Genomic DNA, 144179 nt, shown 5'->3' on the forward strand with positions numbered 1-144179 from the left:
AGCAGCATTGCGGCCAGGCCTCGCAGAAGATTGGCAGGCAGAGGTGGGAGAGGCCAGGTGCGGGCTGTGCCTGCGGAGGCTGTGGCACAGAGAGGAGGGAGAGGATGCGGGGAGCCTGAGGATACCCCGGTCCTCCCCACTGCACAATTCTTTGCTCCAGCTGAGGGGTTTTTCCACAGGCTCGATTTCCCCCAGCCTGCTGCCGGCAATCGCAGAGGCAGAGGCACTAGGGCTGTGGTGGGTCCCTCGGCAGTGCCAGGTGCTGCTGGGGCACCGCCAGTGGTGGTGGAGGAGACTCTGGTGCGGGAGAGCAGGCAGAGGGCGGTGATGATCTTACGGCTGGCAGCAATGCAGCCAGGTTCTCCCTCCCTCTTGGGGCCCTTCCCCCTATAGTTTCGCCACTCAGTAGGTCCCCCCCTCATGAAGCCCACCACTCCGAGGAAGGGTCTGCCGAGGTGGTGGAGGAGAGGCCTGCCTCTCCTCTGCCAGTGGAGCCGGGCCCTTCCTCTCGCACAGAGGGCGAAAGGGGCGGGTTGGGTGGCAGCAGTGGGTAGGAAGCGGTGCCCCCCCCCCGGACTGCATCCACCCAACAAGAAGAGGCCTAAGAACATGCCCAGGGCGTGGGAGGCCAAGGGCAGCGGTGTCTGGGAGCATTTTGAGATCCCTGAAAATGCCCCATACCATGCCCGCTGTGTCCACTGCAGGGTGCAGGTCAGCCGTGGCAAGGATCCAAGGCACCTGGGTATGACACCCATGTGGAGACACATGGAGCGTCACCACCTAGGTCTCCTTGGCCAGGCTGGCAGCGCTAGTGTGCCTTGTGCACCTGCCACTAGGGCGGACAAGGGCACACTGCCTGCGCCAGCTAAAAAGCAGGCTACACTGCCAGTCCAGCGGTGGACACCGGTGTCGGGCAGCAAGCGGACTGTTCGTGTGGATCATCATCACCTCACCCACCTCATAGGGGAGATGATTTCCACCGATGACCAGCCGTTTCAGGTGGTCGAGAACTCCGGCTTCCGCCGGATACTCCAGTACCTTGTGCCCGACTACATCATCCCACATCATCCATCGCACTACGGCACAGGTGGGCTGTTCTGCACGTGGAGACGATGGACACGAGGCACACCATGGAGGAGGTGGCAGCCGTACTTGACTGCCAGATAGAGGAGTGGATTGGCGGGTGTCCACACCTCTCCAGGGGATTCATTGTCAATGACAATGGATCCAACGTTACTGCCGCTGTCGAGACTGTCATGGGCTGTGTGAACATACAATGTATGGCATACACGCTCCATCTGACCGTCAGGGATGCCCTTGGCCTTAAGGAGCTGAAGGTGTCCCAGGGCCAGGGCCGCCCCCCCCCAAGGTGCTGTTGCTGCCACAGCCATGCTTGTCGAGAAGGCTTGCAAGCTGGCTGCCCACTTCCACCGCAGCGAGAAGTCCAGGAGACTGCTTCGCGAGAAACAGGATGACCTTGGGCTTCCTCGCCATCTCATCCCTATGGATGTGGAGACGTGGTGGAACTCCACCTTCCTCCTGTTCCAGCGCCTGTTGGAGCAGGAGAGAGCCCTTGGCGCCCTGGCGAGGGACGAGTCCTTGGCTGTATGCAACCTCTCGCATGCAGAGTGGAAGCAGATGTCCGAGGCGGTGTTGGCACTCGAGCCCTTCCAGCTTGCCATGAAGGGCTTGTGTGCTGACACCACTCCCTTGAGCCAGGTGCTGCCCACAGCTCTGGGTCTGGAGAAGTTGATGGGCGGACTCCAGGCTTCTCTGACCACGCCAGAGGGTCGTGCTCTGGCTGGGAGGCTGAAGTCTGGGGTGGTCAAGCAGCCTGTAGGTGAGTTGGGAAGCAGGGAGGAGTATGTCCTCGCTTGTCTCTGCAACCCAGCCATCAAGGGCAATGTTGTTAGTGCCGGCGACTTGCCCGGGAGGAGGGACCTCCTGGTACAAAAGGTGAGGGAGGAGGAGGCCACTAGGGCCTGCAGAGGCCAGGAGGTTGGTAGTGGTGCGGGGGCACCCGCCGCTGCCCGACCTGCACCCAGCAGCAGCGTGGGCGGCCAGCCGGCGTCAGCTTCCCCTTCCCCTCCCTCTTCCCAGTCCAGCAGCGTGGCATCCCAGGCAGCGCCAACGCAGCAGCCACTTGCTCCCACCATGAAATCCACCCAGTGGTTTCAGTGGGTGTGCTTTGGCGCCTTGCCTGGTGTGCAGGAGGCTCGACCTGCCAGGCCCCCCTCTAGTGCTGAGCAATGCGTTGCGCAGTACTTGGAGGAGCCGCCTGTGGAGGAAGACAGCTTGGACTGCGCACAGTTCTGGGCAACCCACTGCCAAATCTGGCCGGACCTGGCGGTGGTTGCTGTGCGCCTCCTCTCTTGCCCCCCAACCAGTGTCCAGAGCGAGCGGGTGTTCTCACATGCCGGGGACGTGGTGACACCCTCTCGCTCCCGCTTGGACGCTGGTCTGGGGCAGTGGCGGGAGGTCTTTCTCAAGATCAACCTCCCTCTGCTTGGCTATCCCGAGCTGGAAGTTGAGCTGGGTGAGTGATTACCGTGGTTGCCCCATGGTTGGTCACCTGCCTGGCTCATCCTCTGCGCTCATCCCTACACTCCCCCTTCCACCTCTAGCTGAGCTGACGTGACGGATGCTGAGCCGTGCCAGCCAAGTCGTAGCGTGCAGTGCCCACACACCACAAGTTCAAGTAGTAGTAGTGCTGCTACTGGCCAAATGTTTATACCACGCCCACCTAAAAAGAAACCCAATGCTGACCACAAGCCCCTTATCTCCACCTGTCAGCATTTGGGGACCTGGCGTGGGCACGGCACACACACCTAAAGTAGCACAGCCCTAATAGTACTAGACTTTCAGCGGCAGCGGCGGGTATACGTTCTGTAAATATGTAAATAAATGTGTAAATAAATATGTAAATAAATTTTTTTAAAAATGTCATGTTAATATCAACCCTCAAAAATATTACAAATCATACTGGTAACAAAGGAAATAATATATGACTGCAGAATGGACTGATTTTCCAAAAAATGTTACCTAAGAAATCATGTGTGGGGGGTTGGTTTACATGCAAAATGAGTTTAATGTCTTTTTAATGGTTCCTTCCTAAATGAATTATTATCTTATGTTGTTGATTATGGTCACTGTTGATGTTGACTCTGATGGCAAAAAACCCCAAACCATCATAATAGAAATGAACTGGCTGTCAACACAACATATTGATTGATGATTATTGCTTGATTGTCTGGGTTATTTGGGGGGAGGGGAAGGAATTGGGTCTGTGTGTGTCTGTGCGCTTGTGTTGCTGCTTAAAGAAAGGTGTGTGTGTGTGTGTGTGTGTGTGTGTGTGTGTGTGTGGACTGTGGTTCAGCAGGCTGTTTCTTTCTGTTGTGTCTGTCTGTCTGTGTGGATGGATGGATGTTAGCACTGTCTGTCTGTGTGTGTGATGCTGCTGTAGTGTGCTGTCTTCTCTGTCTGTGCTGTGTGTCTACATGTTCCCCGCCCAACCCTCCCTTCCCCCGCTCATCCCTCCATCCATCCCTCCCCTCATCCTCCCTCCTTCTTCTTCATAACCCTCCATTCTCCCTTCCACACCCACCTCACCTGCCCCTGCCCCCTGGTCTGGCAAGGTGATGAGAATCTGGTCTCCCACCGAAGCACACACATCACGTGTGTGCATACATGTGGCAGCATACGACCAACTCTGAGCCAGACCCTCCTCCCCCTTCAATCCCCTCTGGTACATCCCCCTCCCCTCCCCCTCCCCCTCCCTGCCCCCTTCCCTCCCTCCCTCCCTCCCTCCCCCCTCCTAACTAGCAGCACACACACAACACCTGGCAAACACAAACACGCATGCACTCACACTGGTGCCACCACCTGCCTTGGGCCTCTCTATGTCCTAGAGCAAATATGTGGTGGACCAGAGAACCATTTCTTTCCCCAAGTAAGGCAAAAGGCATGCACTCACTGCACACACGAAGACATGAAGACACTACTAGTGTGGACAAGACAACTACTAGTTGAGAGAGAACTGTAGTGTAGTACTACTGAACCAGCAGGTGAGTGTTGTGTTGCTTGCCAGTGCCATTGCCCATGCTCAATGCTCTGAGTCTGCTCCAACTAACTATCATCCTCACACACATAGCTCAGCTCAGTCAGCTGTACTCACTGCACTGCACTGACACAAACACACTAGTCTGGTGGTAGTTCTTGATTTCAACGTGCAAATCTGTGCTAGAATTGCCTCGCCTCCTCCTGCCTGTAATTGTGCCCTCTCCTTGCAGTTGCATCGTCACGGGTTCAGGTTGGCGTGCGCCATCTACTTAGCTCTTGTTGGCTTGGCTTGCTTGTAGGCACTGGCTGGCAGCAGCTGTTGGCTGTGTGCTATGCTCAAGCTATGGTGCGTGTGACTGGCAATGTTGGTGTAGCACTAGTAGTGGTAGTAGCAGTAGTTGTTGTTGCTGGCTGCTGGCCTGTGCTGACTCTGCGCTTGGTCTGGTTCGGATTGGTCCCCTGGCCTGCCTGGACGCCTTCTTGGCCTTTTCAGTCTCAGAAGAATCGGAACTCAGATGTAGGGTGTGTGTGCATCATCCATGGAGGGGAGGAGCAGCAGAGCAGAGCAGGTTGGCTTCTGTCTGTCTGTGGTGGCCTCAGTGGCAGGCATTGAGGCGGTGGTTTCTTTGGGCATCACATCATCCATCATGCAGAGCAGCAGGTCTGCTGCTCTGCTCCGCCTCCTGCTTCTTCTCTCTGTGTGTGCTGTACTGCTGGCAGGCAGCAGCAGCAGTGGCCTTTTTGTTAGATCAGAGAGTCAATAGTTGGTGTCTGTCTGTGTGTCATCTTAGTTGCTTGGGTAGGTAAGGTAAGGTGGACTGACTGGGTGATGTTACGTGTTAGGGCGCCCAGATAGGGGTAAAAAAGCTGGGGTGGCAATTGATGGGTGCCCCTAGTATTGTTGGTGAATTTTGGGGAAAGAAAAAAAATTCCCATTGGATATAATGGAGATTTGGGGCAGCCCCAAACCCACCTCTGTGGGGTGGCAGCACCCCCAAAGTGGGTCTGGGGCCATGGCAAAAATGGCCTCAGTCCCTCCCAAGCATCCCCGGATTGATAGGAGTGATGGGGTTTTTTATTAGGATTTTCTAAGGCATTAAATAAATATCTCTCTTAGAGCTTGCTGGCTTACCTTTCACCCACTGACACGCATTCCATTCTTTCCAATTAGATATTATTTAATGCCTTAGAAAATCCTAATTAGAAAAACCATCACTCCTATCAATCCGGGGATGCTTGGGAGGGACTGAGGCCATTTTTGCCATGGCCCCAGACCCACTTTGGGGGTGCTGCCACCCCACAGAGGCGGGTTTGGGGCTGCCCCAAATCCCCATTATATCCAATGGGAATTATTTTTTTCAAAAATTCACCAATAATACTAGGAGCAACCAATTGCCTTGGGATTTTTGGAGTGGAGGACACCCATGGGTGCCTACCACCCACCCCCAGCTTTTTGCCCCTAAGTGCTCCACATAGGGAGTTATGGGCCAAACTTGAAAATGTTTTAAAAATTTGTATAAAATCATAGGGAGGTCCAATCGATTTGAGGTTTGGGTGGTAGGTGACACCCCAGGTTACCTTTCACCCTACCTACTTTTTGAGGGTCAAACTGGTTCAAACCAGTTTGGTTCGAATAAGAACCGGTTCGAATTCAAACCGAACCAGGGGGTGGTTCAAACAAAACCAAAACCGAACCACCCCCTCCTGGTTCGAACCCAGTTCGAATTTGAACCAAACCGGGTGAACCGCTTTTGTGAACATCCCTAGCCTGGACCGTGTGAATGCTAACCTAGGGGGGCAGCACTTTAGGCAATACTTTCCCGTGGAGCCTCTTCTGGACTGGTGGGACATGTTTTCTGCCTGCATTTGTCACACAGCAGGCTTTACCAGTGAGTTTACGGAGAGGCTTTACTGTGAGTTTGAAGTCCCTCCCCCCCCACACACACCTATGCAAACAGTGGATTTTTACTAACGGGCAATGAAAAACCCGAATGCAGGAGCGTGACTATAATAGGGCAAGGGGAGATAGTTGTCTGGGGGCCCACTGCCTTGGGGACCCCCCAGAGGCAAGTCACATGACTGACTCCCCCAGTCGCGCACCCGCCCGGGCTTCCTTCAGTTGTATTCATTCTCCTAAATTGATGTGAGTGTTAAGACCTGGATGTCTTTCTCTAGTACCATTGAATGACTTGCATCGTCCACAATTTACAAAATCTTTTAAAAATAATTTAGGATGATGTTCTATTGTGGCACATAGGATATATATATACATTTTACTATGCTTTTTGTTACCACTATTCAGCCTCATTTAAGATTTCTTTACTTCATGAGCTGAGCTTCAGTGCATGGCGTGGGGGGCATTTTAAAATCTTGTCTCTGGGCCCACTCCAACCTTGCTACACCCCTGCTTAAAAGGGGTAAGTCGATTAAAATTTGAATCAGTTTTAGGAACATTTTGACACCTTTTAAAAACTATTCAGGTACACTGATTGGTCAAAAAAAGGTGCCAACATAGGTTGATTCACATTTGAATTGAATCAGCCTGTTTCAGGTCAATTTGATTCAAATCCAAATCGAATCAGACAGTTTCTATTTGAATTCAAATCGCATCTGAAAATTCAATTCATGCACATCCCTATTCCAATCCGGATCAAAGCATCCCATGGCTATTTGAAAAAGTCTCTGGGCCCACTCCAACCTTGCTACACCCCTGCCCGAATGCATGTGAAGTGCTCCCCATAGCTCGCAGGGACTTCGGGGGTAAATCTGACCATATATGTGAATAAGCAAGCAAGCAATATGAAATCAGTTGATTGACATCTCAATTGGAACAGGCAGAGTCTCCAATGTTGAATAATTCTCTCCTAAATTCCAAAGAAACTCATGCTTGTTCATTCCAGTGATTCCAACAGGAGCAATTCATGAAATTAATGAAATAATGACCTTGTCCTATATGTTTGTGTCGGCTTCCACTGGAATCAATAGGACTTTCTCTCAAATAAGTGTTATCTAGGATTTCAACCTTGGGAGTGAGTTAAGACTGGGTGTAATTAAGATCGAGATCGCTTCACAAACCACCTGCTGGTTTTAACTGCAATTTAAGTTCCTCGGGGCAGGGACTCGCAATGTATAATTGCTTAAGTTCCTCTGCACAGGGCCGTGTATACAGATGGTGCCATGCAAATCAATACATCGATTATGGGAGGGAATTTGGTTGAGATCCAAGTTGCTTTGTGGTAACACCCAAGTGGATCAGACTAGTCTCCTCAGCCCATCAGCTAGGAGAGAAGGACGAATCAGTCCCAGTCTTGCTTTGCCCCTGCTTGGGGGAAAACAAAAACAAACCAGGTTTGGAGATGCTAATTGGGCATTTGCTGAGAAATTGCTAGTGATCCTAAAATCAGATCTACAGGCCCGGATCCAAATGGTTCTCCGGCTGCTTCTAGCAGAAGAAAAGAGAGGGCTGAGAGTGAGAGAGACTCCACTCCTGCCTGCAACATTGGTGAAGCTGCTGCCAGTCGATGTAGACAACACTGAGCTAGACGGACCAATGGTCTGACTCAGTATAAGGCAGCTTCCTATCTTCCTATAAAATGACTCCTGGGAGATGCATCCCAGCGGCACGTTTGGCTGGACGTCTAGTCTAGAGTGATTATTCGCAAAGCGACTCCATCCACAGGAGGACGCGGCGCACAGACGCTACGGCCGAAACAGATTGTGGCTAAACTGGTGGGCACCCTTCTTATTCCCCAGTTCGGAAGTGACTTCCAGCTAAATAAAAAGGTAAAGTGTGTCTGGAGTCGGTGTGGACTCCTGGAGCCCACAGAGCCCTGTGGCTGTCTTTGGTAGAATCCAGGAAGAGGGGTTTCCCATAGCAGAAGCAAACTGCTTTGCAGACTGAGGAGACCTGTGGAAGCGCCTCAGTCCGCTGCGATGATGTCGTCCATTAACTGCTGCCTCCCTTCTTCCAGGGTAGGATCTGCCGCTCTAGGGCAGCGGTGGAAGCGGGGTACGGGGTGGGGGTGACAATTGCACGTGAGAGAGGAGGACACCCTCCCTCCCCCTCCCCCTCCCCCTCCCCCCCATAACAACACCAGGGAAGGCCATTCGTTTGTTTTGGCAAGCCATGTCAGAAAGAGTCGGTTTCAAAACAGTGCCGCACTCCATCTCCAAAGCACAGTCGATGAGCCTTTCTCTCCCACCCGCCCAGTTCGGGGCCTCCGCAGCTCCGCCGGCCAAGGACAGCCCCCTCCCCGCCCTGACGTGTGAACGCGTTTCCTCCACGCCGCCGCCGCGATGCCGGCAGGGAGCGCCTCCTGCCCTTTGCCAGGGCTGTGTGTGCCTGCTTGCGGGTGGGGTGGGGGCGCCGGGATGAGAAGCGCACGTGGGGGAGGCAACAACCTGCGTCCTCCGGCGGAAGGGCTTGCCCAGCGGGGAGGGAGCAGAGAGCAGCAGAGCCGAGCCAAGTTGCAGGACGGCCGAGCGCCCGCTTGGCCGGCGCTAGCAAGGCGATGAGGGCGCCGTGGGCACTTCGTCGGGGAGAGCCTCGGGAGCGCTCGGCCGGCTCGGGGCAGCGGGCTCTCCCATGCTGACGCTCAACCCCCTCGCGACTCAGGCCGCAGGCAACGAAGACCGGCCCCAGTTGCGGGCTGCTCCAAGGAAGCGGCGAGGGCGCTTTCCATCCCGAGAGGAGCGAGTCGCCGTCCTCCTGCCCCGCGAGCAGCCCCCCGTCAGCCCTCCAGCGCCAGGTAAGAGCCGGAGACTGGCTTCCGCGCTTGCTGCCACCTGGTCTCCCCACCGTCGCGTTCTGCCCAGAGCCTCTTTACGGACCGCGCGGCGTGCGCTCTGGGCGCACCACCAAGAAAGAGCCGAGCTGCCGGAGGAGGCGAAGAGAGCGCCGTGGAGAGCCTTGGGGCTGCCTCCTTGCCCGCCCTCTCGTCGTGTCTCCTCCGTGGCTCTGGCGGAGGGATCTCCAGGGTTGGACCCAGCAGATCGCGCCGGTGGGTTCCAGCGAGGGCCCGCCGTGCTGTCACTTGCGCCTTGTTTGCCAAGCTAGCGGCTGGGGGGCGGGGAGCGGGGGGTGGGGGGAGCCGGTGACTCTACCTTGGGGTTCCCGGAGGGAAGGGGCCAGGAATGAAACCCGACGACCCGAGCCCCTTCCCCTTGGCTGCCTGTCCCTTGCCTGTTTTTCCTCCCGCTCTCAGGCGAGTCGCTGCGCGCCTCTCCACCTACCCCCTGACCATGCTGGACGGCCTGAAAATGGAGGAGACGCTGCAGAGTGCGCTGGAGCCGCCGCCGGCCTCCTTCTCCTCCCTGCTGGGTAAGTGCCAGCTAGCTGCGCCCTGCCCTGCCGTGGCAGCCCCTTCCCTGGGTGAAACTTGCCTTTGCGCTCGCACCGCTGGACTGGCCCCGGACACACCCCGACGGCTCTGAGTTCTCCTAAGCAAGTCCCTCTGGCAGCCGGAGTGGTTTAGAGTGGTGGCGACCCTCCAAGCTGTCTCCTTAGGGAGCTACAAGTTTGATCCCGAAACAGTAAAGTGTCCACAGTTAACCTGTTCCCCCTGTTCCTCCTCCTGGGACTGAAGCCTTTTCAATCGGCCAGCGCCCCATAACTGGCGGCTTCAGAGAAAAACAGACAGGAATCGTTTCCTTTCGCATCTGCGGGGAAACTGACAATCTCAAACTCTTTTGTAAGGAAAAAGAGAACTGGTGTGCATGAAAGAGAGAAATAGCTGCTATTCTATTTATTATTAATTATTATTATTATTATTATTATTATTATTATTATATTTTAAGCACTAGTAAATGTGTGCAATATTAAGAAGGAAAGAATATGAAAGAAAGAAAGAATTTTACTAATTTCCGTATCTCATATAAATACATACGTGTATTTATCTACAAAAACGCATGAACGCAACCACACAGATACGACAGAGTTAAAGCACATATTATATATATTCATATATGAAATAATAATCGTTCCAATAATAATAGAAAGGAGATTTTAATTTTTTATTCATGTCCATTTAATAAATTGTTACTGTAAGTAGTAGATATAGTAAATCTTAGAGTAATAAGATATAGTAAATCGATTTACTATTATCTCTTATGCTGAGTATTATCAGCGTAATAGATAACGCAGTATTGTACTATATTATGGTGGTTTAAAATCAAAGTTTTTATTTAAGCATAATAGGGTCTAGGTTGGAGAACTCGACATCATAATTATTTTTAAATGAAGGCACCGATCCAGGTCTATAATTGAAGTTGGCTGGTAAGATTTCACCGGCTGGACTGTATGGGAATGTGATTGCCTACTACGGTTCGTAGTGGAGTGGATTCGCATTCAGACGCTCATCTGAATGCACGTCCTCATCCCAGCACAAATGGCTAGCAGGGTCATCGGGTGCAACTAGACACTTGTGCTCTTTGGGAAGCGGTTGTACAAGGGCTTTCTGTCTGTATTTCTATCTCTAAATAGCTATAGTATGTAAGTAAGTAATAAGTTTATTGTTGTGACTACAGATCATAGCATAACATAACATAGTAATATGATAGAACCCCGAATCTATGTGCGCACGGCCACTCCACTTCCACTGAGAAAAACTAGGGTTTGGGAAATAATTCTCTCCTTCTAATTTGTAAACTTGTGTGTGTGTGTTAAACAAATAAACAATTTTTCTCAGTCTCCCCAACGTGCCGGCAAACCAAACTGGAACCGGAAGAATAGAAATACTCGGAGAGATTCGTGTCTTCATAATTTATTTGATTAGTCACGTAAATACCGTGACTCAAAATGAAAATCTAAGGAACCAAAGATTAAATTGTATTTCAAAACAGAAACAAAGATAGAGGGGGAAATGCTCCGTTCCCCCCTCCAAACTCTCCCTTCTTTCCCTTTGCCATCAGCCGCGTTTCTCGCGGGGCCAAAACACACACACACCCCGCAACACACACACACTTGTAAGAATCCTGCCCCTCCGTCCACCAATTGCAAAGGGATTTTATTGACACCCCACCGACGTCTCACAGAGGCTTATTTGCTATTGTTAAAATCCAAACAATTCTTCTTTTAAAGCAAAACAGTCTCGTTCCGTGACATCACGAGGGGGTGATTATTTGGGGGAGACTGGCAGGGAGAACCGGGTCGAAATCATATATAGCATTTTATAACGGAACATACTCTGCATTTGCAATTTAAAATTAAATAGCAGATTGTTCCTTGCTGAGCTCTTACGGGAGCGAGAAATCCGACTAGATTTTCCAGAGAGCAGCGATCAATTTGGGAGAAACAATAAAACGCGATAAAGATCTCTTGTTCCACCAGGAGAAAGAAGAGGGTGGGGAAGAGCCCCAGTTCTGGGTTGATTTTAGGATGGGCAGATTCACACTTCATTCCGAAAAACAAACATCAATTGAAAGGCTGTTCCAATGTTTCGCTCCTTTCAGTAATTTCACCTAAAACAACAGCGACAGTATCCGTTGCGTTCTAAGTCGAAGGTCTGGAATGCCCACCTCCCTTTCCTAAGCCCGATTGCTTGGATTTCAGTGCAGAGGCGACTTACAAGTAATTGCCCGACCTCCACGTGTTTACTCAGACGTAAAAGTCTTGTTGGGCGAAGTGGATCTCACTCCCAAACAAGCCTCGTGGAACATAGTCAGACTTACTTCTGAGTAAGTCCAGGTTGCAGGGGTGGTGCGCTAAAGGATCGCAGGTGCCACAGTCTTCTCCTCGGAGTCAACCGGTGTGAATCCCAAAGTACTTCGAATTAACTTCTGATTGCTCCGATTGTAATTAAGGAGACTGGATTTTGGTCGCACACAGACGACTCGGTCCGAACCACACCCGACCCCTCCTCATCCGATTTAAAGCGACCGGTCTGAGGAAGAGATTCTGTAGCGCAATGAAAACGAGGGGGCTTACTTTCCGGTAAATACAGAGCCAGCGGGGTTGAGGGGGGGGGGGCAGTGTCCCTTCCAGTTGGATTTTGCTGTGGGTAGGCATGGGCACCTGGGTGAGAAAATGCTCCCAAGGAGATGAGGACCAGAATGTGCAAGAAGGCAGTATTTGATAAGAGTCGCCTGAGCCCAAAGGGCAAGGTCGCCGCCCCTAGGAGCATACAATCTGGGGACGAGACCCGAAGAAAGGGGAGCGACTTGGCCCGCAATAGGGATGGACTCCACGGGTGCGTGCGACCCAGCAGCGGCAAGTTGCCCAGAGGCACGGAGCTGGAGTCGCGCGAGGGCTTTGCTCCCCCTGTGCTTGGGGGTCGAGGCACGGAGGGCATCGCCATGGAGGGCCCGCTGGGATTGAGGGCAAGCCCTCCCGCCTGACTTTGCAGCCCCGGTGTGTGTGGGTGGGTGGAGGGCGGGGGGCGGCCAAGCGACGGGACCCCTCTGGGCTGTGCGGGAACGTCACCGTCCTCCTTGGGGTCTTTGCAGGGGCGGCGGCCGGGCGGCGCTCGGTGTGCGAGGGCTGCCGGGGCGTCATCGCGGAGCGCTTCCTGCTGCGCCTCAACGACAGCCTGTGGCACGAGCGGTGCGTGCGCTGCGCCTCCTGCCAGGAGCCCCTGGAGAGCAGCTGCTTCTATCGCGACCAGAAGCTCTACTGCCGCCTCGACTACGAGAGGTAAGTGTGCCTGCGAGCTGGGGAGGGGCGCGCCTTCCTGCCGCCACAGGCTGGCTGGCTGGCTGGCTCCTGGCCCGACCTCCCCAACGGTGGCTCTGCACCTGCTTGCTTGCTGCAGCCGGAGCGGGGACCCACCGAACAAGGAGCCTTCCGAGTACAACTGCAGCCCTGCGAACACTGCCTCCGACCACTCCGTGCAGCGGGAGGGTTGCGTTCACGTGCCCCCCGCCCACTTCTATGCACAGAGACCCAGGGCTGGTGTTGGTGCTCAGAGGATTGCTGGCCTCAATATGCGTTGCTATAGTCCACTTTTAGTTTTACCTATATCGTCCATCAGATCGCTTTGGTGTTAACCGCCCTGAGCCATTTTAGGAAGGGCGGCATAGAAATAAAATGAATAGTCAAGGTGCTGTCCTAGGCAAGAGGTTCAGGTCAGCCACCGGAGGACTAAAGAGCTCTGTGCCTGCCCCGTGGATGGAGCCAGAATTCGGTTGGGGCTGCCACAAGGAACACGGCCTTCCTCCCACTGGCACACCACACATCCAGGATTATTATTATTTATTTTAAAAAAACAAAAAACAAAACCCAGGGAATGTTTGAAGAGTAGAGTTCTTAGCCCTGCTGGTTGTGGGGCTCCCACATCTTTTAAGTGTGTCCTTCCAGTCTTGGCGTGGCAGGGGCAGCTATGCAGGGCTAGCTAGACTGGCCACAGAGTGTTCTTCAAGTGGCTATGGCTTTCTCGCATTCCCCACAAAGTACAAATACATGTTATATGAGACAATGGTGTAAAACTGGATCTCTGGGAGCAGTGAGACCTTGGAAGTGGGCATGGGGAGGTGTGTGTGTGTGTGTGTGAAGATCTTGATTGATATTACATGAATTGCACTTTCCTGTGAGTGCAGTTGAGAATACAGGCACCATTTCTAGTTTGATTCTCAGGAAGCTGCAGGTAGCTGTTGGTTCCTGCAGCCACAAATCAAGGTGTCCTTTCGCCACATGTTTTGGTCCACACATGCAGCATACCATTTCCTTCACATATAGATTTAGGAAATTATCTTCTGTGAAGCAGCCCGGACAGATATGGATAAGAGTGAAACCATTACAAGAAGGGGTGGGTGGGTGCACTTTAAAGTTGTCACCCACTTTTCAATCTCCTTCAAAACATCGCTGAATAAAAAGACATCACTCAGCTGCTTTGCTTCAGCACTGAACTGGCTCTATTAAAAAGGGCCTTCACTGGATCAGATCAAAGGTTCATTTAGTCCATCATCCTCTTCCTCACAGGAAGTATGAAGGCAGCAACACGCCCCCCCACAAGCCCCCTCCCAGCAACTGCTTTTCAAAGTTTACTGTTTCTGAACCTAGAGATTCCATTTAGCTTTGGTGAATAGTCATTAACAGACCTCTCCTCCATGAATTGGCCAATCTTTTAGAGCCATCACAATATGCTGTGGCAGCAATTTCCATAAATTAATTGTGTCAACCTATGCCTCTTCCCAGGACAGAACTCTAGGGTTAAGGAGGCCAAATTCCGCAACTAGTTGGGATTTGTTTTACCCTTAGGAAGAAAGACTGCTCAGGCAGCTTCTGTTACTCCCAAACCATCTGATCAGGCTGGATAGATTGCATTTATCAGCACTATAGGATCTGTCTTATTATGAATGGGTGAGGGGATCAATAGCAGCCTGACACCAGCATCCTAGAGTACACTCCCAAAGACTCCTCAAATCCAAATGGCCTCCAAATATGTTTTTTTGTCAGAGTCACACCCATGGATCAAAATATGCCAAAACCAAATAACTTCCACCATCACCTAACAATACACACAGACACACTCTGCCTGCACAGATATGGGTTGGGTTAAGATGTTGCACACCCCCTACTCCCGCTCTCCCATCCGCATTCAGATGTTGGAGAGAGGGGCCTCTCTGCAGTCAGCGAGTCTGCAGAGAGATGGGTGGAGGGGCTGGCTGTGTGGGCTTGCTTCTTTCCTGAAGGACAGCCCACACAGCCAATAGCAGCTGGAGCAAGGGAGGAGCTTCCTCCCTCAACTCTGGTTTGGGACAAGGCTAACAGTGGTGCCAGCCTTTGGATGTAATGCTGGCCCCACCTAACTGGAGGTTAGAACAACGAAACTTAGAAATAACTGAAGGTAACAAATGGAGTTTGGGGAGGGAAACAGTGGGTCCATTTCCCCCTTTAACTGCAGTTTGTTGTGTTCAGACGTTCAGTTAGCGAAAATGAAGTGAAGGCACCTCCGGTTTCATGTTACGTATGAACTTGGCCATGCACTCATCTTTGTATGCTCACAAGCCCAAACCCTTGGCTGCAGCTAGTCAGTTGCTGATGGGTGCAGGCATTGTGTCTGATAATGGGCATTGTGTATGCACCACTGGGGTTAGGGTGGTGGGTGGCAGGGGAGCATCAAGTTGCCACTCAAAGGAAACAATCCTGGGAAATTTTCTCTCTTGTTTTCTTAGCGCCTCACTAATTTTCTCTGACATGCACATTACTTGGCAATGCATACATATATCTTCCTAGTTCTGGAGTATCATATCACTTCTGAATAATGCAATGTAAGCTATTAAGTTTTTGTTTTGTTTTTTAAACTGGATTCAGCCATATACTGTGCTCTACAGGGCAACAGAAGAATTCAGTTGGCTATCCTGGTCTATGGGCATAGAAAGGATGAAATATTTACTCATTTATTCAAGGAAGTATTTCTGATTGCTGTTGATAAGCCTGAATAGTGTCAAAACTATCACCATGTGCTCCAAGCTTGTAGATGAAAAGTTTACGTTGAAAGTACTCGAATTGGTTTCATTCTGGGATTTGTAGAAACATTTTGTTGAACATTTTGATATCACATAGTCAAAACCATATGCCTGCATGTGTTGTAAAGTTGCTTCCATGGATTCACTAAGCTAGGGTGGAGTGGGGGATAATGTATTTTTATTTTTATTTTTAAACACCTGGAGCTTTGGTGTTTGTTGGTTATGGACAAAACTGGAATTTTTGATGATGTTGAGCAGGGGGACCATTGGCAAAAAGTATGGCAGGGGTTGTGCTCATCATCCAAACACTGTGAAGGAAACATCTAAAAGGTGCAACAGAATATATGTATTGATTAAACAAACAAGTAAAAGCCACCATGCATTTTGAGCCAGGAGGCTCTTTTGTGGAGGACTTACAGAGTGAGAAAGATTTAGGGAGGCCTGTAAACTTTAGACTGTTGAATTGTCAAAAAGTTGGATTTTGCACCATGCAATGCCAAAGTTGTTTAACACTCCTTTCATTTCCTCTCCCCAGGGAACTCTGGGAACTGTAGGGATCTCCAGCACAAAATTCTCAGCACTCACATCAAACCATAACTCATAGTATTCTTTGGGGAAAGTCATGACACTTAAACTGATATAAACTAATATATGTTTGTATTGCAGATATGCTCTTAAGTGCAAATAATTATTGCTATGGATAAGAGCCTTCTGACTCAAAATACACTGGTTGACATGATGAGGAAAAGTACTCAAAGTAGCCCCATTGAAATTAAAAGGAACTTTTAATTTCAGTAGGAGGGAGTACTTTGAGTAATTTCCCTCATCATGTCAGCCTTTGAGACTTTAAACAAAAAATCCTGTCGTTACCCAGTTTGGATTCTTTCCCTGACAAGAAGGAGAACAGCCCAGCTGTTTCCTTCTGTTGCAAACTGGACTGATAGCTGTAGCCAGATGATCTGGATTAGGAGATTGGTTTGGATAGGGCAAGCTTGTATGGGCTTTCACAGCGATGATGGGAAAGGGACATGAAGCTAACTTATGGAAACTTGGCCCCTGCTGGTCTGCCTACTTTTATATGTATCTGGCACAGTTTTAGATGAGTTTATAAGCTTTGGAAGGACTACATATTTTGTGAATTGGCTGCTATTTAACTGAATGGTTTAAAATATTTGGCTTCATTGGTAACTTTGCTGTGTTTGTGTGTGTGTGCGTGTGTAAACAGCTACTGAGCATTTCACTCAATTTGACTTTCTGGGGAGTTCTGTCTAACTGGAAAATGAGGATACTCTTAGGAGCAAAAGTCATCCTCTTACCTATTTTGTACCTCTCAATAAGAACATAAGAACAGCCCTGCTGGATCAGGCCCAAGGCCCATCTAGTCCAGCATCCTGTTTCTCACAGTGGCCCACCAGATGCTGCTGGAAGCCACAGGCAGGAGTTGAGGGCATGCCCTCTCTCCTTCTGTTACTCCCCTGCAACTGGTACTCAGAGGCATCCTGCCTTTGAGGCTGGAAGTGGCCTATAGATCTCCAACTAGTAGCCGTTGATAGACCTCTCCTCCATGAAGTTATCCAAACCTCTCTTAAAGCCATCCAGGTTGTTGGCTGTCACTACGTCCTGTGGCAGAGAGTTCCACAAGTGGATCACGCGTTGTGTGAAAAAGTACTTCTGTTTGTTGGTCCTAGACCTCCTGGCAATCAATTTCATGGAGTGACCCCTGGTTCTAGTGTTGTGTGAGAGGGAAAAGAATTTCTCTCTCTCGTCTTTCTTTTTTCTAAGCTAAAAAGCCCCAGGTGTTGAAGTCTTGCCTCATAAGAAAGGTGCTCTAGGCCCCTGATCATCTTGGTTGCCCCCTTCTGCACCTTTTCCAGTTCTACAATGTCCTTTTTAAGATGTGGTGACCAGAATTGTACGCAGTACTCCAAGTGTGGTCGCACCATCACGAGTGCAAGCCTATTTGTCGTGCCAGATTGCACAGAGAGTTTAAGCAGGTGCCGGGAATGTGGAGGGGACTGAGAGTGCTGAGAAAGTTCACTCCATTTTGAATGGCCTCTGGGTCTGTAACAGGCATTCACAATTGCTGCCAAGGAATACTCTTTGCCTATTATTATATGCCCGTCAAATGCTGCATGGCAGATATATGAATATGAATACAAAGAATATTTATGGCAGAAATACACATTTGATGTTGTGATATTTAAAGCTGTGTGTGTGTGTGTGTGTGTGAGAGAGAGAGAGAGAGAGAGCATGGTGGGTGAGAAGAAAACTGTATAAATGTTGTGTGATCAGACCAATCAAATCATTAGATGAAATTACATTTTTTTAAAAAAAGATGTAACCTGTAACTTTAGTCTATTTGTTTTACTTTGAAAGTGTTTGTGTTATCGTGATTACAGCCTGATTGTAACATGCTACATGAACTAAAAATACTTTTTGGCTTTGCTTTTGACAAAACTGGTTCCCAGTTTATACTTTTGGTAATTTTTCAGTATGGGGACAAATTACAGTGACCAGACTCAGTATAATCCTGTCATGAGTATCCTCCTTATCCATAAAACCACTATATGCCATTGTTTCCAGCAGCGTTGGTCCAAGATATTTTGTGCCTGAAGCAGAGGATTCAAATGGCACCTTCTCTTCCATTAATTGAGCATAATCCACCAAGAACTTCTCCTATGGAAACCTCACTGAAATGAATGGGGGCTATGCAAGCACACACTGCTATTTCCAATTTCCATGGGGCTTGCACAGAAGAACTTCTTGGTGGCTTGTGCCTGATAGGTCAGCAGATCGGTCTGCCCTCCATTCTGCTGCTGTTCGTGGTGCTCCAAATTTGCCAGCTCCAGCTTCTGCCTGGTAGGCCAGTCTCTGGTTTCCAAAAGTCATTTAGGATGGATCTTAGAATTTTCCATGTGATAAGTTCCAGCAACTGTATGATTGATAGCTGCAAAAGCTGTTCTGAGACTTCTTAACTTGGATTGTTTCCATTTATCATCTATTCAGGGGAGGGAGAATGGGGCATGTTTATTATGTTTTTAAAAGGACTCTGATAACCCGTCTACACAAATAAGTAATAATCTGATTGATGAAGATTATCTTGGAGGAAACCCACAGTTTCTTGTGCCACACAGATAATTAGGGCTGGTTCCAGTGCAGAGAGTAATGCACCATTTGCTGGACCCCCAAACCTGAATGTGAGGGAATTCTCAATTTTTCTGCTACTCTGCCTTGTTTTGGATGCCTCCCCTGAGAGCTCCCCAAATCCTTATTTTAATTTATTTAGACTGGCAGATTAATCAACGAAAGCTATTTTTCTATAATTGGTGGGAGCCAATTACAATCAATAGGGGCAGGGGAAATTTTTAATGGAAATATTTGGGGTCTTTTTGAGACGAGGAAAAGTTAAGATGCATCCCTGAGTGGATCCCTGAGTCAGTCTCTCCGTGGAGACTGCAGCCTAGTTACTGCTTTATATTTTTTTTAAAAGGGGAGGGGGCAGTGATTAACACATGATTAACATCACTTGTAGTTTGAGTCTCAGGATGTTGGAAAGCAGAGGAAATCAAGGACTTCTGCCAGCTTTGTTTTTGAGCTATTGACTCAGCTGCATGGCTTAAATAACTTGCTAGGAACTTCATATCACCTTCTGCTTATAGTTTTGGTTTCTTCCATGAACCAGATTTGGTGGCAATTCCTTAAACGACATAGGGCTGTATTCAGCTGCTTCCACTATCCACACACAAACAGTTTAAATGTAATGTGGGATAGCAATTTCACAAGTGGAGGTAGACAAATAATTTATTATGAAATAACAGGGAATATATAAGTTCTGGAAACTCATAGGGCTATTTAAAAAAACTACAACAACCTGCCCAGTTTAATTTACAAACGTGTATCCTTGTGCATCTCTAGGGATTCTCTTCAAGTATGTAAAAACTGTTGGGTTTCGTGATTATTTAGCAAAGTGCCAAGGAAAATACCACTCCAGTTACAGAATGTGTTTAGTTTTTGTAGCTGTTTAAGGAACACACATGGAGATCACTGAAGAGTCTAAACTAAATTGGTTTATTGGTGAAGTACATTTGAGATAGGAGAGATCTAATCCTATCTAAAAGCTATATAATGAATAGGTGGGGAGAAAGAGATGTTTCCACCCAGTGGCACACCGAGGTCATTTTGGAGCCTGGACCAGAAGGGCTTAGGAGGGCCCCCCTGCCACAAGGCTCCCTCTTAAATCCCCCCCCCAACTGTTAGGAGAAGCCTGCTGCCACCCTGCCGTGCCAATCTTTGCCATTTTCTCTGCCATTTGCTTGACCTGGGGGTGGGGGGTGAGCTGAGCAGACCTCCCCCATGGTGGTGGCGGTGGCGGTGGTGGGCACAGTGGCTGGTGGGCCTGTCCACCTGGGCTCGCCTGTGCAGGTGCGCCCGGATGGACAGACCCACCAACCGCTGTGCCCGCCACCACCACGGAGGAGGCCTGGTTGGCTCACCCCCACCCCAGCTGCATAAGTGGCGGCGAAAACAGCTTAGATCAGCACAGCGGGGCAGCAGCGGGGTGGACGTGAAGTGGTGGCAGACCTCTGTGGAGGCCCCCCATAACATTTGGAGCCCCCAAAAGACAGGCGGTCACAGACTAGATCCCCAGTGTCCCCGTGGGAAAGATCACCTCTGTTTCCATCTCCTCTCTTGAGGAAAGAAGAGGACTGACTCTCACCACAGGTCAGTCTTTTTGACCTGAGAAGTCAAAGCAGGGTCATAGAGTAGAGGCAAATAGGGACAGGTAAGGAGACCCTCACTAACTGCTTCTACCCTCAGTGCCCCTAGTGGTCATTAGGATAGTTGTTGCAAAAGGTCAATGCACTGGAACTCCATCCCTAACAGAAATTCCTGCCTTTTTTTGGATGACCCCCATCCAAATTAATTTTTGTTTCCAGATTAATGGGCACCTTAGTTTGCTATCAGAAGGAATTGTATATATATGTGTGTGTGTGTGTACACACACACACACACACCCTCAGCTGTGCATTTTTTAGCTAAAACATTTCCCCCAATCAACATAGCTTGTCTCTGTGGGCTTTGACTACACTGGGGGAATGGAGAAGACCCTGTGATATGGGGGTAATAGCTCCAAGGTTAGTATCAGGAAGTAGATCTCCCCTCATCCTGCTTGACAGATGGGTATGTATGGAGGAAGCCTGAAAGGGACATTCTTCCCACAGGATGGTTATTCGTCCATTCTCCAACGGTGAGTTGGAAGCCCTCTTAGTGGAAAATGCTCTGCATAGTGAGGTTAGCATCTGAGGGATTCCTTGCATTAGTGGTGAAATAAATGTTAGGCTTGTGCAAATTCAGATTCAAAAATTTGGATTTTATCCAAAATTGCCCCAAATGGGTAAAAACAGGTAAAAATCTGAGATGCCAATGTGGATTTCATGTGTACCAGATTTTGTAACTGTATGCCTATCCATTCCTGATATTTAAAAGAGCGGGGGTGGGGGAGAGGCATACTGTGTTACCCCTTTTGATGAAGGGAAAGGACATGTTCCTCTACAAGGGGGTGGAATGATGGTCCATGGAGGGTCTTAAGTTTCAGAAGTTTTTGAAAGTTCTGGCTTTAAACAAGCCATATTTCACAATTTTTAGCCATTTTAAAAACAAAAAAATTCAAAAATCCATCAAAAATCAGGAAATCAGCCAATTCTCTTCAAATTCACTACAGGGGGGCCTGACCTCCTTCTCCACATGTGTGGCATGTTTAAATGCTCTAGGACCAACCCATGATTTTTGGTGATTTTGTTTCAATTTCCCCTATGGGGGAAAATCCAAGTTTATATAGGAATTTGCATTCAAATTCTGAATCTGATCTAATGTCTGACATTGCCAGAGCTGATAGAATCCAAATCATCAAATTCAGATCAGGTAACATCTGAATGTGAATCTGAATTTTCTGAACGTGCACAGGCCTAATAAATGTGCTCCACCAAACTGCAAATGTTGTTGTCAAATATTCACCAGATATTTTATGAACATTGGTTTATTTGCTGAATATTCAGACTATATACTTTGGATATATGATAATATTTGATTTCAGCATCTGGTATTTGGCAGTATTTTCTCTGAAATGGAATCTGACCATATTTTATAGCTAATGACCAAAATAAAAACAATCAAGAAATATCAATAAGTCTTGAGGGTTCAAATTTCGGATGTTGAAGTGTAGTCAAAATACAAGATATTATGCAATGAATGTCCCCAAACACAGAATGTCCTCTGTGCAACTGTTGGGGCTGCATGCACAGAGCCTCTTTAGAAAAGAGTAATTGCAGGGATAGGGGAGTAGGGGGAGGTGAATAAAGTCGTTCCCTCTTCCAAATAGTTGATCTGTGCCATAATTGATTGTCTGACTGAGCTCTATGTATGTACAAGTCCATCAGCCTATTTACATGCTTCCTTATTCAATGAGGATAAATGCATGGAAACACGATTCATCTGCACACACAATGACCCTTCACTGGATTGTAGTGACTTTCGGCAACTTTCTTGTTATGTGGAGCTTGCAAAGTACACTGCGCTCAGGCACATGAGAAACAATATCCAGAAGGGAAATCCACTTCTGCAGATGCTATGAGCAAAATTCCATAGAAAGGATTTACCAACAGTTTTGTTTGCATTCAGGTTTATACCATACAACCTCTTGGGCCCCAAATCTGAAAATATGATTCCATACTCAAATACTGGGGTTGAGGGGTTATGTATTCATTTTAAAACTGGATTTTGAAAACAAATATTGCCTCTGGAATCAAGCACCTAAATTTGTGCAGAGATGTAGTATTATATATTATATATATATAATATATACAATCTCAATTATATCACTAATCAGGAATTTGAATAGTTGGCAGCAGTTTCAAGTATCTGTTCACTGTTGTGTTCATACTCGTTCTTGGTTAAAAGAAGAAATGGTCTTTACATGTTTCAGGAGAGAGAGAGAGAAAAAGAGAGAGAGAGAATGCTGTAGAATGAAATTTTGTAGAAATGTAGTATATGTGAATTTGAATTTTGAACAGTTATTATCAGAATTTCCTTTTGAAAGTCAGTGTTGAGAGATAATTGTAAATCTTCAATTTCAAAGAACTGATGTTAAACACCATCTTGTGAAAGTCAACATATTTACAACATATTTACAACATATTTACATATTTACACTCTAAATCCGACATTCCATATTTGGGAACACTGAATTAGGAGAATATAAATTCACCTAATTTATTAATTTAGTTTTGGAATTAAAATTTAATTTTTCTTGAGCATTTTATCCAAAAATTGTTTCAGCTCATTTTGCCGACATGGTAAGGAGCAGCACAACACATTTTGGTCCTTGAGACAATCAAAATGGCACCCCTTTACACTCACACACATAGTTAAAATATAAGTCCTTGCTGGACTTCTTTTGGACTTTGCTACTAGTCTGTGGTAAACAAGAAGAATTCTATTTCCTGCCTACTGCGTCTACATTTTTTATCTGCATAGCCCTGCTACCTCAGCTAGAAGAAAATCTGAGGGACGTGGACATCTTCTGGGGAGGGGATTTTCTGCTTTCAGGATGGTCCTATGTTGCTGCCAGCAGTTGCAAAAGGGTCTAAACTGATTTTTAAAAAACCCTTCTGTGGGTCTATTCTGGTATAGGCTAGTTATGGCAAAATATGTCAAAATAAAAGTGCAAGTAGTTACTGTGTTGAGTAGGAAGTTTGTGGTGCGTCTGGTTGATGGCTTAGACTTGTCTGAACTCTTTGGTCATTGTTTGCCGCCTTTTAAAGATTTTCAAATTTTGCCACTTGAAACGGCTGCCTTGCTTTGCATCATGGTAGGACATACGGTTCTTGCACCAAATTCCTCAAAAGTGTTTTCCTATTGACTTCCGTGGGATAACTGCCAAAGATGTGGTTTGAGAATTGTAAGCTGTTTCATGATAAATGAAGGCTTCCATAGCAGTGCAGTGAGTTTGCCAGCATTGTTCTATCATTCACAACTCTTACGTTTTGCAGCACAAGAAACGAAGATGAACAGGTCTGTATTTTGTCACAGATGTTTTTTGTGTGAGTGGGAATGATGCTTGGTCATCAACTTGGAGGTCACAGTCACAGCTGTGGCTGCCATTTCCAATAGCTGCATTTACAAAACCTCAATCACAATAATTTACCCTGGCTTCCATTTTATATTGAAAAAAGCAAAACAAAAGCCACATTTGTACTTTCTAGTCATTTGCAATGAAGGTTCCAAAACCAATGAAACATTTTAACCACAGAACTCTTGAAACGATATGAGTAATGCTGCTTATTTAGATCTGGTCCTGTTTCATCAGGACCGGGATGTGAAGGGTGAGGGTTGAATGCCCTCTTCCTGGCCACCAGGGTTCTGATCTTGATTGGGATCCTTGCAGCTGCTATTTTAGTTTTTAAAAATACAAGCCCAAATTATGTGCTAGGTATTATGTCTAGTTTGACTTGAAATATGTGGGGCTCTATGTGGGGCTGCCTTTGTATGTAGTCCGGAAACTGCAGTTGGTACAGAATGTGGCAGGTCTCTGGGTCATCTCGAGGAGACCATATTACTCCTGTGTTGAAAGAACTTTACTGGCTACCAATAAGTTTCTGGGCAAAATACAAAGTGCTAGTTTTAACCTATAAAGCCTTAAACAGCTTAGGCCCTGAGTATTTAAGAGAATGCCTTCTTCACCATGAGCCCCATCACCCATTGAGATAATCTGGAGAGGTTCGTCTGCAGTTGCCACCAGCTCATCTGGTGGCTACACAGGGTCGGGCTTTCTCTGTTGCTATCCTGAGACTCTGGAATGCACTCCCTGCTGAAATAAGAGCCCCCCCATCTCTGGCAACTTTTCAGAAGAATTTAAAGACACATTTTTTCACCCAGTCTTTTTAACTAGACTTGTGGCTTTAAATCGTTTTAAGATTTTTATGTCTGTTTTAATTTGTTTTCTGTTGTTGCAAACTGCCCAGAGATGGAAGTTTGGGGCAGTGTACAAATATGATTGATTGATTGATTGATAAAATAAAAGATGCTAGAGACCAACAACAGGGCTGGTGATGATCTTCATACCTACATTTGAGCTTCCTGAGGTTTCTGCTTGGTTGGAGTTGAAAACAGATTGCTGCACTAGAAGAACCTTGCTCTGATCCAGCAGAATTCATATTCTTAATCTTCACATTATTCAGAAGCATATTTAATATCAAAATTGCCCCTCATGAGTGATTTTATTGCAGGTTTCTTGCTAACAGTGTCATCTCTCTCAGTTGTAGGGATTGTATTCTATCAAAGAGAACCACAGGGCTCTGTGGGCACCAGGAGTCAAAATTGACTTGATGGCACACTTTACCTTTAATATTAACAGCAAGCGACATCAAGAAAAGCGGTGTTAATATGACAGCTTGAGCATTTCCCAGAGTTAGTCCTTAGAACAGAAAGAGCTGTCTAAATTAGAGCACCTTAACAAATCACCCGCTCCAGGATCCCTGACTGGCTGGCTGGATCTTAAAGGCAGTCTTCTGTATATGGAGGCAAGGGAAGCTGCAAAATTGATGCAAATGGTGATATATCACACTGGGAGTGGCTTTGTCCAAAATGTTCACTGACACAACATGAACAAAACAAAATGAAAATTGTTACCATGAAGGTTGCTACAGAAGTAGAATTTGGGGGAATTATGGAGGGAGGGAGGGAGGGAGGAATGATCAGTATGAATGACAGTGCACCTCAGTTTAAGCTTCCTTGAGACTGTCTAGCCAGCACTTTCATATCATGCCATCTTAGACTAATATTTAACAAAGCTGTTGTATTGCAACTGGTCAAAAATGAGAAAAACAGTGAAAACTATGGCATGGCAGCTTCGAAAGCCTATTGTCGAAGGGCACAAGAGCAGCCCCTCTTGTCCTCTTTAAGGGCTCTATTTTAGAAAGAGAGCAAATAATAGACTTGGCTGCTTGCCACTCACCTCATCCCTAATTAGATTTGTGTCTAGCAATTATCATTTCATAGGAAAGAACGGAGTTGATGGATATTTGGCAGCCTAGGAGTTGGGCTTCCTCCCATGTATGATCTGAGTAAGCCTTCAAGAGGTAGTCAAGCCAAATATACACATCAACCATCCCTTGTTGCTAGGCGCATAACTTATCTTGGACCAGGACTTGCCTCTGTTCAGCAGGGACTGGCTCTCAGCGTTATGGTTGTGAAATGTGGAGCATGTAAAAGGCTGAGCTGGAATTAAGCGGGAGAAAGATGATACTTTTCTCTGTGGAGTGTTGAAGAAAGTACGAGAAAGGTATTGCTGCCTGTGACGTGTACATCCATCCCACTATCCTCTTTGGTTAAGCACCAAAGATTAAACATCTTGATTGAACACCTTGTGGTAGTTGAACAATATGCAAAATGTGTTTAATCCAAGACCAAAGAAATCCATTTGTATAGCCCTGGGAATAATGTTGGCAAATAAATCATACATCTTCAGTTCTCTAAAGAACCCTATTCCCTGTTGACAGTTTGAATCTCTTGTTGCTTCAAGCTTCTACTAATGTTGAGTTGCTCTGAAATCAGTTCAGCTCAGTTTACTGTGCTTGCTGTAATTCTTCTTCTTCTTCTTCTTCTTCTTCTTCTTCTTCTTCTTCTTCTTCTTCTTCTTCCTCATTGTCATCATCATTTTATTAGAAACCCGTTTCTCACAAATGTCTTGTGTACCATGATAGCTACAGTGACTTGAGCTGTAAACTAGGAAATTCCTGCTTTACATCTCACCTCTGTTGTGAACTCCCCACCAGCTGTTTTAGGTAAGCTGCCTCCCTTCTCAGGCGCAGTCCTCCATCTGCAGTATGGGGATTATAACACTGACCCATTTTACAGGGTGGCGATGGGTCAATATTATTTATCTCAGGATGACTGAGATAGGTAAAGGTAAGGTGTGCCATCAAGTCGATTTTGACTCCTGGCTCCCACAGAGCCCTGTGGTTTTCTTTTGGTAGAATGCAGGAGGAGTTTACCATGGCATCCTCCTACACAGTGTGAGATGATGCCTTTTAGCATCTTCCTATATCGCTGCTGACCGATATGTATATGAAATGCTTTGAATACTCCAATGTACTATATACGTGCTAAATACTGCTATGTTCTCACCCCACTTATAGAAAACAGTGTAGGGTTTAGTTTCATTTGGATGAAACGGTGCACAGAAACATTAAAGTGGCTTTCTAATACTCGCCTTAATACAAATATAAAGGCAGAGCATGGTGGAGGCAAGTGCCCTCCTTCAGCAGACAGCACACCTCCTAATTCAGTATCAGGTTCTCAGAGAGCAATTTCAGAAGGAACTCACCCCAGGCTGTATCTCAGGTTCAGCTTACTCCTGCTCACTGTGAGGGACGAGCAGCTTTCTCCCATTCAAGTCCCGTATTGTGTCTGTGGTTTACCCTGTCCTGCTGAACAGTGTTCCTCTGCTCCTGAATTGTGTTTAACTAGAATTAGTTAACTAGAATTACCTAATTAACAATCAATTAGAAGCTTGCAGCCCTGTTTAAATGAGTTCCCTTCTCCCTTCAGAATGTTGAACCAATAGACCAGTAAGGAGGACATAAGTGGCATTCCAGATATGCTCTTTGTTGTGGCACACAGCTGTTGCTTTTCTGCTACAAGTCATCAGAGTCATCGCTTTTCTGCTACAAGTCATCACTGTATCTTCACTGCAGTAGATTTTAGGGCTACCCATATGGTTATCACAATGGAGGAAGGAGGCACGCAGCCCAGGTTCACAGGCTCGTGAGAACCTATACAAACCCCTCCAACCCAGCTTGCTCAAATGTGGATAGCCCAGATCCTGTACCTTGTTCTTTACTGAGGCAGGACAAAAATAGGAGCTGGTGTGTTAATTGTCATGTGGGTGCATTTGCCATTTCTAGGAATCTCCAAGAGCAAGCAACCATGTTTGTAAGAGAGAGCTGTGGCTATCGGGGCTGCAATCTGTTAATGTGTCACTCTACACAGCATACTCTATGGTCATAAGAACATAAGAACAGCCCTGCTGGATCAGGCCCAAGGCCCATCAAGTCCAGCATCATGTTTCACACAGTGGCCCACCAGATGCCGCTGGAAGCCTACAGGCAGGAGTTGAGGGCATGCCCTCCCTCCTACTGTTACTCCCCTGCAACTGGTACTCTGAAGCATCCTGCCTTTGAGGCTGGAGGTGGCCAATAGCCCTCTGACTAGTAACCAATGATAGACCTCTCCTCCATGAAGTTATCCAAACCCCTCTTAAAGCCATCCAGGTTGTTGGCTGTCACCACATCTTGTGGCAGAGAATTCCACAAGTTGATTATGCATTGTGTGAAAAAGTACTTCTGTTTGTTGGTCCTAGATTTCCTGGGAATCAATTTCATGGGATGACCCCTGGTTCTAGTGTTCTGTGAGAGGGAGAAGAATTTTTCTCTATCCACTTTCTCCACACCATGCATGATTTTATAGACCTCTATCATGTCTCCCCACAGTTGTCTTTTTTCTAAACGTAATAGCCCCAGGTGTTGCAGCCTTGCCTCATAAGAAAGGTGCTCTAGGCCTTGCCTGCTCATCTTGGTTGCCCTCTTCTGCACCTTTTCCAGTTCTACAATGTCCTTTTTTAGATGTGGTGACCAGAATAGTACGCAGTACTCCAGGTGTGGCCGCACCATAGTTTTGTATAAGGGCATTATAATATTAGCAGTTTTATTTTCAGTCCCCTTCCTAATGATCCCTAGCATGGAATTGGCCTTTTTCACAGCTGCCGCACATTGGGGCTATTCTGACGATCAGCAAAGATCGGGCTAGGAGAGCCTCGCCCGACTTTTGCTGGTTGTAAGAACCACCGGGCTCAGCTGCGAGCCTGGTGGTTCTAGAGTGGGTAACCCACTCAAGAACCCCTGCCCTAAAACCAGGTTTGCGGAGTGAGCACTCTGCAAACCTGGTTTTAATAATCATGAGTAGCCGCGGCACAGCTTCACGCCACACCTACTCATGAGGAGACCCCCAGAGGGGAGGCGAAAAGCCGCCTCCCGGCTCCAGGGGTCTCGCCATTATGTGTGTTCACATAGGGCATGCTGGAGCTTGCGGGGACTGATCGGCCCTCGCTCCCCCTAGCCCCCGCCGGCTCCGTCTCGGAGCCGGCAATCGTGTGGGTGGCCGATCCAGCTGCCCAGGGCTCCCTCCCCACTCACCCTGCAAGAGAGACCCGGCTCATTGAGTCTACACTTTCAACGAGCTGTCCATCACGACCCCAAGATCCCTCTCCTGGTCAGTCACCGACAGCTCAGATCCCACCAGCGTATACTTGAAGTTGGGGGTTTTCATTCCAGTGTGCATCACTTTACACTTGCCAAAACTGAACCTCATTGCCATTTTGTCGCCCTCTCACCCAGTTTGGAGAGATCCTTTTGGAGCTCCTCACAATCTGTTTTGGATTTCACTACCCGAAAGAGTTTGGTATCATCTGCAAATTTGGCCACCTTGCTGATTACCCCTACTTCTAGATCATTTATGAATAAATTAAAAAGCATCGGTCCCAGTACAGATCCCTGGGGGACCACACTTCTTACTTCCCTCCATTGTGAAAACTCTCCATTTATCCCTACCCTCTGTTTCCTGTCTTTCAACCAGTTAGCAATCCACACATGTACCTGTCCCCTTATCTCATTACTGCTAAGTTTCCTCAGGAGTCTTTGATGAGGAACTTTGTCAAAAGTTTTTTGGAAATCCAGGCATACTATGTCAACTGGATCACCTTGATCCAACACTTGTTGACACTCTCAAAGAACTCCAAAAGGTTGGTGAGGTAAGATTTCCCTTTGCAGAAGCCATGCTGGTTCTCTCCCAGCAGGGCCTGTTCTTCTATGTGTTTTACAATTTTATCCTTGAGGATGCTTTCCATCAATTTGCCTGGAACAGACATTAAGCTAACCGACCTGTAATTTCCTAGATTGTCCCTGGATCCCTTTTTGAAAATCGGTGTTACATTGGCTACTTTCCAGTCCTCCGGTCCAGAGCCTGATTGCAGGGATAAGTTATATATTTTAGCAAGGATGTTGGTAATTTCACATTTGAGTTCTTTGAGGACTCTTGGATGGATGCCATCCCATCCTGGCAATTTGCTAGTTTTCAGTTTTTCCAGACAGTTTAGACCATCATCTCTTGTCACTTCTATCTGAATCAGTTCTTTAGCCTCCATCCCTGCTAGCAAAGGTTATTGTAATGGTAAGGCTTTATTGTAATGGTAAGGTCCTTTGCTAGCAATGCCTTCAGGAGGGCTGATCTTGCCTCCTGCCCCTTTGTGGCTGATCAGGAGGTGGCTAATGATGCAGTGGGGCTTCCAGTCTCCTGCCAGTGCAAAGCATGATGGGAAAGTTTTGCTGATCCTCAAAGGACCAGTCCCCCACCCTCCAGCTCCTGTTTGCAGCTATTAAGACCATGGCTGCCGTGGTAGTCTGGGTGCTCAGATTGCAGACCCAAACAGAGGGTCTGCTCATCTGTGGGAAACAGGGTAGGAGCTCTTTACCACCCCAAATCACCCCATATGATAGTGTGCAAAGCCCTATTGTGTGTTTTGAGGACAGACCTGTGTGTCTTGAATGACTTTCCCCCTTTTGCCCCTCCTGTTTCTGTTGTGACCTGTTAAATTTGGGCTCCAGCCTTCTGATCATGGGACAAATCTATTCAAGAGTACAGTGTTTGTCTCTGCAGTCAAATATTGTAACCATGGATTGTGAGGGTAGTGCTTTTTGAGCACAGGGTCAGGGTTTCAAAGAGTGCTCTTGGGAACGCTGTACATGAGTACAGCATCCTCAGTTTTTAAAGTACCTGAACTGGGCTTGTTACAGATTGCAAACTGGAACTCCCACCCGGGCCCAGAAACAATTAATTTTCTCTCCCCCCGCTCCACTTTTTCTTTTGCCCAACATTCAACCTGAGGAAGAGATGTGGAGAACTTCAAAACTTGCTCACTTCGTGATTCTCAGTTGGTTAAGTTAACTTTTGTATTGTAATGTGACAAGCTGATTTTAAACCCAGATCCGCGTATGACAGATCCTGGTAAGGACATGATTCAGCTGTTGCTCTTTGACGATATGCTCTGGAAAAGTGAGTCAACCTTTCTCTCCTGACCCTTCTTGCTGTTTCTGGACTTGAGGGAGGTGATTGCTGGTCTGATGAGGAAAGAACAGCCCCAGAACAAAGGATGCTGACCAGTTCTTCCTCATACTCTTCTGCATAGCATTTGGCGGGATCTGCTGTTTCATGTCTCCATGGGACTTGAGACAGAAAAAAATCCTAGATGAGCATAGCATGTTTGCTCCCTGTCCCCGATACACTAATTGTAGTCTCTCATCCCTTCAGGGCTCTGTATTGATTCTGCCCAGCTGCCGCCCTGTCATGGTTGACTCTATCGTGTCTGCCCCGCTCTTCCCCCATGGGCTCCATTCCCTAATGCTGCTCTTAGGGAGAGCTTTCTCTTGTTGACAGCGGAACAAATCCCTTTGAACAGAGCCATCACTCCTCTTCCCACTGTCCTCTCACCCCCACTGACACCATGGAAATCTTCCCTGTATGTCTGTCCCCCTGGAATGGGAAGTGCTCACTACAGAGTGCTACATCAAGATTCACAGAAGTGGGATCGTAAGGCATCTGCATGGAGAGAGAGCAAAACCTGTCTCCAGAAGCAGTTAAGACCCTCTGGCTCCAACTAGTCACTTCTGCTGCTGCTGCTGCTGACGACGAACAGAGGGTCACCAGGTAGCACCTGTGTTATAACTTGTCTATCTTGTTTTGGATTGTTTTGAAGAAAGATAACTGAGCAAAGAGGCAGCTTTTAAAAGTAGTGATTCTCTTTATTTAGCAGGGGGAGAACAACTGGCCCTATCCATCCCCAGCATCCCTCTAGTGGCTGTTGGTGGTTTCTATCTTGTGTTTCTTTTTTAGATTGTGAACCCTTTGGGGACAGGGAGCCATATATTCTCTCTCTCTCTCTCTCTCAACAGCCCTGCTGGATCAGACCCGAGGCCCATCTAGTCCAGCATCCTGTTTCACACAGTGGCCCACCAGATGCCGCTGGAAGCCACAGACAGGAGTTGAGGGCATGCTCTCTCTCCTGCTGTTACTCCCCTGCAACTGGTACTCGGAGGCATCCTGCCTCTGAGGCTGGAGGTGGCCTATAGCCCTGCAACCGACAAAAATAAGTAATTGTTCACACAACTCATAATTAAGCTATTCTGTGCCACAAGATATGGTGACAGCCACCAACCTGAAAGGCTTAAATAAATTAATGGAAGACAAGTCTATTGATGGCTACTAGTCTGAGGGCTACAGGCCACCTCCAGCCTCAGAGGCAAGATGCCTCTAAATACCAGTTTCAGGGAGTAACAGCAGGAGAGAGGGCATGCCTTCATCTTTTGCCTGTGAGCTTCCCGGAGGCATCCGGTGGGCCGCTGTATGAAATAGGATGCTGGACTAGATAAGTCTTAGGGCTGATCCAGCAGGTCTGTTCTTATGTTCTTATAAATATGGTTCCCCCAGGACTTGCTGTATATTATTATATCATCTGGTAGGTCAATGTATATCCTTTAAAATGGCTCAAGACTCTGTCCACCAGTCTCTGGAAGGGGGTGGCTGTTCTGTGCCGCCCGCTGGGGAGGGAGTTGCTGAGACAACCCTGTTCTCTCTCAGCCAGGGTTCCCTTTATTGAACCACTCCCTGGAGGATCTCAGCCTGCCAGCTTGGGGGAACCAGCACATCTCTGGCCTGCTCTCTCCTAAATAGCCCCGAGCAGGCCTGACAGGCCAACTCTGCCCCTAGAAGTCCCGCCTTGGTGGGTACTTCTGGTGACGTCACCCAGCCCAGCTGCTTTTGCTCCACTCACCATCCCAGCAGCCTCCTGGCTGGCCATTGTGCCATCCTTGGCCGATCCGTCCACCTTCACCGGGAGCTCCCCAGTCAGCATTGTGTAGCTATCCACGGCCATGGTGTTTTCCACTGGATCTGCGCAGGGAAACCCTGAGAGGCATCAAGGAGTCCAATCTGGGTGGGCCTGAGACAAGACCTTTGCTGCATGGAATACTCCCAAGACTGGTTAAGCCCATCACATCCCATACTGTGAGGTCCTGAAAGTTGGTAGCCCACAGGGAGCCTAGATTCAAATGATTGTGTGAACAAGCCTAGTGTGCCCCAGAGGTGGCGGTGGTGGTGTTATGAGGTGATAGAATGAACTGTGCCAACCCTTCCAATGAACGGTTGCAGTTTTAAATCTTTGTTTGTGAGCAGAAAACTAGCATCTTGCACCAGCCACCTTGAAGTGGTAAAATCTATTTTACCACCCAGGCCTACATCTATTTCAGCTCTGTACAACTTGGGATATGCCAAGCCAAATTCAGCCCAACAACTGCACATTGTAGTAGCCCAAAGCAGGCAGCAAAAGCAGGCCACAGTACAGGGCTTGGGTTACACTACTTTAATTTGGTGACTCATACATTCTGGAACACTGAAAGAAACTGAAAGTGAAAGGTTTTTTAAATGGCAGAAGATTGTGAGTAGGTGGGATAGCCTCACTGGTCGCCCCCACCCCCACCCTTTAAAAATGCTAGATGACACCAAGCTGTTTCATCTACTTGTGAATATTCCTTATCTTTTTGTGCAGCTTTTGTGTTTACTTTTATTCTATGTAGTTTTTTGAAGGCTGTATGAATTGGGATATTTTGATTAATTTTTTGAAGGGGATAAATGGCACAACAGCTATGCCATTATTAAATAGGAAACTTTTATATCTGGCCGTTTTACATTAACCATAGTGATGGAGATTGCTCCAGATCTATAGAGGACTCCTTGATTAATTTAGGCTATCAAAAAGGTGAATGCATAATCTGTCCTTTGTCATTCATGCAAAATTCACTTTTCTCCCTTGGGGTTTTCCTTCCTTCCTTCCTTCCTTCCTTCCTTCCTTCCTTCCTTCCATAACTCATGGTGCTAAAAGACCAACTCAGTCAATAAGAAGTTTCTATGTGTGATGGTCAGAGCTCCCAAAATACGAGTAATCCATAAAGTTTATGAATGTGAGAGAAAACCTTATAGTGGTGCAATATGCCCCCTAATTAATCAGGGTATAAGTAAATGTAGGATTTGCCCTACTCGACCAGGCCAAAGTTTTAGTCCAGCACCCTGTTTCAGACAGTGGCCAGCCAGATGCTTCAAGGAAGTCCACAATCAAGGTATGATAGCAACAGTCCTCCTCTAGTGTATATCCCCAGCACCTGGTTTTCAGAGCTATACTTCCTCTGAATATAGAGGCTATATTCTTCCTAATAGCCATTGGAGTCCTCTGTGAATTTGTCTAAACTTCTAACAAGCAACCTATGCTGACTAGAAGTGGAGACAGTTATGGAAGGATCTTGCGCTTAGCGGGAAAGATTAGGTGCGATGGCAACGCGTGCCCAGGGTGGCAAAACACCTCAGGCTGGCTCTGGCAGTAAAAATACATTGATTAAGAGGTTATTTATCTATTTTAAGAATGTTTGTGTTGCCCTTCAATAATCCCCCCCGATGGCTTACAAGTTAAAATAATACCAGAAAATACAACAGTAGCAACAACAGTAAGACTATGCATCAGAAAGAGCATCAGATAAAAGCCGCATGAAAAGAAGTCAGCAGAGAATTATAAAGCCTGGAAATAGGTGGTTCTGGTTGTCTGGGAGCAGGAAGGTAGGATCTTGCCTTGCCTCCAGCCCACTCCCATTTGATCGTGAGAACAGCCTCAATATCATGGTAATGACAATCTTAAAAAAATACTAGTGCTGATGAGATTGCAATCAGGGAAGCTGAACACTGGAATCAAGGAGGCAGGAATAAAGAAATGGGAGAAAGGGAAAGGTCCAGTTGATTAGGTTAGTAGTTATGGCCTCAGATAAGAAGCCTCAGGTATGATGATGGCAGGTTGTACAAATTGTGATATCGTTTTCTGCCACACAAGGCCACACAAGTCATATGGACAAGGAGCAGGTTAATGCTGAGCTCCCTTGTGTTGCTTCTTTTTATCTTGCATATTCTTAGACTGACAACAATGTGCCTGTTGCCTTCACAACAGGGCACATCAGGTGCCCCGGAACGCCACACAGCCCTGTTATCTGTCAGGCGCCAGACCCCTGCTAACTGGGCAAAGAGGCACCTTTTTAACATGGTGATTCTCTTCATTTAGCAGGGGGAGAGTAACTGGCCCTATCCACCCCCAGCACAGTACTTCCAGTGACTGTTGCTGGTGTCTATCTTATGTTTCTTTTTAGAATGTGAGCCCCTTGGGGACAGGGAGCCATCTTATTTGTTTTATTTCTCTTTGTAAACCACCCTGAACCATTTTTGGAAGGGCGGTCTAGAAATTGAATTAATAATAATAATAATAATAATAATAATAATAATAATTATTATTATTATTATTATTATTATTATTATTATTATTTTGCCTGACTTTTAAACTGATTTGCCTGACTGAAAAACTGCCATTCAACACCTCACAGGTGTAACCTACTTTCTCTTTCATTTCACAGTCCACACCTGCTAGCATGAGAGGGTTCTCAGCATACACATTTCTTGGAGGAAAAGAGGAAAGAGAGTTAATTATTTATATCTTTTGACTCTACTTCTGAGAGTTAAAGAGCTAAGGATGGGGATGCATTAAATGTACACATCCTTTTAAACAGCAACACAAGACATGGCACATTGGTATGAAAACCATTAGAGGGTAAATCTCCTTAAGGCAAGCTCAGGTAAATGATTTCCTTCCCCCCACCTCTCGCTTTCATCCATAATAATTAGTGGCTTACGGGACAACCTCGATGGACAAGCTTAAAAGTTTAATGACACTTAAAATGTTTATAGCTTGGACTGTTAAGAGAGGGCTTGTTTCAGAGCTGACCCTGAGAATGCTGGTTAACCTGAAGAAAAGAAATGCAAGCTTATTTTCTAACATACACATTGCCTGCAGGGATATCACAAATGTTTACTTGATACGAGGTTGCATTATAAAGATGGATGACAGGTGGAGGTAGTGGGAGAGAAATTAGCCATCATAATCCAGGATGACTTAAAAAGAAGGATTCCTTTCAAAAGGTTTAGTGAGAGGAATGAGATAATGCTATCACACACATACACACACACACACACACACACACACACACACACACACACACACACACTCCTGGTGAGCCATGGTCCTTTTCTGCTTTATTATTGGGGTGGCGATGGTATTCCCTCCAATATCTCACAATTGAAAATCGGGCAGCTCACAGAACTCTACCACCCCTCTTTTCACTCCAAGGATCTCTGTCTGATTTCTCCTTCATCATTGCTGCTGAAGGCTCTTCAGCTGCCGTAGCACTGAGTTCACCCACTCCGCAAAATAATCCATCCCGCACTTATTTAGCAGCAAAGGCCTTGATCCAGTTAAAGGTAGGCATGACTAAATCCCATCGAAACCAACAGAATCAGTTAGTTGAGGCTACATTCATGCACGGTTTTGCTTCTGCAGAGTTTTCTGCTCTTGGACAACCATGGAAAGTCTGCAGAATTTCTCAGATAGTTTTGCTTTTCCAAAAATCTCTCCCCCCCCACCCCCCCAAGCAGCTTACAAAGAAACCGATGCACATTGGTGCGGAGGGCTGATGCATGCATGTTGACTAGGAAAAATGATGCCATGCTGACAGAAATCTGTACTTACATATCCAATGTGCGTTCCGCTTGTTTCTGCCAGTTCGCTTAGTTTGTATAAGAATTTGCACATCCAGTTGTTGATTATTTCTGTCCCCTTCCCCCTCAAGTAAATTCAAGAGTAAATTGAAGAAAACTGGACATAAGGAAAATCTGTGACAGTTGTCAACCCCAGTGGAACAATATGCACCTCAGAAATCAAACCTGGTGGAACTAACACGGCATCTCTGGCTATTTCAATGACTAAGTTAGCCACGATTCATTTCAGTTCAGTCAAAGCCATTAAGGATTTATTTATTTATTTATTTATTTATTTATTTATTTATTTATTTATTTATTTATAATATATACTGCTTTTCAACAAGAGCAAAAAAGCCCACAAAGTAATTTGCATTGCTAAAGGCATGAGGTCCCCTGTCCCAAAAGGGCTGACACACCACCAGCAACAACCCCTGGAAGGCTGCTATGCTGCAGTGAGGAGAGATAGTGGCTAGATATAAGAGAAGCTGCCATTTTGAAAGGTGCTCCTTCGCCCAGTTAGCAGGGATTGTGTCTGTTCTTTTTGTTAAAGATACATTAAAACTCACAACTGTTCTATAATAGGTTTATAGCTGTTCAGAATGAACCTCATCAGTCACAGCAGGGAATTCCCAGCCTTTTTAAAAACAAGTATACCCTTTCTGTTGCAAACCTTCAGCTCAGGTACCCAATAGAGGTTGTGTGTCTGTGTGTCCATGTACACATACATGGACAAATTTAAATGTTACTGGTGTGGGATAGGCTACTCCAGTCACTGCCTTACATCCAGACTAAGTTACTCTTGAGTACTTCCACTGAAATTAATGAGACAAGTCCTATTCATTTCAATGGGAGTACTCAGTGCGAATATTCTGAAGCCTGTCAGGGTGAGGGGAGGGATGCACTGAACATATGTATTCAGCACATATCCAGCCAATCAAAAGCAGAAGAGGAGGGTCTTCACTCTTCTCCCTCCCCTTCTGTTTCAGACACTTCATTGAAGATGTATCAGTTTCAAGCCAGGAATCCTCAGATAACAAACGAACCATATGGCTGCAGCATGGGGAGGCAGGAGGGCTTAAGTACCCACAGGAGTCCCTTAAGTACTGCTAGGGGTACTAGTCCCCCCTTTTAGAAACCTTGACTTACGGTATACAAACTATTAGGCAGTACAGTGAGTGGCACCTTAGTGTCTGTGTGCATAAAGTTATATGCATGTGTACTAGGGATGTGCACAAAACCAGCTGGCCCAGTTCAGTTCAAGTCCGAACCAGACCAGGACAGTTTGGTTTTGCCCCCTATCGAACCCTTCAGTGTTCAGTTCAGGGGGAGGGCTCGCAAGTCAATTAATTTTTTTTTTTAGTACTTAAAAAGAAGCCTCTGGCGGGGGGGGTCCTTCTCAGGGACTGATTGCGTATGTGCAGTACCTACCTACCTACTCTCTCTCTCTCTCTCTCTCTCTCTCTCTCTCTCACACACACACACACACACACACACACACACACACACACCCTCTGTTCTCACCTATAACCATGAATAAAGAAACCTTACCCCTACAGGAATCTAGGGGTTAGGTTCCTAACAACAACAAGAAGCCAAAATAGTAGAAGGGGGAGAAATAAGAGTAGAAATGCACAGAACCTTGCTCCCCGAGGCTCCAGAAATGCCCCTGAAAACCCTTAAATTGGCCGAACATTTGGCAAATAGTGATACCGGAAGTCATTTCTGACCACTCAGCAACTGCAAATAGGCAAACTTTAGCCTATTTTTGTACTGCAGATAAAGAAACTGGGTCTCTAAGACCCATTGATACACGAAATTGTGGGTGCACAATTGGATAACAGTGGATAACAAGGGCCAGGCGTGTGTGTGTGTATGCTTTTATTGTGATTTTATGGCTGCTTTTAATGTTTCACTAAATCTGTGAACTAACTTGTGATCTTTAGGTGAAAGATCGCATATTAAATGAAAACAAATTGTTTTATCTAAGGTGGATTGGATTCAAGTGAACTAAGATGAATTGAATCCAATCTAATAATCATGTAAAATTGTCACAGTGATCTGCAGATTCTTCACTTTCTGGTGGGGCTCGTTTTGGACATAATAATCTCTGCATCACTTAGAGCAGCTCAATTGGATGAATTATGAATTCAAGCGGACACAGTAGTGGTGGTGGTGACTAGGGATGTGCACGGAACCAGCTGGTCCGGTTTGGTTCAAGTCCTGACTTTTAAAAGAATGGATCCTGCAGCTGCCTACATCATGTGTGAGGTGAGTTAGCAGAGCCAAACATCTCTGCAAATGTCTTAACGAAAGGCTTTGCTCATCTGTGGAGATCAGGGTAGGGTCTCTTCCCTTCCCCAGACCACCGCCAGATGATCATGTGAAAGGGCTCATAATGTATCTTGAGTTTATGAAGCACAAAATGAACATAGTGCTCAACCACAATGCAAAATCTTCCAACCTGGGTAAGAGATAAAGGTTCTCACAGACATGGAACTTCTGTCAAAGTGATGGCTCAAAGTACAGATAAAATGCTTACTGACAAACCAGCTTTACAGGACACAGAAGTGAAGATGTATGCATATGGGTCAGGCCAACCTTTATGCATAGGTAGACAATTCCAAGCATAGCTGCAGTTCTGAGGCATCCAAACAATGGACTTAAAGCTCCCTGCATACTTTTCATTTAAGGGTGAACAAACACCACCTGTCACTTCAGCACAGTGAGCCCAGCCCAGAGGGGGAACTAGGCCCTGCCATTGTTCCCCTGTATGGACCACAGAAGGGGTGGCAGAGCTGGTGGTAAACCCTTTCCATGCAGACAACATTGAGAGGTAACACTTATTTACAGGGGCGGAGCCACCATTGCATGGGGGGGGGGTTCAGAGAACCTGGGCCGCCATGCCCAGGGGCTGCAGCTGGTGCCCAGCCACACCCCTGTGCCTGACGTCAGATGTATAGGGGATGTGGTCGCGATTGCAAATAGGGTCGTGCCCCCCATTCATCAAATGCAGTGCTAGCTGTAAATTACAGCTAGCACTGCATTTGTGGTGGTGGCCAGGAGCAACTTTCCCTGCTTGTAAAGGCAGGGAGACACATTCCCGGCCAGGCTGAGAACCCAGAGCTGTACTGGCTGAAGCTTCTCAGAAACAGAGCCGCACAGTTATATAATGTTTTACATCTACAGCCTTGTTAGGGTTATTTGCTTTGCCTTCTCTACACACACATGTAATAAAGATAGCTCATAAAATACATGGGTTAGGTTGTCACAACTCACTAGACTGACCAGTTTTCAATGCTTACAGAAAAACAAAAATGGCAAATTACAGGGAAAGAGTGGGAAGAGCTCAGTTATCTGTGAGAAGGACTTTGAGAAACATTAGAGATTGTTCCACTGGGATGTGAGTGGGTGGGATTATTGGCTGCCGAAACAAACAGTCTCTCCCTCTCCCCTTATCACCCCCCTTGAGCTCCTGCTAGAAAGGCCTAGATTTGTGTGAACAGTATGTCAAAGAAAAGGGCACAGCTTGTGCCTGCAGGGACCTGGAACTGCATACGCAAACTGCAATATTGCTTCCTCTTACAGGGCAACACTGGGGATCTCGGTGGAGATTAGTCACACAGCATTATGACCATCAGTGAAGCAGAGAGGGAGGGGAAGAAAAGGAGGAACAGAAAGGGGGGGGCGATTTCTGAGCCGACACTAATAAAGCCAACCCACTTGCCTATTGTATTAAGTGAGAGAAGCCTCTGCTCATCACATAAGTCTCCCAAGCGCTTGTTTTGGTTTGTTGTTCCCAGAGCCTGTGGAGATCGTCATGTGGGCAAAGTGGAATAGGACTGTAGGAAGATAGCATGCGTTGACTGATGATGGCCACAGTGGCCTTCATTTTCTTCATGCCATCCACATACTTGGGGAGTACAGGGCTAATAGAAAGTAAAGTCCACAAAAGTTGGAGGTCTGCAGAATAGAAGAAATGAAGAATGAGGGTGAAAGTGGAGCAAGGGTCTTCTGTATGTAAAATGCTTTCCTACTGAGCTGCCTACAGTCCTTCCTCAATAGCATATGAAGCCACCTTATTCTGAATTAGATGGTCCATCCATCTAGGTTAGTATTGTCAACACTGACTGACAGCGGTTCTCCAGTTTCAGACCTCTAGGATTTCTTCTTTCTCAGCCCTGCCCAGAGATGCTGGGGACTGAACCTAGAACTTTCTGTATGCAAACTGTGTGTTCTTTGACTGAGCTACACCCCTTTTCCTCTAAATCACCATCTCATCATGTGTTGAAGGCTGTGTTGATGGGGAATGACTTAGGAAATGAAGACGTATTTTCATCCACCTTGGACTGCAGAGATTGTTCTTTATAAAATACAGGGCAGCAATTCTATACTTGGGAGTTAGACCCATTGAACTTAATGGGACTTATTTTTGAGTAATTGTGCATAAGATTGGAAATTTTAAGACAAACTTTTCAAAATCTCACTGCTCCCTCCCTCAGCTGATATTTGCATCTTTATTCTAAGGCCAGGGTGATGCGTTGTTGCCTGCTCTCTTCCCCTCTCTCTAAAGAGGTGCATGTTGTCTTTGTGGCAACTATTAATTGCTTCCTGAATTTAAAACACATGAATAAAATAGTTTGCTGGGGAACGAGTTAGCCAACGGCTGAATGCTTTGCTGCTGTTAATGCATTGTTGACCCTGAACCCTGTGGATGCAACAGAGCTCTCTCAACAAATTTACCAGAAGCCATTTCAGCAAGAGGTGCCCATAGTAAATCCTTAAGTAATACGATGTAGGGAAGTGGATTAGATAATAGTTTGCAGTAAATCCGAATCCTTTCTGAGAACCTTTCAGCAACTATGAATGTGGAATTGTGATATTGTGTTGGTGGTGTTTTTTGCCCTTGATGTGATGTATACCAGAAACTTATAGTTGCTTTTATGCACCAGATGATTGGATGCCGTTATGATTAAGTTTATAGAGTGCAGTAACAAACCTCAAAGTGCTTTCCTTTCTTTGGAGTGGAGTACCTGAAACTATGGCAGTATCTGCACTTTTCAAACCAATAATTAAAATTCCCGAGTGTGGTTAAATCAGCACTGTAGTAATTTTACACTGCCTCCCACTATCACTTCTTTCCTGCAGTACTTTTGGACATGACAAATTCACCTTCCTGATTTATACTGTGAGTTTTGAGACTTTCCATACCAGATGGAATCTTTCACCACTTATGGCTAATGTTTTAACTTGGTAAATACCAGCTCTCAGCACACGACAGTCCATTATAGAGCTGGTAAATTTGCTCCAAAAATTCTCCCCTGTGATTTGGTGTCAGATACTCTCCAAAGTGTTTACTAGTTTACTTCCAGGCTGCAGGGCCAGTTCTAAAAATTTTGGGGGCCTGGGGCCTACTGCACAATTAGGTTTGGGGACCCCCCTGTATATGGGGGCAAAAGAGTGGGGAGGTTGTTGGCACTTTGATCCCTCAGCTGCTCTTCTGCCCCAGCTAAGTTGGCAACAATCTAGAACAAAAGATAGAGAACTAACAGCCTCCAACAGCTTTTCCTTTCTTCCTTTTTATTTGCCGCATTTGTATTGCAGGGGTCATCCAATGAAGCTCCTTGGCAGGAGATTTAGGATGGAAAGAAAGAGGGACTTCTTCACACTGTGTATTAGGGATGTGCGAAACATTTCGGATCCAAACGTTTTGTACCCAAAACAGCCTGTTTCGAGTGTTTTGTAGACAAAACAAAACACCCATTTTCCAGATCCCAAAGTTTTGTATACAAAACAAAATGTCCCTGTTTCGGCTACAAAACGTTTTGTTGTTTCGGACCTCCATTTTGTAGTGATCTCTGAGTCAGTCTCCATTTTGTGTTTGACATCTCTTTGAATTTCCCACCCTTCAAGCCTTCTGATTGGTGACCTAAATCATGGGCTGACCTGCTGACAATTCCCTCCTTGTTCCCCATTGGCTCTTTTGCTTCTTCCCACTCTTTACTGACCCCACTTTGGCCGGGGGAAGGGTTGCTAACCCATGGGGTGCTGGGTTCTGTTGTTTCTGTGGTGTTCTGAGTGTAGATTCTCTGGTAGCATATGAGAGTGGATTCTTGTTTTTCACTGAAAATCTCATATGCTACCAGAGAATCTACAATGAACACCTCAGAAACACAAAACCAGTACCCTAAGGGCTTGTGGGTATAGAGGTGGTTGGCACCCTATGTGCACTACACAACCCCTCACTCTGGGAAACCCCAGTGCCCCCCATATGAATGGGAGACTTGATGTGTGAGCACGGCAAAATATTCCCCTCAGGGGATGAAGCCGCTCTGGGAAGAGCAGAAGGTTTCAAGTTCCCTCCCTGGCTTCTCCAAGATAGGGCTGAGAGAGATTCCTGCCTGCAACTTTGGAGAAGCCGCTGCCAGTCTGTGAAGACAATACTGAACTAGATAGACCAATGGTCTGACTCAGTATATGGCAGTTTCCTATGTTCCTAATTCTTTTGAGATAATTCTGGAAGTTTCCTTGCCCCCATTGGGCACTACCACTCACCACACTCCGCTCTGGGTCATCCCTTTCCCCTTGATTTGAAGCAATACATTTGCTGGAATCCCCATTATTCTCTATGGGAAAATTCTTAAAGATGTGTAAACTTTAAAAAATCACAAAAAATCAGCCCTTTGCCAATTCCTTTGAAATTTGGGTGGTAGCTTCCACCCATTGGACACTACCACCACCACCCACTCTTTTTGCCCTGGGACTCTTTTTAAAAATCCAAATCGATTTGGATTTGGATTTGGAAAATTCGGCTACAAAACAAAACAGGGCTGATTCGGATTCAGAAAATTTGGGTACAAAACAAAACAGGGGTGTTTCGATTCGGATACAAATCGAAACAAGAAAATTCCAAAATGCACACCCCTACTGTGTATCACTAATCTAAGGAATTCAGTGTGCAAAACATGCACTTTGCATTTGCAAGGACCTAGGTTCAATTCCTAGCTGCTAGGTTCTTGGGTAGCAGAGCTGGGGATGAGCATCGAGAGCTGCTGCCAGTCAGGGTAGACAGTACTGGTCTAGGTGGACCAAAGTCCTGACTCAGTGCAAGGCAGTTTCCTATGTCCAGGGGAAACATATGGAATAGAGCTCCTGCTTTGCATGCAGAAATTGCCAGGTCCTTCAACTCTCCACAGTTGGCATCAACCTCGGCTACCCCATGGCTCCTGCCTCGCTTCCTCTCTCAGTATCAGCGGAGGGCCTGCCTGTCTGAAAACCCCTGTGGTGAGAGTACAGCTTCAGAAACTCCCTCTCTGCTCCTGTTGCTGTGCTTTAGCACAGACCTCAGCCCAGTATGACCCCCCTCAAAAATGCTGCCCCCCCCCCCAAAGTTGCAGTAGTTGCAGTATGCTTAAACTGGCCCTGCCAGGTGAAATTCAAGATTCTGCTTTTAATCCTTGAATGGCCTGGGTCTAGGATCTTTCAAGGAATACCTTCTCCTGTATATGATCCCCCATGATTTATGATCAGCCAGAGAGATGCTGAGTTGGGTGCTACTGCCACGTGCTATCTGAGGTAAGGTTGACCGCTACTAAAAATAGGAGGTGGGTGTTTGGGTTTTTTTGTTTTTGTTTTTTTAGTGGGGGCATCTGTACTGTGGAATTTCCTCCCCGGGGAAATTTGCCAAGCCTGATCCATTGTGATCTTTGTATCATGAGTAATCACACAGTTATAGAGGGAGGCAAGGGGATGGAGTCTGGGAGCTGTGCTGCAGCAGGCAGGGGTATACATTGTTTAGTTGTTAGTGCAGCTGAGCAATAAAGACTTTATTCCTGTGCCCTAAGATGGGTATCTTAATTAAACAAGCCCTATTTAGACATTATGCTGTACATGCATTCAGGTGTCTGTAGACAAGTGTATGTTTGTGTGAAAGACTGTACATGCAAAGACTGTACATGCCTTCTCAAATACAAGCATACAGATAGGAAGTGTGTTGCTATACACGCACTGAACGTGATGTTAAGGATGTTCATGGACCGAGGTCCGAGCACTGATTTGGTGCCAAATTGGTTCAGATGAGGCCTAAACCAGTTTGGCATTGCAGGGAGGGGAGCGGGAGCTTTAAGAAAGAGGAGAGCAGGTCCTTACCTGCTCTGCTGCTCCATGCAGCTTTCTGTTGGGGCGGGGCGTGTCCTAAGTACCTGCATGAGGTGCCAGCCTCTCTGTGGCGCTGAACAGGTTCAAACCTTGTCTGAACTGGTTCGGCACCAAACTGGTCCTCAAACCTCGGTTTGTTCACATCCGTACGTGATGTGAATAACTGTGTGCATGCACAGATCTGTATGTGTGCACGCTGTACACTGATTGTACACACATTGAACATAATGTGTGAATAGGGCTACAGTCCCTAGGAGTTTCCACTAGGCTTTCTAAGAAAACTAAGTTTGTTTCTTATTTTAACATGAGAAGAACTGCTGCTGTATATTGGTATCTTGTTTTAAGAATGGTTTTATATTCCATTATGATTTTATTGTAAGCCGCACTGTGGCTGAAATGCATCCTATACATTTAAATCTAAATGAATGAGTGAAATGAGTGAATCAGTACACAAGAATATATATCCTGCCTTAGGTAGCAGATTGGATGTCTGGCACCTTCATGTCCTGTGATTCTGTGAACTTAGGACAGAACCATTTTTGGTTCTCTCCCTTCTTTCATCTATTGGACATGAAAGCTCTTAGCAAGCCTGGAGTCCTGAAGTGTATGCTAGCATTACATTGCTATTCTAACACCCACCACCAATGCCACAAAATTATTTCACAAGTAAGTGCTGGCGTGTGGAGCTATTTGCTGCCGACAGTCCAAAAAGCACCTTATATTTGCTCATCAACTCTGATGGTTTGCTACTATCCTTTTCTTTTTCTGGTTCAAAGAATTGTTACTGAACTTCTGACATCTGCACATTCCTAATGATACCTTTAATCTGGGCCACTCTCTGCCAAGCCAAGTGTGTAAGACTGTGATGCAACAGCAGTTATGGTTCTGATATAATAGGAAATGGAGAATAAGATAAATGTAAATGTTTCCAGATAACAGTAATTAAAAAAAAAAAGTAGAATAGGAGTGCCTCCGTGTTAAGAGTCTGGCTGCACCCTGTGCTTGAGACAAACAATTTTTTCCATAACTTTTAGATTTCTAAGGGGAAATCCTCCACTGTGTCATAATCTCAAGCTCAGCATGCCTCTGTGTAACCTGGGAGGTTGTCACACAAAATCACTCTAACCCAGGCTTCCTCAAACTGCGGCCCTCCAGATGTTGCTGAACTACAACTTCCAGCATACCCAGCCACAAAAAATTGTGTCTAGAGATGCTGGGAGTTGTAGTTCAGCAACATCTGGAGGGCTGCAGTTTGGGGAAGCCTGCTCTAACCTACCGTAGTTAAATTTACTATAGGGATGCAAAGTTAAATTGGTGTCATTGTCAGTAGGTTACTCAACTACATGCTTGATCGAGGGAGCAAATTTGAATAGATGGAATCAAATTGTAATCAGAATATTTGTGAACAGGGCGGAGGGGCAGGATTCCACCGACCCCACCCCCCAGACGATCCTTGTCGTCTTCTTGGTAGCACTGCTCACGCACCCACGTGAGCAGTGCTTCCGTGATAAGTGTGGCAATCCAGAGGCTGGGGAAATGCAGCCTGGCCTTCAGAAGTCCCACAATCCACTGCGTGAGGAGTGCAGTGCATTGAGGGATTTCCATGGAAGCCAGGCGCTGTGGCTGCTCAGGTTGCAGGCTGCCTGAGCAGACACACAACTAGATACCAGTAATAGTATCTCGGTAATAGCCTGGGGCAAAAACCTGGGCTACCCAGTGGGGCAGTGCTGGGATTGGGTTCTATCCCAGCACTCCACACAAGTAGCCCTACCTGGGTAAGGTTGTGAAAACCCAGGTAGGGTTGCTCATGTGAACAGCTGCCTTGCCTTATAACAAAAAGTAGTTATTTAAACTTTAGTTTCTTAAACTGGAAATTATCTCATGCTTTATTCAATTCCTTCAGAACACATGCCCATAGCAATTTGGCAACCTGCAAATAAGAAAATGTCAGATTTAATCAATTAGTGCATGTGTAGCAAATTGTGGATTTAAGCCCATCCTTTGTCTCAGAGCAAGCCCACGTGGGGGAAAGAAAAATGATGCATCATCCCCTCCATGTTTGCTGCTCCTTTAAAACTTAATCATTCCTTGGTATTTATATCGCTGCCACCACACCCACTTTTAAACAGAGTTTAATCCCTCCCTTGTGTGGGTGAAATTCCAGGGAAGACTCTCCTCCTCTTTGCCAATGGAAAAATACAAAAACCCCTCCACGTGCAGCCTACAGTACACATGAAGAGAATGTACACATGCTGAGCAATCAAACTTGAGACATGTTTGCACCAGAGTAAAAACCCCTTTCCTGAATAAAAATCCACTCAGAGGCAGGTAAAATACAAAGAACAAAAAGAGGAAAACTTTATTCAAAATACTACAGACTGCTTCAGTCTGAGGCTCTCTCAGCTTTAAGTTACAGGTAACAGAAACACTCAGTACTTGCAAGAATACTTCAAAAAGCACCCTCAGATGATATTGGGGCAGCACACTTTAAAAATCTTGGTTACCCAGTTGCATAGAACATAAATGCAAGAAAATACAAAAAGCCACCTTGAGAGTTTACAGAGACTTTTGCAATGCTCTAGCTGGAAAGAAAGGGCACAGGCTCAGTTTGTCTTAATTTGTTACAATACAGATAAAAGCACAATAAACCATTTGTAAGGATTTGCATAGCACAAAAGAAAGAAATCTAACACAAGCTAACTAATAAAATGTCCCCTCGCTAAACCCTTCAGAAGCCCAAAAGCACTGGCTTCCTTCTCCCTTGAAACTCACCCCAAACTCCAGGAGAGATTTCAAGCTTCCTGCAATCCTGTCTCTCAGGGATCTGCAGATGTCCTTCCATGAGAGAATTCTTCAAGCTAGCTTTTGACCATGAGGCAGCAAAAACTCCATTACTGCACCCCACTAAGCCTTCCGCCTGTCCTCTCTCATCCCCCTCCTAGCTCCTTCAGAGAACAAAGAAAAACCTTCACTTCCTGCTGCCAGGCCCTCTAGAACCCGGCCACCGTGTGCTAAGTGGCTGGTCCCCAGAGGTCACTGCCTGTCAGTCAGGACAGGATTCACTTCTGGTTCACTCTTTAGCGTAAGGGAGGGCCTATTGCTACATCATTAAAATGCAATTGATTCAGCACTAAAACATCTTTCATCAGTTGACAACCCTATTTAACAAATAAGCAACATGGCTTGTTCAGAAACATATTCCCCACTGTGTTTAAATTTAAACTTTTCCTTGCACATCCAAACTAAGGGAGAGTTCTGAACACTTCAGGAGGTTGCATACTTCAACTGTGTACATTGTTGTGAGATGTTATTTTTCTGACTTGGGATATCTCAGCTGGGACTCCTGAGTTGTTCATTGCACTGTTGCTGGAACAGCACTTGAACAGCACACAAGTGATGTTCCTCCTCTTGTTGTTCCTCCCATTCACTACAGCATTGGATGTCTCGGAAGTACCTTTTAACTGTGGGTTCAATAGTTTCCATCTGAGACCCCCAGTGCACTCCCAGACGAAAACTATCTGCTGTCTGGGAGACTGAAAAGGGGGCAGAACTGGCTGTGCGGGCTTCCTCCAAGCCATGATGGAAAGCCATGCCAGTCAATTGAGTTCTAGCAGTGGAAGGAGCTTCCTCCCTTAACTCTGGTTTAGGTGTGTTACCCAAACCAAATGATACACTGCAGCCTCCGGACCCTCAGTTTGGTAAGTGTACCTTACTTCAAACTGTGGGTTCAACTGGAGGTTGGAAGGAGGAATTGGAATCACGGTTGGGTCCTGCAACCGTGGTTCCGATAATGTGGATGTCACATGAGGACAACCTGAGGTGGTTTTACCTCAGGTTATGTGTGACGTCTGAAGGTGGCCACTGTGTTCAAAGAAGTTGTATGCATTTAAGAATTTCTCATTGCCTAACACATTTTAAAGGAAGGGGCAGGGGAGAGAAAAGGGGCTCATTGAATGAAGTTGGGAAGGAATTGCACGCACCACTGTCTGATTTCTTAGTGCCTCTGGAAATGTTTTGACTTACCTTGTAGTAAATGGCTTGGTTGAATTTGTTTGCATCCACTCTGAAGATTTGCAGACCACTGATGTTTTCTGACCTTCCTAGTTCTATTCCTGTCTTAGTTTTGCCTTTTGAAGAAGCTCCTGTGTTTTTTGGCCATGTTGCCATGCCCCCAAGGGCAAAGCATTGGAGTGGAGTGGTCCCTGAGTCTTGGTACTCTTAATGTTGTCATAGTAAAAGTTTTGGGACATTACTGAGTATGGTGCTTGGGAACTGGTGCACAAGGAAGGTTTGGCAGGAGGCTGGGGATGGTCCAAGACATGCTTCTCACAACAGACATGTTGGATCTCTAACAGAGATCCAGAACAGCAGCAGGGGGACTTCTGACAGTTCTGACTCTCAGAGACTTCCTGCAATCATGATAATGCCAAACAAAAGGCATGTTGGGTCCGACATGCTTGCTGGATCCAACATGATGCACAGGCCTCGTAAACCCGTGTCTAGGCAGTACCATTTTAGACTGCATTTTGAAGGCTTACATAACCTGAAGCACATGAACTGAGCTTTTCCAACTCAGTGAGAACTAAGCCTAGGTCCTCCATAAACTCACTTTTCTGGGGCTGTTTGTATGACTACTGGCAGACAAGAGATATTCTAAGTGGCCTCAGATCATAGTTGAGTACCTCACTTAAGCTTATCCTGAATTTGAATCCACATCATTTGAAACTGGAGGACAATTTCTGTGCTAGGCCATTTGAGGATGAAGTTGTGGAAGATACAAGCAAAGTGGAGGAGAGGCAGCAAAAGGGAATGGTGAACAACCTGTCAAATTGCATGGAGCTGAGAACATTTACATGAAGGTGTGTAGAGTAACAAGGGCATTTGGTTTTTGAGAAGATACTTGGCAGGTAGTTATGATGAGTTCCAAATCAGACAGAGATCAGCACAGTATGTTGCATCCATTTGTAAGAACCTGCAGTGTGGAAAGAAGGGGTGGATGAACTTTCTCCTGACTGCTCTGTAGCCACAGTTCAAAGATTCCTTGCCTTAAAACCATAATAAGGTCATTCACATGACCTACTCAGGCTTTCACAGCCCTACCCAGTTTTTTTTACCCGGGCTAAAAGTGAGGTAGAAGGGCATTGTTCTACCCTACTCCCCAGTTGTGTGAACACTCAATCTGCCTGCAGCCCGAGTGCCAACAGAGCTGGGTGGCAAGAGTGCCTGGTAGCAGGGAAATCCCCCAGTGCACTGCATTCCTGGCACTGTGCATTGTGGGATACAAGAGAACTTCCTTTTCTGGCTCCTGGCTCTGCTGCTTGCCGCAGCACCATTTACATGCCACACGAGCCGCCTTATATCAAGTGAAACCACCTACCTTCACACTGACTGGCAATGGTTCTATAAGGTTCCAGGCAGGAGTCTCTCTCACTGCTATCAGAAGATGCCATGGAGTGAATCTGGGAGCTTTTTTCATGCAAGCAGATGCTCTACCTCTGGGCCACAGCCCCATCCCCTAAAGATGGTATAATTTGACTGGTATATTGTGAAAACTAAATTAGACTTTGTATTATAATTAGGGATGTGGGAACAGGCTCAACTGTTTGGAGTCGAACTGAACCACCCCCTTTTTGGTCTGAGCCCGGACTGAACCTCCCAGGGGTTCTCAATTTTTTTAAAATTAAATTTTTTAAATTATACTTACCCCCTCCGGGGGAGTTGTTTGAGGCAGTGGTGGGGGTGGGGTGGGTCCACAGAGGTTCCACCTCCATCTGCTGGCCTTTTCTTCGGCTACTTGTTGGCCGTTCATGCTCAGCGGAGTGGCCATTCTGGAGGCCCCCATGCCTGCTCAATGGGCTTCTGCATGGTCTGGGGCTCCAAAATGGCCTGCACCCATTGCGCAGGTACAGCGGCCTCCAAAATGGCCACCGCGTCAAGGGGGAAAGGCTAACGAGCAGCCGAATTATGGCATAAGGGAGGCTGGCGGCGGGGGGAGAACCTCCATGGACCCCACCCACCACCTCAAACAACTCCCCCAGATAGGTTAATAAATTTTTTTTTTAATTTAAAAAATAATCGCGAACCCCTAGGGGGATTTGGTCCGGGCTCGGGCCAGGCTCGGACCGAACAGGGGGTGGTCCAGTTTGACCCCGAACAGTTGAACTCAACCTGTTCAATGTTGAACACATTTGACGTCGATCCTGTTCTCACATCCCTACTTATAATAGAAAGTCAAATTTTGTTTTCTTAATATACCAGTCAAATTAACACAATATAATTTAGGCAATGCTTTATAATAATTGTTAGTATTTACATAGTGCCCAGTATTCATAGGGCAGCAGTTCACACAGTCATGGGAATTGTGATTGAATGGTGGTCACCCACATTGGTATGATTGTGTGAACCTGCACCACACTGACAATCTTGGTTTTCGCTCTGAGATGAAAACCAATATTGGGGATGTATGATCCAAAGCAGGGTAGCTGATTTCGGGATGCTCCAAACAACAACCTGCTGATTATGTGAACCCATGCCTCTCATCTATCCTGGTCACTTGCATATTGCACACTCTCACCTGTGTCGCCATTGTAGATAAATTTGAACCAGATTCCCCACATGTGTGAAACTGTAGAATGAAACTAGGAAAAATGCAAACAGAGCAATTCAAAAGCAAGGGCTGTGTGTGTACTTGTGGTGGTCATTCTTCATTATCTATTAATACTTTCTCCATTAGTCATTTGTTATGCTATCTTAGTACTAAGCATTTCCAAATGGTTTTGTTGCCCCTAGAAATCTGAGGAAGTGCTACATTTGGCCTGGATGCTTGATTGTTAAAGAGAACATACATATCCAGACTGGATTTGGGAATAGTATCCAGGATATTGGGGAACATCAATTAAAGTCACCTATAATATAGCAACCATACTGAACCAAGTTATGGATGAAAGATTACCAGACAGGGCCAAGAGCAGCCCAGAGCAGTTGCCTTAGCATCCTTTCCCTTCCCATTCCTGGTTTGTTTTGCTTTTTGTTTTAGACTTGTGAGCTATCCATTATTATAGTGGGTGGGCTGTGTTTGGAGAGAAGGCCCTATATATTGCACAGGCACTTGCCCCTTGTGCTGTAAAGTAACCAGTTGCTTTTCTTATACAGTACGTTCAACCCATATAGGATATCTTCCCAGTAGGAATGTGCAATTCAATTTGACCTTGAATTGATTCTGGTCTAATTGGGTCGAATCAGGGGTGATTTGGTCATCTTCAAATAACGGGCCCAATTTGGGTTTGAAGAGAATCACCCCAGAATCAATTCAGGTGATTCAAGCACCATTTTGAGGCCCATTTTTCTGGGGAGAGCTGGAAAAACAGGCCTTTAAATGGTGCTTTTCCCTGGGGAGAGCTGATCTAACAATTGGGGTTGATGGGTAGACCAGCTCAGGACTTAGCGCATCAGCCCGCCTTGGAGGACTAGCTGTCCCCAGAACAATGAGCCTCAAAATCCCTGGTTTATTTTTTAAATTGTTAAATTGTTTTTAAGTTTTTGTATATGTTTTTTTTAACTGGTTTTAACTATTGTTAACCGCCCAGAGATGAAAGTTTGGGGCGGTGTACAAATTTGATAAATAAAAATAAATTAAATAAATAAAATGGCTCTTAAATCACCCAAATAGATTTGAGTGATTCAAGGGTGATTCGTAGAAATTAGTAGGCCAAGCCGGCTGTTTTCAATGAAAATTTGATGATTCTGCTATTTGATTCAAGCTCAAATCAAATTGCAAAATGTGATTCATGCATACCTCTACTACCCAGATTGGCTGCTTGCAGGCACTGTGGAGGGTAGGGAGAGAGACCACCAATAAGCCTACTTGAATTGGCATTGCAAGTCAGCATCGACCAATGACCATTTTACTGACTTAATTTGGCAAGGAAAAGCTGCAATGGGATTTTGTTCGAACAAAATCGACCCTGATTCAAGCTCAAATCAATTCAAGTGATTAGAGCATCATTTTGTCTCCATGTTTTTCCTTTGCTGATTGGTTTTCTTGCACCAACTTCCGATTAGCCTGAGATCTCTTTGCTTCTTGGTTAGCTTGTTATCATCCAGATCAAGTGTTGCCATGGGCAATTGTGCCCCCATTGGCTGTGAGTAGTCAGTGGGGATTGGGGAGCCAAAAGGAGGGATTTTCAAAATGTATTTAAGGGACTGCTTGGAGGCAGAGAGACAATGGTACCTCAGGACTCAGAGAGAGAAAGGAGAGGGATCAGAGAGAGAAACTGCATCAGCACTGAGAGCAGAGACTGGTAGTAGAGGTCTGGGCCTGCCAGACTGCCTGGCCCAGTGAGTGGAGAGAGAGAGAGAGAGAGAGAGAGAGAGAGAGAGAGAGAGGCTTATCTGACTGTTTATCTTTCTTTCTGATTTTGTTAGTTGTACCAGGAAGGAGCTCTTCCTGTGGCAGTGGAGGAGGCGGTGTCTTCGACTGCTAGCCCAGCTAGATTACTCTCTCCATCTCCTTCCCAATCCCCATTGGCAGTGCAACGCCCCAGAAAGAACCAGCAGCCCTTGTACCACCACACCGTAATGGTAATGGACCAATAGAAGCCTTGTGTGGGACTACTTTGAGCTCTGACATGGTGACCCACATCATGCTGTCTGCATCCACTGTGGGATACAGGTCAGCATGAGTAAGGACCCTAAGTGTCTTAAGATGACGGGGATGCTGTAGCACCTGCAACAGATCACCTGGGTGGTCCATGCTTCTCCTGGCTGCAGTAGGCCTGGTATGTCCTTGAGTAGTGGCAAGGCACTTGCTCCTGCTCCCAAGAAGGAGGAGTTGCCTGCGCAGTGGGTGCAGTCAGTGGGCAAGTGGTCTGGTCTCCCAGAGCCTCATCTCCTTACCCAGGCCATTGCCAAGATTATCACTGTGGACAACCAGCCATTCCAGCAGGTAAAGAATGCCAGCTTCCTCTGGCTGCTCCAACTGCTTGCCCCCAACTACAACATCTCTTCATGCACCACCTTCAGCAGGTGAGTGGTTCCCTCTCTGTGTCAGGCATGCAGGGAGGCTGTGTCAGGGCTGCTGCATGCAGCAGCACCTGAAACCAGCACACACTTCACTGCAGATCTGTGGACCAGCTGCTGTGGTAGGCTTGTGTGCTCAGTTTTGAGGTCCTTACTATTAGATGGCAACAACATTATAATGGAACCTTGACCACCCATGAGGTAATCAATGACTATGACAAAAAACACTCATAACCTCAGGATCCTGCCTAGAAAACAGTGATTCTGGAGAATGCAGACATCTAGGGGGTCTTTCTAGATAGTGGTTTATTCCAACATGACTGCAGACTCTTATAGGCAATTTTGAGAGTGGACCTGATGACATTTTGCACATCCCTGAGCTTCCTTGTGCAATCTGCCTGCCAATCTGGGAAACACAAGTGTCATATACATGTTTAATAACTTGATCATGGAAGGGGGTACAGTTGCATGAGGAGCAAAAGGTGTAGATGGATCATGTCACAACATGTAGAGAAGTAGTTACCTGTGTAGGCAGGGACGTATGGGAGGAATAATTCCCTAGGGTACGTCCATGTACACCCCTCACTCCTGCAATGGAGCACACTTTTCTTGCCTTGAGGAATCCTCTTTTTAAAAATATAACCGAGGCCCGCTGATTGATATTGCAATCTTTCAACTCTCTTTCCTTATTTTTAAATTTTTATTGACCTCCCACCGCCACCATTGTGCTATTCCTTAACCTTTAGGGAAAGAAGCCTTTTCCCCCTCCTCAGCTTCCCCCCTCCTCAGCCTCTCCCCACTCCCAATAATTGTTGCTGGTGGCCCTTGATTAAGTTTTGAAATAAATGTTGAACTAGAGATGCAAGTTTTGGGCAATATAGAAATATGTTAAATAAAACAAACAAACCCCACACCCCTCAGTTCTTCGAGATTGTGGAGACTGCAGTGATTTAAATGGCCCAAACTCAAGCCTCAAACATTCAAAGTCTATGTATACAAAACCTTCCAAATGTTTGTACCTGAAACGCTGATGGTATAATGGCCTCACAAAGATCTACCATGAGTGCAATTTTTATTTCATTCAGACAAGAAAAAACCAAGCTTTAAACATTTCAATGATTTCTTATTATAGTATGTGATCATTATAGTCCATAATATATATGCAGTATTTGTGCTATATCACTTATCCTCCCCCCATCCAGCATCAAAGGAGTGCAACTAGGGATGTGCAGACCGGTTCTGCGGTTCGGTCCAGAGGTTTGTGGTTGAACCAAACCACCACCCCTGGTTTCATCAGACTGGAACCAGATCACTGGGTCCAGACCGGCAGGTCCGAGATTTTTTTTTTTAAATTTAAAGTCAAGAAGTACCTGTAGCCCCTTTGGGGGGCTTGCTGAAGCCGCACAGGGGGTGGTGTCCACGCGAGTTCCCTCCCCCCCCCACCGGCCTTCCTCATCACCGCCATGGCTACTGCAGCCGGGTAACGGAAGCATTTTTGGCACTTTGGGGCCTCCGTAAGAGCGAGTGCCCGCCATTTTGGTGGCTGCAGCACATGCGCAAATGCCCTCTACGAGGCCGTGGCAGCCTCTCGCTCTTATGGAGGCCTGAAAGGGCTGAAAATGCTTCAGTTACCCAGCCGCGGCAGTGATGAGGAAGGCCGGCGGGGGGAGAGGGAACCCGCGTGGAACACACACACACCCCCGCAGCTTCAGCAAGCCCCCCACTTCTCCTTGACTTTAAAATTTTTTTTAAAAATTGTGGACCAGTCCAGGACTGGACCGGGGGGGGGGGGTTTTCCGATGTGGGGCTGGACCGAACTGGCCTAGTTCCGTTTGAGGCCAGTCCAGCCTCAAACCAAACTGGGCCAGACAGTTCCGTGCACACCCCTAAGTGCAACAAGTGAACATTAAAAAATTAAAAAGAGGATATTGTGGCCACAATAGCAGAATAGATGCATATTTACTTGGAAGTAAGTTCCACCAAGTTCAGTGGGCTTTACTGCCAGGAAAATGCACATAGGATCGCAGCCAAATCATTTTGGAAAATCAGGCAGGAAGAAAGGAGAACAATTAAGCACAATTTCAGGAGGTGATTTATTAAGAGAACAAGGAGACACTCAAAACCACATTCAGAAATGATTTCTTCCATTCCAACTCCACTGTGGTCTTGGCCAAAATGGGTGGGGGGAAATGCTGCAGAAGTTCAGTAAGCCAGAAATGCACTAAACTGAAAGTACTCAACAAAATTTAAAGTATTATTTTTGTTTACACAGTCAGACAGGTGTTATTGACTGGTTTGGTTTATCCAGACATCGAGTCCTTCCCAAGGACCTGGGATGGCTGGATTTTATTATCAATATTGTTGCTGTTATTATTATAGATATAGTCACAGAATATAGGCTGTTCCCAGTAAAGTTGCTTTTTGTAATTTGCCTTCTTCTTCTTCTTCTTCTTCTTCTTCTTCTTCTTCTTCTTCTTCTCCTCCGCCTCCTCCTCCTCCTCCTCCTCCTCCTCCTTACTACTACTACTACTACTACTACTACTACTACTACTACTACCACCACCTCAGTGGGAGCATCAGGCAGGGGCAGGAGTGACCCCAATCGTCAGTGTTTCCTAATGCTGCACTGCTGATGCAGACAGAAAATAGCAGGATGAGCTAGCCCAAGAAACGTTAGGTATAGCTACGTATTCCCCATACAGTTCCTTGTGCAAGCTCAGGGAATGCTCCCTCAAAAAAGCAATCCATCTGGAAATACCCTAGATGCTGCTCTTATTCCTTTAAAGGTTGTGGCCAAATGGAGCACAAGAGGTCCAGCTTTTCCCTAACTCCTGCATGAAATTCCATGAGTGAAATAAAGAAAGATTTGCCTTTGTCAGGGACCACAGGATGAACTCTCAACAGCTTTGGTGTTGACCAGGAAGTGGTTGCTAGGCAACAACCCAGGCTGTCTTTCCCAACCTCTTCTGCTTGATACGAACAAGATGGCCTTTGGATACATTGGTGTCTATGAGGCTAGTTTTTTCAGTGTCCTGCTCAAAGTTCATATTGCCATCTATACAGAATAGAAGACATTAAACAAATTTAAATTATTTAGCTAGTAGTTAATTGGTACAATCAATATTTGCCTTGTAAGTGCAATCGGGAAAAGAAGGATTAAAGAGAACCAGAAAGTAAAGGGGCTTGTTGTGACAGACACCATGGAAAGTGAACCTTTTCTCTGCCGAGCAAATATTTAGAAAGCAGAAGCAATAAAATGAATAGGTGTAGAGGTAATATCCTTTCTCTGTGGTGCCAGTGGGAATAACTTCTACATTTCATGCAACAATAAAGGGACCAGATTGGATTTCCTCATCCTGCAGACTTGGGCAAACTCAGGCGATTCCCCACTAATATAGGTTCTGCTGCTCTCTGTTCAGAGTTGTTCTATAAAATACGACATTAAATATTCTGCTTACACATGCAGCTGAGCAAATCAGTAAAAATTGTGCTAGTGTTGCTATCATAGTTGTGTCTTCTCTCTCTGTCTCACTTTTTCTCCATGTTTTATTCTGAATCTATTATTTGAGCTCTTCCATGATTCTGGACCAAGGAACAGTGTTTTGACAGGGAATGAAGATAAGTGATAAAGCATTGCCTTTCAGCAGAGACAGGAGCAAAGATGGAAAAACCAAAGGCAAGGCAAGGCAGGCAGAGGCAGGAACAGAATTGGGCAAATAAAGCAATTCCCCTTCTGGGAAGCAAGGAGAAAGCAAGGAGCCATTTGAGCATCATGAAAAATGTGCAGGCAAAAGGCTATGGTTGACCCAGAAGGATATATAGGCTGAGCAGGTTAAGGAGAACCAGTCCCAGAAGAGGAGATTCTGCTGGGTAGAGATCTGATGCCAATGCCTTCTGCACTACCATAGCAAGCCTGAGTTGTTCCTGGGAATAGAGCATCCATTCAGACTGCAGCCGGGATCCCAGTTTAACCCTCATCCAGATTTGGAGGTTGATTTCCACCCCCCAGCTGTGAAGAACATAGGAAGAACATAGGAAGCTGCCATATACTGAGTCAGACCATTGGTTTATCTAGCTCAGTATTGTCTACACAGACTGGCAGCAGCTTCTCCAAGGTTGCAGGCAGGAATCTCTCAGCCCTATCTTGGAGAAGCCAGAGAGGGAACTTGGAACTTTCTCTTCCCAGAGCAGCTTCACCCCCTGAGGGAAATATCTTGCAGTGCTCACACATCAAGTCTCCCATTCATATGCAACCAGGGCAGACCCTGCTTAGCTAGGGGGACAAGTCATGCTTGCTACCACAAGACCAGTTCTCCTCTCCTATATGTAAAGTTGTATGTAAATCCTATATGTAGATGTAAAGCTGCTTATACAATCAAGCCACTTCTCTCCCAGCTATGCTCGTGTTGTCAGACTCTTATCTGGACTCTGGCACAGCAAGTTTGGCCCCTGGCCAGTTATGTTATATTTATGTTATTAATAAAAATATGACACAGGGTAGAAAACTGCCCCAAAAATGAATGGACTCCCTATGGTGGGGTGGTATTTCTCCCATTCCCATGTTAAGTCAATTGGGAGATAAACCAGCCTAGAAATGAATTGAATCTCTATGATGGGCTGTTTCTATCCCATGCCCATTTTAAGCCATTTGGAATGTCAGAGCACTGTTTGTCTTTGGAAACTTCAGCTTTGCTTGTCCCTGAAAGCTCAATTGACTTTGAAAGATGATCTTGTCTGAAAAATTGTCTGTGGGACTGCATAATCCTGAGTTCAAGAAGATGAAACCAGCTCTTCTCACAATGTCAGACCTAGTATTTGGAACAAGTAAACCATTCAGAAGCATCTGACCATGCAGAAGCAGAGATTTCTGCCAGCAGAATAAAGCCAAAGTGATCACAACAGCAGTGACCACAACATGTCAGCTTCAGTAAGCCTGGCATCAGTGGCTCAACCAACCACATGACATCTCTGGTCTTTTCCCATTTCTCCTAGTGGGATACAGCCCAGAAGCGGGGGATTGGAGCTGGGTTCCAGGTGGAGAGAGCAAGATATGGGATGTGTGGCACTGAGCAGTCTGCTGAACCTCACTCACCTGCCAGTGAAGGTACTGAGATAACAGGTTATATTACAAGCAGAAATGGCAAATGTGGTCTCAAACCAGTCCATCTCTGGCCCAATACATACATCTTATGTGAGCACTCAGGGATAGTGTGTGGAACAATCAGAGACACCATCAGTCCCTCACACTGTGCCCTGTGCCTTACTCACTCAGAAAGGGGGAAGCAACATCTGGAGACATAGGGGTGGTGCAGGGTCCTGACATGCCTCAAAGGTCTGGCCAGAGTGAATGCAGCTGTTCAAGCGATGGGAGGAAGCTGGGCAACTGCAGGGGGCAACAGATGCTGGTATAGCAGCTGGCGTGCACAATGGTGATGAGGCAGGTTTTCTGACACCTGAGACAGCCTCAGGATGTGAGGAGCTAGAAACAGCAAAATGAGGGTGGGCAAGGAGGTTCATCAGGGAAGGACAGGGATGGAGACAGGAAATGGAGGAGGAAGTGGGAGACCTTTAAAGGGGTGTGTGGGTGAAATAGAGGTATTTAGAGATGCACAGATCAGTGTTGAGGTGAACTGTGCTGAGGTGGATTCTGGGTCCTCCAGTGAGAGGCCAGACCAAGGAGTTTAGTCCAGCAGGAGGAGGTAGTGAGTGAAGCAAGTCCCTCCCCTGCAATCTGAGTGGTTGGCGGCAGAGGGAGACCATAGTGAATCCAAAGACTGCCTGAAGTCCTGGAAAGCCACTGCTAGTCAGAGTAGACAGTGCTGCTCTAGATGGACCTATGGTCTGACTCGGTAGGCAGCAGCTTCCAAAGTTTTCATGGAGGCACCTTGACCTAACCAAACTGAAAATGTATCTTGGCCTGCTGGTCTTTGGTGGTGTGTTTCATGCCAATCAGAAAGTGCTGCAGGAATTGTGAGCAGTACATTTGGGGCCTTCCTGCTTCTGTGCCATGATGCAGCTTAGATGGCTTAACTTGAGGACATCACAAGTAATTTAAAGTTTGATGGCAAAGCCACACGACAGGAGGGAAGACTGATTGCCAAGTTGGCACCATTAAATGTATCTGTACTTTATTTGTGCAACAGCTGCAGCAGTGTTACATTCCTGGGTCTGATCTAACAGTTGATGAGCAGCTGTTAGGCTTCTGAGGTGCTGTCCCTTCTGGCCACACATGCCAATGAAACCAAAGAAGTACAGTTTGACAATATGGTGGTGCTGTGATGCAGAAACATTCTACCCACTGACAGAAGATGACGTTGACCTTGGGAAGTAAGCTTGGGGCTGCAACAAAGACAAGTATGCTTGCACGTTGTGCAGCAATGTGTGCAGCCCTGGAATCACACTTGGGGCTGCTTGTTGGAGTGAGTGTAGAGGGGTGATTCAGATGAGCATCCCTCTCACACGATTAAAGGATGATGTGCCAAGAGTGCATTGGCACATCCACCAGTGACAGCGCAAGTGTGTTCTTGCCACAGACTTGATGTTCTTGAGTGTGCAGGACGATGTTCATCTGAACTTGCCCTCAGATAACTGTGGTAAGGGATAACTTTTTTCTCAGTGTATAGCTGGCAGAGCAAGGGGTTGACCTTTGCAGGGACTATGAGACACAGCAAGCCAGACATACCTCCAGAGATGCAACCACATTTACAAAGGAAAGCACTGTCATCTGTGTTTGGCTTGGATGGGCAGAAGATGTTGGTATTGTGCGTAACAGGAAGTTTGTGCCCAGGACAACAGACAAGAAACCAAGCAAAATATTTATGATTGTGGGTGACTGGCCTGTAGAATGCACTTCACCAGCTCCCAGATTGCCTTTAGGTCAGTCACAGAGTCTCCTTGTAGCTGAAATGTTGAGAACTGAGATGTTGAAGAATGGATCCTTATTAGTGTGAGGTTTGAAATGTTCAGTTCTCTTTACTAATAGCTCATATTCTCAGCGTGTCATGCAGTCACACAGGGTGCCATGCTTGGGATGTGGGGGGTCACTGCTGCACTTCCCTGGAGTGAAATGTTATATTATTGTGGCTTTTGTGGCCTGAAAATGTTGGGGGGCAACCAATGTAACCAGTTTGACTACTTGAGTGTAGGAAGTTCTACTCGTGTGTAAAAATCATGACTACGAATATGGGTTGAGTGTCTGACCCTGACATTAGCACAGTGCTCAAACATATCCTCTCCTTTTTGGTGAACTTCTTCTGAATTTCTAGTTTGCTGCTATAGCACAGAACTGGGAGCAAAAGAAGCTGCATGTATACTTACTCTAGAAAGAGGCTGAACACAAATAAAGTGTAAGCGCTTTTTTATGTACACTTTTTTGCTCTGTTGTCACTTACAAATTCCAGGCAGCGCATACTGCTAGGAACTCTTGTAACATTTATCAAATAACATACCTTTATATCAGTAAATAATTGGCTATTGCAATACGAACATTAAAAACACCTAGATAACATGGGTAAGTAAGAAAATACTGTATGGGTTGAAATAATATTTCTCAGTGACTAAAAAGATTTCTAAGCATGTTGACTCAGAAGTAAGTTCTATTGAGTTACATAGGTCTTGCTTCCTACTAAGTATGCATACGATTGCAGCTGGTTTCTTTTTGTTTTGCAAAATCTTTCCCACTTGTTCTAGAACATGGTTCTTTGGCAATCATGGTGCTGTGGTTGAGATGGATTGCGGAGGGCATGCACACAATCAGGGAGCTGCACATGGTTGTATGAATGAAGAATAGCTCTTCTGAAATGCTTAAAGCCACTCCAGTTAGGGTTCAAGAGATTCTCATCTGGCTTGTAACTGATACCATAACAGCTGTTTTTCATTCTGAGAATGAGATTTTGAAAACTGGTGGACTGCACGTTTCAGCTATTGTTTTTTTGCTTTTAATGGCGGGATCAACAAAAATAACTTCCCACCTGCCACAGGGGGATGAACTGATAAATGCAAAGATGAAAGATTAGATCATGAATCCAAGGTCTAACTGGAAACGGATAACTCCATTTGACAATCCCAGGCCTATTCTTACAACTCTGAAGCTCTGATCTGTTTGTCATGGTTGGCCTAAACAGCTGGTTTGCACATTTACCTTATAGTTTACTCTGATTCAATGTTATATTACCTAATGATTTTATGACAGCTAATTCCTACGGAAATATAACATAGCATGCCTTGTCCTGAAAGGATATTGCCTTTTAGTTAATTAGAATTATCAATGATCGAATAGCAAGCTTAGCAAAGAACCTTCCCCATGAATTTTAAATGCCTGTGAGCAAGTTTATTTATTTGCACACCTGTGCAGACACTGGGCATCTGTAAGCTTCTATTCAGTTGTGTGGATGGCTCTCCTTCTGTCTCCCCCACCCTGTTGGAAACTGTTTTCCTGTATTAATGAAGAGAAGTATGAGCCCTTGAATGAAACTTAGGAGACAAGGAATGGTTTGGATCCTCCCAGTCCTTACCTGCTGCTTCTTTGCTGATTTGTACGATCAAAAACTGATTTGCTCCCAAACACCCATTTCTTACTACCCGATTTTCTCAGTTTAATTCCATGAATAAGAAAATACACCACACAAATATACATATTATTTTGCATATAGTATACATATAAAATGCACATATGATAATAACCATGATGATATAGTCATCCACCTCTTGCCTCATTTCATCTATTCTCTACCTTCCATCTCAGTTTGGGTACCCAAATCCCACAGTCCCACTCAGTTCAGTTTTGGGGTCCTTTGCCTCATCTTCCTTTCTATTTTTTATCATAGTTCCTTGGACTTTGAATCTCTAGCCATCGGAATTGCTGCAGTGTAGGTTCTACACACCTGCTACCTGGCAGCATAGAAAAGAGCCACACTACTTGGCTTCCACACCACCCGGTAATATAAGAAACAGGCCCTGACGATTACTTAACACTTGGTCACTCACAGCAAAGGCCTGGTGCACACATGTAGCAAAATGAGGAAGAAGATAATATAATTTTGCATTCTGCCACTTCAGACTGCAGGTGGAGAATACAGTTGCTGAAATCTCCTCTGAGTTACATGCACGCATGCACCTACCTTCCTCCTCTAGCTTAGTCCTTTCCCTGCTGTGTTAGGTGTTTTTTTTTACATAGGAGGAAAAGGGTCCACACATTTTGGCTGGTCTTGGTGGCCAGCCTAATTTTTTTCTTGCCCTCACCCCAGAGGAAGGGGTGGGATGGGATCTTGATGTCACGCTACTCTCAGGGTTTAGCACAGCTGTGGGGATGGGGATGAGCCCTGCCCTTCTCAGCTCTGAGAAAGCACACAATTTAACCTGGCTGCAGTACAGCATCAGTCTTGAAGGGCAGGATGCTTTCTTATGTTGTGTACCTTTCTGAGTGTCCCTGAAGTCAACCAGGAAAAATGTTGGGATTCTCCCTGATGCTGTGATTTTACCAAGGTTAAACAATATGCTCACTTGTAGCTTGTAGGCAAGCATTCAAAAATCTTCTCCTACCTGCAGTCTGAAGTATTCCACAGTTCCATCTCTTTTTCTGTGTCATCTCTGTGGGATCAGGCCTTAATGTGTGCAATTACATCTGTGAAAAACACTATGAGGTCATTCACACAACCTTCCAGTCAGGCAGGGAGGGTGGGGTGGGGGAGGCAGGATAGCACATCCCCCCCCCCCGATGATCTTTGCTCCTCTTTTGGCCATGCAGCTCACACACCCACATGAGAAACTCTCCTGGGAGCCATGTGGCCAGTTGGAGGCCAGGAAAACGCAACCCAGCCTCCGGAAATCCTTCAATGCATTGCACAAAGACCGCAGTGCATTGAGAGAGTCTCCCTCAGCCAGGCACTCTAGGTAGCTGAAGCAGACACACCACTGGGGACCTGAGGGTGGGGTGGGGGAGTGCACTTATGCCCTTCTACCTGAGAAAAAAACAGGGTAAAATCCAGTGGTCCCTCTAATTTTTTTCATCCCTGTATGGAATGAGTTTTGTTTTGGGCAGCAGTATCAAGACAGTGTGCACACACCTGCATTCAGAATGGGGCCTTTCTGATTTAACCTGAGTGGGATCTAAAATGAATGGAGTGGACATCCAAAAACGTGCGAGTGCATGCATGTGCACACGCCTTAGAGGGAACAGTGGTAAAAACCCTAGGCTTCCCAGAAAGGCAGCATCAGGATTGGCCATAGTCTAGGTGCTTCACATGAGCAGCCCTAGTCAGGTAGGGCTGCCCAGGCCTGTGTGGGGCTGTTCGTGGGAACAGCCTCTGTGTTTGGCATTATGCAAGGTGATAGGAAAATACCCTCTATCGTGATTAATCTGTGATGGCCCATATGCATGCAGCCACTAGCTGAAGACCAACCTATTAAGACCTTTGATATGCAGCCTGTTTGTCCTGCAGATGCAGCAGATAGTTGGATGCTTGTAATTCTCCCATTTTAAAAAGGAAATCTTATACATGTATAAACCACCAGCCCACTGACAGAGGAATCCAGCTGGCAGCCCATGTTCCTTCTGCCGGCGGCCCGCCTGCCACACCCACTGTGCCTGATGTGAGATGCTACAGTGTCTAACGTCAGATACAGGGGGCATGGCTTCGCTCCCAAATAGGGCCACGCGGCCCTGTTTGAGAGCAAATACCAGCCAGCACTGCATGTAAAGGCAAGGAGAACAGCTCCCACACAGCCCCATTTGAGAATGAAACCACCACACACCCTGCGTCTGACATCAGACTCTGAGGGTGTGGCTGGGGCACCAGGCACAGCCCCTGATTGGCAGCGGCCCGGGTTCTTTGAACCCATCTGCTCAGTGGTGACTCCGCCCCTGCACCAGCCCTGTGTCTTTTCCCCCTTTTCCTATAACTCAATTTCTATGCAAAATAGAGCTCGATCTTGTCAATTTTTGGATTTCCTGAAGCCCTACAAGGGAAAAAAAATTGCAGTCTATGAGTTCTATGAGAAAATAGACAGTGATCACAGTTGTGAGAGGAGATGAAAAAGAGGTTGTTGATAATAATAATAATAATAATAATAATAATAATAATAATAGCATTTATATCATACTTTCAAATGTTCAAAACATTCCACAAAACATTCCACACAAAACATTCCACCCTGTAGGCAGGACTAGTGCAGGACTGTTAGCAGTTACATGGCTGGAGGCAGGAGTTACAGACAGAGGTTTAGACTGTCAGCACCATATACATCCACAGGGGTGGGGAACCGGTTAGGATAATCAACCCCAGGAAGTTGATGGTTATTTGATGGGAGATTTTCCTGGTTGTGACAATAGGTTCCTTCATCCTCCTAAATAGGCAGCTAGGAAGATATGCTCCCTCTCATCATTCAACTCAACAGAAACAAAAGATCTTACAAAGAGCATTTAAAAGCTCCTGGGGGCATGCTTAAAGTGCGACTTACTAATAATGTCTTTTGGACCCTCCTAGACTTCCTCCTTGGCTCCCTTTGGAGAACACAAATTTCTGCTGTGTTGTGTTGCATCTTGGTGGGATGTAATTAATTCTGACCTCTGGCTTGCTCCTTTTTCAGATATTAAATCCCCTTCTTGGTTGGATCTCTCTGGTTCTTCTCTCTCAATCTCCCTTTTTCGATTGAGTCTCTCTATTAATTTCATAGCCTATGGTTACTTGTTCATTTTGTTACTGTAGTTGCTGTTCAGCCTTTTCACTTTTGTGAAAATCCAGGTCATAGCCAGGGAGGCCCATGTGGAGAAAGGCCCAAAATGGGCTGCACTGCAGACCAGCTCCTGCAGTCATTTGGGCGGTAGGGGGAGCTGGAAGGCGCCCTTGCTGCTGCCTCCATCATCCCAGAGATGGCAGAGGTGGCAGTGAGAGCGCCTTCCAGCTCCCCTCCTACCCCCCCCGCCCGCCCTGCCAAATGACTGCATGGGCCGGTCTGCAGCCCATGCAGTCATTTGGGAGGCAGGAGGGGAGCTGGAAGGAGCTCTTGCTGCCTTCATTGCCCCCATCCTATCCCATCCCTACCTTTTAAAAAGTAAAATGGGGAACCTTCCTCTCCCCCACCACCACAGCCCTTTACTTGTAAAGGGGAATCCGCTTTACAAGTATGGCTCTTGAGCCATCTCATGAGCAGTGGGCTTGATTTGGCTCACCGCTGGATCGAGCCCACCCTTCCGCCCCAGTTTGGCTCAAAGATGAGCCAGCTTGCACATCCCTAATCTCTTACACACAGAGATATGTGTCCCATGGCTTGCTTGTTTGCAGAATTCCATTCTTACTGTTTCTCTTCATTCTCTGTTGGTCTTTGTTCCTCCAGAACATAAGATAGTCCAAGAATATTCAGCCACATCTTCACACTGAAGAGCCAATTTGTTTCTTTGAGAAGTTCAACTGTGGGATACCTACCCACAGATGCAAAAGTAGATATCTTGTCTAGTTTTTTTGCCTACAAACTCTTTATCTCACAACTTATTGCTTCACAACTGGGCCCATAACCCAATATTTCAGAGTAATTACATACCTGCTATAAGTAATTGAAAAAGAAGCCAACTTTAACTGAGAAACAAGGGTTTTATATTTATTACTAACTAAACCTAGGCTGAGAAAACAATAAACAGACTAACAGTCTCTGACGCAGAGAGAGGGAGAACTTCTCTATTTGAATTCAGGACAGCAAGTAATAGCAGGCAAATAAAAACTGTGACCAGTACATAGCCAGTACATAGCTACAGTCAAACATAGACAAGCATGCCTCATGTAAAGAACGGAGACAATGTCTATGGAAAAATCCCAACCAATAGGAGAAGTTCACCATGTCCACAGTGGTGTACTCCAAATAGTTATTGGGAGACAATAGCTGGGGACAGCTGACATGATGTGCAGTGGTATGATGCCTGCTGCGCACTACATCGGAGCTGTTGCAGACTCCTAAGCCAGCCCCAACACTGCAGAGAATGAGTGGCACACTGTTCATGCTACCGCAGTGACTACCATTGTCATGAATGGTGGTAACTGGGGTAGTGCTGTATGCTAATTGCCCAGCTGTTCATTAACAGCAGTGTCGGGGCTGCCTTAGGAGTCTGCAAAAGTCTCAGTATGGTGCACCGGGGAGCTGTATCACTGAGCATCATGTCAGCCCATAGCTTTGAGAGAGCTGAAGGTGGTAATAGGGAGCCACTATTGTTCGTGATATGCACATCCGTTTCTTTTGTCCCACTATTGTCCTGGTAATAACAACACATCATATTTGTACAGTGCTTTTTGAGTGTGCAAAGTGCTTCCCGTGCATTATCCTTAAAGGATAATAACGTACCTTACCTTACCCTGTAAGGTGAGTCTTCTTATCCTTGTATTGCAGATGGGTGGCTGAGGCTGAGAGGGAAGGGTCTGCCTCATGCTACTTATTGAGTTCATGGCAGAGGCAATATTGGAACTAGGGAAATCCTGAGTCATTCCTCAGCCACTACAATACAATATTTCACCAGCTGACCAAATGGCTTCTGTGAAAACCTGTTTGTCCAAAATGCGTATGTACACCATGGGCAATGATGGCTTCATCGCAGTACCGCCATTTCTCTTAAAATATATGGTTTGTCCTTCCTCCCTCATTGGTGGAGGGTGAGGCCTACAAAAGACCAATATGTGGTTTGTGCCGGACATCTTCTCCGTGGATTGTGCCCCAATATGATAGGAGTATTATTAATTGTTTTCTGCATACATTTCTACATACAGAACATTTTTTCAAATCATGGGTAGGGAAATGTATAGTCAGATGCTTGCGTTAGTCTCTACAGCGGTATCATTGGTTGTTTTTTTGGTACGGTGTCTATGACAGTCCTCGAAGGTATTTGCCCTTGGCTGAAATTAATGAAGACTTAAAAACATATATTTTATACTTTTTGCTTAGTCGCTAAACCTCTCAGAGCATGAAAGGTTGCACTCTGTTGGCAGAAATGGGCATGAATTTAGCCAAGGAAGGATACAGAGAAAGGGCGGGGGTAGCCACAAAATTCTCCAATAAATCTGATTCTGCTGAGAATACATTTTACAAACATGCAGCTAAGTTGGCTCCTTTTGTCAAGGGGTTTGTTAAGCATTAGCTAAAGAATGCCATGGTCCAGCCTGCACGGTATGAAACCTAATTCTTCCCCTTTCTGGAGCCATGGCATGGGGTGTTTAATTTTTCTCTCTCGGTAGGGCTGCGGGCCCTCCAGTACTCCAGCCAAAAAACACTCATATTTTAGCAGGCTTAGCTTCAACCCGGTTGCCAGGCAGTAAAGTGGACGCTTGTCCAACGCAGGGGGGGAAGGTGGGAGAGGCAAAGGGAGAAAAGAGTTGCACTAACAACTCTGAAAACTTCCCCCTCAACCTGCTTGGTTGACAACAGTGATATTTTATTTACAGGGGGGGAAATGCCACAAAGACTTAAAGGATTGGCTGTGGTAAGCCTCAGAAAACCAAATCTCATTCTGTTGAAAAACGAGTCAAACTCAAGACTATTTGTCCTATTAGCTTGCTTGGAGAGGTTAAAACGGACTGGTGGGTTTTTGTTTCCCCCCCCCCAACCTTTTTGTTCTTTTATTTAGTAATACTTAACTATATCTCTCTAGACATTCCATAGTCCCTTGTCCCATCTTGGTCTTGTTAAATGAACACACAACCTCTTCAGATGTTCAGTGTATAATGAACATGTGTTTGAGAAGGCAGTGGGATCAAGAGGGCAGGCACTGACCCCCCACCTATGCACATTCACCAGACTGTCTGCATAGCCCCAGTGTGCAATAGACTGTGCACAGATTCTGTACACATTGCCAGGGATTCTGCAATGGGTGTGTGTGTGGGGGGGTTTTTTGGGGTTTTGTTTTTGCAGGGTTCCCAGCTGCGCATACAGACTCTGGATGCATACATGCATTGGGAATTGTGCAGCCTAGTGAACATGCATGTAAATTGGGGCAGGGCCTGCTCCTGCAATCCCACCCCTCGTGCATGGCCACTGTCACAAGAAAGCTATTGCCTCCTCTTCTGCCATCATATCTGTCAAAGGTACACTTCCATGCTTAACTTTGACAGCAAGTTTTGAAGGATTGATCTAGGGCTCTGAGTAAGCCACCTCACTACACAACTAGCTGACCATCATTTAGCTGATATGGAGGCCTACAGAGATGGAGAGAACTAATAAAGAATGCAGTCCCAAGTAAACTGAACTCAGTGGCACAATGCTGGGTCATACGTTCTTGTACATTGCTTGATTTCTGATTGGAATATGTGTTCTTATGAGTGTGGATGTGGTGGGGAGGGGAAGAGAGTTTTTCTTCTTCTTCTCTCCTTCTGGCATATGAGGTAACCCAACAAAATTGATCAGCAGTAGATCCAGGATGGACAAAAGGACGTATTTCTTTGTACAATGCCCAGCTAATGCATGCAGTTCATTGCCACAAGTCGTAGTGATAAGTTTAGAAGGCTTTAAAAGGGGATTAGACACATTTATGGAGGTAGCCATGCATCTATTGATGGCTATTAGCCGTGCTAGTTAAGTAGAACTTCCATACTCAGAAGCAGTATGTCTTTGACTACCATCTGCAGCAGGAGGAGCAAGCAGCAAGAGAGGGCTGTTGCTTTTATGTCCTGCTGGTGGGCTTTGTAGAAACATCTGGCTGGCCATGGCTGGAAACAAGGCCCTGGGCTAGATGAACCTTTTGAACACCTTAAGTGAACAGATTCCATTGGGAAGCATTGTGTCTAAGGTTATGTGATGTTTGTGGAAATTCTGTTTGTAGTGTTGTCTGTAGTTTGACTGTTGTGTGATGGTTCAGGCTGGATCTACACTTGCGGTGCAGTGAAGTGGGAATGAGACAGCAGCATGCAGAGGTGATGGAATAGATAGTACCATTTCAGACTACAAATTGGGACTCCACTTTGAATGCTCTGCCACATTGAACACACACGTGCACACACTGTAAGCAGAAAGTTAGAGCATTCATGTACTGCTCTGACTCAGCCCTTTGCCTGCTCTTCTGATTTTCTGTTTTCAGGGAGTTTTTTTTTTTAAAAATCAGTATTTTATTAATTAAGACACAACTCTTTTTACAAGTACATATGTATACACACTGTGCCAAAAATACACAAAAACTGCCTTACCAGCAAATAGATATACCTTGCATTTATTTAAATCAGAGAGCTTTTAATGTAGGTGAGCATTCAAAAGTGTGATTCCCTTATCTCCATTCTACCACCCCAGCATACTTTCCTCTCATCCTGCTGTGGACTGGTATAAACCAGGCCTTGTTCAGGTATGCAAATCACCACCTGATGCTGAAACCCAGTGACAAATATGCCTGTCTGAACTAGCCCTTAGATAGGTATATGTATTTATGTATAGGGTGCGTACACAGCTCCCAAACCTGGGTAGAACACAGTTTTTTACTTGAGATAAATACAAATGCCTAATGGACTCTTGAGAAACAAAGGAAAGAGGTATGTTTTTCATTTTCCTTTTACGGTTACATCATCAACCACTGAATGTGTTCCTCTTTCTTTGAGGTCATTCACACAGTCAAAAACTGCGTTCTACCCAGGTTTGGGAGCTGTGTGCGCACCCAATTTTCTGTTGTTTGGAAGCAAGGTAGGAGGAAAACCAGGGTAGAAGTGATTGTGTGGAAGAAGCAAGGTAGGAGGAAAACCTGGGTAGCCTTCCCTCCTACCTTGCTTCCACACAACTGAAAATTGGGAGCACACACAACTCTCAAACTCAGGTAGATCACAGTTTTTATTGTGTGAATGACCTCTGTATATTGTGTTTCATAATATGGTCATTCTTTGAGGTGACAAAATCAGGACAACTTATCAATAAATACATAACACTACACAGTTAAAAAAAAATAGCACCCACTCATCACCTTAAAAACACTTAACAGCAAAATGCAAGTAATGTATACATGAACTGATTCCGTAAACATCACAGGTAATAATAATTGCTGGGTTCTTGCTAAGCTCCATTCATTTAAATGAGGTTTATGCAGGAGAGAGTCCCAGTGGATTGCACCCATGATGATTAACCAGTAACTTGAAGGAAAACTCACTCACCAAGTCTCCACAAAAAGGCTTTCATAAAATGCTGCCACTGAAACTCATAATTGGCTTGCTTGTTAGCCAAATCTACACTGCTTGTGATTCCTGTTTATACAAAGAGTCCTGACCCCAAAGCACTGGAATTCCTATCTTTTTTTTATTATTAAAGCAAAATTCATTGTGCCAATGAGGTGGTCTGCATGGTTGATAATGCAGAAATAAACTCCAGCGGGTTCCACTGTATTGGTGCATGATCAGATGTTGCTAATTTTAACTTTTTAGTTACGCAGTGAAATGGAAATGTCCTTCTGAATTTGCTGGTCTAAACACCTTATCTTGAAAACATGGTGGTTCTCCCACAGGAGGAAAAATGTGCTAGTGATGTAAAATTTAAGAAGCAAGTTGTTTATTCCCCCCAAACAAACAACAGTTGTCCCGTGGGACTGAGAACTTTAAAACTTTATCAAATAGCAACTACCTCCACATGCAGTACCATGTTTATTTCAGAGTTGTAAACATAAAACATGGGACAGTGGCCAGTCAGAGGCCAATGCATAATGATGTGTATGACATTGCCATGAAACATGGGCGGGGGGGGGGGGCGGTCATGGCGTGTCATTGACCTGACAAAAACTACGACACTCCTGTTCCCAAAGTGTATTTCAGGAACACACATTCACTAAAAAGCGAGCAAAAATTTAAAGTCTGAAATGCAACAGAGTTTTTGAATGAGTTTTCATTTATTTAAGTTAACAAATCACACCATTTTAGAATCCCAAAATTGCTCTTTTTATAGGAGAATTGACTGCATGCTATATTTTCTCTAACGTTGTGGCACTCTTTGAAGCTCCAAAGGAAGATCTTAAGCAGGGGGTAGGAAAGGAAACCCTTCCTGACCTCAGCGCTGAGCTGCCAAGACAACCATAGTACAATTTCCCTCAAAAATGAATGTCTTGAACCAAGTAAGCATCTTTGCTCCAGAATTTTACTCTGAATGGTAGAAACTTTCTACTAATTTACAGCCGAATGGCCTATTTATTACCATTAATTTATGTAACCAATAGTCTATCCTTTAGCTTAAACAGAATTCCCATATCTCCTGTGATATATTGGTAGCATTCTGTCTTAGCTAGTTAGAGCTGAGCCTGAGCCTTCCACTTTTGATATGGTCAAAGAGGTTCTCCCCAAAGGACTATTTTTAGTATATTTTCAACTTCCTTGAGTATTTGAAATGAGTATTTTCAACCCCCCCCCCTTTAAGTACAAGTCTTTTGCACTAGAAATAAGTGCACAGAAACCCTGAAGGCTTTTTTTTTTTTAAGGCTTCGGGGAACTGTGCAGTAGTTCATAGGGTACAGCTTAGGGAAGCTCCGATGATGATGATGATGATGATGATGATGATGATTTATTACCATCATCATCTATTCGATTTCTATACCACCCTTCCAAAAATGGCTCAGTGCGGTTTACACAGAGAAATAATAAATAAATAAGATGGATCCCTGTCCTCAAAGGGCTGACAATCTAAAAAGAAACATAAGATAGATACCAGCAACAGTCACTGGAGGTACTGTGCTGGGGGTGGATAGGGCCAGTTACTCTCCCTGTGCTAAATAAAGAGAATCACCACATGTCCTATGCCTTAGGACAGGGATTTCCAACCTGTGCCACTCCAGATGTTGCTGAACTACAACTCCCATTGTCCCCAACTAAAATTTACTGGAGATGGCCGGAGATTTACAATATGGCTGGAGATGCTGGGAGTTGTAGTTCAGCAACATTCTGGAGCACCACAGGTTAGGAATAGGGATGTGCACGGCACCGCAGCGGGGAGGTTTGAAGGCAGCGGGAGTGCTGCTATAAGAGCGGGGGAGGGTGCACTAACTCCTCCCACCGTATTCCCCCCACTGGCGTCCTTTTCTGTAACAGCTAATCGGGGCGGTAGAATACCTCTCCCCCCGCCCGTTGCCCCCATTGGCTGGATATGGCTGGAAGTTCCAGACGCGCCTTCATGTGCCAGCACAGGGGCGTGCACGTCACCTGCGCACCCATACATGTGCCGCCGTGCACAGACGTGTCTGGAGCTTCTGGCCATATCCAGCCAATGGGGGCAACGGGGCGGCAGGGAAGTACACTGCTGCCCCGATTAGCTGTTACAGAAACGGATGCTGGCGGGGGGGAAGCGGCAGGAGGGTAAGTGCAGCCTCCTCCGCTCTTAAAGTGGCACCCACGCTGCCAGTGAACCGGCAGAACCGCTAGTTCTTCAGACCGGTTTGGAGGCCCATAAAGGGCCTCCGAGCCAGTTCCATGCACATCCCTAGTTAGGAATCCCTGCCTTTGGAGGAAGAGAGTTAATAATCATGATGATGATGATTATAAACAACAACAACACTGGAACATCTGCAAAAAATACAAGCTACCTGTAGCCAAAAATTGGTGGGACCATAAAATTGAAAAAGTTGTAGAAAACGAAGATGCAAAAATATTATGGGACTTCCGACTACAAACAGACAAACATCTGCCACACAATACACCAGATATAACTGTAGTCGAGAAGAAAGAAAAACAAGTCAAAATAATCGACATAGCAATACCAGGTGATAACAGAATAGAAGAAAAAGAAATGGAAAAAATAACAAAATACAAAGATCTACAAATTGAAATTGAAAGGCTGTGGCAGAAGAAGACCAAAATAATCCCAGTAGTAATTGGCGCCCTAGGTGTAATTCCAAAAGACCTTGAAGAGCACCTCAACACCATAGGGGCCACAGAAATCACCTTCAGCCAACTACAAAAAGCAACTTTACTGAAACAGCCTATATCCTGCGACGATATCTGCGATTTTGCGACAATATCTATAATAATAACAGCAACATCACTGATAAAATCTAGCCATCCCAGGTCCTTGGGAAGGACTCGATGTCTGGATAAAACAAACCAGTCAATAACACCTGTCTGACTGTGTAAACAAAAACAACAACAACAAAAAGTAATAATAATTGTAGTAGTGGTAGTAGTAGTTCTCTGGGTGGCTCACAATACATTATCCAATAAATACACACAAAACATGACAAACATCCTATACCATCCTGACCAAGCTCTCAACCCAGATGAAGCATAGGCCGTCCTTCCCAGTAAGCTTTCCCCGCTCTGTCCCTGCCCATGTGATTGCTAGCCTCACTCTAGCTCTCCCTACAGTCACATGGTCTGGGGGTATAGATGGGGAAGAGCTTACAGAGTACATAAAGGGACTCAAATTTCAAGAAATCTCGTTGTGGAGCGCATCTTTAATTTTGACCAGGCAAGCTTATGTTTTCTGTGTCCTGCCAGCTCGGGGACTGCACAGTTATTTGGAGCACTGAAAAGCACCCTTCGAGGCATTTATTTATTTATTTATTTATTTATTTATTTATTTTCAGTTTATATACTGCCATTCCTAAAGTGGCTCAGGGCAGTTTACTTTAAATTTACCCCAAAAAAACCCCATAAGAAAACAATTAATATCAGAAAGCATTTAAACCAGAGTAAAACTAAAACTAGATATCATTAAAAGTAAGGCTAAAAAGATGGGACTTTAAGGCTCTCCTGAAGGCCTCCAGGGAAGATAATCCTTTTATATCCAATGAGGAGCGCGTCCCACAACCCAGGGACGACACATGAGAAGGCCCAATCCCAAGTCACCACCAGATGAACTGGTGGCACCCAAAAGTGGTGCCTCCAAAGTTCTGGCTTTTGCACCACACTGAGGTATGATTTCGGCAAAATTTTCATGGTGCCGTTGAATTTCACAAAAATGTTCATGGTGTCCTTGAAGCACAGCTTTAGATTATTATTATATAAAATATATTTACTGTTTTTCACCACATTCCATTTGGGTCTCTTCCCCCACCCTGCCTCAAACAAAACAGATGATGTTATTTTAATCTCTCATCTTGAGGCTAACAAAAGTTACTTAGTCTACACAATATCTTTTTTTTAAAAAACTAGTCTGCCTGTCCACACATACCTGGATTGTTTTATATCCCCAAGTGTGGATTAGTAAGGCCAAATGTCTTTTTTATATTTGATAAAAAGACAGCTGTATTTAGAATTCAAAATCTTGTTTTAAATGTAGAATTCAAAAATATTCTATAGAATATAAGTGTGGAAATGTGTGGAAAGTTCAGATATTGAATTTCAAACATACAAAGTATTATATTAAACCAATGAGTTTCTGTTCTTCAGAACATTTTGTAATTTTGACCATTCAAATTATACAGCATTTTTGGTAAATAGCAGAACTAGCTCTAGGGATCTTAATTGAAACTATGACAAATCTGAAACCAAATCTGAATGGAATTAGGTAATTTTCCTAAAATTGAGTTTTGGTGAATATTTGCTCTCTTTCTGAGAAAAAAAGCAAGAAATTCTTTCTTCTTTTTGAACAATAAAAATGTCAATAATGTATCTTATAGCTTATGATTGCACTGTCCTACCCAGGTAGGACTGGCCATGTAGAGTGCAGGGATCAGTCCCGATCTGGGCGCCCTGCACCAGGGTAGCCTGGGTTTTGTACCCGGGCTAATAGTGAGGTAGAAGGGCATGAGTGCACCCTTCTACCCAACTCCCCAGCCATGTTTATATTAGGTTTGCTCATAGCCTGTGGTCTCTGTCTTGTCAAATGCGCCTGCTAACTTCTCATCCCATCCTCAAGTAGTTTGTGAAGTCATTGTTGACAGAGATTCTGCATCTGCCCATCGGGGCAGGGAAATATTGCACTCACTTGATGTTGATGAACTGTAAAGTACTGATCACTGATCCTCCAGTATTGTGAGGCCCTGGCTCCATGCAAAGAGTTAGTTGTTTATTTATGATCTTAGAGTTTACATACTTGACTTGATGCTCTCACTGATGTTGTCGCTGGATCTCAACAGACCTTTGAAAAATAGGGCTCTTGGTAACAGCAGCAAGTGTTTGCAATTAGCGTCACCATATGGTAGATTTTGTTTTCTGCATCTTCTAGGCAGAACAAGAGCCAAATATCTGGCATAGCACAATGTCCACTGTGGTGTTAGCTCATCTTACAGAAACCACAGGCTTGTCAGAGTTAAGTGGTGATTCAGAAACTCAGCAAAGGAGTCTCCTATCCATCAGTGGGTCAAGATAATTCTAAAGTCTCCTGTTACCAGGCTGCTCAGGGCAGTGACTCTCACAAGAATCAGATCTTCTGCCACTACCCCTGGCCTGAGCTACAAAATAATGTTTTATTCCTCCCTGGCTGTATTCGGGATATTATTTATTTATTTATTTATTTAACACATTTGTATGCCGCCCAAAACGCAAGTCTCTGGGCGGTTTACAACAAAACAATAAAAACAACCGATAAATGTCAAATATTTCAACAATTAAAATTTAAAATGTTAAAACTATTAAAAACAAAATTAAAACATTGTTTTAATATATTGCATTGACTTGATGTTGTCTGCATCTTTATTGTTCTTTTCCTACTGCTGGTGGTCCATTTGACAGGGACTGGAACTTTTTCATAAGCTTGATCCCCATTTTTAGCCTACTTTTCTTAAGGAAAGTAAGCTTATGAGATCACCCAGCATTCTCTCTCTCTCTCTCTCTCTCTCTCTCTCTCTCTCTCTCTCTCTCTCTCTCTCTCCATCTGTGTGTCTGTCCATTTGTGTCCCTTTCCCCCATCAACTTTGCAATGCCTGGACCAATATAAACCAAATTGGGTACAGTTGTAGGGACACTTTGTGATGATGTCATCCACCCCAATTCAAGATGTCAGATGTATAAACATTTGAGGCGCAAGTGGGCTAACTTGTGGACCATCTAACTGATTTGAACAAAACTTGGTGCAGTGGTAGTGAGTGACACATAGGGACACCGCAACGGCATAGTTTGTGATGACGTCATCCACCCCATTCAAGATGGCAGATGTGTGAATGTTTGAGGCACAAGTGGGCTAACTTGTAAATGCCTAACCGATTTGGAGCAAATTTAGTCCAGTTGTAGGGATAATGAAAGGAAAGTTGGCAGATCAGTTCTTACCAGGCAGATTAGTTCTTGTCTAGTTATTGCAATCACAAAGGAATAGCCTAACAACTAAAACATAGCATCATTACCAACTGTGAATCTGATCCTGAATTTATATCAAATGTCTTTCTAGAAACAGAGGGGGCTTAGAAGCAGGGAGGGACAGGGACAAGAGGCCATTAGACCCTAGATCTGAGAAATCTAGCCATTCAGGTTTAGAAAGCTTCCACAAGAGCAGAGATCTTGTAAGCAGCTTTGTTCTAATCCAGCAGCTCAGGCCCTACAAGGGCTACATGGATTTGCCTGTCATTGCTATGACCAAGCAAGTCTGCAAAATTTCACCCTAATACATTGTTTAGGAAACTTTAATAGAGTTTCGACTGTCTACAGAAACGGAAGTTGGGTGATACTGAAAAATAAATAAATATCCTTTAAATCTGTGTCTTGAGACTACAGATTGTTGTTTTTTGTAGAAAAGGTAGAAGGTTGGCATAGCGGCCAAAATTCTTTTGCATATTTTTTTTGGGATTTTTTGAGTGAAAATTAAGCAGCATTATTTTCACTTGGTACACATATTTAAATGGTGTAATGGATGAATGTGTACTAAGGTGCTAGGTTGCTGAGCTCAGCCACCATACTATTTTACATATTGCTGTTTGTGAAGCTGAAGGATACATGTGTGTGATTTGTCCATAACCACCTAACACAGGCTCTGTTGAGCCAAGGCAGACAGAGTGGGCAGAGCAACATGAGGGTCACACAGCCCTCAGGGACCCACATCTGGGTCACACAGAGCGCTCTCCATGGGAAGGGGGATCAGCATATATCACCCCGCCATGCAGGAACACCCATGCCTCAGAAGCGCGGATGAACATAGGAACATAGGAAGCTGCCATATACTGAGTCAGACCATTGGTCTATCTAGCTCAGTATTGTCTTCACAGACTGGCAGCAACTTCTCCAAGGTTGCAGGCAGGAATCTCTCTCAGCCCTCTCTTGGAGAAGCCAGGGAGGGATCTTTGAAACCTTCTGCTCTTCCCAGAGCGGCTCCATCCCCTGAGGGGAATATCTTTCAGTGCTCACGCTTCTAGTCTCCCTTTCATATGCAACCAGGGCAGACCCTGCTTAGCTAAGGGGACAAGTCATGCTTGCTACCACAAGATCAGCTCTCCTCTCATGCTAGCATGTGTGCATACTTCTTTAGCTGCGTGCACAAGCTTAGAATGTCAGCCTCTGTGTGTGTGTATGTATTTGTGTGTTGTGTGTCCCCTAGCGGTAATTCTTAGTGGTACAGTCCAGGAAAGGTTTTATCACCTATTTGTATGGATGAAGCCTTCACTGAGGTCAATTCAGGGTGGTTGCAGCTTACAACTTCTGTAGCCACTGTAGAGTCCTAGAAGCTTATAGGTTGCTGTCCTCCATCTGATGCCACACAGGTACTGAAGACTGGTAGACATTTGGCTTGGTTGGTCACAAGATGTTCAGGCTTGAGCTGGAGTCCTATCCTTCCTAGAAAGACTGGGAGAATCCTGTCTTGAACTGAAATTTAGTGACAAAATTTTCTGGAATTTCAGTAAAAGCAAAATTAAAGCATACGGTTAGGGCATTTTTCAGTTTTCAAGGAAATGAAAAATCAAGCACTTTCTGCCCTCCATTGGCAGCACAGGGTAGCTTTAACTTTGTGTGGCAACAATGAAAGGAGCAGAGGCAATCCCATAAATGGTTGCTTGACTGAACGCCACAGTTCAGATCAAAACTTAATGCTTTTGCTTTGGGCCTTTTGCATGGCAGACTCTTTGCAGTGAAATGCAGCAGCTGCTTTGAAGCCATTGCCCCCAGTGAGTTCGTCATGCGAGCCCAGAAGAGTGTGTACCACGTGGGCTGCTTCTGCTGTTGCGTCTGTGAGAGGCAGCTCCAGAAGGGGGATGAATTTGTCCTGAAGGAAGGGCAGCTGCTGTGCAAGAGCGACTATGAGAAGGAGCACGAGCTGCTCAGCCTAGTGAGCCCAGCCGCATCAGACTCTGGTAAGGTGTTATGGCACAGAGCTTTTGGGGTTGCTGATTGCTGTATTGCCATTGAAGAGTTTTCTGCTGCTGTCATATCTGAAAATCAGATCACATTTCCCAGTGACATTCCCTGTGGCTACAGTTTTTTTAAAAGGTTTTATGAAAAAAGCCTTATTGGTCCTCAAAAATATGTAATATATTAAGATTTCTAATTCACCCCATCCCAATGGGTTGGGGGAGGTAACACTTAACGAGCAATAAAACCAATAAAACCAAATACCTCCCTCCCTCTTTCCTGTAGAATCCAAGGGAAAGAGTTGTGGTATGCAAGGACCAGGCAGTGGAGTGAAATCAGGAATATTAATAGTTTAATGAAACAGATAGTATGTACAGAGAGGCAAGTGCAGTCTGCTTTTCCATGCTCTTGCTGCTGGCTGTTTGTTAGCCCTGCCTCTACTCCAGGACTGAAATACAAGTAACTAAAGCCCCATTCAAAAGCTGGCCTGGATCAAGGAATGGATTAACCGAAAACACCACATCTCCCTCCCTCCCTCCCACTCTCTCTGTAGGATTAAAAGAACGCCATACCTACTTAAACCATATATAGTGGAACTTTCAGTCATATGAGCCTCCATGTGCAATCTGGAGTTGTACTGCTCAGAGATAGGAATATTGCTTCCATGAGAGTTAGGTCCTAGACTTTGTCAAATCTTGAGGAAGCGAGATCCTCTGCTGAGGAATAGTCACCAAAAACACCTCAGTGCACTTTGGATATATAGCCTTGAACTGCACAAAGTCAAAAATAGAGGCCCAGTTCACAGATTTATTTTTGAGGTGATAAACGCCACGCAAAAGTAGGGCTGCCCGAAGATCCCACTTGTCTTCTTTTTAACAGCTCTACAGCCATGAAAAGAGGATGGAGCCATGATTTCTACAGCCCTCAGCAGCCCCACGGAGTGTTCACAAACAGACAGGTGCTCTTCTGCATCTACCTTCCTTCCTGCAGTTGGTCCCTCCAGACAATATCTGGCTGCTTAAGCACATTTCAAGTTAACATTTCACCTGAAAACAGTAAATTCAGCTGCTTGGAAAGCAGTGCCATCAAGGAATCTGTTTGTGTTCACACAGCACACAGCTGAAACTTGCAGTTCCAATGAAGCAGGAACAACATAGAGAGCTCTGAATCAATGGACTGATCCCTTTTGCATTAGAGACTTCACTATCATCTTTGACAGTTTCTTGGAGTCTTGAATTGTCACATTCTAATAATATGGACAGTATTGAACTGAAGGTTCAGCTTCTTTGAAGCAGCCTGAAGAACCAATATACCATATTTACACGAATCAAAGACAACTTTGAATTTAAGACAACCCCCTTAAAAAGCAGAGGTTAAATACAGGTTATACATGGATTTACTCAAAAGGAACAGGAGTCTGAATTTAAGATGACCTCCTGATTCCTAATATTTAAAAAAAAAACTTGGAAAAAACCTAGTCTTAGATTCAGGTAAATACAACTTTGAGTTTATATGAAAGCATGGGTGCAGCACCCATTTGACAAACAGGGACAAATGTCCCTGCGCCCAGAGGGTCAGGGAGCCCCCAAGGGAGACCGCAGGCCTATGACATCAAGGGCATACGACATCCATATCCAAACTCCACAGGTGCGCAGTTCAGCCAGAGAGGCCGGCCAGCCGGCTAGCTACAGCAGCTGCCACCGCCAGTTCAGATAGAGAGGTCGCTGGAGAGGCCTGCCACCAGAGAAGCCACACCTGCCTGCCAGCCAGCACCCTCCTTCCCCCTCTCCTCCCTCCCCCCAACCAATGGGGGCACAGTTGCCCATGACAACACTTGATGTGTATGATAACAAGCCAACCAAGAAGCAAGGAGACCACAAGCCACTAGGAAGCTAGTGCCAGAAAACCAATCAGCAAGGGGGGAAAGCAGGCCCCTAAAATGGTGCTTGAAACGTTGAAATGTTTCAGTCGAATCAGGGTTGTTTTGCTCCGAGCTCGAAACAGGCACTTTATTTAAAGGTTGTTTTGTTTTGAGTTTGAAATGCTCGCAAAGGCTCATTTCGAGTCAAAACATTTCGATGTCAAAAAATGTTTTGCTCATCCCTAGTCCAAGTACATCAGTGGCTGGTTTCCTGCTGCTGACATTTTAAAAGACACCTTTGTTATTGTTCTTAGTGGCCAACATAATCCAGAAGCTTAATGGTGACAGGAGGCATCAGGGCATCACTGCTGCAGACACAGAAATAGTGGTGCCTCTGCTGATGAGCAGCAGCTGTGCAAGTAGTGTTTCAGTGGCCAGTTAACTACCCAGCAGCTGCAGAAATGCTGCTTGTGCAGCCACAGCTATGGTGCCACTGCCTCTGTGTCCACAACAGAGGTGCCCTTATGCCATTAGGCTTACCCATCATGTCATCCAATATATTTATTTTCCTCAAAAATATTTTTGCTGCCCTTCTTGTCAGCTTACTTATGCCCAACTTTGTGCTCTTATTTATTAGTTTTGTTTGAAATCTTTATATTTCTATCCTGCTCTTCCTCCAAGGATCTCAGGACAGGTTATTCTCACAACAACCCTGTGAGGTAGGTTAAGTTGAGAGATAAGTGACTAGTCCAAGTCACCAGTGAGCTTCATGGCTGAACGGGGATTTGAACTTGGGCCTTCCCAGTCCTTAACTCTTGAAATGCCCCTTTGTTGTGACCTGAACATGATACTACCGAGTCTACTGGAGGGCAGTTGAAGTCTGCCACTGTTTCCTTTGGCTGCCTCCCTGATTTCTTTCTCCATCTCAAGATCACTTTAAGTGTTTTGGTCAGTGGGATGGATGAGAGAGGGGGGAAACAAACAGGAATGAATACACAGTCCTGCCTTTTCTTCTTCTTCTTCTTCTTCTTCTTCTTCTTCTTCTTCTTCTTCTTCTTCTTCTTCTTCTTCTTCTTCTTCTTTTTGGCCTGCTATCTAAATCCAGGAGTGGGGATCACAGTGAATAAAAAACAAGAGGAAATTGTTAATATTGAGATCATTTCAAGAAAGGGGATTCTCTCACTCCCACTTTCAGGTGGGTTATTGCATCATGAAGGCTTGGGCAATGTCAGTGTTGACAGGGATGTCACATCAGATAATTCCTTTACCGTGTAGAACAAAATCAGGAAAATGCTGCCATCTACTGGGTGCGAGGTTGTTTTGCAACTGCTAGGGTAACCTACTTGGATACAGGAGAGGAACTCTATTTGATTGAAGCAAAGCAGTTGCTCTGCCCAGATAATTTTTCAGACATGGGAGCAACATCAAGTTCTTCTTTATGATGGAGACGACATTATTATCTCTCTGGTAGAGAACTTGTCAAAGGCTGCATGTTCTTGCTTGTCTCAATGCCTGAACTGAGCATCAAACTCCTTCCACTCCTAGCTAGACTTGTACACATCTTCTTTTGGTCCTTTTCCACATTCACAATAGGCTCTTGAAATAATTTGGCCTGAAACTGAACACAGTGTCCCAAATCAGAGCACTGTTCGGTCAACTATGATGTCACGTTGGCATAGGCCTCTGGGGCCAGCATTACATTGTCGCTCCTATTTAGCTCATTGCTGGCATAACTCCCAGATCTTCTCGTAGCAATGCCACTGCCTTGCCTATTACCCCGCATACATTTTTGTTGTTATTTTAACTACCCAGTTTTTGAGTTAAACCGGCCAGAGACGTAAGTTTGGGGCAGTGTAAAATATGTTAAATAAATAAAAAAATAAAAAAAATATCTTTGTTATGGCTGTGGCTAAACAGATAAACTGATTGATTGAATTAATGGGGAAGGAAGACTTGATCAGCACCATCACTGCTGTAGGCATGGAAGCAGAAGCATTGCTGTTTCTGGCTGGTGGTTGCACAAGGACAGTGCACCTGTGGTTTTTCCCATTCACCACAATGTGGTTGTCAGGGCCCCTGAATTAGTAGTCTCTGGAATAGATGGGAATGAAACCTCTGTGTCCAGGGGCAGTAGATAATATCAGATATTGGGGGCCAAGAGCAGAAGAAGGCTATTTCCCCATGTCCTGCTTCCCGGAGCATCCCCAGAGGCTGTTGAGGCCATGTGCTGCACTAGATGGACTTTTGGTACTGTCTCTTTGGTCCTGTTTTTGGTGCTGACTTTCTAGTTCTTATATTTTCAGTGCAGTTGTTTTGACAGTCCACATTTCTACAGTACACCTACTCAAAAATAAGCCTCATGATGCTTAGTGGAATTTACTCACAAGTAAGTTTGCCTCGGATTGTGCTGTTAGGCTCTTGTATATAAGAGCCAGCGTGGTGTAGTGGTTAGAGTGCTGGACTAAGACCGGGAAGACCCGAGTTCAAATCCCCATTCAGCCATGAGACTTGCTGGGCGACTCTGGGCCAGTCACTTCTCTCTCAGCCTAACCTACTTTACAGGGTTGTTGTGAGGAGAAACCTAAGTATGTAGTACTCCGCTCTGGGCTCCTTGGAGGAAGAGCGGGATATAAAATGTAAAATTTTAAAAATATATATTGAAGCATGGCAGTTCTACATTGAGAGCATCCCTGTCTTTTCAGCAGTGCAGTGTAAGCCCCAGCATCTCATGAGGGAATCTAACTTGTTATAAGCTACCTCGAGAACTTGTTTGACTGAATGAATGGCCAAAGAGACATTTTAAAAACAAACTGGTGTCAGCCCATTCATGGAAGGACAGACCTTCCCATGACATGTCATCCACTTCACCAGACTGTGAGATTATCACACATTCTTGTCCAGCTGGCATGCATCTTTAAAGCTGCCTTCAGAAATATCAGAGCCCAAGGAGTGTCATGCAAACTTAGGGCCACTATATGAGAAAATGAAGATAAAGAGCAAAGCCCTGGAAGCCATATGTTGTCCATAATCTGCAAAGCCCCCAGTTCAATGACTCCCTCCCCTGAGCCCCAGTGGCCAAGTCTAAGTAAACAGGCGCCTGTGAAAGAGGAGCCCACTTTCCAATTAAAAGTGTACTAACATCTCTCGTTTCCCTAATTCCCCCAAACCAAAGAATTTCTTCATCTTCATGCACGAAACCAGTTCTTCATCGTTTTCCCCCTATTGAGCCTTGGGGTTGCAGAGAGGTCACTGCAGACAATATAAACCGCCTGTAGTCCATTCCCATGTGACATCAGGAGGAGTCTTAAAGATTAATTAATTCCTACCCCGTTCATGGAAGGCTTGAAAGGCAGAGTTAATTAAAAGCACTGCCATGTTAAAGCAGAATCAACTTTCCGTCATTTGGAGGGATTTGGTGAGCAGGTGTTTGTGATGGTGGGGGCACTGTGCCACTTTTCTTTCATGGGATGGGATTTCCTCAGCCTTCTTTGCACTACTTTTTCTCCTCAATGGTTTGAAAGCTTTTTTCAATTTCACTCTCCCTTATATCCAGGGATGAGAAATATTTTATCACTCTGGTTTTCTAAATAGTCATCCTCACAAAGAAAGCAAGAAGCAGGATCAGTTCCTCGCAATGACAAAATGCCACTGAAGGGCAAACACAGGATTAAAGAACAGTTTGTTTACTTTGCTATGTAATCTGGCAGCCTTGTAAGTAAAACACTACAAAACCAGACCAAACCTCAGGCAGGCCCATGCAGCCAGCACCAAAGAGTTCTGGAGCCTCATGCACACCCAACTATTCAGCTCGAAAACAGCAAATGGTCACAATAACCATCCAGTTTAAGTAGGAGGTGTCAGTGTTGTCAAGTATCTCCATTAGGGCTGGCTCAAGATGGTTCAAGGGCCATCTGCAGACTGCCCTCCGACCTAGCTCGGCTCCCAGAGGGTTTCTCCACTACCACCACATGAAGGCAGTCTCAAGGATCAGCAAGGGGCCCTTCTGATGACCCTGAGCCCTCAGTTGCTGCTCAAAGATGCTGACTCCGGCCATTGTTTCTGAATTCATATGTTAAGATGATAGTTTGAGTCCCAAATCAGAAATCAAGATTTTGAAATTTCAGCAGATTTCATTTTTTTTTAATTTGGGAAATTCATTGTAACTCATTGTAAATTCATTATGGATCTGTTCTCTATAAACAGCTAAAATGGTCATAAAATGCCGAACACGGAATTTTAACCTTCTTTGCCTAAAAACAGCTCAAAATTTTACATCACAATCAAGTTTGCTTCTTGTTAATCAGTGTTGCATTGGTGCTTCGTGCAATGGACACATAATCACGTGGTGATTCTCTTTATTTAGCAGGGGGAGAGTAACTGGCCCTATCCACCCCCATCACAGTACCTCCATTGACTTTTGCTGGTATCTATCTTATGTTTCTTTTTAGTTTGTGAGACTTTTGGGAACAGGGATCCATCTTATTTATTTATTATTTCTCTGTGTAGACCACCCTGAGCCATTTTTGGAAGGGTGGTATCGAAATTGAATTATTATTATTATTATTATTATTATTATTATTATTATTATTATTTACACAGTAAGTCAGGTGTTATTGACTGGTTTGTTTTATCCAGACATCGAGTCCTTCCCATTCCCTGGGATGGCTGAATTTTATTATCAATATTGTTGCTGTTATTATTATAGATATAATCACAGAATATAGGCTGTTGTTATTGTTGTTGTTGTTGTTGTTGTTAGGCCTTTGACTCATTGCCTCACACATGGATACTAAAAAGTTTAGAAACAACTGGTGTCAGCAAAAATATTCAGATATATATTTTAAAAAAGCAATGAGCATGTGGAATAAACAGTTAACAATCAAGGGCGAGACACTTGGACAAATTAGCATTAGAAGAGGTATTTTCCAAGGGGACTCACTATCCTCTCTGTTGTTTGTAATCACCATGACTCCACTTTCAGAAATACTAAACAAAATAGGTCTGGACACCAAACATCTAAAAAATCAAGTAAAATCAACCATCTGCTGTACATGGACAATTTGAAGTTGTATGGAAAGTCCCACTCAGAAATTGAATCACTGCTAAACACTGTCTGTATATTCAGTAGCAATATAGCAATGGAGTTTGGACTAGACAAGTGTGCTGCATTAATAATGAACAGAGGGAAAATAAGAAAAACAGAAGGAATAGAACTGCCCAAATGGAAGCATCATCAAGAACCTGGAAGAAAAAGAACATTACAAATGCTTGGGCATTCTCCAGGCTGATAACATCACACACACTGAAGTTAAAAGAAAAATTGGAAGTGAATACATCAAGAGAGTTAGAAAAATCCTCAAGTCCAAACTCAATGGCGGGAACATCATACAAGCCATAAACACCTGGGCTATACCTATTATTAGATACACTGCAGGAATAATAGACTGGACCCAGGCAGAGCTAGAGACGCTAGATCGTAAGACCAGGAAAATCATGACTATCAATCATGCTCTGTACTCCTGCAGTGATGTAGATAGGCTATATCTCCCTCGCAGCTCAGGTGGAAGAGGAATGCTGCAAGTCCATCAAACTGCAGAGGAGGAGAAAAGAGGCCTTGAAGAATATATCAAGGACAGTGAAGAAGATGCACTTATAATGGTCAATAATGAGAAACTATTCAACACCCATGAAACAAAGCAGGCCTACAAGAAAGAACAAGTCAGGAACTGAGCAGAAAAATGGGAAAATAAGCCACTGCATGGTCAATATTTGCACAATATAAGTGGAAAATCAGACATCACCAAGACCTGGCAATGGCTTAAGAATGGCAACTTGAAGAAAGAAACAGAGGGTTTAATACTGGCTGCACAAGAACAGGCACTAAGAACAAATGCAATAAGAGCAAAAGTCAAAAAATCAACAACAAAGAGCAAGTGCCGCCTTTGTAAGAAGCAGATGAAACCATGGATCACCTAATCAGCTGTTATAAAAAGATTGCACAGACTGACTACAAACAAAGGCATGACAAGGCAGCAGGGATGATACACTGGAACATCTGCCAAAAATACAAGCTACCTGTAGCCAAAAATTGGTGGGACCATAAAACTGAAAAAATTGTTGAAAATGAAGATGTAAAAATATTGTGGGACTTTCAACTACAAACAGACAAACATCTGCCACACAATACACTAGATATAACTGTAGTTGAGAAGAAAGAAAAACAAATCAAAATAATCAACATAGCAATACCAGGTGATAGCAGAATAGAAGAAAAAGAAATAGGAAAAAATCACAAAATACAATGATCTACAAATTGAAACTGAAAGGCTGTGGCAGAAGAAGACCAAAATAATCCCAGTGCTAATTGGCACCCTAGGTGCAATTCCAAAGCAACGAAGAGCACCTCAATACCATAGGGGCCACAGAAATCACAATCAGCCAACTACAAAAAACAACTTTACAAGGAACAGCCTATACTTTGCGATGATATCTATAATAATAATAACAACAATAATATTGATAATAAAATTCTGGCATCCCAGGTCCTTGGGAAGGACTCGATGTCTGGATAAAACAAACCAGTCAATAACACCTGTCTGACTGTGTAAAGTCACCAAAGTAGGGGGCTACTTTGGGGACTTTACACAGAATAGCAGTTCTATTTAAAACCTGACACTTGAAAAATCAAAACCATGGAGCAGATTGATTCATGAGGAATGATACTGGAAGTGGAGAGGAGAGTGAAGAGAACGGTTTGAAAATCAGAACTTAAAATACTGAATGCAAGCACAAAACAAGCAAATGAAAAGAAACAAGAGGGTAGCAAAGTAAAAAAGTCTAGGAATTTTTGTTTAGTTCCTCTGGGACTCTACGGTGGAAAAAGAAAGGGGCAACTCTCAGCTGGTCAGGAGCTGAACTGACCTCTCTCCCACAGCAATTGATTTTTCATGGCAGTTGCAGTGGAGAAGGGGACAGTCCAGCTGATCCAAGAACAGCTGTGTGGTGATGGGAAACACTGTGGGAAACACTTGGGCACTTTCAGCACATACGATGGCTATGGAAAGAGCGATGGAACCTAGTCTGAATAGAAACTGGGTACCAGAATTTTTAAAAGATGAAATATGGACACAGCCATTTAGATCTCACTTTATAACTACAGAGGAGCCACCACCCCACCATATTCTGCACCGTTGTCTGTGGGGAGAAGTCCAGGCAGGGACCGTCATAAAGAGAAGCAACCTCCCCATGGGTGCTTGCTAGACTTCTAAGGAGAGCAGATTTAATGCATAATAGAAAGATATGTTTCTGGCTCTCATCACCGGAAAATATGATGCTTAGAACCAGAAACAAGGAAATGAGTAAAAAGGTGCCTGTGTTAATTTTGGGTATCAGTTTTTATTGAATTCAAGGATGATAAATCAAGATTTTCAAAGGATTGGCCCATATTTTCCATTGGAGGGTTGCACCTAATTTGCTTCCGTTTAATTTTAGGTTGCGTCCACACTAGATTTTTCTCTAGAATTACTATCCTTTGTTCACCTTAAGATATGTTTTGAATAGCATCTTCTGAGGTGTGCAAGTAGGTGGCTTAATATACTGAACCAAAAGCCAAATTGTATAGAAGGTACCCAAAAGCTGTTTAAAGCTGCATCCAGGCCTACGCAACGTAAGGCCAAGGGCAGCCCCCTCACTGACAATTTGCAGCCTCAGGAGAATTCTAAGTATCAGTTGTTTGAGACCCATTCCCATTTCTTTATGGGAATATATATGATCCATCCAGGCCTATCTGTAGTGAGGGTGGGGATGTGAGAATGCCTATATTACCTCTGCACTGTTCTTCCCCTCTCTGGATTCCAGAGGTTTCCCACTTATTGTAGCCAGCCTTCTGTTCTTCACAGGCTCCCTCAGAATGGAAGAAAGAGGAATCTTATAAGGTGCTCTGGGGATGATTTATTAGCTCAATGCATTTCATTCTTCCTCAGAGAGAACTTTGCTTGCTTTAATTCATTCAAAGGATACCACGACTGTCTCCAGCTCTGAGACAGTTTTAGTTATCCTTTGCATGGATTAAGTGAGTCAAAATTCCCCTTGAGAAAGGGTCGTAAGACTTGAAACATGTTGGGGTAATAAAGAATTCTCATAGCCCCTTTGGGTTTCCTCTGGCTTTGGTTTTGAACTGGTGCCCACCCTTTTTCCTTCTCAGACTCTCTCAGGACCAAAGTACATATGTTGCAGGAGAAATGCAAAGTGACTTTAAAAAAAATTACTGCAGCTGGGGAGGGGCTCCTAATTTTATTGCAGCAATAGCACCCATGTAACGTACATTGCAATAATCTCACCTGGATATGTAACCAAGGCATGCATGAGTAGCCAGATCATGTAACACCTATATATGTAAGTAACTGCACTGGTCACCATTCATTTCTGGGCTCAGTTCGAAGTGTAGATGTTGACTTGTAAAGCCCTTAGTGGTTTGGATCCCGGATACTTGAAGGCCCTGCTTTAGGTGCCCTGCCTTCTGAGGTTCAACGGGTGGCCACTAGATCTAGAGCCTTCTCAGTAATGGTGCCCTTTCCTGTGGTGTTTTTTGCCTAGAAGAAGCTGCCTGGCCTGCTCACATATGACTTTTGTGGAGATGGCTAGCACTTTCCTCTTTAGGAAGGTATTTATGCTACTGGGAAAGAACTACCGTATATGCTAGATTTAACTGGATTTGGTTTGATCTCTGTTTGTTGTTTACTGTGATTGAAAATGTTAAGATGTATATATTTGGTTTATTGTGAAATGACTAACTCAGGTCCCCCCGCCTTCCTTCAATGTCTCTGTTTTCTCCACTCAGATACTTTCATTTACTTTTTAGTCCCACTTACGTAAACTCTGGAAGTGCAATTTAACCATCCGAGATGCAGCAATAAGAGGCCAAGCCCTTAGATGCCAAGATTTAATGCCAATACAGTTCCCTTGAGTGTGAAGCCCTTCCATCCACTTGGGTCAACTTTTGGCAATCCCCTGTTAGGCAACCCTCTACAAATCACATCACAGAGGATTATTTTCATCTTTTAAGGTAAAAGTGATGATGAAGAGAGCCTGGGCAAAATGGGAGAAGGCACTGGGAAAGTGTCCGAGGAGAGCAAGGATCACAAGCGGCCCAAGCGGCCCCGGACAATTCTGACGACACAGCAGCGCCGGGCATTCAAGGCATCATTTGAAGTGTCTTCTAAGCCATGTAGGAAGGTACAACCATTCGAAGAGATAACAATCCGTAGAATAAGTAATGCTGAAATTGCCAGGGATGGCCAGATTATGCAAACTAAGAGATCTCATTGAATCCTGTGGAGGCACACTGACTCCTGTTGTCATCCCTCATGGCAGGAGGGGTGTAGCTATAATTGAACAAGGAGGGACACATGTCCTTGGGCTTGTGAGGGAGAGGGGGCATGCCAGCTGAGTGGCAGTTTACTCATCACGCTCTCCCTTTCACCTCTCTGAAGAAGAAGATGGGGAAGTGTGGGGGTGAGGGCAGAGCCCAACTTCAGTTTTTCTCCCAGGGTCCATAGCAATCTTGTGATATCCCTTCTTCATAGATATTATGGTCGAAAGGTGATATTGAGAGCCCAGCTAGACATCATGTTGGAGATCGATGGATGTATCCATGGGGATGATTTGGTTTGGGTCTGCATGAAGGGGGAGGGAGTTATAACCCTCTCCCTACATGCTGCAGTCTGATCTAAATTTGACCCAAACTGCTATGAAAAGATAAGAATAATTCCCTTACAAAGTTGTAACAATTACAAAAGGTTATTCAGAAGAAGCACTTTGAACCCTTGAAAGCACAATACAAATGCTAAGTGGTGGTGTTTTTGTTCTAGAGGGGGATAACAAACAGGCACAATAGTCCCATATTGTATCATGATTGCAGTGCTGCAAAACAGGGGGCCAACACTTCCCCCCACATTGTTTTCCCAGTTAAAATTACCCCAGCTGCTATTTATTTTATGTATGATACTTGTAAGGTTTTACCTGAGGGGAACAAATGGGAGCTTTGGGGGCCATTTTAGTCAGGAAAGCAGCATGGGGGGAAAGGTTAACCCCCTCTCCCAGCACTGCAGTTTCAGTCAGATTTGGGATCCTCATAGTTGCTATGTTATAGGAGATTCTAATCACGAATCTTCTGTGTCACATTTGACTGCTCCCAAACTTTGAAATCACTGACCACCATTTCAAATTGCGAGATCTGTGCTGGAAATTTGAATGCTGAAGTCCAAATGAAATCAAGTTCTTAAAAACCTAGGAAACAACTGCAAATTCTGAGGGTTTGTGGCAGCCTATAGGTGACCATGATGAAATTCCAGTCTAGTTTGGCACCTTATGCTACACATTTATTTTGTTGCCCTTAAAAGAACAATTATGTATGTTGTTTTGACATTTAATGAAGGTGAGAGAAACATTAGCAGCTGAAACGGGGCTGAGTGTCCGAGTTGTACAGGTCTGGTTCCAGAATCAAAGAGCTAAGGTAACAACCTTTTTCTTTAAACGTTACTACATTTGGACTCTGGGGTCTTTCTCTGGTGTTTAGATAAGAGGGGACAGATTAGGAATAGATAATGTGGTGGGCTGGAGTCTGGATATGAAACTTTTCCAGCCTACTTTGTTTGGACTGCCAATATAGTCAGGATGTAAGGGAGAGTGTTTATTATGCAGAAGGCCCTAGTCCCTACAGCTACCATGTTGCTTAAACATTCTAAATTTATATACCACCTAGAGCCTTTGAAGTCAGGCAGTAGATAAATAAAATAAATAAATAAATAGGAGTAATACCTTCACTGAGGTATGTGATGATGTGATTTATTATCACTAGTGTGGGAAAGAACCATGCCATTCATTCAGCCTACATGGTTTCATTTAACAGCTGTTCCTGGAGTGATGTAGGATCCTGCCACAAAAAGCAGCTACTATGCTGCTCCAGTAATGTTTTATGGCCTCACTAGCAGTTGTACTAGATGAAGAGGAGTCTCCTTCAGAGAGGAGACACATTTTGTGTTTTTGGAAATACTGGAAGGACACATCCACAAGGCAGCAACTCCAAAACCATTCTTACAGATTTGTGGCTGTTCAGAAATTATAAGTAGCTCTGCTTCTGACATTCAATGAGTGCATGTTGGAACATTCAGTGTTGTGCATGTCCACTGCAGCCAATGGAAATAGGCAAAAAAAGAATCACACTAATTCTGAAAATATGAATCTGCACATAGAAGGCTGCATTTCAAAAACCACATATAGAAATGCTTGAATGAGATTTAAAGTGTTTATGCTGGTATTTCATGTTTTAAGTTTTGAATGAATCTTCAAGGGCAATCCTGCCAAAGAAGCCCACCAGATAGCCGAGGTTAAGGGCTGAAGCCCTTGAATCACATAGTGCATTGTGGGATCTCCGGGAGCTGGGATGATGTGTCCCAGACCTCGCACTTTTGCACTCCCCGGGGAAGTGGAGAACCATCTGGGTGTAGACAGTCCTCGCCTGCCGCCCCACCTGGTTGTGAGAACAACCTAAAGCAATGGCAGATATGATGAGGAAAATTACTTGAAGAAGTCCCATTGAAATCAAAAGGACAAGTTAGGCATTGCCTAACCATTGAATTCAAACCCCTCTCCAGGAAGATGCTACATGTTACCAAAAATAGACACTCTATTTTGACAAAGTCAAAAACCCTCGGCATGCACCATTGTTTCGGGTAATAACATATGCACTGAAAAATTTCTCCATATATTGATTTAAAATTACAAAATATTGTACAAAATCTCCCATCATGTATTAAAGACGCCAATGATTTTTTAATAACGCAAAATCAGGTTTATGAACAGAAAATAGCAATTTGACAAGAATGCCATGCTTGTTACATTGGATGTTTCATCTCTTCACAATAATATATCACATAATGATGGCATCCTCAGTAGTTTCCTTAACAGAAATGCTGGTGATCCTCAGGTTATTTGTAATTCAGCCACGGTGTCCTCACTTGTAATAACGTCATATCCAATGAAAAAACACTACATACAGCTTCATGGTACTCACAGGTACTCACAGGGCCACCGACAGAACAGTTAGGATGTCTCTTCAGGATGCTGTGAAATGCTACTACCCCTTCCTCAGCATTATCCAGGATTGTGAAGTACAACAGCAGCATCAGGAGGAGTTTGGTATATTGGACCCTGTTAATCTTCTGTGGGGACATTATCGCAACTTAAGGAAACCGAAGAGGAAACATCAGCTTGTTCTAACCCTTCTTCCTCTTTTGGTAACAGATGAAGAAACTAGCAAGAAGACAGCAGCAGCAACAGCAAGATCAGCAAAGCACACAGAGGCTCACCTCCGGTAAGGCCTACCTTATAACCTTTTCTCTCTCTCCTGGGAACCATTTACCTCCCTCTGCCTCGGAACCCCAGTACCTATGGAGTTCTGAAAGTGGGAGGTAGATTCCCTTCCTTTGGAGGTGTCAGGCAAGAGGAGTGAAGAAACACTTTCCTAGCTCCACTCAAATTCAGATTCATCCTTTATCGTGCCAGAAGGCAAAACATATGAAGTAGGAGAGGGAACCGTCCATTTTTCTGTATATCCAAGGAAGAGAAAGAGGAAAGTACTGGAAATTCACTGCTCTATGTGGTTATTAAGGACTCATGAACCAAGTCATATGTTGAACTTGGCACCCTGGTTCCAAAGGAGTTCAGCTATATTTTGCTGATATGTAGATTTGGCTGCCTGTGGGATTTTAGGCAGTTCAAATATTTGGGTAGACTCTGATAGTCTGGCCTGATTGTGGAGCTGAGAAATGAGAAAATACATACAGGTGTAAGACTGTGTGGGTATGGCTATCCTGAACCCAAAACTTGGGGAGCTAAGAAAGAGTTTACATAGCCTAGGATGGTTCAGGAATTATATCAGACAAAAAGATCTATAGTATTACAGGTGGACCTCATTATCCTCAGGGGTTCCATTCCCGCATATTACTGCGGATAATGAAACCGCAGATAATGAGTCATTGAGTCTATGGGAACACAAGGGTTAGGTTACCAGACTCAGAAAAACCACACAAAAACCATTAGCGCGCACACACACCCCACACACAAATGGGTCAAAGTGCCCTACTGTTCTCCACTGGTCTCTTGGCATCCAGCAATGCCCACCAAATGCCCCAAATCACCCTTCCAAATCACAATTTTTTCCCAATCTCTCTCTCTGAAATGAGCCACAAAATGGCTCCCACAGACCAAATGGTAGCCAGAAATTACCTCCGTGGTAACTTCAGGCCCTCTAGGAACCGTGGATACGTGGGTTTTTAACCCTTTCATATCTATGGATAATGAAACAGGGTGTCAATTAGACACCTGTGAATATGTGAAACTACGGATATAGAATCCGCGTATAACAAGGTTCTCATGTATAGGTTATCTTTTATCATCATGATCTATGCCTTCCTGTTCTGTCTTATGCTGGTCTTGGACAGTAACAAAGATGATTGATTGACTGATTGATCGATTGATTGATTGATTGACAAAAAGATCTCAGAAAAGAAGGCAGACAAAAACCACTTATTGCTGGTAGATGACTGCAGGTATGATTGTGCACTCCCATGAAACTCACAATATGAATGCATACCTCAGGGCCAGTGAGACAGGCAGAGCTGAGAGGTCTTAATGTGTGTATGAGATGATGATGCTGGGAGGAGGGGTTTAGATTTCTTAGGCACTGGGATACACATTGGGGCAAGCAAAGCCTGTACAAAAGAGACAGGCTCCACTTGAACCTATGAACTAAGATGGAACCTGACTACTGGAACTTAAAATTAAAAAGGACGCAGAGCAGCTTTTAAAATGACACCCGGGGGATTGCCAACAGGAACTGGTGGCATCTGGTTCGGCAAGCAAAATCCCCTAAGGTGCGAGGGTGCAAACTTTTCATATAAACTAGAAGGGGACAGAGTAGAACCAGGAGTAGAGCAGATGGTAACACATGACAGCTGGTCAAAAAGGTCAAATGACAGTAAGAGAGATAGCACACGCCAACACCAGGTAAGAGACTCATCATATAGCTGTGGTGGCACAGCGGGGAAGCAGCTTGCCTAGGGAGCAAGAGGCTGAATCCCCTCTCGTGTGCTTCCCAGACTGTGCCGTGTGTGTGTGTGTGTATGTGTATTTATAGTCACCTATATCAGGCAGCAGCAACATAGGAAGGTGCCGGATGCTCACTTCAGTGACAACGGCAAAGGCATCATCTCATACTGCATGGGAGAAAGGCAATGATAAACCACTTCTGTATTCTACCAAGAAAACCACATGGCTCTGTGGTTGCCAGGAGCTGACACCGACTTGACGGTACAATCTATACCAATGCCAGAAGCCTCTGATTCAAGATGTGCGAGCTGGAGTGCTTGGATGCTAGATATAGTGGGCTTAACAGAAACCTTGTGGAATGATGAGAAGCGGTGAGACACTGTTATTCCTGGATACAAACTCTACAGAAAGGACAGGGAGGGGAGAATTTGGGGTGGAGTAACACTGTATATTTAAGAAGGGACATAATCCAACAAGCTAGAAAACTTAGGAGGACCGGAGTCCTCCAAAGAATAATTATGGGTGGCAATATGTGGACTCAAAGGAAATGTGTTGCTAGGGACATGCTATCACCCTTTGGATCAAAATGCTGAGAGTGACCTGGAGCTGGAGAATCAAATCAGAGAGGCGTCAAAGAGAGACAGAGCTGGAATAATGGGTGACTTTCAATTACCCTCACATAGATTGGGTACACTCACATTCAGGTAATGACAGAAAGGCCAAATTTCTAGAATACTAAATGACTGTGCCTTAGAACAGTTGGTCTAACCAACCAGAGAGAAGGCAACCTTGGACTTAATCCTGAGTGGTGCCCAGGACATGGTGCAAGATGTCAGATTTGTAAAACCATTGGAGGACAGTGACCATAGTTTGATCCAATTCAGCTTATATGCAAGTGGAGCATTGCCAAGGAAGACCAACACAGATGCATTGGACTTCAGAAGATGAAAATTCTCAAAAAGGAGAATGGTTAAAAAGAAAAGGAAAGTCAGGAGGGTCAAATCACTCCCGAAAGCATGGAACTTATTTTATTTATTTATTTAAAATATTTATACCCTGCCCCTCCAATACACTACTGCTCGGGGCGGCTCACAACAATAAAATAGATAAAATATACAATAAAAGTAATAAAATTAACCAAACTGAGTACACATGTTAAAAGTCAGGTTAAAAACCACAATTAGTATAAAGTTCAAATTAAAAAATATTTTAAAAGCTAAAAACTGAGAGTTATAAAAACTAAAGAACCTACCAGATATAACCAAAAATGGAGCATTAAAAAGCCTCAATAAAAAGGTGTGTTTTTAGTTGTTTTTTGAAAACACTGAGGGAGGGAGCATGGCGAAGCTCTTCAGGGAGGGTGTTTCAAAGCCAAGGGGCCAGAACCAAAAACGCGCTGTCTCTAGTCTCTGCCAACTGGATTTCTGTTAGTGGTGGGGCCATGAGCAGGGCTTGAAATGATGAATGGAGGGCCCTGGAAGATTCATATTGGCGAATGTGGTCTGACAGGTACCCCAGCCCCAAGCCATGTAGAGCTATTTAAAACCATAATAGAAGAAGCTCTGTTGGAATGTATACCAAGAAAGAGGAAAGGTACCAGGAGGATGCCAACATGGCTAACAAGTAAAGTCACAGAAGCTATAAAAGGGAAGAAGACTTCATTCAGAAAATAGAAGTCCTGCCCAAATGAAGAGAACAGAAAGGAGTATAAACTCTGGCAAAATAAATGCAAGGAGACAATAAGGGATGCAAAAAGAGAGTTTAAAGAGCATATAGTATCAGGGGGAATAAGAAAAACTTCTTTAAATATATCAGAAGCAGAAAACCTGCCAGGGAGGTGGTTGGACCCTGAAATGATGAAAGGGATTATTAAAGAGGATAAAGAGATTGAAGAGAAGCTGAATGAGTTCTTTGCATCTATCTTCACGGCTGAGGATACTGAACATACACCCACTCTGGAACTGAGCTTCTCTGGCTTGGAGGCTGAAGAATTGGGCCAGTTTGAGGTGATGAGAAAGGATGTTCTAAACTGTCTTTGAAAAACTAAAAAATAACATATGTCCAGGGTCAGATGGCATCCACACAAGAGTTCTGAAGGAACTCCAATATGAAATTGCTGACTTCCTAGCAAGAATATGTAACTTGTCCCTACAATCATGCTCTGTACCAGAGGACCGGAAAGTAGCTAATGTATCTCCCATTTTCAAAAAGGGATCCAGGGGGGATCCTGGAAATTAGAGGCTGGTTAATTTAACTTCTGTGCTGGGTAAATTGATGGAAAGCATATTTAAGGACAAAATTGTTAAACATATAGAAGAACAGGCCTTGCTGAAGGAGACCCAGCATGGCTTCTGCAAGGGCAGGATCTTGCCTCATGAACCTTTTGGAGTTCTTTGAGAGTGTCAACAGACATGTGGATAAAGGTGATCCGGTTGAAAGAATATACTTGGACTTCCAAAAAGCTTTTGATAAAGTTCCCCTCCCAAGGCTCTTGAGTAAACTTAGCAGTCATGGGATAAGGGGACAGGTTCATGTTGTTCAGAATTCTCTCTGGTAAGAGAAACCCTTTTTCATTATAGCAGAGTGCACAGAGGCACAACACAGCGGAATTTAGTCAGGCATGCGTGTATGCTGAGAGTAAAGTAACTTGGAGCCAGTTCATAGTTTCAAATCAATATAAATGATATTTATTGGAGAATCTAGATAGGAAAGTGAGGAGTTAGGATCTCTAATCTATCTAGCTAGCTGGATGCAGATGGATTCTGCATCTCTGCACACATGGTGCAGGGAGAGGAGCTTGCATGTTGCAAGGTAGAAGGAACAGGAAGAGAAGGAAAGGGAAGAGGAAGTGACAAGGCAGGCAGGAAGGAAGTGTCCCTAAGAGTAGCAATCTACATTCCAAAGGGATAGTGTCAGAGCAGTAGAGAAGGGATGACCAATGTCTTGACCCTCTAGCCCTCTGACTCACTAGTCTGTCCTCCACTGTCTTTGAGACAAGAGACAGCGCATAGTCCTTCACGTCCAACACATGTGTGGATTGGTAATTGGTTGAAGGACAGGAAACAGAGGCTAGGAATAAATGGACAGTGTTCACAACGGAGGAAAGTAAGAAGTGGAGTCCCTGGGGATCTGTACTGGGACAAGGGCTCTTTAACTTGTTCACAAATGATCTAGAATGTGGGGTAAGCAGTGAGGTGGCCAAATTTGCAGATGACACTAAACTATTTAGGGTAGTGATATCCAAAACAGATTGTGAGGAACTCCAAAAGGATCTATCCAAAATGGGTGAGTAAATGACAAATGCGGGTCAATGTAAGCAAGTGTCAAGTGATGCATATTGGGGCAAAAAAACCCAGCTTCACATATACACTGATGGGATCTGAACTGTTGGTGACTGACCAAAAAAAAAGATCTTGGGGTCATGGTGGACAGATTATTGAAAGTGTCGACCCAGTGTGTGGCAGCGTGAAAAAGGCAATTTCCATGTTAGTGATTATTAGGAAAGGAAGGGGACTGAAAATAAAAATGCTAATATTATAATGCCCTTATACAAATCTATGGTGCGGCCACATTTGGAGAACTGTGTACAGTTCTGGTCACCGTATCTTAAGAACATTGTAGAACTGGAAAAGGGGCAGAAGAGGCAACCAAAATGATCAGGGGCTTAGAGCATCTTCCTTATGAGGCAAAGATACAGCATCTGGGGCTTTTCAGTTTGAAAGAGAGGCGACTATGGGGAGATATGATAGAGGTGTATAAAATTATGCATGAAGTAGAGGGAATGGGCAGAGAGAAATTTTTCTCCCTCTCTCACAGCACTAGAAACAGGGGTCATCCCATGAAACTGAAGGCCAGGAAATTTAGGACCAATACAAATAAATACTTTCCCGCACAATATATTATTAATCTATGGAATTATCTGACATGGGATGTGATGATTGCCACTAGCTTGGATGGTTTTCAAAGGGGGTTGGACAAATTCATGGAGGACAGGTCTATCAATAGCAACTAGTCTGGTGGCTATAGGCCATCTCCAGTCTCAGAGGCAAGCTGCCTCTACATACCAGTTGCAGCAAGAGAGAGAGAGAGCATGCCGTCACCTCTTGCCTGTGGACTTCTCAGAGGCATCTGGTGGGCCACTGTGTGAAACAGGATGATGGGCCCTGGGCCTAAATCTGTAGGGCTGTTCTTATGCCTTTGGTTCTCCCATGTTTTCCAGCTCAGACAAACAGTGGCAGCAACACTGGCCTTGAGGGCATCATGAACTCATACACCACCTTGCCACCACCTCCACAACAAATGCTGGCGATTGATCAAAGTGTCTACAGCTCAGACCCCTTCCGGCAAGGGCTCACTCCACCACAGATGCCAGGGGACCACATGCACCCTTATGGTAAGGACTGAAGATCTGCATGTTGCAGAGTCCATGGGAATCAAAATTTAAATCTGTCTTCTTTCAAAACTCCCTTCTTTCTCTGTGGCCCATTACAATGTCTCATCTGGACCAAGTGGACAATACCAACTTGATGCAATGTCTCTTCTGGACCCTTAATAATACCAGCTTAGGATATCCATGAGTGTTCTATATCCTAAGCTGGTATTGTTAAGGATCCAGCAGAGACACTGCAATAAGTTGGTATTGTCCACTTGATCCAGCTGAGACATTGCAGTGGGCCGTAGAGAAAGAAGGGCGTTTTTGAAAGAAGACAGATTTAAATGTTGACTCCCATGGATTGGATGGGAGAACTCTGGGAAGCTGCACTGTAACTTTGGAATTCCCTTCCTCTAAGCTGGAGAATTTTCAAACATCCTTTAAGGCAATAATTGGTCTGGGCTTGGGCAGCTGGGCTTAAGCTAGCAGGGCTTGGGATTTTAAATACGTGTTCTGTTTTACCTATTTCGTTGATAGAATAGGTTATTTTATGTATGTTTATCCATTTGGAGCCCCCTGGGAGAGTGGGTAGGTTAAAATCCTAATGGCAGAATTCAGAAGGAGGTTCTCCGATTCAGGCCTCATGTAAGTGAATGGAAGTGGCGCACAAGCACTACTGTGCTCTTGCCCAGCTCCCATTCTTTTTCAGTGGGGCATGTGTCAGAGGAGGGCTTCCTGCTGAATTGGGCCTTCATTGAACAAACCCTTTTCTTCATCTGCCCTGAAGGTGCCGAGCCCCTTTTCCATGAGATGGATAGTGATGACACCTCCCTCAGCAACCTGGGTGATTGTTTCTTAGCAACCACAGAATCTGGGCCCCTGCAATCAAGAGTGGGAAACCCCATTGACCACCTGTACTCAATGCAGAGTTCCTACTTCACGTCTTGAGGCTCTAGACCGTCCCAGTGCTGGGCTCACTACAAGCATCAAGTAGAGAGAAGAAGGGGAAAGGACATACAGCTTGAAAACTACAATTACACTTGATTATTTCCATATGAATCATAATATAACATGTGAAGAACAGATATTATTTTATGTACTTGGAAAGTCCCAAATTCTTTTCCAATTTGAAAACAATGGAAGCCAAAAACATTTGTGAAGAATATTTCAAAACTTTGTTCTCCATTTGCTAACCAATTTATAGAACCGGCTACAAATATTTGGGTTTAAATTTTTGAAATGTGAAGGAATACATGAAAGAAACAAAATCCCATTTTTTCTTATGTTTAATTTAAGACTCTTCAATGAAAGTTGCAAAAAGCCGTGTTTTAGGTTTAGGCTAGGTCTGCAACAAATCATTTTCAACTTTTGGGTTAAAATGAATGATTTTGAGGGGTGGAATGGAAATTTCTCTCCCAAAATACTTGGACATCTAAAATATTCATCTTTTTGCTGTCCAGTTTGGCACTGTGGTTTCTGCTGGTTGCTGCTGCTTTGACATAATTTTTCCCTTGGTTGTCACTTCTTTCTCCTCCTTCTGCTAGTCGTATGCATGATCCTACCCAATCAGGGTTCATATGGTGAACAGGATGAACAGTACCACTACATCCATTTGGTTTGGCAATGTGATAATTTCACTGAGGGCAAGTGAGAATGAGGGCAATTTAAACAAATAAGTAAATGTTTATATGAGTGACAAAAAGTAGTTCAACAAAGGAGGCAAAACAAAACACCCAAACCCAATTTGTAGTTTGAGCTACTTCATGTTTAGACTGCTTCATGGAATTATAGAAAACTGGAAGCTCTTTATTGTATGAGGTGCCTGACAAAAAGCAGGAGTGTGTGTGTGTGTGTGTGTGTGTGTGTGTGTGAGAGAGAGAGAGAGAGAGAGAGAGAGAGAGGGAATTGGTGTGCATGCAGGGGTGTATGCTTGTCAATACACAGCACAGACACACCTAATATTGTATCAGGTTTCTTCCTAATTACAGAAAAGTACTGTACAGCAAAAATAACTTTATTTTTTGTGTAAACCATATTTAAGGAATTGCTCGATGCACTTAAGTTATGGAATGAAATAACTGATTTTTATAAAATGTCACGTTTGGTTTGCAAGGACTGAATAGCAGGGAAGATAATACTCTCAACTGGAGGCAATTTGATGCTTTCAATTTCCTCATTTGTTTCAAATGGAAATCCATATCTGGAAATATCAGGATAACCTATGATCCCTTATACATATAGTCTAGTAACTCCATTGCAGTTAAGGAGAGCTCTGCTATTGATTTCAGTGGGGTTTGGAATTTGCACCCATTGTTAGCTCTGTGAGGGAGAATTACCAGCAAGGGAAAGATAGTCAGGTCTTACCATGATCAGCAAAGATGTTGGCCTTATAAATGCAATAGGAGCTGTGCTTCTAAATGGATGCATCCTTCAAAGAAATCGTAGGGCTGCCTTTGAAGTTGCTAGTCAGGCTCCAGAACATATGTACAATATGGATTTCATGGCCTGTGGAGAGCTTGAGAGTTCCACTATTAATATTCACAAAAGGCTACCTCTGACATTAGACTACTATTGAGCTGAACAGTTGTCTTCTTCCGGAGACCATAACTTCCTTTGCTGCTGCTCATAATGCAGCGAAAAACAGGATGGATGGATATGCAAAAGCCAAGCAGCATTTGGGAGCCTGGCAAAAGAATTGTTCTGCACAAGTAATCCAAAATCCACTGCAGCTAAAGGAAGGATTCACAATGAACTCTGTAGGCTTTGGGCCAGACCCTTCATATGAAGACAGAAGATGCTAGACATGCTCACTCATCTGCTTCCTGACTGATGGAGTCTGCCACTAACCAAAACCTACTATGAATCTCAGCGGGCTACCTATTTCTCTTTCAAGCTCCGAAATTGCCATTTTCCATCCGATCCAAAGTAGCTGTACCTTAAAAGGACTAACTGTGGGGAGGAGCCAGGTAGGTTCAGGTTCCTCAAGTGTAGAGCTCCAGTAATCCAGCTGCCTGCCTTTCTTCCCTGTCTGTGGACATGACTCTGGGCACTTGGGCAGACAGAGGAGGAGAACTGGCAGCTGGACTGTTGCAGCCAGGATCAGACTGCAGCCTTGGGCAAAGGATCTGCGCACCAGCCTTGGACATGGTGGATCTGACACTTCTGCTGGTTTGCTGCTTCTGGCATCTGCCTCACCAGCTGCACTGTTAGCAGGCCTAGTCTTCTGCTGTTCCTCCTCTCCTAAGCCCGCAGACATGGAGAGGCAGGAGGTGTGAACGCCTTCCTCACACTTCCTGCCACTCCATGTGCCACCTCCGGCCTTCTCAAATGATAGGGAAAGTGGGACTCAGAGAGAGGAGGAGAGAGGGGGGCAGCTGCCAGATAAAGGGTGCGTGGGGGGTTGTTAGGGGGTTCAGGGGGGCAGGAAGTCATACAGGGCTATGGAAGGTTGCGGGGGCTTTCAAGCATGCATGGCATGTGGGAAGGGTTGGGGAGGCTTGTGAGGTCTCGCGAAGTATCGGATGGTCTTCCAAGATCTTTCAGGAGGGCGTTTTGAAGCACAGCAAAGGCTTTGGACACAGGGATTTACTCTGTGTGTGTGTGTGTGTGTGTGTGTGTGTGTGAGCTCCCCAATCCATCTCAGGCCCTCATTGCAGCGCCACAGCAGAGAACCTGAGAAGGTAAATCAACCATTCTCTCTGGAAGGGGAAGAACAGACTTATTCTCTCTCCAAAATACATTTGTGATATATTTATGTATCATAAAATACATTTATGATAGAGAGCAAATTTAAGGCTGGAAATAGGCAATATTTTGCTCAGACTGAGTTGGAAGTGGTTTGAAAGAGGGACTGCTGCTCATGGTATATGCCCCTGCTAACTGGGCAAAGAGGCACTGTTTTAACTTTATTTAGCAAGAGGAGAGCAACTGGCCCTATCCACCCCCAGCACAGTACCTCCAATGACTGTTGCTGGTGTCTGTCTTATGTTTCTTTTTAGATTGTGAGCCCTTTGGGGACTGGAAACCATTTTATTTATTTATTATTTCTCTCTGTAAACCACTTTGGAAACTTTTGTTGAAAAGCAGTATATACATATTTGTTGGTTGATTGGTTGGTATATGTATTCATCCCACTCTTGCCTCTATTATGAAATAGATGTTGCAGGTTTTAGTACGTTCTGAAAACCAGTGTGATTGAAGTAAATAGTAGGACAAAAGACAAGTGTGTGTCTTCAGTGGGAGGGGAAGCCTCCCTCAAACTGCTTTCAGTGCTCTTACAAACCATGACTGCTCTCAGCCCAAAAAAAGTGGTTCACAAGATTCCAATCAGTCATGCGGTGCCATGATGGGTTTTGTAAAAATTGCTTTTTCAAAAGACTTAGGCCAATAGTGTTAGTTCTGTCAGTGGCTATCAGCCATTGTGATTGAAATGCAGCCTCCATTTTTAGAGCTGAAACCTCTAGGAGTAGTAAACTAGAGGCTACTACTACTGATAGAACTCTGTTATGCCCTTTCAAAAATCCCAAAACAGCTGTCCCTTCCTTGCCAGTGGACAGTTGGTCTGCTCAGGAATAACTCAGGAATGAGGTAGGGATATAAGGGCCTCCAGGATGGCTGCATATAAGCTGATGGGTTATATCAGGAGTGTAAGTGGAAGGGGAGATCTAACATGGATTCAGTTTTTAAGGTGATTGTTGCAGCTCTCATATAATAAGCTGGTCATTCTGAAAATGACTATCTTGGATAGATCCTATTCACTGTGTGCAAATGGTATCAAGTGGGAGAGCATGTGATAAAATTATTATTTTCTATAATGACAAAGTAAATTTGTCTCACTTTCTATCCAGTGTTATGGGGCACAGTCCTGCTGACCTTGCATGTACAGTGTATGGAGCTGCCCCATAGAAACTGGTATAGCTCTCCCCATCCACACTAGATTGCCTCTGCGTCAGCCATGCAGCTTTCCACACCTCTCCTGGGAGCATCTAACACAGGGGTAGGCAATGTGTCTCTCTCCATATTTTGCCGAACTGTGACTCCTATCACCGCCAGCCACAATTTATTACAGCTGGGGATGATGGGGGTTGTAGTTCAGCAACATCTAGAGTGCCACACATTGCCTACTCCTGTGCTAGATGCTCACAGGAGAGATATGGAAAGCTGCATGCCTGGTGAAGAGGCTGTCTGTTGAGGATGTATAGAAGCTCTACCAGCTCCGATCTAGCAGCTAGTTCTTTTCTAGAGCCCAGTGTGCAGGCTGTTCCTGGCAAATAAAGGCAAGAGCCTCATACTGGCCCTTGAGGAAGAATGAGATGCTAGATGCTCCTCCGAAAGATGTAGAAATTATCCGCTTGGCATGTTCAGGCCTGGGCACTCTACTAGACAGGCAGCAATGACCCTGTAAGGGAGTAGAATTCAAATATGAATATGATGAATATTTATATATCGCTTTTGAACAGAAGTTCCCAGTGCAGTTTACATAAACAATCAAATAAATAAAATGGCTCGGTGTTGTCGACTCCTAGCGATCACATTCCATGTGATTTTCTTGGTTGAATACAGGAGTGGTTTCCCAGTGCCTCCTCCCACCTCCCTATATCGCTGCTGCCCAATATAGGTGACTACAAATGTATTTACTAGGCACAGTCTGGGAAGCACAACGGCAGGGATTTGAACTAACAGCCTCTTGCACTCTAGGCGTGCTGCTTCCCCGCTGCACCACCATTTTAAATCCCCATTTTAAAAAGGTGCCTCTTTGCTCAGTTAGCAGGGGAAGTAGCAGGTTAGCAGAGGCCTATGCTAGCTTCTATGAGATGGTATCACTCACTGCTCTACCCTGCAGGGCCAGCAGGACTACATTCCTAATGAGGGGAAATTATTGCGGATGTCATGAAAATATTCACCAGAACTCTACTCTTGTTCACTTGTGGCAATGTTTTGAAATCATGCAGAATAAGTCTACAAGCCAAGTCAGAATTGCATGGATTGCCTCTTCCCTTGCAAAAACAAACCAAAAACAAAAGAAAACAAAAATCAATATATGGTACTCTCTCAGAACTCTGGAAATTTTTCTTCCCTTTAAGGGCTCTGCTGACGTTAGCACAGACTCGGTCTCATCATCCCCTACTATAGTTTTGTGTTGTATAATATAATATTGCGCTCTTTATTAATAAATTATGTAAAGTCAAAAATGTGAATGGAAAGTAGCTGTAATGCTGTAGGTTTTGGACATGCCAAACACCATACACCGAATGTGACGGAATGTGACAAATTTAAATGGACACATAAATGGAAATGAGATTATGAGATTAAACAGGGGGGAAATCTGCAAAATGATCCAATGTGAGAGTTTCTTGAAGAGCTGATGTAGAACAGTGGCCAAGGGTATGTGCCAAGAAGTCCCAGTTCAAAGCTCACAGCATCCACGAACCCACTTTAGACAAAGCACTATCCCCAGCTCCAGCTTGCCTTACAGAGATTTGAGCAATATAAGATATCCAGAAAATACCAGCCATGCTTAATTTGTAAAACGAAGGCTGCCGGGCCTCAAAACTGCCTGGAAGCACTAGGGGCTGACACATATGCCCAGATCACAAATCCTGGCTGTGGGTGAGACAAATGAAGGGACAAGGGCATTTTACACATGGCCAGAGTCACACCTCTCCAGCAAGCTTGCTATAGGGGAAAAGAAAGTGAAAGCTGTGATATAAGAAACAGGAATCCCCCCCAGCCCCACTAATGAGGCTCAGTACCTCAGACAGCAAATTAGGGGGTGGGGGTTGAGGTGACAGTGTGCACCATCATCTACACTGTGGCAGGACTTACTGCACCTTCCCACCTTGAGCCCTGGGTGCTGACCACCCCCTCTGCAGCTGCCCCTGCTGTCCATAGTGGCAGCCTTTATGCTTGGCAGCAGAAGAGTAAATAACATGTGTCTGCTTCTCCTTGTCCCACCCTTCCTTTTCAAAGGCAAAGTGGGATGTTGAGAGGCAAGTGGCTTGCCGCCCCCCCCCCCCGGTTGTCCGGCCAGACCTTTTGAGAAGGAAAGGGTAGCCGGGGACAGAGCAGCAGGAAGTGTGGGAACTCCACACACTTCCTGTCACTTCACCTCCCACTCTCTGACAATGAGGGGCAAGCTGCTTGCCCCTGACATCCTACCTTGCCTTTTGAGAAAGCAGAGAGCAGGTGGGGGGTGGAGCAGCAGGAAGTATGGGTACTCTATACTTCCTGACATTCTCTTCCCTTTGCCTTCCTAGAAGGCAGAATGAGACCAGAATCTTACCTGCTACCACCAGGTAAGAGAAGTTTGGGATGGGAGGATTGGCACACAGAGCACTCAGCGCACTGTGAAGCTGGGTGGGGGAATGGAAGATGGGGTGGCGATCAGGGTGAGGAGATGGAGGGAGAAGATAGTTTGGTGGGGCTTTCTGGGGTGTGTATGTGTGTGACTCGTGAAACCACCCCAGGTGCTGAGCGGTCTTGAAATGGGCCTGAATCCTCTTGGTATTGAAAACCTCTTTTGGAACTAAGGCCAGGCTTATACTGAGTCCTGATCTGAAGAGTGAAGCAATGGGCAGGAAATTGGTGAAGCCTGTGAGGTCATTCACACAAGCAAAAATTGTGTCCTGCCCAGGTTTGGGAGCTGTGTGTGCTCCCAATTTTCAGTTGTGTGGGTGCAACAACTAGGTAGGAGGAGGGAGGAGTGACTGTGTGGAAGCAAGGAAGGAGGAAAAGCGACCCAGGTTTTCCGCCTACCGTGCTTCCACACAATCACTTCTCCATCCTCCTAGTTGTTTGCACCCCCACAAGTGAAAATTGAGAGCACATACAGCTCCCAAACCTGGGCAGGATACAGTTTTCACTTGTGTGAATGACCTCTGTAAATCCAACCAGGAGGAAGAAGACATTCTGTCCACTTCCATTCAAATTACAATTGTTCAGAAAAGAAACATGTCCCTTTTTTCCTATTGGATTTCTTATGAGCCAATAGGACTCTTTCTGCTGCCTCTGTTGACAGGAGGTTGTAGCACTTTGAACCAATATAAAGAACTTGAAGAGTATTTTTACACAGGGCTCTTAGAGGATAACCATATGTGACATACTGATGCATGTAACAGGGTCTCAGTGCTTTTAAAAAATTATTATTTTTTTCAAGCAAAGTTGCACAGGGAGAAGGGACTTTTGAGTGCTTAATCCTTCCCTTCCCCCACTTCCCCATTCCAAATTGCCCCCCATCTTTGCTAAAGAGAAGTGTCACAGGTAGGGTTGTGCATTTTGTGTTTTTTTCTGTTTTGTTTTTGGCCTGAATCCAAAACACCCCAATTTTGTTCTTTGTTCGAAATTGCAAAATCCGAATCCAAAACATTTTGGATTTTAAAAAATGGTCCCAGGGAAAAACTAGTGGGTGGGGGTGGTAGTTCCCAATGGGTGGAAACTACCACCCAAATTTCAGAAGAATTGGGCAAAGAGCTGATTTTTGGTGAATTTTTGAAGTATAGGATTTTTCCCACAGGGAAGAACGGAGGTTTCAACAAAAGTATAGCTTCATGTTGGAAGGAAAGGGGTGGCCCAGAGCAGAGTAGGGTGGGTGGTAGTGCCCAGTGGGGGCAAAGAAACTGCCAGAATTATTTCAAAGGAATTGGGCAGAGGGCTGATTTTGAAAGATTTAATGGAGTTTACACATCTTTCAAGTTCTTCCCCATAGGGAATGATGGAGGGTTCAGCAGCCCCATAACTGCACTTGGGGGGCACCGGGGTGGCCCAGAGCGAGTGATGGTGTAGAGCACATAGGGTGCCAACCACCCCCATGGGTTGCTAACCCATGGGGTACTGGGTTCTGTTGTTTCTGAGATGTTTTGAGTGTAGATTCAGATTCTCTGGTAGCATGTGAGAGTGGATTCATGGTTTGTCATTGAAAATCTCATATGCTACCAGAGAATCTATGCTCAGAACACCTCAGAAACAACAGAACCCAGCAACCCATGGAGGTGGTTGGCACCCTATGTGCACTACACCACCACTCGCTCCCAGCCACCCCAGTGCCCCCCAGGTGGAGTTATGGGTCTGCTAAAACCTCCATTATTCCGGGGGGGGGGACCTTAAAGAAGTGTAAACTTCCAACAATTCCTAAGAAATCAGCCCTTTGCCCTATTCCTTTGGAATCTGGGTGGTGGCAGGCACCCCTTGGGGCACTGCCACCCAACCCACTGTTTTGCCGCTCAGGTCCCCTTTCTGCCCCAAATCTGCCCCAAAGACATGTCAACTTCAGAAATTCTTTAAAAATCAGCCCTTTTCCCAATTCCTTTGGAATCTGGGTGGCAGCAGGCACCCATTGGGGCACTACTACCTGAACCACTCTTCTGCCCCCAAAGCCCCCTTTCTGCCCCGAATCCACCCCAAATAACATCAACATCACACATCAACAACAGCAGAGCTTTGGGGAAAATCAGGCAGATTTCCAAAGGTCATGCACATCCACATCACCCCCCACCCGAAATGCAATTGATCTACACACAACAGTGTGAAACAACAACAATGAAATGCACACTGCCCCACTGACCAGTGAGGGTGAATGCACACTGCCCCACTAGCCAATGAGGGTAAAATTTACCCTTAAATTTGCTTAAAAGGAATAAGGAGGCAATTGCCAGCAGATCAGCCCATGCTTTCGCTGGCCAATCTGCGGGCTGGAAGGGCTGGAAATTCAAACAGATGTCAAAACTCAAAATGGAGACTGAAGGAGAAAGACTTTTTGCGATTGCAAAATGGAGTTCCAAAACAGCCGAAACATTTTGTATCTGAAACAGGGACGTTTTGTTTTGGCTACAAAATTTTCTGTTTTGAGCATTGGGTGTTTTGTTTTGGCTACAAATCAGCCGAAATGGCATGTTTTGTGCACAAAACGTTTTGCATCCAAAACGAAACACACATCCCTAGTCACAGGGTCTGAATGACAATAGAGGTGAATGACTTTGGCAAAAGAATTCTTCACAGAAGACACTATTTACTAATGTTACAACCAGAAAAGTCCACCCAAGACATTTACCCACCTACAGCAAAGGAAATGCCCCAGTGGGCACCAATCCTGATCCAAGTAGGGTGATTTCAGCAACTGGATCAGACAGCCTACTTCAGCCACAAACTCCACACCTCCAAGCATACTGGCGTGCAGGTGAAAGTGTGGAATAGTCCTTTAGCAAAAGGTCACAATTTGCAATGTTCTATCAGTAGCTTGCAATGGTAGGAACATGTGGTCTTCTCAGCACTGTCAGACAAAATAAGCAATAGCAGCAAGATCCATAAACAACTTATCCCCCTCCTATTAGAGACTAAATACAGAACATGAGCATCAGCTGGTCACTTCTGTCATATACCAACTCAGAAGTTACAGAACAGAGAGTAGTCAACCTACCTACACAGCTAGCTGTTCTCCTGACACTATGAATATACTGCTCATTCCCCACTCCCTTTCCAGGGGGAAATTAGTGGCTGACATTATGCCTGCAGTGGAACATAACATTTGAGCAGTTGTGCAGACAGAATTTTGTGCAACAGTGTTCTCTGTCATGCAGCTGCGGGTTCACTACAGGGTTCACTGTCATGCAACTGCATTTGGGCAATTTTTGCACTTGCACAACTGCACATTTACACAACTGCATGAATGTTACATCAAACCACATATGTGATGCTGCACAGTATGTCAGCCATTATTATTATTTGTGTGTATCTGTGTGTGTGTATACACATACCTCTTTTCAACAAAAAATGTTCTCAAAGCTGCTCATAGCAAAAGGAATGGTTTCCTGTCCCCAAAGGGGCTCATGATCCAGCATAGCATAGTGGTTAGAGTGTTGGACTAGGACTGGGAAGACCCGAGTTCAAATGCCAATTCAACCATGAAACTCACTGGGTGACTCTAGGCTAGTCATACTGTATATCTCTCTGCCTAACCTAACTCACAGTGTTGTTGTGAGGATAAAAATAACCATGTATACCACTCTGAGCTCCTCAGAGGAAGAGCAGATATAATTGTAAATAAATGAATGAATGATATGAAAAAAGGAAGCACAAGGGAGATGCCAGCAAAAGCCTTTGGAGAGATGCTGTGCTGGGTTGAATAGTGACAGTTGTTTTCCCTCTGCTGAGTGTAAGAGAATTACTTCTTTAAAAGGTACTTCTTTGCTCAGTTTAAGAGAAGTCATGGTCTTCTATCAAATGATTTTTTGTACTAATACAGAGACAGATTTGGTTCACATGTAGCACCATATATATAGGGTATACAACCCCTAAACTTGCAATAGGATCTTATCTCTGTACTGCTATCCACGGACGTAGCTAGGGGAGAGAGGGTCCTTGTTCACCCCTCTCCCTGGAGGCTTCTCAGAGTGAAGGAGATTATGAAGAAAATAGGGAGGGGTGGAGTGGGGGGGGCTCTGGAGCGAGGGGTGTGTGTGTGTATCTTGGGTTCTTTGAACCCATCCGCTCAATTATAGCTACACTCCTGCTGCTGCTAACCTCAAACTGAAAAGAGAAATAGAATTCTACATAACACTATAATTTTCAGGCTACTGGTGAAAGCCATTAGGGCTGTGTGAAGCTTTGGAGACTGAATTGGATCAAAATTAACTCAGTTTGATACAACACGATATGACTGAAATTGAAGCACCATCTGTTTTGTGGTCTTATGGTCACATCAGGTCAAATCGGATCTACTTTGGCCTGCTTCAATTTTGATCTATTTCAGCAATCTGAATTTCCATGACCTCTGTACTTACTGGTCAAGCAAGAGGCGGGAGACAGGAAAGCCTTTAAGCTTATTTTTTTTCTCCTAGCAGCAAGGGCGTAGCAGCTCCAGTTGCTTCACTTTTAAAAGACTTCAAGGAGAGCCCCCCCCCCACTCACTCCCTGTAGTCTTGGAAAAGAGGCAGGGTCTCTTTGGAACTGTAGTCTTTTCAGAGGCTGCTGCAATGGCTATAATCCCTGAAAAGACTAGTTTCCAAGCGGCCTTAAGCTTTTCCCAGGACTTAAGGAGGACAAAAAATTACTCTGCTAGAAGTCATTTTGAAAGCAAAACTGCTGCAACAACTTCCTTTGCCAAAACCTAAATTCTGATTCAAAGCAACTCCAAATCAGGTTAAATAGAATTAGACCAGTTATCCAAAGCAAATCAGGGACCTTTCTAAAGCACCGTGATGGATACAGAATTGAATTGGTGCTTTGCAATATGTCCTGAACAGAATGACCTGAATATTACCTGAGCTTGCTTTGGCAGTAATAGGCAGTCTTCTACAACATGTTTTAAACCAATTATAATGCTGCCATATGTCTGTCTTTGTCCATCCAGCACCTTCCCTGACCATTGTACCCTCCCCAGAGCTTATCCACTGTGATCCCTTGATATTCCTCAAAAACTAATGTCTGCATTATAAGTTTTTTCAGGAAGCAGAGGAGACCCCAAAGCCTTGCCCTGATGCGTAAGTGGGACTAGTTGCCATGCCCCCTGAAATTCCAGGTTTCACTCAGATTTTAAACATCTCACCTGGATTTCAGCTTTTTTTTTTAAAGCTAAGCTCTAGCCCTTGTAGAAGCAGAGTTATGGAGCAAAACGTGTAATCACTATTCTGCTCAAAAAAAATATTTTCAAGCCAACTTACATAATATGCAAATTAGGCACCCAGATTTGGAAAGCCAGAATATTGAAATCCTAGACTGTGTTGATTAGGCAAGCAGGAATGCTCTCTTTAAAATGGTAATAAAGTGTTCCTGTCAGTATGAGAACCCAAGGACTCATTTTTCAGATGTTGATCAGCAGTACCCACAAGACAGCAAATGATATTTTTCAGGAAAGCTCAGGACTTTCCACATGTTCCATGTGAATCTGGAAATATAGCCCCTTAAATAGGTGCTCTGTAAATAAGCATGCTCTTCTGTGATCATGTGCTGTAGTTTACCCCACAAAGGGATATCTTGCATATGTGTATATGAGAAGGGGTGTCTCTGCAGACACCTAAACATTGATGCTACTCCAGCCAAGGACAAGGAAGGGGAGGGGGGAGGGTCTGACCTTCCTGTGTCAGGTGTAACATTGAATAAACAAAGCCTCTGTTATTCCTAGAAGCTGTGCGATGGCCAACAAGAGATCAGCTGAGATTGCCTTTCAGGTAAGGATACTGATTAGATGCTATTGATAGGCAGAAACAAGCTTGCTCTGACTGATATTATGTTAATTAAGATGCTTCCAGGAAAAGAGATTTTATGCAGCATCTTGGCAAAAAGCTGAAGAGAATGAACCTGGAAACAAAGACTGAGCTGTAGTGTATCTTTGAGATGGACTTAGGTTAGGATAATTAATCATGAAAAGAGTCAGAAGGACAGAAGTGATATGAAGAAGAGCTTCCCAAACATTCCATTTTCAAGCCTTCCCTTAGAAGTTTTAGCCCCTAGAAATGGAACCCTGGGACTTCAAGCAGTTTTCTGCCCTGGCAGGCAGGACCTATTCCGATTCCTTGTTTTACTAACAGAGAAATGCCTGCCCTCTCTATTAACACCTGGGCATCTAATAAACAGAGAAGGCAATGTTCTGCATCTGGTGGAGTGGTTCCCATACACCCGCTGGTTATCTTATTCAAAAGATTTATTATAATTCCCTATTTTGCCTGGTGGGCAAAGGATAATACAATTTATTTCTTTGTTTATATTTTAATACCGCCTTTCATCCTAAGACACCAGGTGGTTAATAAGATAAAAACAATAATAAAAGTTCAATAAAAGCAAGCTCAAAATAAAACAAACACAACTACAACCTAAAAGGAGAGCTGGGGAGCATTCATTGGTCAAAAGTCTGGATAAAAAGGGCAGCCTTCCATTTCCTCAGAAAGGCTAGGAAAGAGGGAACCATGTGGATCTCAACCACGAGTGAGTTCCACAGCCGGGGGGTAATCACTGAGAAACTCTGTCCCACGTGTTCACTTTTCACGCTTTTGCTTTCAGTAAGGTATATTCATTCAGATGAGGTCAACAATATTCAGCTTCAGCCTCCCTTAGCCAAAAGAAACTCTGAAGTTGATACTTGTTCAATAGCCTGATGGTAACAGAGTGAGGGGGGCAGTGGAGTAACCATAATGAGAGAACAGCACTTGCATCCTTGCTGCTTTACTTGGGTGCTTGGAGGCAAGTCTCTCCTTGGGAGGACTTTGTCTCCCAAAGGTCAGGCTGACCTGTGCCAGGGTGCCTGAGAAGAAGGCAGGCATCGCCGCACTGGAGGTGTGTGGTTTTGGAGGAGCAACAATTGTGCACATTTCCAACATGATCCTCTATAGACAGTTGTTCACAAGAAGGGCAGAGCTTTGCCTCAGACACCTTGTAATATACAAATCTGTGTCTCTCACAGCAAGTACTGTGATCAGAAGGAAGATGAACCAACTGCAGCATGCTCTGAGCAGCGGCAAGCCAGAGATACTAAAGCAGAGATGTCAATCATATCACAGCTCTCTCTCACCACCCCAGCATTTTCCATATATGGCACATCACAAGCTTCCACAACAAGCAAGGTGTGTGCAAATTGCTGCTGATAGAGGCTGTAGCAAATCAGATCTGATTATTGTCCTGATTTGATGCACAGCCCCATAAATTATTCACTTGGGACCATATTACACGTTACACTCGGAGGCTCTTTGGACGACCATTGAGAAGACCCTGGATGGGGTTAGCGGGGAGAGCAGGCTTAGCCCGCTCTGCCCGCACACGAGCAGGCAGTCTGCTCCAGGCGGCCAAAGCGGCCACCCACACAACTGCCGGCTCTGTTACGGAGCTGGCGGGGGCTGGGAGGATCAGGGGCTATGCGGCCCCCGGAAGCTCCAGCATGCCCTGCGCATGCTGGAGAGATCCCCGAGCCAGGAGGCTGCTTTTCAGCCTCTCGGTTAGGGGTTTACTTGTGAGTTGCACTTGCTCTGCAAACCTTGTTTAAGGGCAGGGGTAGTTTAGAGCAGGGATTCTCAACGTTGGGTCCCCAGATGTTATTGGACTCCAACTCCCATCATCCCCAGCCCTAGGGTCCTTTGGTTGGGGATGATGGGAGCTGAAGTCCAATAACATCTGGGGACCCAACGTTGAGAATCCCTGGTTTAGAGGGTTACCCGCTGAAGAACCACTGGGCTTGCAGCCAAGCCTGGTGGTTCTCATGATGGGAGAAAATTGGGCTAGCCCCCACTAGCCCAATTTTCTCCCATCGGGTGAATAGCCTCACCGTTGTGTGTTTCATTCCCCCTACAGTGGCTAGTCCTGTGGCCAGCACAAGCTCAACTCCTGCTGATTATTTCACCAGTTCCACAACAGTGTGGAGAAATAGTATTAGCTTCTGAACATGCTTCTATTCCAAAACATTTCAGGATCAAACTGCATGTGTTTAGGGAACACATCCTTAGATGTTGGGTATGTGCACAGTGCTTCTGTCTCAGAGAATTAAAGACAAAACTGCTCTTACATTGTAGATAATGTATCTGTCTTCATCTAACCTTTGTTTCACTCAGATCCCAACTTGCCTTCCTTCCTGGTAAGCAAGAATGTGTGTTGCTACAATCGGCTGACCTTTGTTTAATCCCTGCCCATAGCAGGCTATACCTTTGCAACACTGGGGGACTATTCTCATGATCAGGCAAAATTGGGCTAGGGGAGCCTAGCCTGATTTTGCCTGATTGTGTAAACTACTGGGCTCGCAGGCAAGCCCGGTGGCTTACTAGTGGCTAGCCCGCTTTTTTAGCCCTCCCCGAAGCCGGAACGAGCGCTCCGAAAACCCGGGCTTCCCAATCGTGAGTAGCTGCAGTGCGGCTCCGCGCCACAGTTACTCATGAGTAGACCCCTGGAGGGGAGGTGAAAAGCAGCCTCCCGGCTCCGGGGGTCTCCCCAGTATGCCCTGAGCACTTGCACAGGGCATACTGGAGCTTCCAGGGGTCGCGCGGCCCCCGACCTCCCCAGCCTCTGCTGGCTCCGTCATGGAACCGGCAGTCATGTGGGCGGTTGATCCAGGCACCCAGGGCTCCCTCCCCACTCATGTGTGGGGAGAGCAGGCTTAGCCCACTCTCCCCGCGCACCCTGCTAAACTGAGTCTCACTGATCGTGAGACCCGGCTCTGGGAAGTTCATATAAATATACAATTGTCTTGTGCATTAGAGTTAGCAGAAAACTATGCTCCCTGAACTTCGCGGTACATCTTCTGCCAGGACTGCAGAGACAAGCTATTGATTTCTGGCATAACTATTGTCTTTTGCCAATGGATCCTCTACAGCCCAGTAAGATTTAAGCTAGTTGCCTATTATGTCAGCTATGAAAGGTGTTAGAATGTAAAACCACCATTCTCTCTGTTTACTTACTTGATTGAAACTCTATGTTCTTTGTGTTTTGTTAGTAAACCTGTTTGATCAAGGGCGTAGCAAGGTTGGAGTGGGCCCAGAGACAAGATTTTAAAATGCACCCCCCCACACCAGCACTGAAGCTCAGCTCATGAAGTAAAGAAATCTTAAATAAGGCTGAATAGTGGTAACAAAAAGCATATATATAAAACACCTATGTGCCGCAATAGAACATCATCCTACATTATTTTTTTAAAAGGTTTTGTAAATTGTGGATGATGCAAGTCATTTAATGGTACTAGAGAAAGACATGCTGTTCTGGTAGTTCCAGGTCTTAACACACACATCAGTTTTGGAGGATGAATACAACTGAAGGAAGCCTGGGTGGGTGCACGGCTGGGGGAATCCATCATGTGACTTGCCTCCGGGGGCCCCCCCAGGCAGTAGGCCCCCAGACAACTGTCTCCCCTTGCCCTATGATAGTTGCGCCCCTGTGTTTGATTAATCAAAACTGTTGTGCCCCAATCTAGGGATATTCTACCCTGTCTCATCTCATTCTCACCTAGGTCCTCTCAGCCAAGCTACTGAGAAAGTTTGCAAGCCCTCTATGGGGGATTAGTGGGAAGTTAGCAGAGTGGTAAGGAAACTCAGTACCCCATTTTGATCTCTTTCCCATAATATTTGAGAGCCCTACTGTTCTTTAACTCAGTGGGGGGTGGTAGGTAGCTATTGACTGGAGGGGAGATTTTAGGGTGGGATTCCAGTGGTATTGCTGGAGCAACTAGACGCCCTGAAATCCAACTTTCTCCCTGAGTGGCCAGGGGTAAAGACTCTCCCAAGGATCCCAAGGGTGTCATACCAAAATTGAGAGAACCTGTCTCAAATTGCCTTTGCTTGCTACACATCAAGGTCACTGCAATGTGCAGATTGACAAAACATGTGGAGTGACGTCTGTGCATGTTTGGGGTGATCAAATACCAGCAGGGCTTCCATCATCAGCAAAGAGTGTAGGTGAGAGCATTTTAGCTCCTCAAGGCTGCAGTGGCATGTGAACAAGGAATCAAATGGCTCCTTCAGTGACCTGCTCTTGGTTGTATAACAGAGAGCTTCAGTGTTAGACTCACTAGCAGAACCAGCCCAGTTCTCCGCACAATGTGAAACTACCTGATTCCAAAAGAATGGTTTTGAATAGCCCACAGCTGCTTCTCTCTACAGGTGAAGGTCAGCAGAGTGAAAAGTTTGTAAGCCCACACAGAACAATGCTAAGAAGGTCTGAAGGGTGGGGGCTGCAGAATGGATAACAAAGTGGGCATGAGCCAATAGTATGGAGCCATTGCACAGAAGGCCAATGCCTCTCTTGGTTACATGAATGATCTCCATAACTACACTTTGGATGTCTTGCCAGCAATTTTTTTTTAAAGGAGAGACTCTCTTTCCATTCATTGTATGAGAAGTTCTTCTTGACTCTCAAATTAGCTTCTTCTTACAGGATAATTTTGCCTTGAATTTCAACAATATGCTCTGTAATATTTTAATATAAGACTACACTTTCATAATCTGAATATGCAGAGCCCCCCTTCCCTCTTCCCACTTGATACAAGTTTAGGCATTTGATTCAGCATGAACAAAACTTTATGAAGTTATTTGATGGACAAATTGGCCTCAGCTGAAATGAGGATCCAAGTTTTACGTATACCTGCTATTTGTTTATTTTTATGTGTGCCTAAAAACCTCAGGCACCATATACAAATTAAAGCTCAAACAGGTCCTGCCCACAGGCTTGTAATCTAGAGTTCAGCAAATGAACTCATAAGTTATCATGTGTATTTAATCTACTATTCTTCCACCTTGATCAAATTCAGTATTTGAATTTGAAAAGCAAATAATTTCATCTACCATCCCAAGCCCTTCACTTCATAGCCACATTGAGCAATCTTGCATGGAAGGAACTGAAACAGATCAAAAATATTGAGCAGATTGAGATTCACAAGGAAACATCAGGATTCTAGTTCTGTTTTGAGAATGTTAATTTTATGAATCAAACCAAACCAAATCAAACCAAACACTGAGAAATAACAATAGTAGATGGGTCATTCTTCATCTAACACCTAATTATAATGAGACACACATATTTTACAGAGAAGATAACTATAATAAGTAGTCAGTACAAAAAAGTCGATATAAAACACTTGATATTGACTTGTATAACTAAGACCCAGCTAAAGGAGGCTAGTGGGCCTGTGTGGGCCTAACGTCTTCCCCCGGGTACTTTGTTGTTGAGCAAGTTAGGCGCCGTGGGCAGGGAGGGGGGTAGAGTGGCTTTGGACCATAAGTATAACACCTCCCTTACCAGTATCCCTGTGAGAGAATTGACTTATATTGAGTGTGTGTATCTTTGGTTGGGGACTTGGGATAGATTGGGGATTCTGTTGGTGTACCGTCCACCCCACAGAGCTAATGGAGCTGGTTGCTGAGTTGGTGTTGGAGTTGCCCATGCTTTTGGTGCTGGATGATTTCAACATCCACTTTGAGACTGGTTTGTCTGGAGCCCATTAGAAGGTCTATGCTATGGCAATATGTGTAGCGATTTTATTCTGCATGTATTGCATCTTCTCAAGCCCCGTCTGTTTCAAATCTGTTTCCAGAAACAATGTCTCACTGTGACACATTAAATGAGTTATTTGCAGATAAAATATCTATCATTCAGGCTGATCTGGACTCCAATATTTCTGCAGGGCCAGTTAAGGAGAAGTCCAGCAATCCCTCTTGCAAGATTAGATTGGATCAGTTTCAGTTTCAGTCAGTCAGTCATTTATTGTTACAGTCACAAACCAGTACAATATGGACATTACATTAAATAAAAGATTAAAAGAACTTAAAATACATTTATATCTAAAATTGAAAAGGCTAAGACAACAATAATTTCTTATTAACCAATCACCGACGAGTATTAATTGGAGCAGCACAGTATCTAGCAACTTTGTAACTGTAAGTTCACAGCAGTTTCAGTTTGTGACTCCGGAGGATATGGACAAGCTCGGGCGGAGCCACCATTGTGCAAACGGGTTCAAAGAACCTGGGCCACCAATGGTAGGGGCCACTGAAGCCCACAGGGGGGCATGGCTCGGACTCTGGACGAGTCCCGAGCGAACTCCCCCTGCCCACATCCAGGCTACAGAGAGCCCGAGCGAGTACTTCTCTGTCATTTCTGGAGGGAGAGAAAGGGAAATAGATGCTTTCAGGCATCAAACGCTGCCTGAAAAGGACAGTGAAGTGCTCGCTCGGGGCTCTCTGTAGCCCGGGCGCGGGGAGGAGTACTCTTGGGACCCAGGCCACAGGTTGGCTGGCTCCACTCCTGGACAAGCTGTTTGGAGTGGTACGGCCTAACACTTGTTCTTTGGATCCTTGCCCAACATGGCTGATTTCATCTTACAGGGGCTTCTTAGAACTGGCCTATTTGATAACATTAATACCTCACCACCTTGTTTGAAGGAGGCAATGGTTAGACCTCTTCTTAAGAAGCCTGCTCTGGATCCCCTGGTGGTGGATAATTATAGGCCAGTCTCCAATCTCCCATAGTTGGGTAAAATGATTGAGAGGATAATTGCTGACCAGCTCCAAGTGGTCTTGGAGGGAACTGATTATCTAGACCCATTTCAAACTGGCTTTAGGGTGGGCTATGGGGTTGAGACTGCCTTGGTTGGCCTGATCTTCGCTAGGGAATTGACAGAGGGAGTGTGCTGGTTCTTTTGGATCTCTCAGCACCTTTGGATACCATTGACCATGGTATGCTTCTGGATCACTTAAGAGATTGCACTGTTTTACAGTGGTTCTGCTTTTGTGACTCAGGTTGATTTCAGATGGTGGTGCTTGGTGACAGTTGCTCTTCAAAACGGGAGTTGTTATATGGAGTCCCTCTGGGCTCTATTCTGTCACCGATGCTTTTAACATCTACATGAAACCACTGGGTGAGGCCATCAGGGGATTTGGTGCTGGGTGTTATCAATATGTTACCAATATGTGGCCAAGAGTGCTTTTTACCAGCTGCAACTTATTCAACAACTTTGCCTGTTCCTTGAGGAGAATGACCTGAAAAAAGTGGTACACCAGCTTGTAACTTCCAGGTTGGACTACTGCAATGTGCTCTATGTAGGGTTGCCTTTCTAAATAGTTCAGAAACTTCACCTAGTCCAAAATGTGGCAGCCAGATTGTTTTGTGGGGTAGCCTGGAAAGACCACATAATGCCTGTTCTTTATCCTGACCACATTATGCCTGCTTCTTAACTGTTCTTAAACAGTTGCACGGGCTGCTGATATGTTTCCGGGCAAAGTAGAAAGTGCTGGTGATTACCTTTAGAGCCCTGAATGGCTTAGGTCCAGGTTACCTGAAAGAACGCCTTTCTCTAGAAGATCCCCACTGCTCATTGATCATCAGGAGGGGTCAGTCTTTGGGTGCTACCAGTTCATCTGTTGGTAGTCTGGGATCAGGCATACTCAGTTGTCACCCTTAGGTTGTGAAACGTGCTTCCTGTGAATATAAGAGGATTAACTTCCTTGGAGGCCTTCAGGAGAGCCTTAGACCCATTTTTTAGCCTGGCTTTTAATGTTTTAATTTTAGTTTTAATTTTAATGAGTTTTAATCTGGTTTAAATGTTTTCTTAGTTTTATTGTTTTATTATATGTTTTTGATTTTAATGTAAACCTCCCTCAGTCACTTTAGGAAGGGTGATATATAAATTCAATGAATGAATGAATGAATGAATGAATGTCTTATGTTTCTTTTTAGAATGTGAGCCCTTTGGGGACAGGGAGCCGTCTTATTTGTTTGTTATTTCTCTTTGTAAACCACCCTGAGCCATTTTTGGAAGGGCGATAAAGAAATCGAAATAATAATAATAATAATAATACATATAAATACTCATGGTTCAAAAGCACAAGAGCTAATTGAAACAGAGCTGTAACTGACCACTAGCCAGCCCTCAAGACCATCTGCAGCTCCTTCTGCCTTGTCCATATGGAGGGAAGAGCCTGGAATTCAAACTATGTCATCAGTTGCCAAATGTCTTTACTATACACATCCCTAGTACAATTGTTTTGTTGTATGCATTTTAATTGTAAGCCTCTTGGAGAGCCAATCTTGACTGAAAAGTGAGGTATAAGTATAAAATTCTGCACTCAGTTCTTCATTAAACTTTCAGGTATTCATGTTCAGAGTCTTAAAACCCCATCATACCTTTCTTTTATCTGGGGAGTGCTCCCCACATAAACAGGTTGGAGCTTGGCACACCTCAAAGGGGAGGGCATTCCACAGCCTTGGGGCCACCAGAGAGAAAGCCCTCTCATGTGTCCCTAACCTTTTAACTGCAGACAGTGGTGGCACTACCAAGAGGGCCTCTCCTACAGATCTGAACTGACAGGCAGGTCTATATGTTTGGGAGAAGGTGTTCAGGGCTTTATAAGTCTTTGTTAAAACCTTGGATCGGGCTTGGTGGCAAATTGGCAAGCAGTGCAGTTCCTTTAAGGCTGGAATGCACTTCTAGCCGTGATGTGCATCCGACTAGAAGTGCCCATCAGAGATCTTGCTACTGCATTCTGTACTAGTTGCAGCCTCCGAACCATCTTCAGGGGCAATAGGCCTCAATCCAGGCCCGTTAAACACTTTTAAATCCCATTGATTCCAATTAATGATCTAAGCACCGTGCTTCAATCTCTCCCTTTGAACCCATGAGCACGTAAACGTTATTTTTTAATTTTTATTTAAAACATTTCTAAACTTCTTTTCCAAAAGTAAAATTTCCCAGTACTTAAAAGTACTTACCTATGTCTACATCTTCACGACTTTTTGGCAAAGGCAACTCAAAAGTCCAGATAAATAATATAACTTAATACAATATCATACTTGGTAACTCATAATGGTCTCACAACTAATTCTTTATCTAATATTCTTCAGAGTATCCTCTCCACCACATGAGAAGTTGCCATCAATCAAACTTGTTCAGAATGCCTTTAAATGCAAACAGGCCTATTAAAGAAGATGGAGCTATCACTTAATTAATTGCTCCTGCAGTTTCACATCTGTTTCTTTGGCTTTCCCTTCTAGAGTATCAGCTATCAAACAGCCCCACACACCTCAGGCCAGTACTCACAAGAGCTAACACATGTTTATTTTGATGCCTGATTGATGTGGGATGACTGGCTGGGTGTAAAGTGTGTGTATATGGAGATGGATAAGGAGTCAGAAAAAGCAACACCAGCCAGCTCAGCATGCAGAGAGAGGCTGGCTAGGGGAGGGAAGGTCGGGCTCCAAGGTGGGGCGGGGGGAAGGGATGGGTGGGGGGAGAATGGGGCAAGATGTATGTAAAACACAAAATGTTAAAAAACATCAAACATTTTTTAAAAAGATTCAGATTTAAAAGGTGTAAAAAGAACAGTAATTGGATCAGTCGAGCGTGTGTAGTGGAAGACTGCAATAGAAAGAGAGAGCGCAAAAGACAGAGTGTCTTTGGTGACGGATGGATAAGAGATAGCCAGACAGTATGTGCAGAAGTAGCAGCCTGATGGGATGTCTTCGTTTAGATAGAAAATCAGAATGAAAGAGTTCTAAAGACAGGCTTCACATCAAATCCAATAAAGTCACCTGCCAGCTAGTTTTACATTAATCTCACTGGTAAGATTTTTGCCAGTTGATTGTGGAAATGGAGCAGCTTTATTCTGGACAATGGGCATCTTTAAAAACAGGCACAGAATGAATTAAAACATGTAACTGACTAATGCCCAGCATTTTGTACACACAAAATACACACATGCATCTACTCTCCCTCTCCGGAGAGTTGGCAACCCTAAATACCAACAACTCATACACAAACCAGAAATGTGTTTGGCTCTCCCAAGGTCTCACAAAGCCCAGTGTGTATTTAGATTGGGGATCAGGGGTCCTGTTTCAGTCTGTCAGCTTTGGCCACCCCAGCTTAGCGGCTGTCTGACTGTGCGCTCTAGGCCAAGCTTGCTCCGATAACATCATCCCAAGTACAGAAGGAGCATTGTATGTTTGCAAGGATCCTGTTTCTTGGGAAAAGGTCAGTGGAGGCAGAGTGCAAAATGGAAAGAACAAAGCAATGGGTAAGCAAAGAAAGCCTTCGAAGGGAATGGACTTGAAATTCTATATGCCTCTTTCGTCACTTGTTCTTAAGGTGCTTCCTAATCATCCTGCCCAATCCCTGTCATTTAACTCACAGTGACGAAATGATTTCAGAGGAGCCCCTGTGGGTGGCTTGAGAGTTCTGACTGCGGAAGGTTGACATGGCGTGGAAGTGTGGTCACTTCTCCTTCGTCTGCTCTTTCCTCCCCTTAGCCACATTAGATACAGCACAAGGTCAAATTAATTTTAGGCTAGATGGTCCATTGAGTAGGGTCCAACAATCAAACTGGGATATTCATTTTAGATTATCTGCAGCCTGATTCCTCACAGGTATGTGAATCAATACCAGGTGACCTTCCCTTATCGTTTTAAAACAATCGTCTTCATTTTAACGCACCTTCCTCTAATGACAAGATCTGGTATTTACTGGGGCTATTATCAACAGATAGGAAAATGTTAGCTGATGAATTATCAGCCAGTTAACGAATTAATTTATTAATCAACTAAATTTATACAAATTTGCACATTATCTAAAACAAAACAAACCTTCTATCTAAAAAGTATTCAATAATTTACAATTTAATTTTCAAAAGCCACCAGAACCAAAACAATCTCAAAATCATAAGTACAATTTAATCTCTGCCCCTTGTTAAATTTTTTACCACATTGATTAAAATTGGCTACAGTGATTAACAAACTAAACCTGAATTGACTACGACTACTACTACTACTACTACTACTACTACTACATCATATATATTTATATACTGCTTTGCAACAAAAGTTCTCAAAATAGATTGACAGACAGACAGATAGATAGATAGATAGATAGATCGGATGTTTCCCTCACCCAAAGAGCTCACAATCTAAAAAGAAACACAAGCTAGACACCAGCAACAGCCATTGATGCTGTGCTGGGGTTGGATAGGGACATTTGCTTTCCTCCTGCTAAAAATAAGAGAATCACCACTTCCCAACACACCTCTTTGCTCAGTTAGCAGGGATAATTGCAGGGTCATTAATCAATAGGCGGCTTACCCATGAGGCAAGGTGAGGTGATGTTCTCAGGTGGTGCCAGCACCATGCATCCCACCCCCACAGGCATCATCTTACCTTCCTGCCACTGCCACTCCCTGGGTCCTCACTGCCACACTGTTCTGCCCTTCTGTCCCACCTTCATGTCAACCCTGCCTCCCTTGCCTGTGCCATTCCCTATCTCCTGGCTGCCTTACCCTCTGGGTATGCTGAAGTTTCCAATGACAAGTCAGTGGTGGTGGAAGTGAGGGAGGTGAGGATGAAACTTCTAGCACACCATGGCAGCTTCTGCTTTTTGCCGCCACTTTGCTTGCTGGATTGCTTTCTTTCTCACTCTGTCTCTTGCCTCTTGTGCCTTCCATCAACAGGCTTGTGTGTTTTGTCCACTCCATTTTGGGAGCAAAGCACAGTGCGCAAGGCTGTTGGTGAAAGGCACAGGGGGAAGAGAAGGAGAAAGTGATTCAGATAGTGGAGCGATGACAATCAGCAGAAGATGCTGCTCTGTGTTGGAAGCTTGGTTCTTACCTCCCACACCGCCACCAACTTAAGCCCCAGCATGGCATGCCCAGAAGATCAGGCAGCTGGGAGATGGGGAAGGGCAGCGTGGGTGAGGGAGATGGGGCTGGCCCCAATCCTGGCTTTGGCATCAGGGGGATGGGGAACCAGAGCACATCGCCAGAGAGTGGTACCACTTCCAATGGTACATGCCCTCGAGCGAAGCTCCTCCTTTTTAAGGAATAAAAAGAAGCAGCTTGGAACAAAGACAAGCAGTTTGGGGTAAGACAGGCAGAGAACAAATGGAAAAACAGAGAGACAGAACTGAAAGCTGATGGAAGCCTCATACGGATGTTTGTCTTGGGATGTGATGTTATCTGTTGCTTACTTCCACTTGATACTTGACTTGTATATTTTTAAATAAACCAACTATTACAAAGACACCACAAGCCTCCAGTGATCTCTCCTCTCAAGGAAGCCAGAACTGTAGTACTGGCCTGTGAACAACTCACCATTCGGGAAAGCAGGGGGTTTGTGGGACAATGCCATACACAAGGAGGCAAAGCCAGATTTGTCATGGAGTGCTTACTCTGCCAAGAGCGACAGCTAATCACAGCCCCACGAGGAGCATACCTGTACAGTGTCTCCATATGGATTGTACCATGGACAATTGCTTTATAGTGTGTGTTAACTAGGAGTGTGCACGGAACTGACTGGTCTGGAACTGGACTGGGCCAGCTTGGTCTGGCACCCCCTTGAAGTCCTCCCCGGTTCAGTTTGGTCCAGGTGGGGGAGTTAGTGAGGTTGTTTTTTGTTGTTTTTTAAATTTCCATTTACCCCCTTTGGGGGAGTTGTTTGAGGTGGTGGTGGTGGTGGGGTCCACAGGAGTTCCCCCTCCAACCACTGGCCATCTTTAAGCCATAATAAGTCCCTGCTAACTGGGCAAAGAGGCACCTTTTACCATGGTGATTCTCTTTATTTAGCAAGGGGAGAGTAACTGGCCCTATCCACCCCCAGCACAGTACTTCCAGTGACTGTTGCTGGTGTCTATCTTATGTTTCTTTTTAGAATGTGAGCCCTTTGGGGACAGGGAGCCATCTTATTTGTTTGTTATTTCTCGTTGTAAACCGCCCTGAGCCATTTTTGGAAGGGCGGTATAGAAATTGAATTAACAACAACAACAACAACAACAACAACAACAACAATTTAGCTGTTTGACCACTCTTCAGCTGCTCATCAGCTTCCCCCTTTGGTGCGGCAGCCATTTTGGAGGCTGTCACCCCTGTGCAACGGGCCTCTGCGTGGATTGTCCTGTTTTCCCGGGGAGAGCTGGTCTACCAATTGGGGTTGATGGGTAGACTAGCCCTCTGCTCCATGTTGGGCATGTTGGCCCACCTTGGAGGACTGATCTCCGAGATCTGGTGTGGTTCAACCGCCGGACTGGTCAGAACTGGTTTGTGTACTGGTCTGGGGGTCTATTTGTAAAGGGGATTCCTGTGAGGATTCCCCTTTATGAGTAAATGGACAGGAGGGTTTCCTAGAGCTAGAAGGGAGTCAGAGCTACTTACTTTAATGGGTTGCTAGCACCAGCATTGGCATTGGCGGGGGTGACTCCCTGGGTTTAAATTCCCTACGTTGCTTATGTGTTGCATGAAGAAGTACTTTCCTCTATCCTGAATCTACTGCCAATCTATTTAGATGGCTTCAGCGGGGATGGCTCCCAGGGTAGCCCAGGCCAGCTGTGACCCAGTTCAGGCCTTCTCCAGCCTGGTTCAGGCCTCCACGCAGATGCAGAAGCCCGAACCAGGCCAAAGCTGGCCAGGGCTAACCTGGAGGAGACTGGAGTGGGGGAGCCACTGCCTCCCCCAACACCACCACTGGTGACCCATTAAAGTAAGTAGCCCTGACTTACTAGCCCTCTAGCTTTAGGAAGCCCCCCTGCCCCTTTACTCATAAGGGGGAATCCTCATTGCATTCCCCTTTATGAGTATCTGAACCTCGAACTGGTTCAGAATCGGGCTCTTCCAGTTCGAACACACAGCCCCCTTTTAGGTGACTGGGCTGGTTCAAGCCTGCCCTGGTTCAAGTCGAACCGGGGTTTGGTTCAAACCAGTCAAATGATGCATACCCCTAATGCTCACAGCTTCCATGCCAGCCAACAGCCCATTCACACTGCTAGCAGAGGTGGAGGCTGCTTTGTGCCAACTAAGCTATAAGCCTGTCTCCCACTCTCTCCCTCTCCCTCTACCTCTCTCCCTACCCCCGCTTCACACACACACACACACACACACACCTGGAAGGAAAGAGGAAAAGTGGCCTTAGGCAACTTGGATGGTGCTTCCTCCATCCATTTGGCATAAAGAAAGCATCCTGGGCGCTGTTTTTTCAAATCCTAGATCCTGAGCAGGCATTGCCTTAGGGCAAATCCCTTATGCTAGGCTCATTCACAAAAGATCAGACTATAAGGCTCTTTGCATGAGCAGTGTGGAGAGCCTAAAGCGGGGTTGCAGGGAGACCGGGCTTTCCCTGCAACCCACTCTCCCCGCAGACGAGCAGGATCAGCCACCCCGATCATTAATGGCTCCATCATGGAGCCGGTTGGGGCGGTGGAGTTTGGGATCCTCCCAGCCCCTGCAAGTCCTAGAATGACCCACGGGCGTGTGCAAGGCATTCCGGGGAGCTTCCTGATGCCGGGAGGCTTGTTGTAGCTTCCCTTTCAGGGGGCTGCTCGTGAAACACGACCCTTTGACTCAGTTTTCAGGCTCTCGTGCCTGAAACCCGGGTAAAGCGGCGGGCTCCATAAGCGGGCTTGCCACCAAGCCACTGCCAGGAGCCACACAGCTCCTGTTGCTCCACATGATCAGCAGGAGCCAGGCTGGGCTCCCTTAGCCCAGTTCCTGCTGCTCTTGAGAAAAGCTTCTATATCTTGTAAGAGTATGAAATGACCTTAGGACTTTGACCTACGAGAACAAATAGAAACAATATCTACCTAGCAAAAGAACAAGCGGTCATCGTGACCATCTAGTTGCTGTGGTTGGCCTCATGGGCTACATGAGCCATCATTAACCTGAGCTATAAGCAGCAGTAAATCATGCTTATCTTTCCAACACAGCTGATCCAATGAAAGGTATAATCAGAGGACAGTTTGGATCCTAGCTGCTTTTCTTTGTTATTAACATGGCAGTTGAGTCAAATAACGAGGTTGAGTCAAATAACCAGGTCCGAACCAAGACATTTTGGTGCCTAAGGTGACAAAAAGAGGCACTCCCAGCTCTTACTCAATTATTTTATTTTTATTTATTTATCATATTTCTATATCGCCTGATATGTACTTCTCTAGGGACTCATGGGACTCAATCCACTAGAAAGTTCTGGGCATATGCTCCTGTGAAATGAATGGGAGTAAAGGGTTAAACACATCAGAATTGCCCTACTGGATCAGACCAATGGTCTATCGAGTCCAGCATCTTCTTTACAATAGTGGTCAGCCAGATGCTACCAGGAAACCCACGAAGAGAAATCTTCCCCGTTTTTCCCCCAAGCAACTGTTATGCCAAGGTACTCTGCCTTTTAACTCATTTAGCTTTCCTGGCAAATAGCTATTGATAGATCTCTTATGTATCAAATGCTCCATAAAGCCATCTCAGCCAGTGACAATTACCACATTCTGTGACAGCAAATTCCCTAAGCTGCTTGTGTGTTGCATGAAGAAGTACTTCCCTCTATCCTGAATCTACTGCCAATCTGTTTAGATGACCCCAAGTTCTAGTATTATGAGAGTGTGGGGGAAACTGCTCTTTCTGTGTTCTTCAGGCTGTGCAGAATTTTACACATATCTATCCTGTGACCCCAGCCCCTGCTTAGTCACCTAGTTCTCTCATCTGTCCATGTTTCTGATTAAAATTGATTTTCCAAGCTTGGTCTTTATCATTCAAAACAAGTCCCAATGAAGGCATGCCCCAATGCTCCAAATACAAGTATGATGGATTTATGTTTAATGTAAACTATCTTTTTTTTTAATAGAAAACATTTTTTCAGTAGATGTATTCAACATTTTTGGCCATAGAGCCCAGGTGTCTATGAGAACTTGCTGGCAAAACTCAAATCAATGTACAAAAGAAGAAGAAGAAGAAAAATCCCCTATCAGAGCCAAATCACCTGGCCTCTTTCATCACTAGTGGGTATTCTACTATTTGAAAATGTAGAACATTCTTGACTCTGCTCAAGTGAACACAGGTGTGCTGGGCTGGTTCCCCCACCAATTCCCATCCACCTGCTGGAAAAGAGTGACAGGCAGGCAGGCAGGTGCACTATTATTATACTGTTTGGACCAGAATTTCAAATGTATAGGAATCGAATGCATGTTTGTGTCAAAAAATATTTGTGCGTGGATGAAGGGGAATTCAGAGTGCTGGATTCTGCTTTCTCTGAGGAAAACACTTTTACGTGTCCCAAACCTTCCTTATACATATAGGGTCTCTTCAGAGCCTCCAGAAAATTACTATATAACGTGGAAAATAGACTTAACTGAAAAAAACAAAAAGAAAAAAAACACACACACACACACACAACTTTGCACTTTCAACTTTGCAATATTTAAATACTAGGAGTCATAATACATATGCATCTTTAAAAGATCTGTCAAGAAGGATGCAGAATACTGAGAATTTCCTTCCTCCCTCCTTCTCCAATTCTCCAGATGCAGAAAATAAATATTGAAGAAGTTCTTGAAAAGAACGTTTCAGATTAACCATCTTATCATTCCCGATTCCTTTTAAATACAGGTTCCATAGTGTTATTTTGTGCTCTTGTCTTTGATGCTGGACCAGCTTGCCTACTGGATAGGTGACACATTTGCCTTAAGCACTGGCCTTGGATAGGATGCTGAGCTAGTAATTTCTGCTGCTCAGAAGGAATCCGTCCCAGCACCACCTTTTCTGGTTGTGGCAACAGGGATGGGCAAGACAGAGACATGGGAAAGGATGTTCAACTATAGGGTGAAAGACAGACAGACAGAGCTACAGACTTATTTAGGCTTTAGCTTGAATATGTGACTTCTGGTCTCCTCTATTTGAATCTTTGTGATGATCAATTAGCCACAACTAACATGACAGATGGGCCATCCTAAGGCTTAAAAAATAATAATAATCCAAGAACCTAAACATTGTCCAGACATTTTATTTTTGGTGAAAAGCAGCTACAGGCCTCTAGTTATGATGGGTCTGAGCAGCAGCACTGGAAGAGGGGTTTAATAGCCCCCACTCCAAAGCTGTTCTTTGTTCACTAAGGAAAATGCTTACAGAATATTTGGAACTGGTTACTAGTGTTGGGAGGTTAATCTAGTTCTAATACCTAGAGGACTGTGTTTTGGTTGCTACCCTTTAAGTAGGATATATCAACTAGAGATGTGCATGAAATGGATTTCTGTTTCGAGGTCTAAATGAAACACAAAATGGCCAAAAAGTTTTGTCAAAACAGTGTCCGAGCCAGCTGTTTTGATGAAACAACCCCAAATGTTTGACTGTTTCAGCCATAGGGAACAATGGGAAAGCTCAACACACTTCATTGTTACCCGTGAGTAGCTCCTAGGGAGATCAAAGTGGGTTGGGTGGTAGGGATGATGGGTGCTGCCTACTAGGGATGTGTAAATAGGTTCGAAATTTGACCTGTTTGACTTCGAACCTATTCGGTTCAAAAGTTTGGAGTTGAACTGAAGCATCCCTTGTTCGGTCCGACCCCAGATCGAACACCCCTGACTGTTCAGGGGTTTGGGGACCTTTATGTTGTTGTTGTTACTTACTCCCTTTGGGGTAGTTGTTGGAGGAGGAAGGGGGGATCCACGGAGGTTTCCCCCACTGGCCTCTCTTGCAGCCCAAACTGGCTCTTTGGCCCATTTGGGCTGCCCCCCTCCAGCGCAGTGGCCATTTTGGAGGTTGCTGCACCTGCGCAGTTGGCCTCTGCATGGCCAGGGTCTGCCTAGTCTTCTTTGCTAACATAGGAAGCCGGGTCCATGCCTGTAAGATCAGCAGCACAACCAAAGAAGCTGGGGCCGGGGAGATTGTGGCAACAATTTCCTGCACGTTTCATCTCTCTCTCTCACTCTCTCTCTCTCTCTCTCTCTCTCTCTCTCTCTCTCTCTCTCTCTCTCTCCACATGCACACATGCGCACACACAGCAAGTTTTCAGTCTGGGGAATCCTGCTTTTACTAAGGTTGAACTAAATTCATGACATACTTCCCATGAACATAACATAAGAACATAAGAACAGCCCTGCTGGATCAGGCCCAAGGCCCATCTAGTCCAGCATCCTGTTTCTCACAGTGGCCCACCAGATGCTGCTGGCAGCCAAAGGCAGGAGTTGAGGGTGTGCCCTCTCTCCTGCCATTACTCCCCTGAAACTGGTTCTCAGAGCCATCCTGCCTTTTGAGACTGGAGGTGGCCCACAGCCCTCCGACTAGTAGCCATTGATGGACCTCTCCTCCATGAAGTTATCCAAACCCCTCTTAAAGCCATCCAGGTTGTTGGCTGTCACTACGTCCTGTGGCAGAGAGTTCCACAAGTGGATCACACGTTGTGTGAAAAAGTACTTCTGTTTGTTGGTCCTAGACCTCCTGGCAATCAATTTCATGGAGTGACCCCTGGTTCTAGTGTTGTGTGAGAGGGAAAAGAATTTCTCTCTCTCCACTTTCTCCACACCATGCATGATTTTATAGACCTCTATCAGGTCTCCCCGCAGTCGTCTTTTTTCTAAGCTAAAAAGCCCCAGTTGTTGTAGTCTTGCCTCATAAGAAAGGTGCTCTAGGCCCCTGATCATTTTGGTTTCCCTCTTCTGCACCTTTTCCAGTTCAACAATGTCCTTTTTAAGATGTGGTGACCAGAATTGTACGCAGTACTCCAAGTGTGGTCGCACCATAGTTTTGTATAAGGGCATTATAATATTAGCCGTTTTATTTTCAATCCCCTTTCTAATGATCCCTAGCATGGAATTTGCCTTTTTCACAGCTGCCGCACATTGAGTCAACACTTTCAACACCATGACCCCAAGATCCTTCTCCGGGTCAGTCACCGACAGCTCGGATCCTATGTTCGATCTAAGATCGTAAATAAACAACAACAAAGCTCGGATCCCATCAGCATATACTTGAAGTTAGGGTTTTTCATCCCAATGTGCATCACTTTACACTTTCTAACAATGAACTGCATTTGCCATTTTGTCGCCCACTCCCCCAGTTTGGAGAGATCCTTTTGGAGCTGCTCACAATCCGTTTTGGATTTCACTACCCGGAAGAGTTTGGTATCATCTGCGAATTTGGCCACCTCGCTACTTACCCCTGCTTCTAGATCATTTATGAATAAATTAAAAGCACTGGTCCCACTACAGATCCCTGGGGGACCCCACTTCTTACTTACCTCCATTGTGAAAACTCTCCATTTATACCTACCCCCTGTTTCCTGTCTTTCAGCCAGTTAGCAATCCACACTTGTCCCCTTATCCCATGACTGCTAAGTTTCCTCAGGAGTCTTTGATGAGGAACTTGGTCAAAAGCATGATTTTCACATGTGCTATTCAGGCATGTGTGCAAATACAGAAATCCATGCAAACACAATGCACCAGGTTTTACCACGTACTTATTTATTTTTCTCACTTATGTAATTTCCTTGTTGCCTTTCTGCCGCAAGTGCCCCATGAAATGCCTAACCAGTGGCTGCAAAGGGAGACTTTGGGGTGGAAGGGAAGCAAACCCCGCAGCTTCTCTTGGTGAAGCTGCCTCAGAACCACTTTCTTGGCTACCGCTAGGCAGCTGCTTTGCTTGAACCGGGTTAGCCCGCCCTGCTGCATTTAAAAATATTTGATTTGATTGCACTGCAAAATGCTTTTGAAAAGCTTTGCTATTATCCCCCAACTTAAAAAAAACTCAAGCCCCACCAAAGCGCCTTTGAAGTGAGCTACCTGAACGAAACCTGTGACCTCAGAGAGATGGCAGATAGACAGCCCAAACAAGCCTGCCTTTCAGCTGCCCACCAGGCCATCCAGCACACCCTTTACATGCCACCAATATAAGTCCGAGATGAAAGACGCCCTGGGCAGCCTGCCTGACCCCATTGCCTCGACTATCTCCACTTGATTGCACAGTGTTTTGCTTTGAACAATTCTTCACTGTCTGCCCCACACAGGTGAATCTCCTGCCTTGGCACGGGGCTGGGAATACCATGCATAGTCGAAGTGCTTTGCTACGGACTCCTGCCCGCTGGCAACTCAGGCCAACTCATACTTCAGATTTTTCTGCAGCACACAAGGAAGAGAGTTGGGCTAGTACTGAAAAGGACAGATAACTCTGGATAGGGAGGCACTGCAAGAGGGACTCGTAAGACTTACAAAACAGAGAGGGGCCTTGTGAGTATGAGGGATTTACAGATTTTGTGTGTGTGTGTGTGAGAGAGAGAGAGAGAGAGAGAGAGAGACACTATCTGCATACTAGATTAGAATCAGAAGACAGGTTTGTTTTATAGCTGCTTCCCTCATAAATACAAAGACATTTTATGATTTTTTTTAAACTAAACGTTATTCCAGAAACAACTCCCTTTTCTCCTTCTCCTTCCCCTCACTTTCCTTTCTGACTCCACCCTCCACACTCTCTACAGGATCCCCACTGGGACAAATTTCTAATCAACCAAACATGAAGGACTGCTAGAATGAATACAACAAGGTCCCTGTCTCGACAGCTTGCACTCTGAAATAGACCCAAAGAAGCAACAGCGAAAGGGTAGTGGAGTGGAGGAATCAGATCAACTGGGAAGAATATGTTGTTTCATTTACACACACTGAGGCTTACACAGAGAATGGGAAGTAGATATTGTTACTAGCAGTGCTTTTCTGTCGGCTTCTAGGAGCTCCCTCGTTTGTGTCTGAGTCTTCAGTTTTGGAGATCTCACTCTGTATATGCTCAGGAGCCTCACAGCACTGTGAGCTCTCTGTTTATAGCACATGGGAATGGGTCATTTAGTGACAGTGGACCAGTCGCCCCTAGATTTGGCTCCTAACAAGCAAATTATAAAGGGGAGCAGATGCACGCCCTCCTTAATGCTGGGATATCCTAAGTAGACCCCAGAAGTTAACTAAAAGCAGGTTAACTCTCTTTCAAGGCCACTCTGCCTTCCAAGTGAACTGCCTCTTCTGCTCGCAAAAGGATAGCAGCCAGCTAATCGGCCAATTAGCTCCACAGGAAGAACACAGATCAGGCTTGCGGAGGTAAATCTCCCCCTTCACAAAAGAGGTTGAGTCAGTGCTACTAACCTAGAGATGAACCCATTAAATGTACTGATTGGATTACTGGACCTTTCAGTCTATGCAGATTTCCCTTCTCATGTCTATGCACTCTGTTTTCATGACAAAAGCCTTAGCATATCTCAGCAATTCCCACATTGTTACACTCAGGAAGAAAGATCAGCAACAATGGAATCCTTGCCAGTTCCACCCACCACACCGGTCCGACAAAAAAGGCCACTTGGAATGTGCCGAGGATATGTATTTGGGTATAAGAAGTCCCAGTTACATGATCCAGTGTGCTTCTTGCAATCTTTGTATTCTCTACCCACTGACTATCTTGGAGTTACCAGCAGCTTATTGGACGATTTACTGTCCACAGGCTATCATGCAAGTACTCAGTGCTGCGTGCCACTCTCCAGATAGGCTTTCTTGCCCAACCTGATCTGCCTAGTCTTCCTCGCTAACATAGGAAGCTGGTTCCACAGAAGAAGCACCCTCCTGGATTCACTTTTACCAACTAACCCCTCCAACCTTCTTGCATCTGCCTTGGCCTGAGCTGTTCCTGAGGAACGAGGTTCATCGGTTGCTCCCGGAGTCCTTCAACCAAACCAGGTGATATGAGCATTCATCCCTCACTGGGCCCCAAATCTATCCCTATTCCCCTTTCTTAAATCCAGCCTCCTCCTTCTCTAAAAAGCCCCTTTCTCTTGCCTGCCTGGGAACTTACACAATTAGGACACTAAGCTAAAATGCCTCTGTGCAGTTAAATGTATTTTTGATAGTAATATTGTTTTAACCACACCTTGCTCTCCTCTGTACCCCTCCATACAATAAACATCTTCTTTTAATTTTGAAACTTAAATCTTGTTTCAGTCCAGTCATTTCCTGAGTCCACAACTTTGCACCAATTAAAACTAAAGTAAAACCATTCATTTTTGAGCTAATTTTCTTTCTATCTATCTATCTATCTATCTATCTATCTATCTATCTATCTATGCCATGTAAAGGTAAAGTGTGACTCCTGGTGACCACAGAGCCCTGTGGTTTTCTTTGGTAGAATACAGGAGGGGTTTACCATTGCCAGCTCCCCTGCAGTATGATGATGCCTTTCAGCATCTTCCCGTATCGCTGCTGCCCAATGTGGGTATTTCCCATAGTCTGGGAAACATACCAGCGGGGATTTGAATCAGCAAACTCTGGCTTGCTAGTCAAGTCATTTCCCCGCTGCGGTATTAGGTGGCTATATGCCATGTACATAATCCAAATAACAACAAATACAAAACAGAATAAAAACAATTAATATACTTCCACAGACAAAAACAATTAAACCATTTAAAATTAGTTTTAGTTAAAAGCCTGAGAAAACAGGGTCTTTTTAAAAACAATCAGAGATAGAGAAGCTCTTATTTTGACAGGGAAGGGAGTGCATTCCAAAGCCTTGGGGCAGCCACAGAGAAGGCCCAATCTCAAGTCACCACCAGAGAAGCTAGTGGCAACCATAACCAGATCTCTCCAGATGATCTTAATAGGCGACAGGGTTCATGACAAAGGAGGCGCTCTCTTAACAACAACAACAACAAATATTTATATACCGCTTTTCAACAAATGTTTCCAAAGAGGTTTACATAGAGAAACCATACTCTTAAGTACTCTGGACCTGAGCCATTCAGTGCTTTATAAGTAATAACCAGCACTTTGTATTTCACTTGGAAACATATCAGCAGCCAGTGCAGTTCTTTTAAAATCAATGTTATATGGTCCCTTCAGGTTGTCCCAGAGACCAGTCTGGCTGTCGCATTCTGTACCAATTGTAGTTTCTGGACTACGTACAAGGGCAGCCTTCACGTAGAAGCATCACAGTAGTCAAGCCTGGAGGTAACCAGCATATGCACCACTTTTTTAAGGTCATTTACCTCCAGAAATGGGCATAGTGAAAAAGAATGCATTTTTACATCTTGCAAATTACAAATTTGGGTAACTATTATAAAATATCAAATTTTGGAATCCTTTACATAAATGTTTTAAAAAAACCTTCTCTAGCATTAGGGATGTGCAAAGAATTTCAGGCACAGAACGATCTGTGCCTGAAATGAACAATTTTGGGTGATTCGGGGCCGAACCGAATCACCCCCGATGTCCCTCAATATTTTTCAGGCACGAGCCGAATCACCTGAATTTCGGACCCAAAAAATTCGGGTGATTCGGTTCATGGTTGATTTTGGGTGAATTTTTAAAGTTTTAGTGACTTTGGGGCAGTTTGGGGGCATAGCATGGGATTTGGGCAAAAGGAGTGGGGTGGGGTGGTAGTGCCTAATGGGTGCAGGTTACCACCCCAATTTCAGGGGGATTGAGCAAAGGGCTGATTTTTGGGAAATTTCTGAAATTTTCATGTCTTTGGGGCAGATTGGGGCATATTGGGGCAGAAAGTGGGGCCTGGGGCAGAATAGTGGGGTGGGGTGGTAGTGCCTAATGGGTGGAGGCTACCACCGCAATTTCAGGGGGTTTGGACAAAGGGGTGATTTTTTGAGAATTTTTGAAGTTTTAGTGACTTTGGGGCAGTTTGGGGGCAGAAAGTGGATCTGCCCCAAAATAGTGGGGTGGGGTGGTAGTGCCTAATGGGTGGAGGCTACCACCCCAATTTAAGGGGGATTGGGCAGAGGGCTGATTTTTTGAGAATTTTTGAAGTTTGGGTGTCTTTGGGGCAGATTGGGGGCAGAAAGTGGATCTGCCCCAAAGGAGTGGGGTGGGCTGGTAGATAGTGCCTAATGGCTGGAGGCTACCACCCATCCCCAATTTAAGAGTGATTGGGCAGAGGGGGGAATTTTGGTGAATTTATTTTTATGAGGTTTGTCTTCATAAGGTGAAGTGTGCTAAATTGATTACTTCCTCATATTATTCATAGTAAAGGAAAGTGTGAAAAAGTGAAAGTGGGGTCATGAGAGTTGTTTAATTGAAAAAAATCTCATTTGCTATGACAGAATGAGAATTCACACCTCAGAAGTTTTTTCTGAGGTGTGAATTCTCATTCTATCATAGCAAATGAGATTTTTTTCAATTAAACAACTCTCATGACCCCACTTTCACTTGTTCACACTTTCCTTTACTATGAATAATATGAGGAAGTAATCAATTTAGCACACTTCACCTTATGAAGACAAACCTCATAAAAATAAATTCACCAAAATTCCCCCCCTCTGCCCAATCACTCTTAAATTGGGGATGGGTGGTAGCCTCCAGCCATTAGGCACTATCTACCACCCCACCCCACTATTTTGGGGCAGATCCACTTTCTGACCCCAAACTGCCCCAAAGTCACCAAAACTTCAAAAATTCTCAAAAAATCACCCCTTTGTCCAAACCCCCTGAAATTGGGGTGGTAGCCTCCACCCATTAGGTACTACCACCCCACCCCACTATTCTGCCGCAGGCCCCACTTTCTGCCCCAATATTCCCCAATCTTCCCCAAAGACATGAAAATTTCAGAAATTTACCAAAAATCAGCCCTTTGCACAATCCCCCTGAAATTGGGGTGGTAGCCTGCACCCATTAGGCACTACCACCCCACCCCACTCCTTTTGCCCAGATCCCATGCTATGCCCCCGAACTGCCCCAAAGTCACTAAAACTTTAAAAATTCACAAAAAATCAGGACTTTGCCCAATCCCCCTGAAATTGGGGTGGTAGACTCTACCCATTGGGCACTACCACCCCACCCCAAAATTTTGCCCCTGGGCCCCTTTTTACCCCCCCAAATCGATTCAGATTCAGATTCAGATTAAATCCAAATCCGAACCGAATCAAGGGTGATTCGGGTGACCCAGATTCGGGCACAAAACAGAACAGGGGTGATTCGGCTCAGGTCCGAGCCAAATCACCCAAAAACCCAAATTGCACACCCCTATCTAGCATGCAATCGTTTTTAAACTATTTAAAAGGACCCTAAAATCAATGAAATATGTCTTCTTCAGTCCGAAAAACCGATACCAACACTTTAAACCCCTGTTCAATAGATAAAAACTTCAAACTGCTCTATTTAAGCCATTTTTCAACAGATCTTCATCCAATTTGCAGGGGAGAAGGCTCTTGCCATCTAGTTGATGTGTGCTGATGGCCAAGAGCATTTCCCGATGGGGCTTTTAGCTTGCTTCTTCTCCAGAATGGAGGGTGTGCGTTCACGTATCGGCAAGATTTACCCCAAAGTCCCTACGAGTTATTGGGGAGCACTCCACACACAATTTGAGTTTTCATTAGGCATTGCAACCTAACCTGATTTATGTCCACAGTTTAAAAATCTACTTTTTGCATCAGTTTTTCTTCCGGGGTGGTGGCAAATTCAAACTCACAGTAAAGCCGACTATCTGAAAATGCTCCAAGCAGTTTGGATAAACAGTTTTGATTTTATAAGCAATAATATGTTCAGGGCTTATAATGATAGAACATTTAAAACAGTCTTCATCTTGACTATACTGGTGCTATTGCACCAGCATAATGCATCTCCTCTTTTCTCAAGTTATCGTTCCTTTTTTACTTCAAACCAGAGATGAAGGGCAAAGGATCTACACTACAAAGCTGCATTGTATACCAGTCTAACTGTCATCATGGCTTTTCTCAAATCATTTTGAGAACTGGTGGTGAGAATTCTGTGTGAGAAGAATATCTTGTATCCCGTCAGTGCTACAAGTCTTTAGTGTCAAATCATTAGTTCAGCTCTTAAATGGCAGTCAGGTCTGGATCATGAGTTATCATCCTAGTGTTGAAAAAATTCATTCATGTTTCCTGAGGACAATTGTTGGCATCCCTAATTGCGCAGCAGCTGCAGTCCTGCAATTTGGGGGCCAGCTTGGATTCTGTAGAAGTCTGGGGTCAGCCTTTGGCACTGAATCTCCGCCTTGGCATCATATTCGCTAACTAGGCTACTTATCGTCTGTTCAGTTAGATCACCATATTAGCCCTTGGATAAAGCTGCTAAAATTTAGAATTCATACCTGTGTTTCTCCCCACCCCACCCTGCACACCATTGCTGCTCCTCTCATATCATTTTAATATTTAATAATATGCTGCATTGTCCACCATATCAAAGATCTCTTTCAACAGCTTACAAGACCTGCTTACCCTTGAGCTATGTTATGATCCTTATTTCAGTTAACTAAGTACTTGCAGAATCTATATCACTAAATAAGACAGCATTTATTCTAGTTCATTTTAATGTGATACTTTCAGCCTTGCTAGATGGGAAATCTAGAGGGATTTCTTACTATATACCCTTGTGGTTCAGAAGACACTGAAATATTAAGTCATGCATTGCTGTTTTGTAACTTCTGTTTCGATTTAAGGTAAATGCTAATTGACTCATTGATCACTGTGTATTCTGGAAGATTGACTATTACCTTTTAAAATCTCATTTCAGATAATAACAAGGTACTATCAGAAATTATAGCAAAATTCTTGCTGATAGCTATGAGGACACGAGCCAGCATTATAAATGATGACCTGTAATTCTGGGTAACTTGGTGTATATCCAGTTCTTCTGCATTTTGCCTGCTTAGTTGTATATATAGGCTTTTTTAATGAAAGGTTTGATTTTTGCTGGTTGTTTTTTTTAAAGCTCCAGGTGTGTCTGATCTGAAATCTTATTGTGGTGTGTTTCTGGACCTTTCTTTATCAAGAATGTACATTTTCCATCCAATTCCACTAAGTACCAGAGATAATTAAAGGGCAAAATCCACCACATAGGACTTTTTAAAAGAAAAATTTGGAACTGCCCAGTGGTATGTTGTAATTTGTACACATAGTGTTTGCTGCTATTACACAGCTGTGCATTTCCCTTGTGTGCGCACACATGGTTTGTTGCTTAGAGTCACATTCCATAACAGTTAGAAGTCTACGAAGAGCTGGAGACAATCATCAGACAAGGAAATTTGACATCACTAATGCAGAAGAGTGTTATGTTCAGTCTTTCTACATCAGAGGCACCATGAACTCCATCAAAACCTTATTTGTAGAGTACAACTAGAGATGGCGGGTGGAGGCGTGGGCAGGGAATAGATGTGCAAACAGAATAGGAGGCCTGCAGGACTCAGCTCACATTCTTCTTAGTACACAGATTATATCAGGCCTGGAACAACCAAGAAGTCAACTCTTTTTTTTAAAAAAAGTAAGTCTTCTACCACATATTCCATACACCAGAGAAGGAAGCACTGTAACAATGTAGAGAGTTTTGCTTACTTCTGATTTAACTAGTCTCTTCCTGCTTCTTGTAGGCCACAATGAGCAACTGGGCTGCAGAGGTTGGGCAACAGGAGCAGACTCTAAAAAGCCTTTCTTCTGGAAGGCAGAGTCCTTCTCTAGCCTTGTAGGGCTTCTCTGGGAGCTTTGAGTATGTCCACTAAGATTGTCTGAGTAAGCTGCTCTGTTGATGGGGCTGTGCAAGTGGGGAGGTCAAGAGCTTGCGGAAGCACAATTTCACTTTCTTTCCCCACTTTTTCCATGTTCACTCTGCCCCTGAAGGCTTTTCAGACAGCAGGTTTACCGCAAGGCTTTACTGCAAGTTCGGGGCATAATGGATACTCTGACGCAAAAAGTTGTGTGTTTTTTTTTTAACCCTGGACATAAATTGGGCTAGGTTCCAATACAGAGAAGGAAACTCAAATTGTGTGTGAAGTGCTCTCTGAAAGATTGTTTAGGACTTTGGGATAAATCTGGCCAATATATGAAAGCACACCTACCCTCCCAAAGTAAAGTCGTGGTAAAGTCGCCATCTGAAACAGTTCCTGCAGACTTTTCCTTTGATGAAATGGAGAGAACAGCCCTAAACTATGAAATTCACTGAAGGGGTGGGGGTGGGGGAATTGTATCACCACTAGATAGCACGTGCACAGCCTGGATATGGGTTTCTCAATGAAAGCAAGGTTCGTTAACTACTTAATCAACACTTCCATCGTTTATTAAGTAGTTTTGGAAGGGCATTTCTTAGAGGTACTACAACTACTGCCTTCAGCTTTTTTCCCATCAGTGCAGTCCTTTTCCACTCAACAAAGCACAGTCAAACCAATTTTGAGTGTCTCCCTCCCACTGCACCGGAGCATATGCTGGGCTACCCAAGCCCAGTAGCTGGCATTCATTATAACCAAGAGGATACCACTCTGTCCACAAGTCTCCTCTTCTCCCCCACTTTCCTCACCATGAAAGTTAATATCCCCCCCCCCCGAATAGCAAAGAAGTTGCTGTTCCACCGAACCTGCCAATGAGACATTCTGGCTGGGTATATTCAAGGCACATGAACAGATGACAGGACAGCGGGCAGTCCAGCACTTTCAAGGGAATAAGCTGAGGATTCCTTTAACACAATGTGACAACTAATATCTGTACAGCATCTGACTGAACAATTTTAATTACTTGGGCTACACACACATCCATACCGTAGAATGCTAAACCCAAACCCCCAACACACATTCTCATAATCATGGTACTCTCATACTCATGTTATGTTAGTCTTTTATTTCAAGAAATACACTATTCTTTGTCACATGCAAAGTCTCCAGTTGTTTAGAGGAAAACCTGCATCTTGCTCTTCAAAGCTCATTGAGACAACTAAGTTGTTGCTTTCTCCTTTTGAAACTGTATATAAACATGGAATGTGTTTTGTGGTTGGAAGGTGTTTCCAACTTCATTCCAAGGATATTAGCACTCTAATCAATAGAACTATGTTCATGAAAGGACCAATCTTCCAAAGAGTATACGGGTTACATTATTTTCAGGCTGCTGTTTCTCTCTAGTTGAGTTCCTTCTTGCAGAAAATTCAGGCAAAAACTACTATTGGCCATCTGGGAGGAAAAGAGACAAGAGACATGCAGATGTAGAACTAGAGACTAGAGATGTGCAAATTAATTTGAGTTCAAATCTATTCAAGCTCAAATAGGGCCATTTCGAGTGATTCAAACTCAAATCGATATACCCTTAAAATAAGGGGCCGGTTTTGAGTTTGAATTGAAACAACTCCAATTCGAGCTCGAATCAATTTGAGTGATCTGATTGCCATTTTGGTGAACATTCCCCCCTTGCTGATTGGTTTTCTGGCACTGGTTTCCAGTTGGGATCTCCTTGCTTTTTGATTGGCTTGTTATCATACAGATCAAATGTTGTCATGGGTAACTGTATCTTCATTGGCTAGGAGGAAGGAGGGGAACAAAAAGGAGGGATTTTCAAAATGTTTTTCAAAGGGCCTGGGGAGGGGAGGGGAGGCAGAGACTGCCCTTACTGTGCCCTTGAAGAGGATACATCATGAGAGGAGGGAGACAGGGAGGAATCAAGGAAGTTTTGGTTTTGTGGTTTTCTTTTCTCAGTAGTATAATATGCTGTGTTATTGCTGCTATATTATTAACTATCTAATTTTTTTAGTGATATATAGCATGGAAACACCCAAAAGTTTATTTCATTTCCTCACTTTTCTGGGTGACAGGTTTTATCAGGACTCTTTCTGGGGGACACACTATATTGGCCATCTGGGAGGAAAAGAGATAAGAGACATGCAGATGTAGAACTAGAGACTAGAGATATGCAAATCAATTTGAGTTCAAATCTATTCAAGCTCACATTGGGACGTTTTGAATGATACTGACTATTGGGCCAGTATAGTTAAGCTGGAGAGAGTTGTAAGTGTTCCACCATCATAAGCACTGAACTTTCTATTGCTTAAAAAATCAAAATCATTTGTCCAATTTGCCTGGCCACCAGTACACATTCAGTAGGTGACAAGAGACACCTCCCCTATAAATTGGGTGAAGAAATGTTTGGAAATGACTTAGATAGAGCAGTTTAAGTTTTTTCTCATTTGAACAGGGGTTTAAAAGGTTGGCATCATTTCTTTCGGACTGAAGAAGTGCTGTTGAAATGATTTTGTAGTCCATTTGCATAGTTTCAGCCTTTAGATTGCATGTCAGAAAAAAAATGCACCCACACTTTGTCTTGGTCTTTCAGTTGGACATTGGGTTGTGGAGGGATGTATCCAGGCAGACATTTAACAGGTGCAATTTCCCTAATCACTTCATAGAGATGTTCCTAATGAATTTCTGCCTGATCTATCTCTGATCAAGGCAAAGTGTGGGTGCATGGAGCCTTTGCATTGAGCAAAGTGTGGGTGCATGGAGGAGGAGAAAGGAAGAAGGATGAGTGGAGGTAAGGAAGAGGGATTCTGCTTTTCTTGGGGCATGTTGTTGCTTTGGAATTATTGATCTGATTTGATCAGAGTGTTAAAAATCTGTTGAGAGCAATAATAGTTAAAATATGTTGGTTATATTCAGAATTTGTTTATATATATATATATTCTGGTGCAAAAAGTCATGCATTCTGCTATTTTCAGTGGCAGGACTGTGTATGCAAAATTTGGTATCTGTAGGTCTTTGGGGAGTATAATAATTAGAATTACTTCAAAAAATTACCAAACAGTTATTTAGGAACATAGGAAACTGCCATATACTGAGTCAGACCACTGATCTAGCTCAGTATTGTCTTCACAGACTGGCAGCGGCTTCTCCAAGGTTGCAGGCAGGAATCTCTCTCAGCCCTATCTTGGAGAAACCATGGAGGGAACTTGGAACCTTCTGCTCTTCCCTTTTCCCTGAGCATATTCTGGTGCAAAAGTAGTATATTCTGCTAACTGAAGTGGCAGGGCAGTCATGAGGACTGGAATAGAGTCTCAGAGCTTTGGGTTTTTCTCCCAGTCCCATGCTGAAGGTTTTTGTTGCACACTGTGGAAAATACACAAGAGAAAGAAAGAAAGGATATGTCCAAAATGTTTCGGAGGCCACTATAGAGGCCTCCGAAACGTTTTGGTCACCGGGGCAGTTTCGGCTTTCGGAGGTGGCGGGGGTGTTCTCTTAAGGGTGGAGGAAGTTGCACTTACCCCTCCCGCTGCATTTCCCCTGCAGGCGCCCCATTGTATCAAAGGCCCTCGGGGTGGCAATGTACCTCCCTGCCGCCCCGTTGCCATCCTCAGCTGGAAGTGGTCGGAAGTACCGGGCGTGTGTGCACACACAGTTCCCAAACCTGGACAGAACACAGTGAAGCTCTTCTCACAATCAGTGAGAAGAGCTTTGGGGCTAACTGCAGGGAGAGCGGGCTTAGCCCGCTCTCCCCACAGACAAGCAGCCATTCATAGCTGGGCAACCAAATCGGCCACCCACATGACTACTGGCTCCGTCATGGAGTCGGCAGGGGTGGCGGGGATCCGGGGCCGTGTGGGCCCCAGAAGTTCCAGGATGCCCCGTGTGAGCACTCAGGGCATTCTGCTTGCAGCCTCCCAGACTGCAAGTAGACCATTAGGTCTACACACGAGCAAAAAGATGTGGTTAACAGAGTGCTCGCTCCATTAACCTTGTCTTAGGGAAGGGGTAATTAGGCGGGCTAGCCAACTTGAGAGCACCAGGCTCGCTTGCAAGACTGGTGGTTCCCACGATCCCTGGTAAGCGGGCTAAGCTCCCTTAGCTTGCTTTCCAGTGATCATGAGAATAGCTTCAGTTTTTGATTGTGTAAATGACCTCCTTGTTCTTTTCCAGAGTTATGTTAATATTAAATATAGAACAGAGATGGGAGAATTGTATATCTACTGTGAAAACTTACATTGGCTATAATGACCATTAGGTTGCAGTGACTTATTCTCCAGCTCATCATGTGATGTGATACCTATAAACCCTGATGGTGTCCTGCCTATTTTGTCCCATTGGTGCAGTGAAGGACCAAACTTTGTCACCCTTTTACTTTTGGAAGTTAAAGGGTAGTAACTCTTCACTTCCTCACAATTGTGACAGTCCTCAGCTCACCCAGTAGCCACACCCTACAGACCACCAGCTCCCCACACAGTTCAGCCAATATATGGATTGTTCCTAAGCCAAAGTTGTTACAGGAAGTGGGTGTCCGTTTTGGCCTGAAGTAGCAACCAAGCTGTTGCTCATGTGATACATTCAGAAGATGCATGTTAAGCTGAAGTTCACCTGCTTGTTTG

The 144179-nt window shown here is 44.8% G+C and overlaps 1 protein-coding gene across 1 annotated transcript; it reads left to right on the top strand.

Annotated features, from left to right (window-relative positions):
* The first annotated feature begins 9300 nt into the window (after window positions 1-9300).
* Window positions 9301-100546, top strand: LMX1A (LIM homeobox transcription factor 1 alpha). The gene is made up of 8 exons (XM_053248407.1): window positions 9301-9379; window positions 12502-12688; window positions 78327-78559; window positions 89483-89652; window positions 90854-90931; window positions 92722-92791; window positions 98747-98920; window positions 99687-100546. Exons 1-8 carry the CDS (start codon window positions 9301-9303, stop codon window positions 99845-99847), a joined length of 1152 nt encoding a protein of 383 aa, XP_053104382.1. The 3' UTR covers window positions 99848-100546.
* Window positions 100547-144179: the final 43633 nt, after the last annotated feature.

This window comes from Hemicordylus capensis, chromosome 4 (assembly GCF_027244095.1).
Source record: "Hemicordylus capensis ecotype Gifberg chromosome 4, rHemCap1.1.pri, whole genome shotgun sequence".
Taxonomy (NCBI): Eukaryota; Metazoa; Chordata; class Lepidosauria; order Squamata; family Cordylidae; genus Hemicordylus; species Hemicordylus capensis.

Bases quoted from the DNA above. Each gene is read 5' to 3' on its own strand.
- LMX1A (XM_053248407.1), top strand. From the start codon at position 9,301: ATGCTGGACGGCCTGAAAATGGAGGAGACGCTGCAGAGTGCGCTGGAG. The intron at 9,380-12,501 runs GTAAGTGCCAGC...GGGTCTTTGCAG, and splicing joins CTCCTTCTCCTCCCTGCTGG to GGGCGGCGGCCGGGCGGCGC. The intron at 89,653-90,853 runs GTACAACCATTC...CATTTAATGAAG, and splicing joins CTTCTAAGCCATGTAGGAAG to GTGAGAGAAACATTAGCAGC.